The 111,000-nt window shown below is 38.1% G+C and overlaps 3 protein-coding genes across 3 annotated transcripts; all 3 read left to right on the forward strand.

The window, feature by feature from the left end:
* Positions 1-3,026: 3,026 nt before the first annotated feature.
* On the forward strand, positions 3,027-32,395 carry LOC130250439 (macrophage mannose receptor 1-like). The gene is made up of 30 exons (XM_056486163.1): positions 3,027-3,211; positions 4,967-5,365; positions 6,595-6,768; positions 7,578-7,742; positions 8,031-8,147; positions 8,385-8,528; positions 9,836-10,018; positions 10,218-10,372; positions 11,142-11,255; positions 11,866-11,981; positions 12,774-12,922; positions 13,330-13,532; positions 13,901-14,022; positions 14,285-14,372; positions 15,057-15,201; positions 15,675-15,710; positions 15,800-15,969; positions 16,833-16,900; positions 18,169-18,269; positions 19,461-19,603; positions 21,103-21,217; positions 22,403-22,551; positions 24,032-24,134; positions 24,944-25,176; positions 26,589-26,754; positions 27,749-27,901; positions 28,156-28,272; positions 29,637-29,804; positions 30,418-30,459; positions 30,868-32,395. Exons 1-30 carry the CDS (start codon positions 3,151-3,153, stop codon positions 31,104-31,106), a joined length of 4,338 nt encoding a protein of 1,445 aa, XP_056342138.1. The 5' UTR covers positions 3,027-3,150; the 3' UTR covers positions 31,107-32,395.
* Positions 32,396-46,120: 13,725 nt separating this feature from the next.
* Positions 46,121-75,734, forward strand: LOC130250441 (macrophage mannose receptor 1-like). Its single transcript, XM_056486164.1, is given in 31 exon segments — positions 46,121-46,275; positions 48,065-48,466; positions 49,786-49,959; positions 51,372-51,530; positions 52,407-52,520; positions 52,999-53,093; positions 53,096-53,135; positions 53,358-53,540; positions 54,114-54,271; positions 54,871-54,984; positions 55,305-55,420; positions 55,751-55,899; positions 56,041-56,240; positions 57,836-57,963; positions 58,585-58,672; positions 59,889-60,033; positions 61,083-61,118; positions 61,238-61,413; positions 61,936-62,003; positions 63,618-63,718; positions 64,697-64,833; positions 65,849-65,963; positions 66,184-66,380; positions 67,611-67,701; positions 68,936-69,168; positions 69,968-70,133; positions 71,217-71,369; positions 71,736-71,852; positions 72,056-72,217; positions 74,236-74,268; positions 74,884-75,734. Coding segments are annotated over 31 exon segments (4,278 nt in total). The 5' UTR covers positions 46,121-46,217; the 3' UTR covers positions 75,054-75,734.
* A 2,146-nt stretch (positions 75,735-77,880) lies between these two features.
* On the forward strand, positions 77,881-110,209 carry LOC130249628 (macrophage mannose receptor 1-like). The gene is made up of 29 exons (XM_056484580.1): positions 77,881-78,069; positions 79,264-79,437; positions 80,591-80,752; positions 81,665-81,778; positions 82,790-82,936; positions 84,112-84,294; positions 85,125-85,279; positions 86,417-86,530; positions 87,412-87,527; positions 88,436-88,584; positions 89,237-89,436; positions 90,668-90,795; positions 91,508-91,595; positions 92,107-92,251; positions 94,529-94,564; positions 94,662-94,825; positions 95,322-95,389; positions 96,141-96,241; positions 96,572-96,711; positions 97,827-97,941; positions 98,706-98,887; positions 99,544-99,646; positions 100,875-101,104; positions 103,027-103,192; positions 104,578-104,724; positions 105,769-105,885; positions 106,705-106,872; positions 108,894-108,923; positions 109,298-110,209. Exons 1-29 carry the CDS (start codon positions 78,009-78,011, stop codon positions 109,540-109,542), a joined length of 3,948 nt encoding a protein of 1,315 aa, XP_056340555.1. The 5' UTR covers positions 77,881-78,008; the 3' UTR covers positions 109,543-110,209.
* Positions 110,210-111,000: the final 791 nt, after the last annotated feature.

A 111,000-nucleotide genomic window follows, 5' to 3' on the forward strand; every position in this document is an offset into this window, starting at 1 on the left:
TGTCCAAACAGGTACAGAAAAAATAGACAAGGTTCCAAGTAAGAAGCCCTACTCTGAAGATGAAGCTACTTAGCCTGCTCATTTTAGAAAGAGTTAAAAAGATTTGAAAGATTTTCAGAAGATGAGGAAATTTTAGATGCATGGTTTACAGTACCTCCTATTTCAAGACAATGGAATTGAAACAAATTTCCCATTAAAAAGATTAATATAGAAACAGTAGCATTTACAGCACAGGAAATCATTACATTTCCATCTCCTAACCAGAAGATGAACATTGATACTTTATGCACAAACTCTTAAAAAAGGTTTTGAATAGAAGGTAGAGAAACAAACAAGCTTGAACACTTTAAACAATATCTAATTAATATAAGATCAAAAGGAAAGCTTTTACCTAGGAACAGAGATAGGTAAAATATGTTTCTCTATTTGACTGGAAAAAAATTATTTATTGGAAATGATTCGTGTTTGTATGGACACACTCTAATTTTATATTTTATGTATTCTGATCCTTCACCAAATCTTTCAACCATTTTCTACTACTGACTGCTATTCATACTGGGGTCAGGTGCCTTAGAATCAAACTGTTGCTCTTGTGATCTTTTTCTTTGTCTCTCAAGTAGATAATGCTACTTATGGGAGGTCTCAGGCTGTATTTTGCATATATAATTATATATATTCACAGAGGAATTGGGTTCTTGTTTTTATTAAATATATTTGCTGTAAACACAAGGAATATAATTCCTTGAAGAACAAGATGATGAATTGTATGAACAAGGGAATATGAACAGAAAAGCAAATAAATGTTTTAACTGATCCCTAATAGTTTATATCTATAATCCTCTGATGCTGCCAAGATTTCTTATATTTGATCAGGTGGTTTAGAAAAATGAAATAAAAAACAATCATTCATTATGTAGCATGAAAATAAAAAAATAGAAAGGTTTTTTTTTTTTTTACTAGAATGTTCCTACTGAGGTCTAGAGTATGCTAAAGTATGTTTTCTTGAAAGAAATAAATGTTTATAGCTTGGAAACTGTGATTGTCCTATATGTGGGGATTCTGGATTGAAATCTTATATCAAGTTATAGCAGGTTAAATGATCACAAAATCACTGTCATATTTTAATATAAGTGTTTTTTTGGTAATGAATGTAGGGAAGCATCCAGTTGAACCCAGATGGCCTCACCTATCCATTTCTGTGGGCACCTGAGGAAAGACTTGATGGCAGTGTTCAATACTGTGTGAGGTTTTGTGTCTTCACATTGCTGTGTTTCCTGACATCCTAGTGTTTAATTCTCGTTTCCCCTTTTCTCTGAAGAAGTTTGGACTTCAGAAGAAAGGTGGTGAATCTGCACACTGTGAGTGTAACTTCCTGCCTGGGAGCAGAGATTGCCAAAGGAACAATGCTGACTCAACACAAACCCCAGCAGCTTTTGTTCCTCGCCACTTTTAAAGTGTCAGGCTGTGCCCTGCCAAATGGCAGATCCTGGAGCACATCTTCACAGTCCTCTGGTTTTCTTTTCTGCTTTGTGGGCTGTGATGCAATCTGCTCAGGCAAACACACAAACACTGAGGTAAAGCTGGCTTTAGTATGTTTTACTCTTTTCCAGCCTTTTTCAAGAGATTATCAACACCAGTCCCTCACCAACCACTGTTCTTTGTTCAGAACAGAACCAATTCCTTTTTCTCTCTTGTAATTGTCCTTGTTGCCCCCTGGTAGACTTGGATATTTGGAGATGTTTTATACAGCACAACCACAAGACACATTTGTCTTGCTCCTGAACAAGGAAGTAAGGAAAGCTGGAAAATGGAGGTTGCATGTTTGAGCACTCTGGTGTTAGGAGTACCAGATTGCTTAACTCCAGACCCAGTGCAGCCATCCTTTCATATGGATCATAATTTACTGACTAAATGGATTCTTCTGCTTTGTCCTCATTTCTTCCACTCTCCTCAGATCTCAGCATCCTTTTCAGACTTCCTTCTTTGCATGGCTTTGCTCTAGCTGTGTCTGCTTGCCTTGATGTCCCACTGTTCTCCCTCACTGTTATGGCTTTGTTCTACTCTAATTCCCTGCATACATTTTCAGACCCAGTGGGTCATTCATCTAAATCTGAGTCAGAGTAATAGAAGCAAAATCCCACATCTTCATGTGGCTATCCAGGGCTTTCACTACCCACAGCAGCAGCAATTTTGCTGCAGATGCAATATTGGTGAAGGTATCCCACACCAGCCTGTCCTGGAGGTATGGGAATGGAATTTTTAAAAGTCCATGAGCAAAATCTGATGTAAAACTTCCTCCAGAATCCCTTTTCTCCTCCCTGTGCTCTAAGTTTTTTGAGATCTTTAAATTACCATGGAGAAAGTTTTATCAAAGTAAATGTCAGAATTTTGGCAGAATGCCCAAGGGTGTACACTTTATGGGGTGCAAACTTTCACAGACTAGTGGGATGAAAAATGAGGCAGTATTCCTCATCAGTTTAGTTTTCCTCATTAGCACTAATTGAAAATCCAGTATTTTCCAGTTACAGGTTATCTTCTTCCTAGAATTGTGTTCTCTTTCCCAAATTTTTCAGATGTTGCTGTCATTTGGTAATTATTCCTTCATATTGTCAAGAATGGAGCAAAAGAAAGAATAGGTGTTTCCTGAAGAACACATACCTGAATGTCTACACCTTTTTTCCTTTTCTGTGGAATATCAGGCATAGAAAATTCTAGTTCTGCACTCTGTCTTTTTTCATCATGTATTGATGCAGATAAATCTTTCTCTTCTTTTTTATCTCTTTAGTTTATTTCTGTAAATGAGACAGTAATCTCAACTTCTGGTAAAAATAATGATTCTTAGTTATAAAGAATGTCAGAAAAAATCCACACTAAAATGTTACCTGTTAGATCTTTTATTTCCATGGCAAAGTTTTATACAGTAGAAAAACTAGCTTAGAAAGCAAAGTTTACTCATTAATGTATTATTTCAAAATTACTCATGTGACATGACACAGTTCCTTATTTGAAGCTCAGAACTTCCTTGTATCTGTTGGGTCTTAAAAAGGGTTTGTTAATCCACTCCAGTGCAGTGGGGTTTTCTTGCAAGGCACTGATTTGTTCTTTAGGATCAAAACGAGGTGAAGGGAAGAAAGGAGAGAAATATTTGCCATGTCTCTCTACTTGCCCCTGATTTTTCTTCTCTCCATTAGTACATCTCTTCAAATGTCTGGTAAGTCTTTGTCCTCTTCTTAGTGTGGAGGTTTTCAAGTTTTTTAACATGTGTTCTAGTTATCTCCCTTAGTGGGCAGTGAATTTAGTCACAGCATATAATTTGAAAATGTTTTGTTCAGCTTTGAAGTTTGGTGCTGTCTGCATAGGCATTCTCTTTCCTTAACCCAGGCTTCAACATGGTATATGAGTGAAAGGAATATGCCAACAGATGTGGCCATAGCCTTGGCAGTGCTGGTTCTTGAGAAAGCTGAATGAAAAGCTGATTTCAGTTTACTCCATCAGAGGCCAGAAGAGCTCAGTACATAGCAGTGAACTCTCAGCCTGCACTGAACTACTGGCTGGTGTGTGCTTTGAGTTTCTTGGCAGCTCTTATAGACCATAGCATACTGATCAGTGCATATTGAAAACTCCTTTCCAAGCTGAGAGCTTTAGGAAGCTTAGCAGCCCACCTGTGCATTAGATTTCACACCCTCCTGTTGCTGAGAGGGGAAAAAAAAAAAGATGCTGTGTGTTTTCCACGGCAAGTTCCCAGCTGGAGAGCTCTGTGAGTCCAGTACTATTGCTGGAATGGCAGCAGGGACCAGCCAATGCACCAGTGATCTAATCCACCACAGGACAATTTCTTCTGTGCCTGCTTTTGGGTGAGACCAAGCCAGCTCTAACCCATCCTCTGCTAACCTTCCCAAGAACCACTGCAGATGGAGAGCTCTGACAGGGAAAATATAATCTGGCTTGTTCTGGTCTACAGCCTTTCAGAACAACAACACCAGGGCTGTTCAACCATCCCCTATCAGCTTTGGCATGGGAGGGTTATGAAGGCCCAGCAGAGTATTCTGGACTTGGCAAGAGACCTTGGGAAGAACTCAATGGCACTGCTTGGGTGATGTTGCCTGCCACCTAGAAGGGAGCAAAGGGATGCAGGCTGGGCTGCAAAAAGAGTGAAGATTTGAAGAAGGCTTTTTGTTGAAGCTGATCTTAAGCCCCTGAAGTGCAGTGCCTCACATTTCTATTTACAAATGTAGTTATTTATAGCACTTAGGATATTGGCTTAGTTTAACTGCTCAGAACTGATGATGCTGCAAGTTGTGGCTTCCCTCCTGAGAAACCTACAAATAAAACTCTTTGAAGAAATTACTTTTTGCACAGCTGCTAAAAATTTCCAAGATAATTAACCAAAAATGAAAAATACATCACATACTTCACTTCCTTGGTGAGCTGGAAACCACAATGCTGTTCTGGGCGAAATATAAAAATTATTTAAGTGTATAAACGATTTTTAATAGCCCTAAAGCAAAAAAGTCCTTTTACTTGCAAAATTAAAGCCCATTTAAATATGATTTGGTGGAATTTTGGAGAAATGGTGGAATGTAATGCAATGAAGGTCATTTTTGACATGTATTTGGAGACCACTGTGGTTTCAGGAGGGATAAGAAAAAGGGCACTTTCTCTTGAAAGATCTGTATTTTCAGCTTTTGTGTTTTTTTCCTTTTAAGAATATTTTCGTGAATATCCTTCATACCAATGATTAATCTCCCTTGATTTCTTTCTCTATGAACTATATGTAGTATTTTTTTTTTGTTTGGTTTGGTTTGGGTTTGGTTTAGTTGGTTGGTTGGTTGATTGGTTTTTGGTTTTTATTTTGGTGTTGGCTTTTTTTTTTTTTTTTGGTAGCAGAGTGTCATACAGCAACTAACTGATTTTATTTAATAAGAAACCTCTCCTAAAATGTTTTCCTTATAATTTTATTTTATAGGTAGGGGAATATTTTCAATCTATAATGAAGATAGCAAGCTCTGTGCCCAAGCTCAGAACTCCAGCTCAGTGATAACCACCACTTGTGATGAGCATGATGGGTTCCAGAAGTTCAGGTGGGTCTCTCCCACACAGCTGCTGAGCGTGGCACTCAAGCTGTGCCTGGGAGTCCTTGCCAAGGACGACGAGACTCCCGTCACCTTGGAACCCTGCAACAGGACAAGTGAGCTCCAGTGGTGGGAATGCAGAAATGAGACACTTGCAACCCATGGCAAGGATTTATTTCTCAACTATGGCAAGGGGAAGGGGAAGAAAATCAGGCTGTCCAAAGCATCCAGCAAAGGGAGCAGGTGGAAAATCCATGGAAGTGCAGACAATGTGTGCTCTCAGCGCTATGAGGGTGAGTGCTGAAATTCCTTCTCTGTTTCTTGGTGACTTGACTGCCCCTACTCAAAGCATTCCACTGCCTGCTTGACAGGCAGCAACCATTTTCTTAGAGTGACATCAGCAGAGAACTAATTATAAATAGGGTTTAGAAATAAAAGGTGAATATATCTGTATGCTTTTCAGCAAATATAGCTGTATGCATCTCTGCATAACTTGTAAAGTGCAATTCTTTCAAGGTATAGAATAAAATGACAAAGATCCATAATAAGCATAAGGAAGAATGGGAAATCTGTTTGTACAACAACAGCAAAATGAAATCTGTTTTAAAATATGTTTGATCAATTTGTAGAAGAGATGAATGTGTTATGTTTAGTTTTTATTATTACTTTTATTTGGTTTGACCACTAATGATCTCTAAGAAATGAATTTCTAGTTTAGATAGATGTAATCCACCATTAACATTATTTATGTAGTGTTTCCCAGGCCTAGTAAAAACAAAAGGTAGAAAAGAACAAGAGGAAAAATGATGCATAATGGTTTAGGATGTAATGTTTTATCATCCTGGAAAAGGACACCTAGAGAGTAAGATCTCCTTTTCCGTCAATTTTATGGTTCTTGGGCTTTGTAGAGGGGATATTCAGGATGAAGTAATCAATCTCCTTTCTGTTGTGACACTGGTATGTTGGGAATTTAAATAACAATAGAACAAAATTTTGTTGCATAGTACAGCTGTTGCACAGGAATGCAGTCTGTTATAATTTTGTACAATCAGCAGCAAATTAGACTGAAAAGTGATGAAAGGGTCACTTCCTAGCAGAGCCCCTGCAAATTTAAGATACAGCTTCCTCTCATGAAGACTAATAAAAATATTGTGTTACCTCCTTTCCAAGTTTACTCAACCATGCAGGGAAAAAAAAGATAATGTATCTAAGGAGAGAAGTATGTATGCCATGGGAGAAGCTGAGTCACAGGGACCTCTGACACAGTAGTCCAGGATAGCAAAGTTAAATAAAAATTAATTTGAGGCTCAATTAAATGTTTAAGAGTTCTCACTTCTGAATATTTTGCCACAGTCATACCTGATTGGCACAATAGCTTTTTAGAGGTTTTGGGAAGCAAAGTACTGGTGTGTTGAGCCCTGCATGACTCATCTGTGTCGTGGAAATCTGGTCATGAGTGCCACTGTAGTAAGCATCTGGTGCCAGCTGACTGTTGAGTATTGCTGTCTGCTTTTCTCCACAGAAATCTATACACTGGGAGGAAATGCCTTTGGTGCACCCTGCGTGTTCCCTTTTAGGCTCCAGGGGAAATGGTACGCTGAGTGCATCCCTCGGAGGGATGATGCAGACTCTCTCTGGTGTGCTACTTCTTCAGATTTTGATAAAGACCACTTGTTTGGATACTGCCCACGAAAAGGTAACTGATTTATAAAAATCTCAGGAAAGCTGTTAAACAAAAGTGTCATCCACTATCATGGTCTAATAGTTCTTGGGATGTGGAAGTAGCACTGGACAGTGAGGTGAATTCTGGCTCGCCTGGTTCACTGCTGAGCTGTGCAACAAGGAAATGAGGCATCAGCTCCTCACTCTCTCTGTCCTACAGTGTCCCCAAGACTGGTGCTTGCAGGGAGTATCCTGAGGGTGGTGACTGGGACTGGTGGTGCAGTGGGTGAGGAAGGTGAGATAGATCAGGAGACTGAGGTGTGTTACAGGATGGAGAACAGGAGGGCTTTAGTGAAGGGAAGGGTGCAGGACACAGGCAGTGACCTCCACCTGCCTTCAGTGCTCCAGGGCTTCCATACACAAATTCCCTGCCTCTTCTTGCCCACTTCACGTGAGATTGTGTGGAATAGTAATTTCTGTTGTATTGGGTGGTCTGGAAGAGCATGAGAGAGATCTGAGGTAATAAATAGGTGTGGAGATGGAAACTTCTATATGGTGAAGAGAGAAGGACTTGTAGAGGTAGATTATGTCAGTGAGTGGATTAATGTGGACTGTAATGTGAGAAAAGTAGATGAGTTGCATAAATAAAGGGAAGAGGGTCAATGTAGAAAAAGTAGATTTGTAAGGATTAATAATTCCTTATGTAATTGAATTATTTTTAATACTGAATGGACAAAATGCATTTATGTGAGGCAAAAGGTATCAAATCACACAGTTATATAGTTTTAGTCTGCAGCAGAGATTTTATTTTCTGGGTTATTAAACATGATTATCTTGTTATAGACACCACCCACAATAACTTTTGGAAAACAAATCCGGTGACAGAAACACGCTATCAGATAAACTCAGAGTCACTTTTGACATGGCACCAAGCAAGAAAAAGCTGCCAGCAGCAGGATGCAGAATTATTAAGTATCACAGATCTTCGTGAAGAAATGTATTTATTAGGTAAAGTAAAAATACCCTAAAATATATTTTAAAAAATGCACTGTATAAAATGTAAGTCATATCTAAAGTTTGAACATGGATACTTATATTTATCTCATAAAAATAGGTCTCAGTGACATTCTTGAAAGAGTTGTCCCTTCCTCACAAAAATCCATATTAAAATGATGGAAATCATCTAACTTATACTAAAAAATATATCACTCATGCTTTAAAATATTATTTCCAGTTTTATTGAATAACTTAAAAAAATCAGAGGCATTTAATAACCTGTTTGTTTCGGCCATTTAGGGCTCACCAGTGACCTGGGCATCAATGCAAAGCTCTGGATTGGTCTCTATGATGCACTTGACAGTGGCTGGAAGTGGACTGGGGGAAGACCTTTCAGATACCTCAACTGGGCTCCAGGTAAGTGGACTTTTCTTAAATGATGATCAACATCTGGGCTGAAATTTCCTCCCCTGCTCTCTCCTCCTCTCCCCTCCTCACCACAGTGATGCTCCCTTGTCACGCCCCTTGGGATTTATCACTCTAAAGAATCATACCCCAGTGACTTTGCTGCTGCAAAGGTCTTGCACATTCCATCCCATGAAGAGGTGAAACGTTTCACTGTTAGCAGAAGAATTCTGTTGCTCTTTTTTAAAGGAAATCCCTCTGTGGAACCTGGAAAAATATGTGGGACCTTCCAAGGTAGGAATGGCAAATGGGAAAACCAGCTGTGTGATCGGAAACTGGGATATATCTGCCAAAAGAGAAACTCCTCCCTGGATTCTTTCACCATCCCCTCAGGTATGCTGGTCAAAAACCAAGTTTTTACAGTCAGTGAGAAATATTGTGAGGATGTCACTTATGAAAAGGCAACATATTGTCAAGACAAAAGGCTTACACTTGTTGACCTGGGTCAAATACTGAGAAGACTTTAATTTTCTGGCTCATTTTAAAGATGATGTCTAAATGTTGTTCATCATTTGGAAAAGAGCCCAAGGTACCAAAGAGGGCAGGATTAGGTGTTTAGCCATCTTATCCAGATCATGAAATACAATAAATATCCTCCTCTCTGTTATATACTCTAAACCTATGTCCTGCTAAAAGATGAGCCAGAGTTCATGCTCCCCTGTTCTCTGTGACCCTTTTTGTTCTATTCTGAAAGGAAAAAAGCAGACTATTCATCTGGAACCTTTCCCCTGTTGAGCTCCCTTCGTACTTGAGGCAGATTAGGTCTTACAGGCATGCATTTCCTTAACTGGGAATTCCCATGCAACTAACTTCACAGTACCTCCCTCCCCTAATATATGTGAGTATACAAGATTCTATAGCTCAGGGGATGCATGACACATGAATATCCTGTACTTTCTGGCTGAATCAGGCAGTTCACTTAGAAAAGTTTCTGACCCTGCTAACCTTCAAACCATGTCTGGATATTGCTCAGGGGAATGCAATTTGTCCAGGTCCAAACCATGTCCAGGGAGCATCAGACAAAGCAGTTGACCACACACCAATTCTGGGTACACATCCTCCCCTCTTCAGTTTGCTCCATAGGTGCAGAGCATGGGAACTTTCCAAACAATGGAAGGTGGGCTGGCCATACTGAAGTCATACCAAGAAATAAGTGTTGAACAAGGTGTGAGGTGTTTCTTTGCAGCTGGAATTTCTGGTATAACATTTCTGGTATAACATGGCTGTATCTGGACTCTCTGATATATGTTTGGGCTGTGTAGGAGTTCCAGCTTGCTCCTGAGCACCTGTGTTTCCAAGGAAAAAAAATATAAAAAGGTACAAAATTCACCAAGATAGAGCTCCTCAGTAGGAAAAAAAGCACTTTTCTGTAGAACTTGGCTGTACCCAGAGCCTCACTGAGAGGGATTTAATGTGGAGTTGTGCCCTGTACATTTGCATGCCAAATTACTTAGTAATTACTTAGTCCTGTAAAATAGCTTTTTGGGAGCTCCAAGCACAAATAGGATGGAAAAAAATTTGGCTTCTCTCCTCTTCCAATATGTGCTTCAGTATTTCAAATTTATATCAGCACAGGTGATTTTCTTTTTGATGCAAATAAAACACTGAATAAAACATCTCATTTATGACATATTCTTTAGGTGATTCAAAACATATCAAATGCCCCAGAGAATGGGTGCCCTATGCAGGTCATTGCTACAGAATTTATAGAACACCAAAAATATGGAAAGAAGCCCAGTCTTCCTGTAGAAAAGAAGATGGAGAGCTGGCAAGCATTCATAATATTGAAGAGTACAGTTTTACAGTGTCACAGCTTGGGTACAGTGAGTATTCCTAAAGATCACTTTTTTTTTTCCACTTTTTAAAATCTGGGATGATACTGTTGCTATTATTCATTTAATCATTGTAACCATGGTCTTTTTTTTTTTTTTTTTTTTTTTTTAAGTTACTCACTCAAAAGTGGGTGTGAGATTATTCCTTTCTAAGATATATCCATACCTACAATTAATTTTGTGTTCTCAGAGCCAGATGATGAGCTCTGGATTGGTCTCAATGACTTCAGGGTTCAAATGTACTTTGAGTGGAGTGATGGCACACCTGTGACTTACACCAAATGGCACCATGGAGAGCCAACCCACACTTGGAATAAGGCAGACTGCATCCTTATGAAGGGAGAGGTAAAAATCCCTTCCCCAGTCTCATAATTTCTTGTTCTTTTATCTCCTAAAATGAAAAAAAATCATAATTTAAAAAAAAAAAAAAAGGATGCTGGTTTTAAAAATATTAAAAGCATTTATGGACTTGATTTAATTTAGGATATCTTAGTGTGGAAGGATACAGAGCTAGGAAGCTCTGTGATGGACCAGAAGCAGTGCACTTCATGACTGAAACAATTCTCATCTGAAATTGGTTGAAATCACTCATCATCCACGCAGAACATTACTGATCATAGAAGAATAGATTCTTGGGGCATGCACTTTCTCATTTTTTTCTCTAAAACTACTAAAATATATGGGTTTTAGAGTTACTCTGGAGGCACAAAGCCAGATTTTATTTTATTTTCTATTCATTACAAAAAAAATGTGTAATGTGGAAAAAGCCATACACAAGACATTATTTCATATTTTTTGTGTTTGGTTTATCCAGCATTTCCTTGCCATAGTCATAATAGATGCTATGCTGGTGAGAATAGAGTGGAGCCAAATTTTTCTTTCCTACACTCATCAGTCCCTGATCTTTAATAGATACAACCCACATTCTTACATCTCTGAGGAAATTACTGTATGTATTTGGGAGTTTTGGGGAAAAAACAAGGTAAAGAAGAGAGCTGAAACAGTCTCAGCCATAGCAAGACAGAAGAGTTCTTTCTGAGGGTGGATATTCTTGGTGGATCTGAATTGTCTCTAGCTTTCACTTCTCTTTGTGATTTCTTCTTAAAATACTTAGGATGGGTCCTGGGTTGACAGTGCTTGTGACATGAAATTTGGCTACATCTGTAAAAGGAAACCCTTGGCTGAAGAAGCAGGGGAAGCTGAAGTTACTTACCCAGGCTGCCAGAAAGTAAGTGTAAAACAAAAGCAGCAAAAGGTGATTGTGTATTGCTTTCACTCCCATGGTAATAACCATGACAGAAATAAATTATTTCTACTGTTCTTGGTGGAGCCTAGAAAACTGTTAATTTCATATGTATTGATATTTGTAGAGTGATAGGAAAGCTTTTGCTTTATTTAACTGAAATGTAGATTTACTTCTTATTTTTTATTCCAAGTGTACTTCACTCAGTTCTCTCCTGCTGCAGAACTGGTCACTGCACCCACAAAAGCCACTCTCTGCAGAGCAACCTTTTCAGAATGTAACACACATGTCAAGGGTTACCCACCTCCTCAGTTCTGTCAGTCTGCCAGGAACTGGGAATCAATATCCCAGGGATCAGGAATATTGGAGCTGACTGTTTTGCAGATTGCAGCAGCTACTTATGCAATGAGAGCCCCAAGAATAACCACGTATCAGAGGATGAGACACAGAGTTATGGTCACAAAAGCTATGTTTGATTATCCTCCTAGTTTCTTTCGTGGCCTTTGGGATCAGTTTTGATTGGGGTGTGGCTTTTGAAGTGCACAAAGCTGTGCAACCTGACAGCCTCTCTGCACATCTCTGCTTCTCCTGACAGGGCTGGATGAAGCATGGCTTTTACTGCTACTCCTTGGTGCAGCTGCCAGCAACATTTTCAGGAGCAAAGAAAGTTTGTGAAGAAAACAAAGGTTACCTGGCTACTGTAAGAGACAGGTATGGAAACATAATTCTTGTCTTCTAATGTGTGTAGCAGGATGGAAGTGTTAAACAGAAATTTCTTCTTACTTAGCAGTTATTCATAATGTCTATCTAGTGTGACACCACTCTTTCCTATGAAAATTTCAGGTACAGCTGATGAAGTACTGCATAATACATCAGGGTATTTTATGTCATCAATACAAACATTCAGGATATTGCTACTACACACACTGTTGTTGCCTCTGGGAATTAAAACCTGGTCACCTGCACAACAACCCCATGTTGACAGATGGTTTTAAAACTTTTTGAACTAAAAATAAACAGATAAACATGGAACTATTTATTTCTCTTGGATTCAAGCTTTTCAGCCTTTTTTTTCTTTCTTTGTAACGTCCATATCTGGAAAAATTTTGGAATAAAAGTAGGGGTTTTTCTTTGCCACAGTAACAATATTTAAAGATCCAGATGTTATCATAAAGCTCAGTAAAACACTGTAGCTCTTATTTATACAGAATGAGAAATATATACACTTAACTTAAGTATTGTTTGTCTTGTGTTCATTGCACAGTGTAAAAGGTGAATAGAATCATCCTAAATTCTAGATATAATTTACATTAGCAAAATGTAAGGGAAAAATTATTTTGCATGATAATTAGAACTATAGAAATTAGATAAATACTCTTGCTTCATTTCATACATATTGACAAATTGCCTTAACTTTACCAGATTTGTTACCATGAACTGTTTGAAGAAATGGATAAATTCTGATAAAATGTGATACAACAGTTTGGTGCTTACTCTTCACAGGTATGAACAAGCTTTTCTGACCTCCATAATTGGATTCAAACCGGAAAAATACTTCTGGATTGGTCTTTCGGATGTGGAAGAACATGGAACATTCAGGTGGGCCAGTGGAGATCCTGTCACCTTCACCCACTGGAATGTGGGAATGCCTGGTGAGTGCCATGGGGCCATGGAGTTCCTGCTCTGGGGAATGACCAAGTGAAGGTTTGAAAGCTAAAAGGTGATTTAGAAACTCTTCTGGCATAGAGTAGCAGAAAGGATAATGCTAATTTCTATTTGTGCTGAAGGGATAGATCAGGGATTGTGGCAACTCCTCCTAGAAGATCACTTGGGACTGGTATCAGTAGGTTTTTGTTGTTTTATGGGTATTTTTAAGTAACTCCTAGAATAATGTAAGAGGAACTTACATTAAAAAATCTTTTAATTATTTAATAGGAATGCATATGAGTTATTGTGAGCCATTGGTGTCCAAACACAGCAGGAACATGTTACTTAAATTAGCAGCAGATATTTTGAGAGTAGTCATCAATAAAGTTTAACAACTTTATGTTTTATGAAGGAGAGGAGTCAGGCTGCGTGGCCATGGCAACAGGAAGTTCAGCTGGATTATGGGATATTTTGAACTGTGAAGAAACAAACACTTTTCTCTGCAAGCACCTGGTGGAGGGAATCACCCCCCCTCCTCCTCCTCCAACAACACCCCCTGTCCTGTTTTGCCCAGAGGGATGGCAGTCTATTTCTCAGAGCAGCTTCTGCTTCAAAGTAGGTATTTAATTTCTGAATGCAAATGTTTACCATTTAAATAGGAATATATTTTGTTCATGGAAGGTGGATTTTACCTTGCCTGCTTGACAGATAGCAGCATGTCTGCAGCCATCCCCAAGTGGTATAGCTGGGAAATGCTGGAAAAAGCTGTGTGAATGGAACTGAAGTTTGGAGCCACAGGAAATCTGAGATGATAGGAAAAGCAATAATCAAATTTGATAGACAACCACAGGTCAAATGGTTGAGCACTTAATTAGTCAGTAATAGAACGAGACCAAAATATCAGAAGAAAGATAAAAGCCCATATTTGTGTTTCTAAATATCTGCAATACCCAACACAGTGTTTAATTGCCCACTTTCTATAGATTTTCCAGGGAGGAAGGGAAAAAATGAAAACATGGTTTGAAGCAAGAGATTTTTGCAGAGCCATTGGAGGAGATCTTGCATGTATCCACAATCAAGAAGAGCAAAACCTGATAACTAGACTGTAAGTATCTGCAAAGTCTATCATTTAAATATAAGAAGAACTTAAGGCATTTGTGATCCTTCCCATAAAGTTGTGTGTTTCACTGCTTCCTGGCATGTGCAGTTCCAGACTGTTTTTCCCCACATGACAACTGAATTATTTCTTTATATGATTGTCTCAAATTATACTCAAAGTATCAAGTGTGCTGACAATATTGTAGTGCTATACATTCCCCTTCTGTGTTTCATGCTGTGTCTGATTCTCTCTATTTGTAATTATTCAGAGAGAGAGGTTATATTCACTATTCTTACTGGATGGGTTTAAGTGCCTTGGACTCTGATGCTGGATTTACATGGAGTGATGGCTCACCAGTGAGTAAATAATTCTTTATTTCAGCTTTTTGAGTATTTTTTTGTGTTTCTCCTGGCAGACAGCTCTCCTGACTCCTATATAAAATGCAAGAGACATTAAGTCTTTAGGATATGATTCCTCTGTAAGAATTAGTCTTAAATCTTCTGATAGTTCATAGTTATAGATAAAAATACAACATTTACAGTAATGAAAGGTGATGGAATCTAGCTCCTGATTTAATCACGTCTGATTGTGCTGATCTCTATATTCCCATTTGTCATATGCTGCAAGAAATAATTCTGTACATCTACACCAGCTTGACTTTGCTGCCCTCATTGTCATAAGTAGATCAAGATCTGCCAGCCCAAGGCAGCACCAATGGATTGTATTGGGTTGGAAGATGGGAGCAGGATAAACAACCCAGAAATCAGAGAATATATTTCTTTTTAGAACTTGACAGGAGAACATCAACTCTCCTGGTAACAAATGGGCCAAGAACTTTCTGGTTTACTAACATGGTTATAAATACACAGATTAATTATTATTCTATTCAAGTGTCATGCACTTCTCCTTAAAAGGTTTGGCATTAAAGAACAAGCTGGACCCTGAAATCAAATGAAATACATTCTTCTTGAACAGAATTATACAAGACAATTGTTTCCTTTTAAAAGGAAAATAGTAACAAAGTTGTGTTTCCAATACAGGTAAATTTTGAGAAATGGTCGCATGGAGAACCAAACAATTATGATGGGAATGAGAAATGTGGTGTCTTTACTGGCTATCTCAATATGAACTGGAATGATTTATTTTGTGAACACATGCTGGATTTTGCTTGCCAAATTAAAAAAGGTAAGAAAACTTTCTGCCTTTAATGACTTTTAGAGGTAGATAAGAACATCCTTCCCAGGTCAGATCACACTCTGCATGTATTAGAGACAGCTGTGACATCAATCACAATAAAGCAGTTTATACGTACATTTTTTCAGTAAAGGCAGTTGAAAACTATTAATTAATCCATGAAATACACAGCCAGGTTTATAAAGTTGTATACAGTACATTGGGGAAGAGAAACACAGCAGCCTAAAGTTGGGCATTGTTGCTATAAGCTCAACTGATGTTCTGTGACCTTAATCTAATATACTGTTTGATGAATGTAGGAACCTTTTTTTCAGACACTCTGAGAAATTCTGTGACAAAAATAAGCAACTCTTATGAGTAACCCCTAAGATTGTCACTTGGAATTGAAATGTTAACTTCTGTGTAAATATAATTGAGAGAGACCTGAGAAACATAACATACTCAAATATTGATTTATGTTGCAGGAACCTCACTGAAACCAGAGCCTAATTCTACATTCAGTAAGTCTTGTGCTTCCAATGAAAAAAAATTAATTAGCATGTAATGAAGTTAATTTCTATTACGGGCTAATGAATGTTTTAATTTGCAGATTACGAACACCTTGCTGGTGAAGATGACTGGATAATTTACAATCACAAGCAATACTACTTCAGCAAGGATGCAATGTCTATGGAAAGAGCCAGAGGCTTTTGCAAGAAGAATGGTGGTGACCTTGTTGTCATTGAGAGTGAAACTGAAAAAAATTTTCTGTGGAAATATGTAAGAAACATGTTTGCTTGAAAAATGCACCATTTTGCTCTGAACTGAGGCACATTTTTTCAGCTGGTTTGTGAAATATTAAGAAGTGGTCCCCATCATAAAAAACCCCTCAGTTCCACCTTTCATCTTTTCCTTGGCTTATCTACTTAGAAACTTTATTATAATAATTATTTTAATAACTTACTATGCATAGACAAATTCTCAGCTTCCTTTCAGGAATGCTCTCAGGGTGCAACTTTCAAAGACTTTGCTTGTTAAGATGAAAGCTGCAATTACTAATTATGGTGTTTTTTTTCTTACTCATTCTTTTCATGGAATTAAAAAAAAGACTTTGTCAAAATTGTTCTCATATTTGCAGCAAAAGGTTTGATTTAGAATATTTTTTATAGGAAGAGAATGGCCTGGTGATAATGTACTGTTCTGGAAATAGTTTTCTATTATTAAAATCAAATTTTATTACATTCTTTCCTCCACATGACTAAGTACAAATCCCCACAATTTACTGGCAACCTTTCAGCAAATTCTGATTATGTTTTCCTAAAACTCTCAAAAATATTGTTATAAGCCTGCTTAAGAGGTCATTCTTTCCTTCTTAGCAAAGGTTTTTGTTTTTTTTTCTCCATTTCTTTTTGAAATAATTTGCTGCATTTCTCCCCTCCCCCCGCCCTTAGTTATACACTGAAAATTGGAGGAAAAATCTTGAATTTTGTAGTTTGGGCACATAATTCCATCAACTCCCTTTACATTATACACTATCCAATTGTGCAACAGAAACTACAGCATTTTTTGAACTTTTTTTAAAATTTTAATTGCTATCTATTTTATTACAGCTAAAGTAAATTTGTTTGGTTTTTTTGTTTTAGATTTTCTATAAAGACTGGGGAAACAACTTCTACATTGGCTTAAGTGTGAGCCTTGACAGAACATTCCGGTAGGTGAAAACAAATTAATTTTGTCAGACTCATAATGTATCCACATTTGACATGGTAGGCTCCAGGTGATGAAATTCAATGACTGACACTACCTGTAGACAGGTTTATGTCCTCACACAGAGTTTTAAAATGGGACTCTGCTCCTCAGTGAGGCACTTCTCCCACCATATTTTCACTATTTCTACCCCTGGAGCCTTGGATGTGTTGCAGCTGTGTCTCCTGTGACATTTTTCTCTCTTTTCCTAGAGCATTATTCTGGGGTTCAAAGCTTGGTCAGATGAGTCTCAGATTCTTCATTTTAGTATTTTTTCTGTTGTCTCAGGTTGCCTTTGTTGGGCACAAACCACAAACCACAGAGGCTCTGTAGTCTCAACTCCTGGAGATTCTGCTTTCTACATCACATTCATTGCTCAGATAATTTTCCCAGTCCTCCCTTGTTTCCTCACTAGTTTCATTCTCTTCCCTGCTGGATGAAGATGTCACTCTGCTTCATATTCTTTATCCTAGTTTATTACATGCTTTTTTCCAGTTTGATTCAGGAGGTTTGCAAGCATCTAAGCATCCTGATGAATTCCAAATCTGTAATTTACTTCCAAAAATATGCATGCACGCACTTAGTGTCTGAAATTGGAAGAACATTGAATTGTCCTGGAGGTGTTAGGGCCTAAAGATTGTCAGTCTTGTCTGATTAATTACTTGACTTGCAGCACACTGAAGCCTTTCCACTTTTTTCATGGCTAGTTTTTGAAAATAAATGTGTGAATCACCAAGCTAGGAAATGATTGATGCATAATTGGAAAAAATAGCAAATAGGTGTGTAACATTAAAGATTTTCTATGCTTAACAAAATGGTTCCAACTGGTTCCCAGTATATGGTCCAAGTTTCTTTTTTGCCCTACAAGATCTTATATTATTGCTTTTGACCCAGGAAATTGCTGAAATGAGCTCAGGTGTCTGTTTCTGTGCTCCAGAGAAATCCAGTGCTAGACTGGTGCATTTCCAGCACATTGTCAGTGTTCAGAGACCAGGTTAAGGTGGGACACCAGTAAAGATGATTTGTCCAGACCTGGTCTGAGTCAGGCAGCTGGTATGAAAGTATTTTTTACTAATCCCAAGTGAAAGGTCTTGGTTTCCTTTTAACAGAGATCAACGTGTTTGTAAGCTAAGATACATGAAACTTAAAATACAAAACTCAAATATATCCTTTGCAAAGAAATATTAACTAATTCAACTTAAAATTAAAATTCCCTCAAATTACTTCTTTCAGGTGGATGGATGGAACATCAGTGAACTATGTTGCCTGGGCTCCAAATGAACCCAATTTTGCAAATAATGATGAAAACTGTGTGGTCATGTATACCCATACAGGTGGGTGCTGTAACAACATTCAATCTGCAGGGTGTGCCTTGGGCCTGGGAGGGCTGGGTGGGTTATAACACTGAGCAGGCTGATACTTCAGTAGTCTCTTCTTTTATTTATGTATTTTTAAAAAATTTAACTCTGTTTAGCTAACACATTGAATTACACCTGCAATTTTTTAAGAAAATTTCTAAGTGAACAAATCAGCTAAGCATCAGACAACTGGCAGACAGAGTCAGTATTATTTATCCTCTAACTTCTGTCCATTTCATGCCTACCTCTCCAGGATATTAGCTGTCTGTTTTCATTTGTGCTGTTCCTAAAAACTGAGGGTTTGGCCATGACTTGGATTATTAAGCAACATTATACAATATTTTAATTAAAATAAAATATTCTTTAATATCCATTAATACAGAGAACTGGAAGCAATTGTGTTTATGCTATTCAAGAACTTTTTCTTTTTTTTGGATCAGTAAATCTTTTCTACTTTTAAACATTTCTAGTCTCAAAATCTATAGCTGAGGTGATCTTCCTAGGCTCTCTTAGAGGTGAATGGAAGGATATGGACACTTTTGGAGAGTAAATATTATGTCCTGGTTGGAAATCTTCTTTCGGATAAGATGAGTCATGTCCTTAACTTCTCTGAATTAAAATCAATGCCCATTAAACATTAGGTGTGAAAAATTCTGCTGTAGGTAATTCCCTGTAACTGTCTGCAGTCAATGAAATGTATGCCATTTTCTTATTCATTCCTGATCTGTGAAATGGGGATTATGTTAATGTTATCCTCTTAAATCAAACTCCAATAGGCAGAAAAGACATCAGAAAACTCTAAGACTGTGAGAAGCTCAGGTAGGAAGGTAATCAGGACTGAGTGCCTTATATAGACAGAGCAACTCCAGAGACTTTACAGACACCAGAGATTTAAACATTTGAACTAAAACTCCCTTTGTCAATGCTATGGTTTTGCAACATTGAAATATCACTGTTTCTAGATGAATTATTTATATTCTAAATTTTGCTGGAAACCTGAATATTTAGAAGAAACAGACATACAATTACTTATTGGGACAGAAATACAAATGCTGTGACAAGTTTTACTTCTTACAATAGATTTTCTTTAGGAAAGGACACTTTCTATCTCAGCCACAGCTGCATTTTGTTTTGTTTTGCTTTGTTTTAATTCTAATTTGCTTTCAGGTACATGGAATGACATCAACTGTGGCAGTGTTGAGTTATTCATCTGTGAAAGGCTTAACGATACTGTTCGTCCCACTGTTGCTCCCACCTCACCACCACCAAAGGGTGGGTGTATGGAAGACTGGCTCCTCTTTGACAACAAGGTACAGCATGAAATGTCAATATATTTCATTTTTAAAAGAGCAGAATGAAAAAAAAATATTTGAATCAGTTTTTGAGTTGCAGCAGGGTTTTTAGTTATGACAAATTTGTTCAGTTCATGTGTAAAGACCTTAAAATTACAAATCCTGAAACAGAAATTACACCCTCTGTTGGGACCACAGCAGTTATGAGGGAGATTTTGAGACATACAAGAAGAAAGCTTCATCTTACAACAACTCTGCTTGAGGGAAGCTGCTTATCTATCTTTGGCAACACAAAACACTAAAAAATTCTCATTTACTGTGCTGAGCTTTTCTGGCTCTCACATGCTGCCTGGACACTTAGTCATCCTTTGCCCTCTATGCAATGGCTCTTAAGTCTCCAAGGCATCTTCTCTTGAGCAAATTTATCAATTTTTTTTTTTCTATAACCAAACAATATAAGGATTTTAAATAATCCAGTTATAAGATTTGCTGCACTTTATTATATACAATCACTCTATAGCATTCTCAAAAGACAAAACTACGGGATAAGAGACTGTGTGTGATAAATATCTGTAGATTTTCATCAATGAAGCTATAAAAGGTACAAAGCAACAGTGTACACTACAATTCTAGCAATTGGAATACAATAATAATTCTCAATAACATTGTTTTGTCTAGTTCTGTCTGTCTTCCCTTTGGTTCAGCAAAAATATTTCCGTTTAATAGAGCTTCTTTCCTTGAGATCCACTGGTTGTATTCCTTTTCCTCCTTTCTCTCACTCCTGAGGAAAACTTAGTGCTTTCCATTTCATGGTGCTCTCTCCAGCTAAAATCTCTCTCTTGCTCACCTGCTGGAACAGGAGCTTCAAAGGCTCTTCCCTTGACTCTTCCCTAAGTTTTTATGCACCACTTCTGAACACCTTTCCTTTTCCTCCATTTTTCCACAAACTGACTGTTTAATCTTTCATTTATTTACATGCTTTAGGTAGCACATTTGGTTCGCTTGGCTCTGACAAAGCTGTCTAATGACTCAGACCTCATAAGAGCATAATTCAAGAAATGATAAATTAATAGTTTTCTTTACAGTGTCAGAATAATTTTCTTTCTGTGATTATCCTGTGAGACCCAAATCTGGTTTGACAAATAGTTCAGCAGCAGATGAGGTATTTTGCTCCAATAGCATACCTTATCCTATTTTGTTTTCTGAGGTCTTCAGCATTTCTCTGATGGTCACATCTCAGAATTGTGCTCAGAAGGTTTGAAGCAATATCTGCTGAGATCAATAGACTGACATGTTCCTTCTTTTAAGTATATGCCAGAATATTGGGCTTTATACTAATTTTCTAGTACAGGTCTTCTCTGTCATTTAAACCCAAAGACAAGCCAGAAATTACTGTTAAATTAGCTAACCTCCCCTTGTATGTGAAATATCCAGTTAATTTTTTGTTACAAACAGGCATTTTCTTCAGAAATTAAAACAGCATCTAGATTCAGATTTGGCCCACTTTTCTTTTTCAGTGCTTCAAAGCCTTTGGCTTCAATGAAAATGACACTTTGACATGGCATGCTGCACGAAACAACTGCATTGATCTTGGGGGAAATCTGGCTACTATATCAAAAAAGGAAGAGCAAGGTATAAAGTATCAATGTTTTGGCACTAATGATAAAAAGACTAAAAAAATATGTTAGAGCTTCTGCCATATATGCAGCTATTTATTCCATATGAATAAAATTTATCCTGAATGAAAAACTGCACCTTTGGAAAAATGCTTGCATAGGGTTTTAGTGTCGTGATTAACTATTAAAATCATAGTTTGGAGGTTAATATAGAATGTGCTGCTCAAATACTAATTTTTTTTTATTAGAGGCTTGTCATATAATTAAATGTCCAATTTGGTTTTTTTTTGTTGTTGTTGTTTTTTGTTTTTTTGTTTTTTTTTTTTAATTTTAGGAAACTAGCTAATCATTGAGGTCATTCCAGCTCTGGTCAATCTATGATTCTATGCCAAATGCTGTGGGTGTCAGTGCAGGGTGCATCCTCAGGCAGCAGAAGGCTCCAGCTCCCCCTGTTCCCCTTGTTCTGCTGGACCTCAGCCCCTGCTGGTCTTGCTGCTCAGCATGCTGCAAATGTTTCAAGAGCCTCTTGCCTCATGTTTGCTAGGGAGATGAGCTGCCTCAGGTCCTGGGGGATGCACATGGACCATTTCCTTCCTCACTGCCTCACTGCTAGTGGTTTAAACTTCTTTTCTGTAGCAGAGGAAAGAGATTATTTTAATGGAAAGTCAGTCCAGGCAGGAGCTAAGGAGATCAGCATCTGGCATTCTGCAAGTTCATATGCACTTGGTTCACACATACTTGGTTACTAAGTAAAGTTTTTTTTGTGTTATTCCTGTTTGGAAATGAAGTTATTAAGTCAGATTAACAAAGAATTAACCAAAGAAGAAAAGGGAGTGGACACTCTGTGGGCTCATTTTCTACATGCCAAGGCTTAGTGTCCTCATGTTGATTTCTGTAATACATTAGAACATTTTCTGTGCTTCCTCAGATGATGAACAACATAGAGGAGCTTACAAATAAATTCCTGTTTTATTAAAGATTTGCCCATCTTTGAATTTTTAAATACTCTTTTTCAATTCTAACTTCAGATGACTGATGTTAAACATCTATTCATATATATTAATTTTATTTTTTTCATAAGATTGGCACCTTATTATAAAGAGAAAACTCACCATCCTGGTTCCAGACACTCTGAAGTTGTGGTGCTGGGGAAGAGTGCATTCAGTTCCTTCCTTATACAATTTTTCTTTTTTCCCTTCAGCTTTCCTTATGTCCCTCTTAAAAAATGTTGCAACTGATGCTTGGATTGGACTGAATGACATAAATCAGGAGCACACATACTTATGGACAGATGGAAGCCCAGTAGACTATACAAATTGGGCAAAAGGTTCCCGAAGTTATTACAGTATGGTAAGCATCAATTTCTGTTTGTCACTTAAACATTGTAACTTTGGTAGATGAGCTAAATGTATGTAGCTTCTATTGTATTTCTGTCTTTCCCTTTATGAGGATTTTTAGTAGTTTCATTGCTTTTTAAAAGCAGAGTAGCCATGTGGGAAATGTATCTACACACATTTTTTCAGCTTCTGTATTTGTTATGGTTCTGTATGAATCCAGACAGAGGTTTGGAAGAATTATGCAAAATTCAGACAAGTGAGCGATTTCCCTCACTTTATCATGACTCATGAGGATATTGGAATTAACCATAGCATAAACTACATAATTTTGGGATGTGGTGAGTGTCATTTAGATTTAATGAAAATACCCAGATAATTGCCTGCATTGACAGTTCTTGGCACTGAGCCTGTCAAGATAAATGCATTGAATGAAATACTCAAAAGGGGGAGTCTGGGTCTTCCTTTCTAATTTTTACCTTCCCCTAATCTTCATTTTGAAAAAAATTTTCTCTATGCTTTGAAACTTCTGGCATCTCGATACCTTTTTGTGTGTAATTGTAAGACAAAACTCACTGTTACTCAGTAATTGTGAAATGGCCAATGTAGAATACTGCCCAAGAGTATTATTTCTACCCTCCTGTGCTAGCTCTACCAAGTTTCTCTCTTTTCATAAGAGAATTGCTTCACATTCAGTTAAAATGGAAAAATGTTCTTGGAGGTCCAGCTACCATCAGGCTAGAGCTGGATTTTGGGATCTCCAGGGCTTCCCCATCTCACACATACCTATGCTTTCTGCAGGAGGCTGTGACCATTCCCCTCCAGAAATCACTTCACATACAACTTCTTTGTTTTGCAGACAGACCTGGGCTGGTGCCAGAAGGGGGTTTAGAGGTAGCATAAGGTTATACTGAGGTTATACTGAGCTACTGCCTCCTCCTGCAGGAGGCCAGCCACATCTCATGCTGTGGGAGGAAAGGAGGAAGGAAAAGGGTCCAAAGTGCAGCAGAAAGGGTGTTGGAGGTGTCTCCCACAAAAGGATGTTTCTAACAAACTGCCTCTATGTTACTGCACTGTGGTGACCACTTTGCTTCTTAGTCCTGAAGTGGGGCAGAAAGAGGAATTCAGCTTCAGTGCTTCAGAGGAGGAATTCCCCATAACTTCTAGGAAAACAGCAACACACCTACGGGCCAGACCTGGCACACACATGCACTTACATGCAGGGCCATGCACATTTATGAACATCCAGATGGTCCCAGACACACCTTCCTCCCTCTGTGCTGCGCTTTGATGCTCCCTCTGTCATCCAAGGGCAGACTTCCCTAGGCTGCAAAGGCTTATTGCCATATAATGTGCCTATCCATTGGTTGTATGAGTTTTATGACCTTCATGTGATTCCTCTGTATGTGCCTGTAGGTGACACATGTGTATCCAGAAGTAGGAACGCTTCCTACCTATTCACATATTTTTTCTTGTTAATTTCCTTTCTTTTGTAGGACGATTGTGTCTTTTTGATGAAGAACCCTATTGAACAGGCAGGGAAATGGAAAGATGAAGGATGTAAAGCAAGCAAAAGTTACATCTGTCAAAAAAGTTCTGGTGAGTTTTCGTTCATCATGTTTTAGTTGACCTGATTTATTGTGGTAATTTCAAACTAGTGCTAAAAATTACTTTCCTGTAATTCTGCCCTAACCTAACTAAAATTAGCGGTACTACCCCATGTATTATGGACCATTTTAACAAGATGATCACACATTTTATTTTTTTAGAGAAAATCTCTTAACTTTTTCTATTTCAAAGACTAGACCAATAAATTTTTAAAAAGTAGATCTATGTATCATCATGTAGCTTACTACTTTTGGCAAAGGTGGCTGAGTACACTGTCTTTACATCTTCAAAACTGAGATTTTTAATGGTATACTAAAAACACTATAAGTTCTTTATTTTTTAAAACTTCCCTTCTTGATTTTCTTTGCATTCTTTGTTAGACAATTTCAGCAGCAGCAGTCACATCCCTCTGCTTGCTCATGGTGTGTTTATCATACCCTGTTCCTTGTCAGATACGCAACAAATGCCAATATATAATGGAAAAATAGAAGGAATTGTTCCCTTTAATGCCCTACATTGGTACAATATGGTTTAGGTAGGTCTGGTCCTTACAAGGTGTATTTCTGGGAGTGATACAGATACTTATTCTAAAAGGTCATTCTGACAAGTATTAGAAAATTTTGTCATAGTACATGAAAATGTGGCTTTCATCACTGCAGGGTTTTTTTGGACATATCTTAATTTGTTATTGCAGTTTCTCTTAATTACATGACAATTCCAGGATACTAGATCTTCTCTCAGTGTCACAAGTCTAAGCCAATATAAAGTAAGATTTTTGGTTGCTCTTTTTCTTGTTACAGACCCCAAACTGCCACACTCTGAACCCACACTTCCAGCGTTTGGCTTTAACAGTTACGGTGATGACCGCTATGAACTCATCAACTACAAAATGAGCTGGGAAAAAGCAGAGAAGAACTGCAGGGACCAGTCTGCAGAACTGGCCAGTATCCTGGACCCTTATGCTGAATCTTTCCTGTGGTTACAAATATTAAAGCAAGGGCAGCCTGTGTGGATTGGCCTTAACAGCAACATGGTGAGTCCACCAACTGCTTGTGGCAGTCATACTAATACCTTAAACGAGCTGCTGGTCAGACCCACAGACGTGTGGCAGGAATCAAAACCTTGCAGAGGTTCCTGACTTCCCTCCACTGAGGGGATTTACACATTTAATATTTGTCCATGGTATAAACAAGAGCTGCCACAACCCACACTTCAAGTGGGCTTCAGTGGTAAAAGCGTTGATGAAGTTCTCACTTCCTGCTCCATGGTCTACCACAAGCTCCTGTGGTGGAGCAGTGCTGTTTCTGAAGTCACACTGTGGAGCACAAAAAGGGAAAAAAAGGGTTAGAAATAGTTCTTTCTTTGTGAGTGTTTGTTTCAATTCACAGCCCAGCAGTACAAGAGCTCGTGCTGGGCAATAGTGGAAAGAGCAGAGCTCTGGCAGTGGAGACTCCTTAGGCTGGCTCTTGGAGCTAAAGCTGGTGCCTTGTGTAAAACTGCCAACAAACTCAGCTAAGAGTGGAAAGTCTGAAATGGGAAGCATTAGCAGAGGCATGTAAAAAAGAACACGTATAAATGAAATGTATCTGAATATTTTTGGAATTGAAGCTGGGAGGAAATCAAGTGGAAAGAGGTAGTGCAAGAGCTTGGTGGAACACAGATATGAGAGAGGGCATGGAACTGGAGCTGCACCTCAGTGAGAGCACTGGGAAACTGGGATTAGACAGGAATCTGGAATGAAACACAGCCAAGAGCCTCAAAGCAGAGAGGAAAGGAAATGGCACAAAGAACAGGATGGGAGGAATGATCTATGCTGCACAGGATGGGGTGACAGAAGCCATGGGTGTGACTAATGTCAGTCAGCCTCTGCAAACACTGGTGAATCCAGTGGCAAAATCATGCTTAGCTCATCTCTGGTAGCTGGTCCATGCAGGACCCACAAACTTATCACAAGTGCAGTTAGCATGGCTGGCAGGGGTCTGTGGTCCGGCCCCAAGGAAAGCCTCATCAGGGTTTCTCTCTCCAGTGAAACCTCAGATTCTTCTCTTTGCTTTCTAGATACCTAGAGAAGCCTGCTAGAGGAATGCTGACAATAGTTTCTCTGCAATCTTTATCTGATTTGTGTATATATGTGGACTCGTTTGATTAAATCTTCATTTGTATATTCACATTTATTACCTCAAGGCCCTTTGCCACTTAGGGTATGAGAAAAAAAGGTGTGAATTGAATAATGTATGCTGCATGCTAAGCTAACATCTGTAAGACCACTGCCCTACCTGCTGTGGAGAGTGGGACTGTGGACCAGTTTCTTACATATTCATGACATAATCTTGTGCAAGAAATAATGATTCTAAATTTTTCCTAATTTTTGCATAAATTCAAGTGCAATCTAATTCCAATCTAATTCTTGTATGTGACATAATTATAATTGTGATTTGCTTTTAGAGTGGTGGCCAGTACTTATGGTCAGATAGAAGGAGGAGCAGATATCTTAACTGGGCCAGTGGAGAACCAAATAAAAACAAAGCCTGTGTCTATTTAGATGTGGATGGTTTTTGGAAGACAGCATCTTGCAATGAAACATTTTTATCTCTCTGTAAGCAATCCAATGGTAAGTTCTGAACAGGACAAATGTGATTTGGGAGGCTGAAATTCGAGTTAATGTCTTTATTTGAATTTAGTTTTTCCACATATGCAAAGGTTTTGATAGAGAGTGTATGCCTTGTGATAAACTCTTGCTTTTTTAAAGGAATAACTCTCAGGTCCAATTTGTCTTGTGTGATTTCCAGACATTTCATTTCACAGCCCAGTCAACACATGCACATCATAAAGACAGCTGCAATATTTCATCCCACATGCCACAGCAGTTTTTTCCATCCTTGTTTGTCAAGAACTACAGAATCAATCAACTGTAGCCTAACTATAAATATATTAATGATATACTTTTACATTTAGAAGTGTCTTTTGAAGTATTGTGAGTTAAAAACTTCTGTCAGTATAGGAGCCAAATCAATTATTTGTCTCTTGCTTCTGCTCAAATACTTTAGCGCTCAAATATTGCATGCAATTTTCAAACATGTTTAAAATTATATAAGAAATGAATCATTTCTGCACTAAAATTCACAGCTAATTTTTTACTAATTTAAGCTCTCTTTTGGCTTTAATGAGGTGATGCAACAGGCTATAAATTTTGCTTTAACATTGATCAGGATGTATGATCTGCAAGGGCTGGTGCAGACAACTTCCCTGACTGACTTTTCTAGAAACAGGCTAGACACAAGCCAGAGACGTGGTGTTGAGATCCCTTATGTATTCTGACTCATTCCTCGTTCTGTTTCACACGTTTTAGGTAAAAATTGCCATGTTGAAGACAATTGCAGTTAGGCTGGTGTAAGCCTCCTTTGTCAGGCTGGAGAACCAGCTCCAACCAGAATAGTTTATTACTAGTTTGTCAGACTTAATTCAACACTTTATAATTAGTTAGGTCTACACCATATTCCTTTTCCTGGAATAAACATCATATTTGTAGGCTGAAGTGTGGTGCAGGAGTATATATTTCACTTGGATTTTGAAACTCCACTGAAACCTGTTTGTTTTCTTAACAGAGTTAATCCCCAGTGAACCCCCACAGCTTCCTGGGAGGTGTCCTGAGCCGAAGCGTGGCAGATCCTGGATTCCCTTCCGTGGGCACTGTTACTATGTTCACACCACTTCTGAGGAAAGCTGGCCTGATGCTTCCATGATGTGCATCCAAATGGGTAAGTGCCCTTTTCCATTAGGATATTTTAGAGGTTGTTTGTGTGTTTGGCTTTTTAATCCAGAACCAAATGATAATATGCAATGTGAGTATGTGTGTATCAATTATAAGTTACACCTAATTTAAACTTATCAAGCATTTTTACTATATGGCAATGCTGATCATGAAGCATGTAATGATTTTTTTATCGAGATAATTAATTTAAAATGAACAATCTTGCTGAAATTAAGTGTAATATTTAATTGATATTTTCAGGTGCCTCTCTGGTTTCCATAGAAGATTCGGCTGAAATGAATTTTCTCTTACTTTACTTGTCTCCACTTGCAAGTGACTTCAGAAAGTTTTGGATAGGATTGTTCAAAAACATTGATGGTATTTATTTCACAATGTATACTGAGATGATAATAGATACTAAATAAACAGAGTGAATACTAAGTACTACTAACATACTAAATAATAGTACCAATATACTAATAATTAATAACTAGTAGTGGAAAACTTACTAATTAATATTTAATAGATTTTCTGCTAAAATATGCAAAACATAAACCACCAAGTGGTCTACACTTTCTGTATCTTTGTTGCAATCAGAGTATATTTGTCTGTAAAAGGTTTTAGATTAACATTGCAGTAGTTGACTAAAACGGTTTCTTATTGCCTTTTTAAACTCAAATTACTTGACATTTAATACCTGTAGTTTTATAAGCAAAATGTTGTCTTGTCATTAAATTCTGAGTAAAATTAAATTAAAATTTATTTCTAGACAACACAGGGCATAACTCATATGATCTGCCTAGAAAAATTTATTCATCTAAATTTCAATGTTTTTTTCCATAAATTTTTGGTGGACCCTTTCATTTTAATCCAAATATATTTAATGTGGTTTTGTTTGGTTTTTTAAAACTGCTGTAATATCAAATTTGATACTGTATTCTATATCATTGAAATTCTGAATCCAGTTTTTCTTGTCAGATTGAATCCGTGTCTCTCACCACTGGCAGTGGTGGGCCAGGTTCATCTGTTCCAGCTGGAAATGAGCTCTACAATAGCAGTGACCTGTTCTGACCTGTCCCTGCCAGTGCTCAGCCCTCCCAGCTGTGCAAGCAGGGCCAGGAGGGAGCTGCAGCTGCAGGCAGGGACAGAGGAAGGGGCACTGAGGCAGCTGGATGTGCCAGGATGTGCCACAAAGCACGTGCTGAGGGAGAGAAGATTGCTGTAATTCCCACTTGATGGGAGACACCTCACTGTCAGCAGGAGATGAGATGACTAAAGAGAGAGCTAATTCAATTTGCAAAGATAATTAATTAATACAGCTCTAATAGAGTAGTTATTCACTGATCTTGAATACACACATAAAACAAATCTCCTGAGCATTCTCTATGCTTGCACTGCTGATACTGGCTTGTACAGGTGCTCTGCTTTTCTTAAGGATCCCAGTCACAGTCCTGGGTGCAGGCTTCAGCTAAAGGTCCTGGATAGCTGGACAGGGCTTTCTTACACCACTGACAGCTGTGAATGCTAATTAAGTTAACTTTGAGAGCATTTGCATCCGTTTGAAAAGCTCTGGCAGCTAAAAGAGTGAGAAATAAGTGCTCTAGAGTGAGAAATGGGTGCTCTGTGATACCAATTTAATCAACTAAAAAAATCCCTGATCTGATCTGATAAGCCATAGTGACCAGTAGACTAGATGTTATTCTCCATTTCAATCACTCACTAGGTATTACATTTGATTTTAGGAGAATGGATATGGATGGACAGAAGTGCAGTAGAATATGTCAACTGGGAGAAAGGAGAGCCTACAGTACTTTTTGATGAACACTGTGTTGACATGGACGTCTCAAGCGGAACCTGGAGGACCTATTACTGCTCTGTTGACCAGAATTTTATTTGCAAAGTCCCCAAAAGTAAGTTCTGAGTTTCTGTGCATTGGGTTCTTTTCAAAGTAGTGGTTAATATACATCAGGCCAATAGTGTTTAGGCACTGGGTACACTTCATGCATTGATGCTGATGAATGTGCATCTAAATCAAAGCCAAGAGTAATTTCTGCTAAAAATGATCAGAAATAACGCTGGAGAATAATCTGAGTCACTGTTTCCTCCTCTCAGTTTAAAAGCTTTGATCTCTGGGCATTTACTGTACCCTGGGGTAGGGAAGGACATATCTATTGAGGGTGCAGAGAACACTCATGGATATTATAGTTAGAGTGCAAGGAGCAGTAGATGATGAACAGATGATTAAACTAGAGAGTGCTGGGAAGAAAGGCAGATACTTTCTCAACAGGTAAGCTGAGGGGAAGCAGTACCCAGTCACTGGGCTCCTGCCAGGAGTGTCCCTATCCAGGGCAGGGAGGTTGAAACTAGATAATCTTTAAAACTCTTTCCAACCCAAACCATTCTAGTATTCAATGATTATTTAAAATTTGTTATGAACACAATGTAAAAATTATGTGTGCAATATTTATTTCATTGAACTGTTGCTTTCAAACTGCATAATATACATATTTTTTGATTTTGAAGTTGCTGAAGTTGAGCCAACCCATGATTCACCTGTCAATATCCGTAAGTTTTTTTTTTTAAGCCCAATAAACAGAAATTTCAGTACGTTTATAGGGGTTCACTATTTACAAGTGGAATTTCCTTCAGAAACTTTCATTTAAATATCCAGTTAACTGTCATGATTATTTTATTTTCATATATTATATATATTAAAAATGAGAACACATCTCTCAAACTGGATGTCTTCTTTTTTTTTCTTTACAAGTTGTATATGTAGTACTATATAATGCTCCTTAGAAAAGATTAAGCCACATCTTCCATTATTTATCTGGAATATGCATCAATTTTAACTGCTATTATGATTGTTCAGTACTTTTATTTTAACTCAGTTGCTTACTTAGGGAGATATTTGTTGTGTGCAACAGCAGTCTCTGGGCATTTTTAGCAATTGTTCTGTTTTGTCTTCCACAGCATCAATAAACAGACCTGCTGCTTCATCATCAAGTAGTTTAGGTGGGCTGATTTTCATGCTGATCTTTGTTCTGCTGGCTGGTACTGGCCTCACACTGTATTGTTTCTATAAAAGAAGACAAGATCGACAAATGTTTACAGCTGGCTTTGACAATGCCATATACCGTGGTGACCTTGGAACCCAGGAATCAAATTGTCTTGTGACCAACATTGAAGAAAATGAGCAGGCAACAATTTAATAGGCTGGGTAATCTTGGGCTTGATTTTGAAAATAATTTAAGTGTTGGCATACAACAATTCTTAAGGAAAGCAATTTTCTCCTATGGAAATTCTACTTAATTTTACATGGGGTGCTTCTTGCTTTCTGTACTAGCAGGAACAAGCAAACTTGCAAGGCAGATGCAGAGATCTGCTCACAAACTTTGGTACCTGGGAGGGTTGTTGAGCTTTCACATGGACCTGCAGCTATGTTATGTCAGACAACACTTAGGCAGCTCCAGTCTCTGCAGCATCACCTTAGGCACAAGAACTGTGTTCACCATATTCAGTTGTGAGAATATGGTCCTTAGCATGTTCCAGAAAGTATATCCAGACCTGTAGGTGTCCTGAAAGTGTCCTGCTGATCTCCAGCACAGACTGGCAGAATTGCACAGGTTGGACAGGATGTCCAAGCTCACCTGGTGCACATCCCTGTTTGAAGCAAGGCCAGGTCCCAGCCTCAGACACAACATGCTCCTGTGCTGTGGGTCCATCTTCTCTTTGCTACTGAGGTACCACAGAAACTCTTTGTGTTGCCCAGAATATCAGAATTAACATATTTTCCTCCTCTGTTTATGACTGATGAAAAGTGTAAATTGCATTTCTTCTGCTGTAGTTCTGTAACATACGCATTGAAAGATCAACTATTATGAGAGGTGGGAAAGTATTGTGAATATAAGGGTTTATCATTTAAACAGTCAAGCAGGGATCTCAAAGAATGCTGCAAAAGGGCAGGAAGTAAAGAAAAATTATACTTAATTCACACCTGAACATTTACATAAAAAGTATTTTTGGTATCTCCAATGCCAGTGTAGATTTCATAAATTTTTAGACCATTTTTTCAAAGCCTAATTTACCTTTAGTAAGTCTTTTCTACTTTCTGACCAAATTCTCACTGTCCAAGTCTGTTTTAAATCTTTGAGTCTTATTCTAGACTTCCATCATGATGGAGCTTATGTCATTGCATCTCTCTATGATCTACTGGTATATTCTCAGGCTTCATAAACCCTAAAAGAGGCTCACATACATGTGTTTTTCATTTTTACTTTCTGAGTGTCTTTTATGCCAAATGCAAACAACCAAAGGGCTCAAAGCTCTTAGTGCAGTGGATGTCCTTATTTAATTTGATATTTTTGATATTTTAATCTTTTCACAGGTTTTAATTGTGTTTAAGTTAAAACATTTTTTGTGTGTATGAAATACATGTAAATAAGTTTTTATTCTGCATTGGTTCACTAAAAGGGAATTAAAAGGCTGATTCTAAGTAAAAGTGTGTCTCTTCTTAAACAGAACAATTTATCATAACAGTGAAAAGAGGAAGGAGGTATGGGGCTCTTAAATTTTTATACACAAATGGGCATTCACTTTTCCTACTCAAGCATGTTCTTAAATGGTCTTTACCAATCTGTGAAACTGTCACATTGCTTCTTTATCTTCACATTTGAAGGTTTTACCCTAATAATTGTCCAAAGAAAGTGTTGTAATTTAAGATTACTTATGTGCTGTTCTACACCTGAAGTTTTTGAGACAGATTTTATATATAGCTCTTTCCTCTCAACATTTGCTGATAGCTACACTAGCTCCTCCTTTTGCATTTCACTGGCTACGTCTTTCAGGTCGCTCATCCCACCTGCTGTTCTCTCCTAGACCCTGTGCTGTGCTATGTAGGTCCTTTGACAGCTCACTGCACCAGTAGATACTTCAGCCAAGATCCTCACAGCACTGAGCAGATTAAAAAGATTTAATCCACTCTTGAAACACCTTCCATAAAGGGCCATTCTTTCTGGCCTGTGTTAATTGGTTCCACAGGATGCATAATTTTGGATAAAGGAGTGGCTACCAGAAAACAATAGGCCAAACCCAGGAAATATGCCTAATGAGAAGTTAATTAGTGAAAGTTTCCAAGGACTGATAAGCCTTAGCAGTGCTGTTGCATTTGTGAGAACTGAACCCAGAGCTCACCGGGTCAGTGCAGGGTTTCTAGTGCCCACAGGCATCACCAGAGGATTGTGTATCTTGGACCATGTTGGAGACAGCAGTGCCTGATGCCTGGTGGTGAAGAGTAAGATCCTCTGAGGAACTCTCCAGGCATTTCCTGAGAATTCTCTGGAGCCAGTATGGCTCTTTGAAACTGAGTGTACAGCTGGGATTAGTTTCAGAATATTGACCAGCCAATACTGATCATTGCCTGTGAGTGAACCCTGAGTGAAGAAGTGAATGAAGCAAGTGAATGAAGAGCTGAATTGTATTCACAATAACAGCTTGTTAGAGAAAAACTCAAACAAACAGAACAACTTGTTTTAAGAAATACAGTTTATGATCTGCATTTCTTCCCTATCAGGGAAACAGGAATTCACAAGAAACCTTCGTTTTCCATACATCCTAGTATGATGGATTTTCTTCTCAAACTTAATGGTTACTTGTAGATTTTTTCATTCCAAATTAATCTCCTGCAGTTAGATTTCTGAAGGAAAGCTGACATGGCCACTATTTCATACCAAATCCTAACTAATAAACCAGCTCCAAGAATGCTCATCAGATAAGACAGGCCCAGTACCTAGTTTAAAGACTACTTGTGTGGAGGTAGGAAGGAGATACTTATCAAGCACTTGGACACAGAATTTAGTGATAAAAGCAATTTTCTACCAGGCCTAGGAACCTTCAGCATTTCACTGCTGTAAACAGAAATGTGGGAAACACAATTTTTCAACTTATCCTGCTTCCACATAGATTCTGGATTTGGTCTTACATGCAATGAAATAACATTTTTAAAATGCCTCTCCACATAGAAAAGATGTTGACACCTTCTTTCTCAGTTGCTTGCCCTTGTTTTCTCTATATTAGGATGGTATTTTAGAGACAATGTCCTGCCTTTTCTCACTATTTTTATTATATCCCTAGCCTATAACATGGATGTAAAAGTAAGTTATTCTCTACTTGAACTTATTACAATGTAAGAAGTAGTAACTGCATTTAAGGAAGGAAAAACTGTGAAAAAATTCATCATTGTAACATTCTCTAAGGTCAGACAGTGACTGAGCCATGGCAGACAGATGTAATAAGAAGAATAGAACATCCTCCTCCTCCAAAAGAATACCAGTTTACACAGAAATCTTGCTAATATCATTGTCAGTACCTATTAGAGTCAGGCCCCTGGCTAGACACACGTCTAAAAAGAAATGAACTACACGCCATTTAATTTTCTGAAACTGGGGGACTGAAAAAGGAAGTGAAGAGCAATTTGGAGCAAAATGTAAGGAAGTTCTATAAATACAAAGAGAATAGTTAGATAGTTGTGAAATGAGCTAGTGCCTTCAGGCCAGATTCCAATGGGCAAGAGCCAGATTTTCCGGGGTCAGTAGGAAAGGTGCAAACTGCTCCATAAGCAAAACGTTGTCCTGATGTCACCGAGCTGTGTCCTTGTCTGACACATCCAGCTTTCTGGGCACAAGTTTCTGCTGTGCACAACTATTCACTACCTTTTATATAATCTTTTGAAGGATTTGGTTAGTGTTTTAAGGATGTGGTTAGTGGTTCTGGTTTCTCTGAGGAAATATTTGCTCTCATTTCTGGAGAATGCATACAGTGCAATCATTATACTGGCTTTTTACCCAGACTATTGATTTAGACATCTAGATTAAATCCATCTCACTTACTTTTAGAACTGACTGTCATAGTTTTGTTTATAGTTGATAATAGGCATATGTATGGAGGACTTGCAGTTGTTTTGTTGCCCACCAGAAGAGGCAAAAGATGACAAAGAAGTTCTGGGCATAGGAGGGAATAATATTCAGTAATTGGAGGAATAATGGTTTGTGCAGTTAGAAACATTGACTGAAGTTGGTAAGAGGATGGTAAACCAAAATACAATGTGTCCAAACAAAGGAGATTGAAGGGAAAGGTTGAAGTAGAAACGAGGGAGTTTGAACTGAGCCAGAAGTGCTTACCATTCCTAGGAGAGACAGGCAAGGCTGAGCATGGCAAAGCAGAGGTCTGGGAAATGCAGGTGCTGCAGGGAGAAGTGCAGGAGGATAGGACTCCTGGTTGTGGGGAAGGAATAGAGGGTTGAACACACCCTGCACGTGAGATGAGCCTGCTGATGTACCTGAAGTGAACTGTGCCTCAGGAACACTGTTCAGACCAGGGGAGAGAGAGTGTGAGTGGATGGGGAGGGGCTGGATGGAGCATGTAAGATATTTGTGTGTTTGTTTCTATTTGCCTGGGTATTGTGCTCTTTGGAAAGGCCACAGCTGGGGATCAGGGATGAGGGCAGGCTGCCTCTCCACCTTGCCCTGGCTCCTGATGCCTTTCACAGGACAGAGCCATCTAGAAAGATGAGGAGATGGTTTCTTTCTTGAGTGGCGAGTGTGCAAAGGGTGGGGCTGATGCTTCAGAGCATCCTGCTAGAGTGCAGAGGGTAGGAGGGGACCCGGGGTTTTCCTAAGAGGAACAGAAAGTGGACCTGTGGGGAAGCCTCTGGGGCAATGGAAAGGAAGAGGTTTTTGCTAGAGGGCTACAGAGGAACTGAGTAGGTTGTTTTGCAACCCAAGAAGCCTCTGAGAGAAAGCTTACAGCAAGCACTTTCTCTGCAAAGATACTGTGAGCAGTGGAGACATTTGTTTTTAAACAACTTGTTAGAGAACAAACACCCCCTGGTGTTCATTCCCTCTGGAACACTTTCAGCTTGGAGAAAAGGTGCAGATATTTCAAATTACTGGATCTGTCCTCCTTGGGGTTCACTCTCTGGGTGTTGGGAATTGAGAATAAAAGGTAAAAGAAGAGGTACATTGACTTTAATTAGTGAGGGAGGTGAATAATCTGTCAAACTGCAAATGGAATAGTAAAAATGAGTCTTGATTACACATCTCCCATCTGCCCACGGATTTCTCCTTCACCTCATGTTTCAAGAAGATATTTCCTTTTCAAATCTGGGCAGTGGGAACAGTAGCCTCTTCTCCTAGTAATAGTACTTTTCATTTCATAGCTACCACAAGAGGTGGTCATATTAGGCTGCTTTAGAAAGTTAACTTCTGCAAAGACACCATTTGCTGTGTGCATTGGCTTAACAATACACTTAAAAGCATGCAAAATTTAGGGTCTATTCAGAGTTATATCTGTTTGCAACAAATTTTTAACAGAAAGTGGGAAATTAGAAATATGCAATTTCCATATGTTGCAAAGATAACAAAAGTCTGGAAAAGAAGAGGTCATTTATCTCCTTGACTCTTTGTTTGCCAAAGTTGTTCATTTAGTGCATATAACAGTGAAACTGCTCATTCTTAGTTGGATTATAAATGAAGAGGAATTGATTATACCACAAAGAAATGGCTACATTATAATTACTTCACTGAATATGTGAAATTCAATGATACAGGATTTTAGTACAGTGACACAAATCGGAAACGGATTTTAAGCAAATGAGGAAGCAAGATAAAAAGGAAGGAAATCCTTATATTTTGCTTGAAAGCCACTTGCATTCACCTAAGGAATCACAAGAGAAAACCACAGTCTATGAATTTTCTTCCTTTAACAATTTTCCATTGCTTCTTGTGCACTTTTATAATTTGACTAAAACTGCATTGGCTACTATAAAATCTCAATTCCAAAAGTTTAGTATTTTCTTATAACTCCAGATATTCATAAGTTGTTTTCTTCCTCAATTATTCATATGGTGTTTGATAGTTCAGACAACTGAAGTGTCATTCAGAGTGAGTTTTGTAAATGGTTTTTGCCTGTTCTCACATTTAATGTGTTCAGCATAATATGACATTCTACTCTTGTTCTCATGCCAACACAGCTTGACTCATAGCTGAGGATGACTTCTATAAGGAACATCTCTGAAGAACAATACACTTACTTTTTTGTGAATAGCCTAATGGTAGACTATTATGATTTATTTCAGAGGACTAAGATGTAGATTCACTCCTTTCCATGAAGAGCAATGGTAGCCCTGTGTGCATATTTTTTACTATTACTTTCATTAAAAGAAATTTTCTCTAATCAGACTTTCCTTACTTCAGAATCTTCAATTTTATGTGTAATTTCTCAAGCCATTTACTCTATACTCTTTATGAAATTCATTCTGCATTTTAGTCTTTAGATGCTTCCTGCTGCCACTCTGTGCCCCACTATTTTGGACTTCATCAGGAGGTGTACATGCCCAAAAACTATAGGACTGCACATCTTTCAAACAGTGGTGAAAATATTCTACATATGTTTTTGTATATAAAAATGCCTGAAATGAAAAGCCACATTTATGCTGGTTGGGACTATTAAGTACAATTACTGATAAAAAGTAAGAATGAAACAAATTTGGAAGGGCAAGCCTATTTTGGGAATATCCTGCAGAGAGCATGACCTAAAGGTCCTATATCACTGGTAATGCTTTAGGAAACATCCTGCAATTGCTGAAACAGGGACAGAGATAGTAGTGAAAGAAAGGAATTCCTTACTCTATGCTTTGAAATATTCTCGTAATTTTTATTGTGTTCAGGGAAAGCTGTCTGTCTGCTCTTCATCAGTAAAGGAGTGATTTTGCTGTAGCTCTGAGATGTCCATGAGATCAGTCACAGACATCCCCAGCCTCTTCAGAGGCAGAGCAGGTGCCAGGACAGCACATGAGAATCTCTGGCACCTTTCTTGCTCTTTGAAGCAGGTCAGCCTAGGCACAAGGCTTTGGTTGCAGACAGGAGTAAGGTGATCCCAGGCCAGCTTGGACCAATGGCCCTGGCATGTGGACCCCAAGCAGCTTCCCTGAAATGCTGCTGCACTTAGGAGATGCAGCACCTTTTATCTACCACTGAGTGGAGTCCTTAACAAGACTACAGATGTGCAAGCCCGGATTGCCCAATTGCTGTGTGACATTTTGCTCAGAGCAGCTTGGCAATGTGCCTGGCATTGCAGCCAGATTGCTCAGGGCATGGGTGAGTGCTAGGCTTGTCATCAGGGTACCCAAATAGAAGGTTGTCTTTTAGCACCATTGTCAAATACAGTTTCTACCAAGTATTTAATACAGATTTTTGTTTTGTTTGTTTAACAGCTGAAAAGAGATGCTTATAAAACAATATTCATTTCAAAATGTGTGTATCTTTACTCACTTCAATGTCTTTTATCAGATACTCACACTGAGTCTCTTCCTGTACCTCGTTTACTACATTAACCCACTTGGAAAGTTGGGTTGATGCTCCCATAGATTCAAATCCCATAGTCAAGTAGATGAGTGCTACCAGTAGTTGTAAAAGTGGCATTCCAAATCAAGATCCAAACCAGGTGTGAGCTTTCAAGAAATTGGGGTCCCAAATCTACAGGAAATTAATTGTATTGCAAGTGTGAAATAAAATGAATCAAACAATCCAAAGAAATCAGTTGTGAAAATAGAGTAAGGGAATAGGAGCTAAAAGCATCTATTTTCCTCATCCTCATATTTCTGAGTGGCTGTGGGTACCTTTTTGTCTTTCTGCAGTTACTTTATTGTCTCCCAGTATCAGATTCTCTTCCAAGACTTCTATCTGCCTCTCAGCACTCTGTTTCCTGGTCCTTAACCCCTGCTATTGCCTGTATTCCTCAATCTCTTCATGAAGAGACTGATTTGCAGGGTCCTTCAATGAATGCCCACTATTGCTGGTCTCTGCAAAAACAAATTGCCACGGAGGAGCACACATGGATCCAGTCTCTTCCTTCATATCACTCCTGTCTGTGTGAATACCCAGAGGAAACAGAGGAGAGGAAAGCCCAGAAGATGCTTCACCTGGTGTGTGCAGAACAGTTGGTGATGATGGCTCAGCATCCTTTCTCAGAGATACTCAAAATGTGAAGTTCAGCAAGGCAATTGCAAAAATGACAATTATAATTCCTAACAAACAGCATTGTGCCAATCTGTTCTTGTGCTGTAACTATCAAATTCTTATCTTGCACTTTACTTCATATTCTTATTAAAAAACCATATAAATCTTCAGTACACAGACAGAGTGTGTTATCTTACTGGAATGTGTCACTTCTATGCCACACTAACTGTATTATTAAACAAGGTGTCACTTCATATTTTTAAGATTCAAAATACCTTATTTTCAATTCAGGAGGGATTTTGAAGATGTTTGAATAAGCATGCTCTCTGTGGCTCTGAATCCCATTTTTTTATTCAAATGCTAAAGCAAACAATAGAAGACATGATGCAATTTAAAGCTTAAAGGCCTTAGCATTCTATATACTCTGTGAATAGGAACCTATAATCAGATCCATAATAGAAATAGGGAACTGAAAAGGTCCTGCCCAAAAGCAGCTGCTGAAAGATCCAACACCTCTTTAAAAGTTTCACAGCAACTGTGATTTCACCTCTTTCCTGGGCAGCCTTGTCAAAAGCTTCTGTCCTAACAATGTTGGAGTGCTTTGGTGTGTGGCTGGCACCTCAGGACAGCTGGGCTGGGGTGGGTGGCCTAGCAATAATCTCTTGGTTGCTCCAGAACAGGCTGGCAATGGCTGTGTTCAACCTGCTTCATGGGAATGGTCCCTGGAATGCTGGACATGCCAAACTGGACCTAGAAATCCCTTTGGGGAAGTGTTCCCTGTCATGGGTGAAAGACACATGCCTGCACTCATGTACTGAATAGACAGCCCTGCAATATTGCCTTTTCTTGAGTACTAAATTCAAATTAATTAAGGGTGCCTTGTTGCCAGCTGGGATTAAACCACGAAACAAAGCTGAAATAATTTATTAAGTACACTTTCCCATTATTTGAGCTGTTAACATACAGAATGGCACCAAATCTTTCCATAAAACCCTTGTCAGTACACCTACAACTCAACATAAGCTACCAATTACTGTTCTTTTTTTAGGACTATGATTCCTTATTATCTAGTCATCACCTCATGACTGCTTCTTCTATTACCTTTTCAGGAATTCAAGTTAATCTGACTGTCTTATAATTCCTTGGTGTTTCGATGTGTTCAAACCTTGCCTTGCTTCCCCCAGTGTTGGCTGAAAATTGCAAATTTCTTAAAGGATTACAGCTTGTCTCTAAGAGTTCAAAATAATCAAATTCATCTGCTTAAAAAAAAAGAAAAAAGGGGCTGTCTTGCAGCCCAAGCATCATATTTCATCTATAATCTACCCTGTTGTTTTAAGCAGAATTGGGCACAATTTGTGTAAACTAAACAATGCTCCTGGTATATGAAATGGTCTTGCAAATATTTTCTTATCTTCCATTGTTTACATGCCTCCTGATGAAGTGTCTGACAAAATGCTATGGAAATGAAGAGCAGGCTTTAAACAGTGCATGCTATGTTCTGGTAGGAAGCATTAAGATCATGAATGCAGCAACTTTGCCTCAAGTAAAATAAGAAGAAAAATGTATTCTGCACTGAAGCTTTCCAGAGCAGACTTAAGTGTGATAGACGATGATCCTGCCAAGTAAAAGTGTGAGAGGATTGAAAATGTGGGCAGGAGCCCCAACTCATTTTAAATGCACATTGGCTTCATAATATGGAAAATCAGCTAAATTAAGAGTCCTCTGTACATGCAGTGATCTGAACAGCATCCAAAAAAAAAATGTACTTTGGTGGATGATGTGCCTACTTAGATGAATATTTATAGAAAAGTGTTGACTGAAAAGATCATGGCATTGGCTGCAGAGAATGTGGCCTTGAATAGTCTTTTAGTTGGAAGCTGGCTCTGACTTGAATTTGAAGCTTTCACCAAGGCTCACCAGCTTTCTAGAGGCTGTTCAGATCATCCTACCAGTTTTTAGTGCAGTGTACCATGACACAAGGTCTTGTATCTGAAGAACTGGAAACATTTTTCTAGATGCCAGATAGGCTTCACAACACCATAAGTTTGTGAAAATGCAAAAATTGGAGGAATTATGGTTTGACTTGAAGGGAGGAGCAACTGATAGGTGGCATAAGGGCAGAGCTGGGAACAGATAACACTAACCTTTAAATTTATTTTTTTTCCTGCATGTGTTCAAAATCAGGATGGGTTTGGGTGGTGCTCTGGTCTGAAGAAGTATTTTTTAAGGTGGTTACACATGGTGGTTTTAAGATGCTAGCAGTGACTGCAGTTTACAAGTCCTGTTCACAAGTCAAGGTGTTGTGGAGTACTAGCAACAGATAAAGGAATCTGAATCTAATTCTTTCCAAATTCTTACCTCAGGTAAGACCACTCCCCACCCCTGTTTTTGTGTCCATACAGCAAGGAGTGGGTGAGAGGAGAGAGAGAGGAGAGTTAGGGGGTGGCTGGTGGCTGGGCTAGCAGGTGCCTGGCCTTGGCTCCCTGCAGCACATGTAATTTGCACTGTCAGCACTCACAAGGCAAACAAAACTTGTCCTTAAAATGGGATCTCAACTATAAATACCATGACCATTACCATCACCTGTAGCTCTTAAGCATTCAGCTGTCTTCCTAAATATGGGTTAATTTAGGGAGAGGATAGGTACCTTTCTCTCCAAAATAGGCAATTCTGAACAAATGGTGTGACCAACACAGTGCCCAGGGCATGTTCAGGCTAAGTAAGGTGATAATTTCAGCATTAGACAGTCCTGAGAAGTATACAAATTTCTGTTTATGTTATGATGACCGAGCCATAGACAAATCACTTTCTTCTCCTATAAAGCAGAACGTGATTCAAACAACAAAAGGAAGTAAAAAAGAAGAAAGTGCACTGCTGTGATACTACAATGCTCAGACTGTGTCTGGAAGACCTTTGAGAGATTTACATGCCCTTTATAACATGAAAATCTGGAATCTTTTTCAGATTAAAGCCAGCCCTTACAACAATTTACACAACTCCTTTTGCTGTTTTATTTGAACTAGTGTGGGGAACTTACCAGGAAAAAAAAAAAAAAAAAAAAAAAAAAAGAAACTAAGCCCTACAGATTTTTTTATAGTTTTGCAGTTAGGAATCTCCTTTGGTAACAGCCCATGTCAATGTCTGCTCTCTCTATCTCCTTCTATGCTGTTAATTATGAAACTTCCTTCCTCCTTCAGAAAATAGGTTTGATACAATTGTATTTGGAAAGTTTGTGAGGAGGGGAAAAACTCCAGTGTCTCCTTTGCCAATGGATGCAAAGAAACTTCAGTCACTCCCCCCCACAGAGACTGACAGATAGGTCAGGCCATGGTTCTGTGTTGGGCATGAGGACATTTTCTTGATATGGAATTTTTCACACACCCTTGTTACCCATATTTCAAGTAATGTTCTGGACCTCACCAATCCACAGGCAGCGGGAAGAAAATGTTTTAAATACATTTTTCTGCCAGCTTTTCTGCTTCAGCATATTTCTCTAAGGTATTAAAGTCAAATTTGGCATTTAAATTTTGTAGGGAATTTTACAAAAAGTAAAGGATTTAAAATATTTTTTAAATAAATCACAGAATAATAGAATACCTCCAGTTGGAAAGGGCTCGTAAAGATCATCATTCCCTGTTCATCTCAGGACACCCTAACACTTAACCATATTACCAAAAGCATTGTCCAGATGCTTCTTGAAGTGTTTGCCCATGGGAAAGTGGTATATACTTTTTTTATAAGAAAGGAAGCAGTGATAAAACAAAGGAAGAAAACAAAGACTAATCACAGAGATAATATAAAGAACAGGCATTTCCCAGTTATTTTTAAAACTATATATTGGTATCCAGGAAGTATGACTGGACTAATTATTCTTTTTCTTCCACTATCCATTATCTAAACAATAGTCCAAAAATGCATGTTGATTATTTCCAATGATTGCTGAGGCTCAATTAACAACAAGCAGTTAAAGGGTAGTACAAAAGGTTGGTGAGTGTATCAGTAAACCAGCACTCATGGAGCACATGTTTGTCTGCTGTGACTCAGCCAAAATACTGAGGTTCAGATGCTTGTGTCACCAGGAAGGACTGTGCAACCTCTGCAGCTGTGATTTTCACCCTTGGGTGCAGTGTCCTGAATGGGGAACTCTTTAGCCCTTAACTGGGGCCCCTGTTGTCAATGGTATTTTTCCATGATCTTTTAATTTATTTATGTGATCCACAACCTTCCAAACATTAAGAAAATTATACCTATTGTTAAATATTATTTAAGCATGTATAACATTCTTAGATGATATGCAACTTGCATACTTTCCAGGAGATTACATTAATGATTTAGCATTGCTACACAAAATTTTTCAAAACTTCAGGCTGACTATAAGTCCATAAGGGCTGATTTAAATTTCAAAGCTGATTTAATTTCAGTACACATCCTTTCCTTGTTGTTCTTTCCCTAGTTAACATAATTGACACTTACACCACAAAAGGCTCCTGGGCTGAGATAAGAACACGGAGATATCACTCATCAATTATTGTCACAGGCAAAATAGATTCTGCTTGGGGAATTTTTTTAGTCTATTACCAACAAAATCAGAGCAAGATGGTGAAAAATACAAATATTTCTGCTTAATTACTACATGCTTTGTGGTTACTTTCACTAGGTGGGTACAGAAGACAAGCAGATTAATGCAATAGCCACAATACTTTCAGTTTCATGGTTTGTTTCCCTAAATTAGTTCTTATTTTGGTCTGTGTGGATTTAATTTGTCTGACCCTGTCAGAACAACTTTAAACTGTTACCTTTATCAGCCTGAACGAAAATGATTATAACAAAGAGTACCTATCCCCCTTGCTAGAACCTGACCAGAAAAATAGCAGGCTCATCAAAATATTCAATGAAATTTGGCAAAGTAAGACCATTTAATGGCATGACCCATGGGAACAATGAGCTTGCAATGAGCTCCCATGGCTGGGGCTGCTCTGCAGGTGCAGGAGTGCCTTGGCTGCTCTCATGAGTGTGCATGGGGCACATTCACCCTGCCCAAAGCTGCCTTTGCATCAGAGCAGATCTTTTGGAAGGGATCCCAAAGCACTCTAGGGTCTTTCTATGCCACTGCAGCAGTCTGTGACATCTAACATCAGTAACTGGCAAATCATCACCTGCAAAGCCACCAGGGCATGTTACCTCCCACCTCCTATCTGTTCAGACCCATCAGACAGGTGGGTTTAAGGTGCTGCTGAGATTGTGCTTTTCCCCTTAATCTTAGAGACAGTAGAAGTTTAATGAATTTGGTGGGCTTACAGGGAATTCTTAACAGGTCAAGTTTTATGCTATCAGTACTTTCTGTAAGAGATTAATGTTTGGGATGTTGGCTTAAGAACTGAATTTGAAGTAACAGAGAATTGTTTAAATTCATGCTGGGGAGAACAACTTTGTTGTTAGCCCAATTTCTGATCTTCCACATTGGGACTGTCCAACCTGCACTTCATGGCTGGATGCAGCTTGTGCTGAGAGTCACTGTGAGCAGTGGCTAGGGGCAGGTGCCAGCCATTGCCAGATTTCACAAGTGCAAAGGAACAAGAAGGTAGTGCCACCTCCTGCTGGTGCTCCCTGAGGTCTGTGTCAGGTGCAAGGGACATTGTGAGGTTGGCTGTTCTAACTTCCTTGGAGTCTGTCCTCAAGGATTTCAGCAGCCTTGAGCAAGTACTTTGTGGGAATCAGCACAGCACCCCATCATTCACAGTACTGGCTGTAGGGGGAGAGGTGCAAGCACACCACGTGTGTTTGGGGTATCAAGGATGAGGTGCAATTGTTCAGATTTTTAGCCCTAAGCTAAAAGCTCATCTGAAACCAGGCTGAAGGGAAACCAATGTTTGCCTTAGTCCCAGGCTGCAGCCGGCTCTGTTATTGCTTGAGGTTCAGGGGAGGCTGAAGAAAATGGATTCTTTCCTTTTTATTTCTTTGTTGCTATAAAATGTCCAACTGGGAAGAAAATGCAATTCCTCCTGGCCTCGTATTGTACAGGCTCCAGGATAAAACAAGGCTGTTTAAAATCCTGACAATATAAACAACAGAGTATCTCTTATATAAATAGGTATCATGCTGTAAGGAAATATTGTCAGCCTAAGTTAACTTTGCCCTAAGTTCTGTACCTAGCCATTTCCTTGTAATTTCTTATTTCACTGTTAAATTTCTTTCTTTTATTTTAATTCCATATATTTTCTCAGAGAATTAACCCCCTTCCTTACCTTGTCTTTCTGTTAAGCAGACAAGCAGGATCAAACCCTGTATTTGGGAAATGCAGTTATCTTGGCTAAAAACAGGAGATGATGACAAATTTTCCTGATATCATACTTTTGCTACAGGTGCTGATTAATTTGTTACTACAATTTAAATGATATTTTGATATCACAGATTTTTTTTTCCAATTTAGAAGTTTTTCTAAACAAAATAAAATATTTCCATTTTAAAAAATATGCTGTGATGAAATTAGGCCTTTACACAGTTATAGGGACAATCTACAGTGGTGGGGAATGGAATATTTAGAGTGCTGCTTTTCTCAAGTTTCCATCTTTAAGTTTGGAATACAAAGTGCTGAGTGGTGGCTCTGGGTAGGATCTTGATCTGAGTAAAAAGCAATATGTGGCATTTCCTGAAATTGTGACTAACTTTTGGAATGGCTCTCAAAAAAGTATTACCTACTTCATAAGAAAAAAAAAGCATTTATTTTCCAACAATCCATTTTTCATATTGTCCTCTAGTTGTATTTATGTAGAAATGTAGGATAATGTCAAACTCCTGTAGAAGGGCAGAAATTTTTCTAATGTCGTGCAGAATGAATTTCACTTAAATCCTCTAAAATTCACTTCTGTCTCACAGATGAAAATATGAGACTTCTGTGTTTTTCTGCTATTATTCTGCATAGCTAAGATGTAAGTTTTAAAACCTAAGGTTGAATTTCTGTCTTTAGTATTTCATTGTTGATTTGATCCCATGAGCTCCACACTGTCCTCAGCAGAGACAGTGGGAATGGAGCGAGATATAAACTTGTCACCACCTGCTTTCCCAAGGAAGCATGGTTTGCCCTCAGTGAGAAGTCATTCTTTTTCGAGGGTAAAATTTGTGCCATGTGGTCTTGTTTTTCAGAACTGTGGCATGTGACAGAATGTTTCCTTTTTTAGCACTCAGAGCTTTTACCCAGCCTGCAGAACCGAGGAGGACCAGCCACTGTCCTCTCTGCAGCACGACCTTTTCTCCAGCAGCTCTCACCACCCAGGTTTTGATGAAGAAAAGGAAACAGCATTTACAATTATGTTCTCTGGGTTCTTGCTTGTTCTCTCTCTAGCTCACAGTTCTGTGCAGCTGGTGGGTAAGTGCCTCCTGCTTGCTTCCTGTGAAGGGTCTCATGCAAGTGCTTCCACTCTTCTAGCTTTTCTGGGTGACTGTGGTTCTGTGGTACTGCCAGTATGTGAATTATTAGTTTGGGGATGGGGATGATCACATAGAAAAAAAGCAATGTAAAAGGAACCACAGACTCAATTCTTAATGGCTTTATTAATACATAGTGGTGCTATCATTTCAATAACCCCATAAGATCAGACCTAAGAAAATAATTAAATATGCTTAAATGCCTTTTTAAAAATGTATTTAATTCTTTACTTCTTTGTTCTAATTTTTGAGCTATTGGTGTCTCTGGGTAATAGTTTGCAAAATAAGGCAGGAAAAATCTCCAGGAGGGGTGAAATGTGGAAATATTGGTAGGATATGAAGATATTCATAGATGATGGCTGTAAAGGGGCTTTTATTCACTGTTTTCAACAGACTTACAGAATTCACTGGCATTGATAAAGTAGATGGAAGAATATTTTTTTAAAATAAAATTTGATAAAGTTTTGGAAATCTCTGGTGGAATTGCAGTGTACAACACTACTGCTATCCCTTTAGCTGCAATTCTCTTGTAGATATTAAACAGGAGGTTTCTGCAGACCTGAATGTTTAAAGTTAAATCCCTTCACCTTTCTAAGTCCTGAGGATTGTCACAGATTGTCTCAGAGTATATGGTATTTTTAAAACAACCATGGTCTCCCTGCAGGCCAGAATAATTTTCACTGTACTGTATATTATCAATTACATTGATTTTAATTTTTGCAAACTTTTTAAGGAAATATCTTTAACCCCTTAAATACATTTTTATTAATTATGGCACCCACTGCTCCAAATATGTATCATATAACTGGTGATCAATCCCACAAGCTTTAGCAAGAAATATGACCAGATGGGTGTCACAAAGTACAAGACAAGGCAGCAAAGCAAATTCATAACACAGCTCACAAGTGCTGCTGATAAACTCATTGCAGGACTGAAATTAGCTCCCTACTTCTACCTCACCTTAAGCCAATGCTTCAGGCATGATCAGATAAACTGCCTGGAGAGCTAGGGACACAATTTCTGTGCCTTTCTGTACCTTCCAACTTCCACCACACACTGGTGAGTGTCAGATGCTATAACTCCCAGGTCCTTTCTCAGACTGCAGCTGGCTTCCCAAAGTCATTCCTTGTTTTACAGTCAATGGCTCATAGTAGGGGATGGCAGATCTTGTAGTCAGCAAGGCTGAGGAGCCCAGAGTGACCCCCGAGAAACCCAGACTGGTTTACTCACATTTACATGAAAAAAAGGAAAGGAAAGGTGGATTTGGGGGAGGGGAGGCAAATGGCTCAGCAAAGATGGCTTTGTACCCATTAGGAGTCCTGTGAGATCTGGAAGGGTGAGAAAAGTTCATAGAGTCAGACATCAACAAGGCCATGCGTCTGAAGAGAAGCTGGACAGAACAAGGTAATGGTAACAGCAGAGTGGTTGAGGGAATGCACTAACCATGTAAAACCATCCAACAAGCTGTGCTCAGCTCAGCTGCTGCTGCTGCCCACCACTGATCCACAGCATGGTGATTTGTTATCATGACATTCATTTTCTATTGTCTACTTTATTTTTCGTCAGTAGAATTGATGTTGCTCTGGACCCTGGTAAAAAAGATACTGTTTTTATCTGACATGAATACAATGATTTCTTGTTCATGTGAATGGGAAGCAGAATCATATCAAGTATCCACTATACATATATTCTATATTAACTATCTTATATGCATTTTTTTTGTTTTACAGACATTAAAACATTTTTACTATATAATAAAGTCAACAGGCTCTGTCTTGAGGCATCTATTGCACTGTCAGTTAGAACTGCCACTTGCAATCAAGACAATGATTCACAAAAATTCAGGTGGATCACAGATCATCAGCTTATGAGTGTGGAACTAAAACTATGCCTGGGAGTGCCATTGAAGAAGGATCAGACCATGGTCACCCTGTATCCCTGTAATCAAAAGAGTGAGATCCAGTGGTGGGAATGCAGAAATGAAAGCCTCCTTGCAATCCAAGGAGAAGATTTATTTCTCAGTCCTGGCAACGAAGAACATGATAATGTTTTGTTAAAGAAGGAACTGAGAGCAGAGAATAAATGGAATATCTATGGGGCCATGGATGTTTTATGTTCCCAGGGATATGAAGGTACAGAAAATTGATTCTTTCATCCTTTGCATTAATTCCTTTGTGAGTGTTAGAGTGTTTAGGATCTTTGACTATTCTGACTCCTTCAGTCACCACCAGAGTTTTAGAAAATCCATACACTGAAGTACTTAACCTTGAATTTAATATTATATTTATGTCCAAGCATGTATTATACCCACACACTTTTTTAGTCTATGTATTATAGCACATTAGTATTTCAAGTACTATTACATGTACAAATATTACATGTACTCTCTATATATTCTATAAATACATATTACTAGTGATTATGTATATACATACTTACTATCATACTATGCAAAACTATTCTCTAAAGCCACTACTGCTCACCATACTGTGTCACTACATTATTAACACATTGACACTGATAAGTTTCTTATAAAGTCACAGGGATATGAACTTAACATCCCCATGAATGAAGCACAATATAGGTGAGCTGATAAAGGTCTGAAAGAACTGATTTAAGCAGAGGAAGCATGGCTTTTTTGGCTGAGCAGATGAGGATGCTCATGGAATAATCACAACTCTACAGCTCCCTGAAAGGTGGCTGTGGTCAGTGGGGCTGGTCTCTCTCCAAGCAGCAGCTGACAGAATGAGAGGACACAGTCTCAAGCTGCATCAAGGGAGATACAGGATGGACATTAGGAAAAAAATTTTATGGAAAGAGTGATAAAGTACTGGAATGGTCTGCTTGGGGAGGTAGTGGAGTCACCATCCCTGGATGTGTTTAAAAAAAGACTGGATGTGGCACTTGGTGCCATGGTCTAGTTGAGGTGTTAGGGCATGGGTTCGACTCGATGAGCTTGAAGTTCTCTTCCAACCCAGCGATTCTGTGATTCTGTGAATTGATTATAGTCACCAGTGCAATTTTTTGATTAGCTGAAGTCAGATTTGAATGTCTTTCCCCCATCCAGAATGAATGCTCTAAAAGCCACCTCACAGGGTATTTGAGCACTGAACTCTTAGCTTTGCATGTGGGAAGCTGCTTCTCTGTATGAGATGAATGGTCACTGGAATAAAACCAGAGAGAGATAGTCTAATGTATGCTTACTTTTTTTTCCAGGAATCAAGACTTATAAATATTAGTTCCTGCTTTTGCCCATGTTATATAAATCTTAACATTGTTTGAAGTAGAAGTATATGCCACCAACTGAAGTCTGAAAAAGTGCTGAAACAATTTTATGGGACAGGAACCATAGAAAGCACTTTGAGATGCAACTCTGCCGCAGAATTAATTTTCCCTAGTTTACCATTCATTTTTCAATTTCCATTCTCACGCTGCCGTTTTTTCCTCCCAGAGACGTTCACGCTGCAGGGGAACGCGTTCGGGGCGCCGTGCGTGTTCCCGTTCCGGTTCCGGGGCCGCTGGTGGGCGGCCTGCACGGCCGCGGGCCGCGCCGACGGCCGCCCGTGGTGCGCCACCACCGCCGACTACGAGCGCGACGGGCGCTACGGCCTGTGCCCGGCCGCAGGTGAGGGCTGCCCGCGGCCCCTGAGGCGGGCAGGGCATCGCTGGCTTTGCGATAACAGCTCCTAACCGCAGGGTGTACCTCAGTGCGCGCCGCGTCGCCCATGCGGCAGCGCGCCGTGCGAGGAAATAACAGGTCGCACGAAGAGAGTGATTGAGGAGTAGAACAGCTCTCGGCTCCCACCGACTGCGGGGGTGTTGCTGAGCAGAACAATAATTCTGAGCTCCTCGCTGCTTCCCAGCCGGGATGTGTGCTGGCACTGCTGTACAGGCCTTCTCTGGGGACTCCCGTGGTGATGGATGTGGGCACAAAAATGAACACTGCAGGAAGATTGATGTCGAAGTTAATGCTTCGATCTGCATGTGAATATTTTTTTGCCAAATACATCCTTTTATCCATGCTTTTAAGCCCTGTTAATATTGTCCAGGAGGCAGCCTTTCCACCCCTTTGACTTATGCCAATAATTTCTCTGCAATTTCAATCACTTTCTTCTATTTCTGTGGTCACTTTCCCCTCTATCTCCCTTTATGGCCTGGAGAGCTTTGCATTCATGATGTTGAAATCTCCACCTGGCACATAATAATCTTTCCTCTATGTTTCTTCTGTTCAGCACTGTCTTTTTTTATTAGAATGCCCTTTACTCCACTTGATTTAAAGTGGGTTTTCAGTGTGGCACACATCCCTAGTCAACTATGCTTTCCAGGCTCCTGCCAAGACACCTCACACACTGAGCCCTGAAGGTGTGTGACATAGGGTCATTGAATAATTTTCAGGGGTATTGAGAGCTAGTCCCAGCTTTCAGTTCTTTTTTATAAATTAATCTTCATGCTGACTTTTGGGAATGATCAAATACCTGATACAATTTTGTGTTGTGCTTGATTGAGCATGGTTAGATCTTCAACAAATCAAAGATGCAAAGATAATCAGGAGGAGCATGGTGCTGCTCAACACCATTGCTGTGTGGCAGGCACATCCAAAAGCTGTTTGAAAGGGGATGGAATTTATCTAAGAACTTTTTTGATGCTAAATTCAGCTCTAGTGCTAGTTCTTACAGCTCTCAGGGGGAGCTGCTGTGCAGAGAGAGAAGGAGATGTTGCACATCTTTTCAAAATTTTCACCTGGACTTCTGGCACTCACTCCATGCAATGTATTTTTCTAGGCAGTCACTTTCCTTGTGGTGATTCCTGACTTGTCTCTTCATGGAACAGGAGGCAGTATAGGCCAGCTTTACCTGTCAGCTTACCAGCCCTAATTTTGTCCTTCCCCATCTGCTCATAACATTTTCAGTCTAGAAAGAGCAGCCCAGGTGAAATTTAAGGAGACTTAGGAGAACCTGCCACACAGGACGAGAACCTGCAACTCAGTTTTCTGTTGGAAAGTTAGTGTGACCTCTGTTGCTGTTATTCTTTCCACAGATAAAGACAGCACGTGGACTACAGATCTGTCAAGAAATGTTCACTACCAAATAAATTCTGACTCAGCTCTCACATGGCACCAAGCCAGGAAGAGCTGTCAGCAGCAAAATGCAGAATTACTGAGTATCACAGATATTCATGAACAAACGTACCTTAAAGGTAGGGCAGTAAAGGAAACTCTGGGCTACATTCAGGATCTGTTCAGGACATCATAATAGCTAAGGATTATTTAGTATGATTTTGGCCATTGCCTTTGGACCTAAATATCTTTTATATTTAGATATTTATCTCTTGGACCTAAAATCTTTTAGAATTTGCAAGTTCGTATCAAAATTGCTGCCAATTTTACATAGACTTCAAAGTCTTTCAGCATCCTGGAAGTGTAAGAGTTTGAGTTCATATTTAAAAATCCTATTGTATATTAAAACTTTTTTTTTTTTATTTTGAGGAAGGAAAAAATCCTGAAAAGTAAATTAAAAACTTATTTTGGCCAAAAGGAAACTTAAAAAAAAAATTTGAAAATAAAGAAAAAAGCTATATCTTTATGCCACAAGAAGGGCATTTTTTTTTTTATTCAAATGCAGCTTTGACAGCTTGGCAAACTGGAAAATATCAGTATTTGTAGATATCAAATTTCTTACCCACATATAGATGAAGGAATGATATGGAAGAAATATTTGTTGTTAATTTTAGGGATTAATTTAACTTCTAACAGATTTATTAATGTTGTTTATATTTATACTCTACGAGTAATTATTCTTAAATAGCCCATTCTGCAGAAACAATTTTGTTTTGGGTATACTCTGTGGGTATAATCTGTGTTCATTTTGCATTAGTTGATAGAATAAAACAGGGAGTTTCTGCCTTTTTACAGTATTCAAACTTTGGCATATTTCAATTTATTAGGTACCATAGTATCTATTGGTATTTGCAGTTAGATATTGAGGAATTGTAAGTCTTCCTAGAGATACTGATAGTGATTTTGCTAATACAAAAGAGATGTATAAAATAATTCATCTTATATTTGTAACTCAGAGTTAACAGAAGGTACAGATTCTGCACTGTGGATTGGACTCAACAGACTGGACTTGAGTAGTGGATGGGAGTGGATTGGAGGCAGCCCTTTCCAGTACTTAAACTGGGCTCCAGGTAGATGTGACTTTGTTTGATTTTATATTTCCAAACAGAAAATATACATACCTCAAACACTGCTGTTAATTTTCTTATCAGCTAGATACTCCATAAGTATTTTAGCTTCTCTTGCTTTAGCAAGAAAAAAAAATCTTTTTCTATAGTAATATAATACAGAAACCTTCAATGTATTGCAAAAATATTTTATCTGTGAAAGCAACACTGCCTGTCCTGAAAATATTCAGTCTTCAATTTCTTGACTAGCAGCTAAAATATAAGTTTGCAGGTTTGTATCCACTTACCTAGCTTACATACTACACTTCCTACAGACATTTCCACTGCTGGATACATAGCATAGCTCTTGCCAAAGCTGTGAAAGACATGACCACCATCACTCCATCCAGGAGTGGTCTCTCGTGCATTTTAGACCTCAGAGTGCTGTTTTTCTTCCAGAAAAGTTTACTTTTTTTTTTCTCTCTCTGTACTTTTCCCAAAGGAAGCCCTTCTCCAGAATCTGGGAAGCTCTGTGCAGTTTTGAATCCTGAAACAAAAGCTAAATGGCAAAACTGGGAATGTGATGAGAAACTTGGTTTTATATTTGTAAGAAAAAGAACTTTACTTTGGCTCCTTCAGGTATGTTGACATATTAATTAAAGTAGAATCTGTTATCTGAATTGCTCAACATATTGACGAAGATGAATAGAAGAATCTTAGAAATATAACCATTTCTTGTTTCTCTGGTTTGCTTTTTACAATGATTGAAATCTTTCTAGTCTGATCTCCATTTTCACAACATACAGACTGAAACAGATGAAAGCAGTTGAACTTCTCTAAAGCCTTGGTGTGTGCTCCTAGGTGACCCTGGACCTGTCACTTGCCCAGATGGATGGGTGCCCTATGTAGATCACTGCTACAGGATCTTCAGGGACAGCAAAGGATGGGAAGGAGCTTTGACCTCCTGTCAGAAGGAAGGGAGTCACTTGGCCAGCATCCAAAGCCTCGAGGAGCACAGCTTTATGGTGTCTCAGCTTGGGTACAGTGAGTATTTCCAGGGGGTTTCCTGCCTTTGCCTGTATGGAAACAAGCTGAATTGATAGTTCCTGCTGAATTCTGCATGTTGTCAAAACTTTGATTTTATTTATTGCCAGAGTAATTGGTGTAGGTCTGAGGGGCTGGGCTTAGGGGGTTTGTCTGTTTTTTTTCATTTTGTTGAAAGAAAGCTCAAAACATTTACACTCCAAGTTGCATAAAACCAGTATTTTAAAATTTGGCCAGTGCAATAAAACTGAAAAGTAACTATTCAGAGTTCTATCATACCATTGTGGAGTATCAGCATTAGGCTGGTAATTCAATACCTACTGTTTGGAGGAAGAAGAGCAATATTTTTTTCATCCAGTGCAAGGATTTCCTTACATCTTAATTTTCCAAAGCATACAATCTTTATTTTAATGTCTATATGAAAATATAAATCTATGAAATTATCATAAAACATACTACTTAATTTTATCCTTCATGAATTTGTGAAAGGAATTCTATGTCCAAAGCTGAATGGTTGGTGCTGTGAAGAGGGTGGAGTGCCAAAAGAGGTCTTATCTCTGTTTCCATCTTCAGAGCCAACAGACAAGCTGTGGATTGGGCTGAATGACCGTAAGGTTCAAATGTATTTTGAGTGGAGTGATGGTACCCCAGTGACATACACAAAGTGGCACCTGGGAGAGCCATCCACTACAAACAACAGGCCAGAAGACTGTGTCCTGATCAAGGGCCAGGTGACATTCCTCAATACATATTGTACTTACTTATTAAAACTAACTACTTAATCAAGGAATAACATGCTTTGTCATTTTAGCAAATGGCTAATGCCAGAAAAAGTGATGTAAGGATAGAATTGAGTGAGATTGAGATTGAATGAGATCTTTAAAAAATAAATAAATAAAGTATTACTGCATCACAGGTGAAATTTCCTCTTTAAGTACATCTGAAAGTCACTCCTTTTCCCCTGGTGGTAATGATGGTATATGGGATCTCTGATTCCTGCTGGCTCCTCTTTGCCTGCTCATTTGCCATCCCATAGCACAACTGCCTGTGCAGAACCCAGCACAACAGGTCAGGGAGCAGCTCTATTCACCCTCCTTCCTTTTTATCACTACCAGCTGTGGCTATACTGCTATAGCCCAGTCTGTTTCACTAAATGTGAGCAGATTTGGTTTTGATATCATGTAGGAAAATTGCATAAGGAAAAAAAATCCATTTAAAAATAAAAGGAGAAAGAAAACAAATAATTTTCATTATAAAGACCCACATTATTTATCTTTTTTGGATGATTCATCTTTATCTTCTTTTTATTTCAAACTTTTTCCTGACACAGAATGGCTATTGGGCAGACTATATCTGTGAGAAGAAGGCTGGCTACATTTGTAAAAGAAAAGGTACACCACAAATAGCTGGAGAAAAAGAAATTACTGCTGCAGGTTGCAAAAAAGTAAGTATGTGAGAATGGAACATCAGTTTCTCAGATTAAATAGGTACATTGTCTGAGAATCAATTAGAATTATTAGAATTATTTGTATTATTTTGGGTTTTTTGGGTTTATTTATTATGAAGTTTCTTTCTCTCTCAAGTTTCTCTAAACTTCAGGAAACCATTTACAGAAACTCCTGAGGAGGAAACTGTAATTTCATTGGCAAAAAGTTTCTAGTTCATAATATTAATGATCATTGTGCTTCATTAATTTTTAAATGGCAGATTTCACTTATCACAATTGTTTAAAATTTGTATGAAAATCCTAAAACCATGTTACAGGGCTGGAGAAGATATGGGACCTACTGCTATTTTATTGGACATATTCCAGCAACATTTTCAGAAGCAAACACCACTTGTGAAGGAGAAGAAGGTTACTTAGCCACAGTTGAAAGTAGGTATGATCATGACTTTTTCTTTGCTTTTAAATAGCTGGAGATTGTATCTTATGAAATATTCCTAGAAGAGATAACACAACACCAAGCAGCAAAATGGTTAGCTAACAGATCAGGTCTCTAGTAGAATAACAAAAAAGTCTTGCTTTTTTTTTTAGTCTTGTTGTTTCTATGAATAGAAACATATAGAAATATAGAATTTGAATTCTATATAGAGTCTTCTCCCCCAATCTGAAGCAAGGAATAGGAGAAAAAATTCCATCATCACATTAGACTAGTAGGATTTGGGTAAATGACTTTGTTTTCACTTGTGTCTTTATGATGTTTTTACAGGTATGAGCAAGCCTATCTGACTAGCCTTGTTGGGCTGAGGCCTGAGAAATATTTCTGGCTTGGCCTCTCAGATGTGCAGGATCAAGGCACTTTCAGCTGGGCCAATGGTGAAGCTGTGTCCTTCACACACTGGGATGCAGGAATGCCTGGTAGGTGCTGTGAGGAGGGATGGTGGGTGCTCTCTGAGATTGTTGTCCCTTTTTAGATTGCTTGGGCATTAATTAATTAATTACTTTCTAAACACTTTAGAAAGTACCCAACGTTTGTTTTGGTTTTTTTTTCTCATAAAGGAAATAATCCGGGATGTGTAGCCATGAAAACTGGGACTGCAGCTGGATTATGGGATGTTCTTGACTGTGAGACAAAGCAAAAATATATTTGTAAGCAGTGGGCAAAGGGTGCAACAGTTCCACCTGTTCCAGCTACTGCTCTGGTCCCTACATGCCCTGAAGGTTGGGTATCAAGCAACCATAGAAGTTCCTGTTTTAAAGTAAGTGCCTAAATAGTTAAAAAGAAGCGGCCTGGTTGGGAGGGAGGGGAGGGTTGGGGAAAGGAAAAAAAAAAAAGAAAAAGGAACTAACATCTTCATTTTGCAATATCTGAGATTGTAATAGAGAAGAAAAAAAAAACACCCTAGTTCTTCTTAGGAAATTATCCATGAGAAGGGAGAAACTGAGGAAGAAAGATAAGGTTGAAGGGAGGGAAGGGAAGGGAGGGGAGAAGGGCACAGGAAAGAAAATGAGGAAGTTTGTGCTTCAGGGGTTGAAGGATCTGAAGAAAGGAAAGGAAAGGAAAGGAAAGGAAAGGAAAGGAAAGGAAAGGAAAGGAAAGGAAAGGAAAGGAAAGGAAAGGAAAGGAAAGGAAAGGAAAGGAAAGGAAAGGAAAGGAAAGGAAAGGAAAGGAAAGGAAAGGAAAGGAAAGGAAAGGAAAGGAAAGGAAAGGAAAGGAAAGGCGAAAGGAAAGGCGAAAGGCGAAAGGAAAGGAAAGGAAAGGACTCTGTATTAAAATTATTACAAGGAAAATGTCAAAATTCTGTATCAAACAACAGAAGCAGCAATGCTGGTTTGTTGGTACTGCTCTTTATGTCTGTTGTGCAAGGAAGTGGTATCTGTCTGAGATGTGACAGTTCAGGGAACAGAGGAACAGTGAAATGCAGCCTGCAGCAGCACAATGCCTAAGGCTGGACCTGCCTAAAATCAGCAGATTATCCCACAAAAAAAAAGGAAAAAAGTCACATGAAAGGTTAATTAAACCAATGTTTATGAAGGACATTTACTGGAGAGTTTCTCATACAGAGCTACAGATAACTTGTGTATAAAGTACAGTCAGCTATATCTGAGCAGGCATAAAAAAGGAGTTTGAACAAGAAACAAGTAATGTGTGAACAGTGATTTAGGATCATGCAAAGTTGAAATGTACTAGGTGTAAGATAATATTTTTATCACTTTATTGAGTTAATGAGTCCTTTTTGCCTTTTTTTTTTTTTAAATTTCTTTCAAATTCATCTTAAATTCTATTTATTTGGGCTCCTTTATCCCCAGATCATATTTTTAACTTTGGTCAAATCTGTGCTTATTTTCTCTTCAACTAGTTAGACATCATACTGCAAATGTATAGTGAGAGTTGTAAATTACCATTAGGTCGTTCCTTTGCCTGAATTTCAGACTCCTCCCAGACCATTTTGCCTCTCCACCACAGCTACTCTTTTTTCCCTTCACATTGAGGTTGGCTTGGGCCCTCCTGCAGTTAAAAAAAAATTAAAGGGAGTTGGGAAGTTGTATTGCCTCTTCCCTTCTAGCAATTCCGTTTTTTTGGGTTTTTTTGTTTTTTTGTTTTTTTGTTGTTTTTTTTTTGTTGTTTTTTTGTTTGTTTTGTTTTGTTTTGTTTTGTTTTGTTTTTTTTTACCACTATGCTAAGTAGGTAGGCAAGTCTAGTGTAAAAATTCTAGGAACAGAGTGGGAAGTACTGTTTCCCCTATGAACTTTTACTTGGCTCATATGAAACCTCACTTATGTTTAAGCAAGACTATGGTTCTTTTATTATTGTAACATATATAAAATCTGTTTTAAGTTAATTTCTCCATAGTGTTTTTGCAGATCGAGAATTAGAAAGAAGTCATGGTTTGAAGCTCGAGATTTTTGCAGACAAATAGGAGGGGATCTGGTCACCATTGACACTAAGGAGGAGATGCCATTCCTAATGGAAGCAATAAGGTTGCTATTTGATGTGTAGTTTAACTTAACAGATTTAAAGACTTTTCATATGAACTATTATGAATTATCCTCAATGATTTCTGAAATGTATGGGTTTCTCAAAAGCCAAAAGACCTGTGATACTTTGAAATTTGTCTATTTAGTCCTTCTTTAACTTTTTCATGGAAAAAAAGAGTAATTCATGTCGAGAAAAATTTAAAAAACCCTCCACCAGTATTATGATTACTAGATATAGATTAAAAACACATGAAATTAGCAGTATTTCTACAAGGGTAGAAAATGTGATCAATATATCTACTGGTGAAGTAGATATGTATTTACCTTGCAGGGGTCAGTGCTGAAACCACTTTTTGAATCTGTGAAGGTTTCACTAAGTAAATAGTGCATTAGGGAAATACATGATCAATACTACTAATAAGTCTGATGACTAAGGTATTGACATTGAACCACAGAAATATCACAGATTTCTGTGAAAAACATGTGTATGTACTTCACCAGAGGTCATAGGGAGATTTGCACCTTCACTGCTTTTACAATGTTCTCTAGAAAGTTCAACAATATATTTCTGGATTTTTTTTGTGCTGATGTTTACACACTGCTCTGTCCTGTAATTTCTTTTAGAGCCACTCGCTGTATGTTTGAAACAATTTGGCTCGGTATATTTTCCTTGAATCCAGATGAAGGATTTGCCTGGAGTGATGGGTCTCCAGTGAGTATTTTAATTTTTCATCATATTTGTTTGCTTAAGATATTTTGGTATTTGTACATATACTTCCTGCCTTTTTGCTGTTATCCTCATTAAAGAAAACACCAATCCTACTAACATTCATGTAGCTGCTAATCTGTATTGTCCTGGCTAATATCACAGCTAAACATTTGAATACATGGAAATTATCTGTATCTCATCAGAATCTGCAGGTTTCTGTGTAACACTCCAATTTATTTTCTTTTCCAATAAGATAATATTTATACCTAACATCAAAACATAAAAATTAATTATACTGTTCCATGTATCCTGTCTCTGGTATAAACATTTAAAGAGCTAATAAAACAGCAAGCATGTTTCCCAGTATACTCCTGAATCCCCCACTAAGTGATAGCTCAGGGTCTTTTAGAACTGGAGCTCGTATCTGTAATTTTAATTTGTTTATTTCTGGGACTTTATCCAGTCATCTCTTGAGCCTATGCAAATATCTACAGCTGTGCAAAACATTCCTCATTATTTCCCTCCATTTACTGCTACTCCTTTTTTTTTTTTTATTATTAACACAGGCAAGGACCTTTTATCTTATCCTGTTCACACTACTTTCCATAAAAGTTTCAGAAAGGGATGTTCTCAAGAATTCTTGACAATAATAAGTAGGTTGTATCACATAGGTCTCCCCATTTGGATGTCAGTTTCTTCAGAGGTAACTCCTCTAGATTTGTAGGACGTGACTTCCCTCCCAAAAATCACACTCCCATCCTCATTAACCTCAGGGAAGAGAAAGAGTAATGCTGAATTGATGCCCAACATGGTCACTGCTGCCAGACAGATGCTAGACAATGTAATTATGAACCAGGCCAGATGTGGAGTGGAAAGTACCCTGTCTGAGCATAACTGGCATGAGTGATATGTGGGTGAAGTTCACAGCTAGGCAAAGTTCATTAGAAACAGTTCCTTTGCCTGTTTCTCTTCTGCCTGTGTCTGTAGCTCAGGGCACAAACAAGAGGAAAAGATCTCCATGGCAAGACAGCCATGTCTGAGCACTGACATCATTGGCTCACTCTAAAATTCTTGCACCTACAGCTTTCCCTTCACTGCCAGCTTTTTTGAGCTAAAAACAGATTCTTCGAGGCAAAACCAATTAGTTTCTATTTTCCAGTGGAGAGTACAGCTGCCAAAACAGATGGAAAGAGTAACTAAGTCTCTATTTCTTCCACAGGTGAGGTACACAGACTGGGATGATAGCACAAGGAATTCAGGACAGAGCAAGTTTTGTGGCTCACTCTATTATGCGAGATCTTCTGGCCTGTGGTCTCTTTCAGTGTGCCAAGAGCAGCAAAACTGGGTTTGCCAGGTGAAACAAGGTAGATTTCTTCGCTTTTGGCAAGAAGATTAAAAAGTTTAATAAGTAATTACATTCTAAGTTAAGTTACTGGAGAAAGAGACAAAATTTTGAAGAACTACCTTTTCCAAATGGAGATCAAGGGCATTAAGTAACATATTATGGGCAGAGATTTTTCAATTATGAATGATAACAATGAATTGATGGGAGTTTTTTACATAAATTAGGGTGTATAAATAATCTATATATTTGCAAGATTACAATTTTTTTTAATATTAAGAAACTTGTGTGTTTATTTTTGTAATGCTGGAGGTAAGGAGTTTTTTGTATTGTATTCCTTACAATACTGGTTTTTATACTAACACAGGTGAAGCTAAAAATCAAGTATTATCTATTTGTCAGATTTGTTGGTACTTCAGGATCTCCTGTAGAATTATTCAGGATTCTACAGCTTTTGGAAAAGCATTGGTTCACAGCAGTGCAATTTCTTTTCCTATCCCAACCAGAAATAATTCACAATAATTATATGTGTTTGTACATATCTGTATATCTGTATACAAATATAAATATATATATATGTACATGTGCACGAAGTCGTATTTCCTTTTGCTTATAAATATTACTCAGAGAGTTTTTTTGATAGAGCTAAAATAAATCTAGTAGAAATTTTCTCCCTCTTGATGAAAATACTCCCAGGTGAATTATGGAATATCTGCAGATGGATCAGTGAAGGAGCTGTATGCCACAGTTTAAAGTACTTCAGATAAATCTACTGTGACTTACAGGCTGGAAGGGCAATTTTCCTTTACCTTGCTCTGTGCAGGAATCTGATTCAGCCAAAGCTATGGCTTTGCTGATGTGAAGCATAGTTTGTGATACAAAGTTAAAGCAGACAATATTGCATATTGAGTGATGTGAAGCTGAACTGTGTGGCTAAGCCTGATTGCTGGTCAGTCACAATGGAGTGGAGAACTCTGCTCTGTTCCTCACTCTTCTTGCCATCAGTCTACAAGCTACATCATAACACAGTCTACAGAGATGCAACATGCCTTCTATTTTCTTCTTTTGCAGGAGTGTCATTAAAACCTGAACCCATTGACACATATGGTAGGTATTTGTATATATTTATTTTTATTATTCATATTTTTTCCTTAAAATTGTTATTCTAAAAAAAGCTTTTGTGTTCTACACATATCGAATTTAAAGGTACCTTATTTATCTTCCAGAATATAAAACCACTGCAGATGGATGGGTCATATATGAAGATAAGCTCTACTATATCAGCAAAGAGCAGGTTTCCATGGAAAGAGCCCAAGAGTTTTGCAGGAAGAATTCTGCAGACTTGGTTGTTGTTAACAGTAACAGTGAGAGAAGGTTCCTAACGAGAGCACTAAAAGAAAATGTAAGAATCATTATATACAGGCAGCCTAAAGTAGAAACACTTTTGACAATCTGTTTGTAAAACTTGAGTTGTTTCAGAAGCAAGCCATCAGCACTTTCCCTAATTAAATATCCCCAAGTGCATCTTTGGTCCTGTGGGATTTGACCTCTCCTGCTCCGCTCCAGCTGCACTGATGCAGTTGACAGGAAGAGTGATGCAGGAAGGTCCCAACGCTCTTGGGAAGTAGCTGGTCTTTGAGGGAGAATAGAGAAGGAGTTCCAATTTCTGACTCAAAATCTGCTTCTTTTCTGTTCCATCCTAAGGGCCTTCAGTGCTGCAGGTCTTGGCTCTGATGCCCCAAATAAAATCCTGACTTCTGTGTCTGGGTGTATAAACACAGTGCTGTGGTTAACTGCAAGCAGGTGCTTTACTGCTGTGCACTTCTGTGGCTGCTCTCTGGACCTAACCAATGATGTACCAATTTCTGCTTGTTTTGCTTCAAAGACTTCTTTTTTTAATTGAAATAGTGTCTTTCTGATTTAGGAGAGCTACGGGAGAGAGCAAATAGGTTACTACATTGGTCTAAGAGTGAGCCTTGATAAAAAGTTCAGGTAAGTTAAGATGATCAGTGCAGCTTCTAAAATGTAGAGAAAAATAGAATATTTTATGTAGCTGGAGGTACTGCATATGTTCTCTTGAAGGTCTGAATGCTGTTCCACATACCGTGTACAAAGCAAACTGGAATAGTCCTAGATAGTCCCTATAGTTTTCTCCAAAAATAAATAGTAAAGGAAGCTTTTTTCCTTGAGTAAGCACTTGGCCAAAGAAGGTAAGCCAAGCTTAGCAGCTCTACTCTCCATACACACATTCCTCAAATTTCTTCCAGAGATTTGCCCCATAAATTGTAGTGATACTTCTCTATGCTGAATTTTATACCTATGACCATACACACACATACACTTAAAACTTGCCCTATATTACAGGGTTTGGCTTTCTTATGCTTTTTATCTATCTGTCTATCTATCTATCTATCTATCTATCTATCTATCTATCTATCTATCTATCTCAGGGGTTTTCCAGAGTTAGGAAAACACAGGCAATGAGTATAAAAGTCAATCTGTGCAAACTCCTGTTCCAGGAGAAAAGTCAGCAGAAATTTACAGTACAGAAACAGTAACAAGTATTGTGAAAAGACCAACACACAAATCAACTCTAAAGTAAATAAGAAATACCAAAGAGCATGGTACCTTTTGGCAAAGGTGCTTACCTTCCTACTTTCTAGTTAGGACGTGTCTGGGAGGTAAAAAAATGTGCTTCTGAGGTTGACCTGGAAAAGGTTAGAGTTTTGAGTTTAACCTTTCTATTTTAATGCCACTCTTGAATGTTTGTACATCACATACCTTGAGAGGAGCAGAAGAAGAGTGGGGTGAGAAGTTGATAGTGACTGAGTTGGTAGATGACTTTACCCTCCTGATTTAGGAGTCAATTAGGGGCATAGAGCATTCCATGGATCCAGTGAGAATCTCATTTATTTAGATCAATTGTATCAGTAGCAGCAAGACTAGATGAGACAGCTGAATTTCTTTCCTACTTCAGGCTTACTGATCTAATACTGATTAAAATGTGGTGACAACCTCTTCTTCCTTCAATAACAATATATTAAAGTAAAAAGCAGATAAACATGGAAAAATTTCAACTTTAAAACCATCCTTTCTAAAGTAACAAAGTTGACAGAACGTCCTTTACTTTAGAGAAAAATATAACATCACTCCCCTACATGCCCCACCCCCCACAGAGCAAGGTAAAATCTACAGAAAAGTATTTTCATTCTTCTTTTCACCTATGAAAACACAGAAATGCTCAGACTGAGAAAATTATATGAACTAGGAATACAATAGGTATTGTAAAACCATAAAATTTAATATCCTTCTCTGCATTATGTATTATGACTAATTGATTTTGATTTCTCGTATTAAATGTTGTCTAAACAATCCTGGCCATTAACAGAAAATATGCTCTGTGTATTCTTTTTCTATTTTTCAACCAGAAAGATTTTACAGAAATTTCTTCAAATTAGAATAATCAAGCAAAAAAAGGGAAATCTCTAACAGTCTCTCCCATTGTAGCCAGTTTCCATGAATTCTGATAGACATTCTGTTCATTAACACTATCATGTCAGAACTGAAGGTATTAATTAATAGCTACTTGTATATCTTTTCTTTAAGCTGGATGGATGGAACTCCAGTAACCTATGTGGCCTGGGCTCCTAATGAACCCAACTTTAAAAATAATGAAGAAAATTGTGTGGTGATGGTGTCAGAGCATGGTAAGTGACAATACAAAACTATTAGATTTTATTTGTCTCTGCTTGGATTGTAACTGATGCTGTCAAACACCTGCTGTCAACTGCCACACAATCTTTAGTAGCTGTTCTCTGCAATTTCTTCCCAGTGACAAGCCAACAAAGTGCACTAACTCTTCTCAGTCATGGACCACCAGCCATGGAAGAGTTCATGTCCTTAGAATGGGGAGATTGCAGTATCATGAGTAATTTAAAGCAGATGTTTCTTTCTGGGTTTGTAAGATTGATATTGCACCTTTTTACAGGGCTTTTTACAGGGCTTTTTACTACTTCTTTTAGTAAAAGTTTGAATTGTCTATGTTCTCTACCATAACTTCAGAAAACATTTATAGCTACAAGAAATGGAAGTTGAATGTACAAATCAATGAGGAAAGAAAAAAAAATACATCTAATGTTCTAAGATATGTTTACAAGTACACTGAAATGCAAATTTCTTGAAAATCCTAGAGTTCTGTTTCCTCTTCAGTCTACTTCTGTACCTTAACTGAGGCTAATGGGAATTTAGTATATACATTTTGATCTCTCAATTTATGTTTTATGAAGAATTCATGTTTCAAAACTATAGTGCCACTAGATTGATCTGATATTTCCCTTCTTACCCATTTCTGATCCATTTTCTTTTCAAATTTGCTTACTGGTGTATTTCCTCTGCTGCCTGCAATGTGATGATGCCAGAGCTCAAAAAAACCCCAAAAACAAGTATAGACACTGTGGAGAGAGCCCTGAATGAGGAGCAGATGGGCCAGGGATCCCAAATTAACTACAAGGGACTGCAGTGCTGTTACTATTAGAGTTTATTTGAAGGTGCCATGGTTAACTTTGCCTTCAGATCAAGCTGTAGCCTGAAATACAAAATTGAAAAAATTGTATTTATTTTTAAAAAAACGTGATAAATTATTATTGCTAAATATTAAATACTATAACATATTGATTTTTTTTCAGGCTTGTGGAGTGACTACAACTGTGGTTCTGCCCATAAATTTATATGTGAAAAACATAACAGTTCTATTAATTCAACATTACCTTCTCCATTGCCTCCTGGAGGATGTCCAGAAAGTTGGATATTTTTTAACAACAAGGTATGCCAACAAGTATCTTCAGTAAATTGTGTAAAGCAGTAGAACTGAAGAGAAAATCCTGAAAACCTCACATTTTTAACGGATATAAAACGAATCTGGAGAGTAATTACTTAGTCAGAATGTGCAGAGTGGATGGCTGGGCTTTTTTTGAGGTGACAATAGACATTTAACTCTGCAGAGAAATACAGTAAAAGTAGATGTATGCTGGATACATTTCAGGGAGCATAGTTTGTGCAGGCTTAAAATACACTGGTACAGTTTAAGAAAACCTCTCCTGCTCTCTTCATGCACATTATTTTGTTTAGAAATGCAAGTTTGTAATGGTCAATCTTGTGAAAATGTGGAAAGATTTAGAAATAATGCATTTGAGTAATCCCTTCAGCCTTTAGAGGTTCACAGAGCTTTCCATTCAGAAAGATGATGCCAAACTACAATTGCTTTGAGTACAGCTTTGCATTCAGACACAGTTGAGAAGTCCTCATTGCTGTAAGAGAAGAGTTTTAAGTTGAAGCTCCATCTACCAAAGGCTATTTTGTCTACTTTATGTACACTGTGCTGCTATTGCATCCTCAGCATGTTAGGTCAATGTACCAAGCATATTTCATACCCTTTGTCAGGATGAACAGCTGTAACCATGGTCATCTGAAGGAGAATAAAGCACAGTAGAGATTATTCCCTGCAGCTGTGTCACCCAAGGCCACATTTTCTTGGTTTCAAATGATGCCTTTATTATTGCAGGAAGAAGGCAGATGAAAATGTGAAAAGTGTTTATGTACTTGACCTCATTAAAATAAGTTTATTTGATACCAGACTCCCAGATTACACCTTGTGCAATGAGAGGAGATGAGTGCATGCCTGGGTAGACATCCTGACTTTCTACTCTTGAGCTCTGTCACTCATTCTAGCCCTGATTTATTTTTCTGCAGAAAACTACATCTTAGAGCTAATTGATAATATTCACATACAATAGTTCCAATCTTTGCTAGTTTGAAAAAAGTGCTTGGTTTGTTTCCAGTGTTTCAAAGTATTTGCTTCCAATACAACAAGAAATCTCATATGGCATTCTGCACGAGATGTTTGCATCAGTTTGGGAGGAAACCTGGCTACTATTCCAAATGAACAAGTGCAAGGTATGTATATGGGCTCTGTTGAAAGAAAAAAAATCTCAATCTCTCACTAAAGAAACTGCTATACTCTCCAATATAGAATATGGGATTACCTGATGAAAAGTGCTTATTAGCCAGGTCAGTCCATGGTTTATTTTAGTTTCTCTGGGCTTTTCCATATTTTCCCTCTTTTGGGCAAGTCATGATGAGCTTTCCTTAATGAGAAATCTTTGCTTCTCCACAGCTTTCCTTTTCTATCATTTGAAGTATGCCACAGCTGATGTTTGGATTGGGATGAATGATATCAACAGAGAGTCCACATTTCTTTGGACAGATGGAAGCTCAGTTTCCTACACCAACTGGGTTAATGGTGCACCAGAAAAACAGCAAAGCTACTTTGACTATTATGAGTTTGAAAGATTGACAGATGATGCTCTGGAGGTAGAGGAAATTTAAGTAACCTGTATACCTTGGGCAGCTAGTTGATTTTCCTATAACAAAAGTTACAGCAGCAATAATAGGATGCCGAAACAAGTCCTTTTGTAAGCACAATGGAGTTTAGCAAATAATCTGATAATGATTCCAAATACACCCAAATGTTAGGCAAAGGTTCTGTTGAAGAGGGATTTTAAGCCTTCCATCTGAACTATCACAAAAAAAAACCCAAAAACAAAAACAAAAACAAAAAAACAGGTCTGTGAAAGAAGCTTGAAGAAACTTATATCAGTTCCTCTCCAAACTGCTGGATGCAAATAATAAAGCTGCAACACCAAACAGAGAAGGTACAATAAACCAAAATTAAGATTTTTTTTATGCAACAAAAATTTGGCTGTGTACATGTCGCACTCCTGGCTAATGTGTTCCCACACTGCTTTACTCATTTCTGATGGTACAAATTGATAACTTCAGTGAAATTACTTTCTCTGCTGAAACTCAGCCTCTTTTCCAAAGGTGGTAATTTCTGAGGAAATGTTTGGCAGTTAGTCACCCAAGATTTTTAACATCTACCATCAGTCAACTTGTTGATGACTAAAACTTATTTGAATCAGGATAAAGGAGAAACTTGGATGACATGCCAAAAGACTGTTATGGCCAATCTTAAAATCAGGGGAGTAATGAAGGAAATGCTGGAGCAATTAAACACAAAGAAGTAAAGAGAAAATGTTTCGTTGCATCTGATAATGGTAACTTGATAACTACTATAAAAAACAGTAAAGAGCATCTGTTTTCTGCAAGAGAGTCTGCTTCAGTTAGACTAGTGTAGATTAGAGTTCTTAATTGTATTTCTTGTATTGTTTTCCTCATTGATAAAAATGTTTTGAAGCAGATCTACATAACTGAAAATCAGAACTGAGAAGATTTATTATAGGTACCTTAGTTATCCATGCAGTCATTATAGGATTCTTATTAAAACTGGTAAAATGAGTTTTAATTGACTTCTTTCAGACCTTAACTGGCACCAGTGAAAGCCTGGTTCAAATTTAAGGGGTTACTAATAAATACCAGGGGAAGCTGCTTGGCAGAAACCGAGGGAATTTGAACGAATTACACAGGTGTTCAATGAGCTCCTCTCCTCTCTGCCTTCAGGCCTGCACTAGCAGTACAGGAGCTTCAGCTCACCCCCTCCTCATTGCCTTTTGTAATGGTTGTGCCTCTTCCTCTTCCCTTCAGACAGATTGTGTCTTCATCATGAAGTCAGACGGGAAGTGGAGAGATGATAGCTGTGACAACGAAAGAGGCTTCGTGTGCCAGATGAATCCACGTGAGTTCTGCTCAACCCAGTCTCCTAAAGAGAAAGAATACCTGGATTAGATAAGATGAACATACAACCTGATGTGACTTCTTCCAGCTTTGAGTCTCATTCTGAATCTCAGGCTTTCAGAGCTCCATCAGTGTTAAGTCAGTGCTATGTTTAAAGTACAGTTTGTTTCACAGAAATTGGTGAAGAGGAACCACTATCTTCCTTGGGATTTTGTACCTAATCATGAATAATACTAGGGAATAATAAATGATTTTTTTTTCTCAGAGAAGTATAAGAGGTTTAGGCATCCTCTCTAAGTGCTGTATCATGTCCTTGCAGTGATCTTCCCATTCTCTTGGATGAATCTGGGCAGAGCATTTAACCTTTTCTATTTCTACTGAATGCCATATGATGTCAATCAAAATGTACAGCTTCTTGGATGTGTCTTTATTGTAGAAGAATATTGTTATTTTTTTACACCAAAATGAGTAATGAATGTTGACTCTTCTTCTGCAGAATTTTAATTATACAAATCGCAGCTGCCCAAGCATGTAATGAAGTAGGGAAGGCACAGAACAGATAACAAAACAATTTTGCTTCAGCTTTATTAGAGTAAAAATTATTCCCTAATCCCTCACTTCAGTCAGTTCCTGCAGTCTATTCACTCTCAGCACAGCTAACGTGCTTGCAGGAAGACCCCCTTCCTGCACAGCAAATATATAGTTTTATGGAGGCATTTTAAATTTTCTTGATCCCAATTCCAGCTCTTCTGAATACATTTACAATGTATTACACAAAAGTGTAAATATACACTGCTTGACTCAAACATGACAGCCCTTACAGACAGGCCAACAACTTGGAGTTAACAGTGAGTGGTGATCAATTAACATCAGATCTCAGTCTTAAGCTGAGACTACAGATTGCAACAGTTAATGCCTTAAATAACTTGTCCTAAATCCTATCCACCAGTGATCACAAACAAATGTATACTCAGATATTCAGATTTCGTCAGGTAACTTAAAGCACAGAATGTGAAATGTGCAATTTAGGAGTCTTAGTCTGGACCAGTCAAGTCTATAGCAAGTCTACTTCAGGGCATCCAGGATTTCACTCATCTTGTTACATTAACAGATTTGGTCCATGGCTTGAAACTTATTTTCAGCACTTTTTTGGGGTTTTGGGGGGGTTTTTATAGCTTGCATGCTACAGAAGAGCAGTATGGTCTAAAGTCATCCATTCAGTTTTTCCTCCATAGTTCCCTCACAGCCTGAAGTGACAACAACAAACCCAGCCTCTGGCTTTACTCCTTATGGTGACAGTAGCTATTCAATAATTTCATCTGAAATGCAATGGGAAGAGGCCAGAAAAAATTGTCAAGATAAATCTGCAGAACTTGCCAGCATTTCAGATGCCTACATCCATTCATTCTTGTGGATCCAGATGCTGAAATATGGAAAACCCATATGGATTGGTCTTAACAGCAATATGGTAAGTGCTGAATAGATGGGAGGGGCTCAAGGAACTTTCCTGCTCCACTAGTCCTCTGGATGACCAGTTAGAACAGTGGAATAATTGTATTCTGCATGGCTTCACTGTGAAAATGCACAAAAATCTAGGGGTACTGCTAGAATGAGTCAAGGATTTCCATCCACCAGATGGAGTGAAGAATCACAGAAAAAGAAGCAAAAGATGAAAGCAGAAAGTTCTAGAAACAGTAAAAGAAGTCAAGCTGCAGACTGAGAGTCAGAAAGTGCAGCTGTCATGAAGTGACTGTTGGCTTTCCTGAAAGTCAAACACTGTGATATACAGGGGGATACTTGGAGCTATTATTATATTAATGGAAGTTACTGTGAGTATTAGGGAGATATTTTAAGATTTAAGCTAACTGTTTAATGTCAAGTAATCTTTATGCACAAATAGTTCCCAATTTTAATCTAAATAAAGCAGATCAGAGAGGACAAATTCTCTGTAATTGCTTCTCTTGATGTAGGATTTACTAAATGACCTAAGACAGCCTCATCTGACTTTCTTGCCATATTGTAGAAGTTTGTTACTTCAGAAAAATCCTTTCAAAAGCAATGCAGTGTTGAACAGTCTTCTTATGTAGTTCTTGTGTAACTTAAATTGGTCAGTGACATTGCTTAGAATAGTGAAGGGGATTTTAAAAAAATTGCACTTTTTTCTGAAAAAATCAAATAGACATATGATTATATTTACACTGTATTTGTGTGACAGAACTTTTTATGTTGAAAATATATATATATAACCAGAATTACTTTGTTTTCAGAGTGGTAGCTATTACAAATGGACCAATAACTGGAAAACCAGGTACACAAAATGGGCAGCAGGGGAACCAAAGGAGAGCAATGCTTGTGTTTACCTTGATCTTGATGGTACTTGGAAAACAGCATCTTGCAATGAGAGCTACTTTTCAGTTTGCATGATATCAGATGGTAAGTAAAGGCATGTAACAATTTTAAGGACACATTCTTAATTCCATGAGGAATCCATGCCTAATCCTGGAGACATTGCTCTAGCTTGGGCTACCCCTGCAGAGGACTAAGTTTCAAGGTAGCACCTACCTCCCAGAAGAATGTGGATGTTTGCTATTGGATGATGTATGAATTTAGGCACAGGAAAAGCTCTTGTGCAAAATCTGTATGGCTGCACTGCTATTATGGCAAAACTGTTTCCATAAGATGAAGCTCTGTCTTCAAGGTATATCTTGCTCTTTACAAGACATGACCATAAATCACATGATCTGTATGTAATATTAGTAGGTGCTGGGTTTGTGCACTGACTGTATGAACTTCAGCTGGGGAAGCTCACACATGAATGTCACTGAGCTGAAATACAGACAAGAGTTTCACTTCCATTCACTGTTGCTAGAGCGAAAACTGGGAGAGCCTTGGCAATATGAATGTTACTTTAACTCTTTGCAGAGGCACATTTGCATCTAGATTTTGTAGAATCATGCTGTTTTCCCTCCTTTATGTTTTAAGGCTGCATGCATTTGGTCTGCTTATGCAGTGCAAGAGCTACAGATCTATCAAAGTGATTTGGAGTTGCACCCATCATCAGAAACAGAGTCTGACTTGGCAGAGGCATGCTCCACTGATGGCTTTTTTGCTGTAAAGTGGCAGCATGAAGAGACCAAGCAGCCAGACAACATGGGACTGTGGCATTAATGATTAATTAACCTACAACAGCTTTCTGTGTTGTGATAATGCAAATACCAGATTTTTACCCTCCCTCAGGGTTTGCTTTGCTCACAGCACTGCCAGGGCAGTTTCATGTTGCAGGATGCAATTTGATTCCTTGTCCTGAGAAATGTGATTTGAGAAATAGGATGTTTCACACTTTTGACTGCTTGGCCATCCCTGTTGTCTGGGATGGGGGAATGTGGGAATAGTCAGGAGTAGATGTCCAGACAGATAAAGCTGGCTGAGAGAAATCCCACACTATTTACACACAAATCACAGAATCACAGATGACTCACAATGCAATACCAATTCCATACCATATGCCTTCTCTAGAGACAGCTCCTACTGACCCTGCTGAGCTGCCTGGAGACTGTCCTGAAGCAGATGAGCTCCAGGCTTGGATCCCTTACCATGATCACTGCTACTACCTGGAAGCATCAGCTGAGAGAACCTGGGCACTGGCCTCCCTTGAGTGTGCTCGCTTAGGTGAGAGCCTTCATTATCAACTGAAAGGATTTGTACCAATCTTTATGCAAAACTGACATAAAAATGTAAAGATATTGATTAAGAAAAATAATTTTTTTTTACCTACTAAGCAGTTCTAAGGCTGGCACAATGGGGATAAGCTTTGTGCAGCCTTCTTTCTTCTCAGCCTCCTGTGTGTGAGTTCCCCATCAGCTCCTGGCTTGTGGGATACCATCCTGGGGTCATTGTCTTCTGCAAGGAGCAGTGGACAGACCAACAGAGCAGCATTAATACTGCCAGAAGCTATTGTTTGTACAGATTAAAAAGAGGAGGTCATTCAGTGTTTGCTCACATAGATTATAGATATTTGCTGATTAATCCTTTCAGGAGCTACCTTGGTTTCAGTAGAAAACATGGATGAATCTCACTTTCTGACTAATAAAATTCAACCACTTGGAAGTAAAGTAGGAGGCTTCTGGATAGGACTTTACCAGAATGTGGAAGGTATGTCCTAATTTCAGTTTTTAATGGAAAAATGCATTGCTGAGATAAGAAAATTGAGGATTACTGTACTTTTACAAATAAACATGGGTTTCTGCTGAAGAGTGGCTTACTGTAGTTATTTAAAGTAAACTGCTGAGCTAAGGAGTTAAAATATTAATGAAATAGATGCGTTTTAATTTTTTTTACTCTGAGTTGCTCTGTAGGCCAGTGGCTGTGGCTAGATAATGCTGTCCTGGATTTTGTTAACTGGGAGGACAAAGAGTTTGGTGAGGAGCATCAGTGTGTGGAAATAACTGCACCATCTGGCTATTGGGACAAAAGGGATTGCTCTGATGAAAAAGGATTTATCTGCAAAAAACCCAAAGGTAAGTCTTCAGTGTGTCAACCCATTGACAGGACAGATCTGTTCACTAGTAACTGTTAAAGCCCCTCACCACAGGTTTGGAAGTAATGCCTGCAAGTTTTGTTTGGCATATCCCACTTCTCTAGCCATTTATAATTGCCTATTTTAGCAGACTGCAAGCTCTCCACATCACTGTCCACAGTCACATGGGAATATAATAATATCCTACAGCCTAGGTTGAGAATGAAACTTTCAGAAACTTTTGAGTACCTAACACAGGCATTGAAATGACACCTGCCAAACACCTGTGCCAAGGGTATGACTATTCCAAGAACTGATAATTTTAACTGCTATTATAGCCTTGCAAGGAGGAATCATTATGAAGAATCAATCTTCCTCTTCTAGCTTGTTATTCTCAAAAAATATATTACTCCCCAACATACCAAACCAGCTTCATATTGGCCCTGATTCAATAATGCCTCAGGAATTCTAGAAGGTCACCTGTTCCTATTGCAATAATGATATGAGGAACACTTCCTTTATAAATTAAGACTTCAAGTCATTAGAGAAGATGTCTTATCAACATTTTTGGAAAATTTCACACAGTATTCTATATACCAGACTAAAGCTTCAGAGATAAAACACTACCTGAATCATTCCCAAGTGGAGATACAAAGCAAATTGTCTGCAAGAAACCAGGATCATTTTATTCTTGTGACCTAGATGTTAAAAGTCAATCTATCTAACCGAAAAAAATGGTAGCTAGCCATTGTTAAACCTTTGCACTTTCTTTTGCAGTAGCTGTGAGATCAGATTTAATTTTTTAGTTTTTTCATTGTGCATTGTTCCCAGTAAATCATGGGTTGCATCTCTGTCCTATGTTGAAAACCTCAAAAAAAAAAAAAGGCTGGCTGTAAAGCCAGTTTTAAGATTCTGTTATTTGGATAAAAAGCTTAAAAATTTTGATATCAATGTTAAAGATATCTCAAGACATGGTAGGTGGTGAAAAAAATAACTGAAAATTCCAAGTTAGCATTTACTCATTTTCCAAGTAGTCTTTAACTAGAAAAAGATGCTAAACTGTAACCAAGAAAGAGTCATCTCCCCTGCAACTGTTAATTTCTCTGCTTAAATCTGCACATGCCCACAGCAGTAAATCAACCAATTCCTATTAAAGACTTAGTAATAAGTTACATTCCATCCTACACAGTACTAAAGTAATAAGGAATATCTAAAGTTCATCCATTGAATCATACCATGCTCCCATATGTACTATTTCCTGCCTTAGCAGGGATTATTGGTTTTTTGTATCTATTCATTTTGCATTCTGCTTTGCTTTCACTTTACATTTTGCCTTCATAAATTCTTCTCTGGATACCAAGGGTGTTTGCAAACTGTAATGTTGAAGAGCCAAGATGAGAAATATTTTCATGTTAATTTAGAAATCTTTAATTCTGTGTGTATAATTCTCCATTTCTAAGTGCCAACTGTTTTTTTTTTTTTTTTTTGCACTTCTTTAACAGCAACAAAACAATGTTATAAAGGTCTTTTATTTTTCTCTTTCTCTGTCTTACACAGAGGCAAATAGGAAGATTACTCATGTGATTTAGTAGGCGTTTTCTTGGGAAGAAGTTTTGGAATAAAAGATTTTTTCACAGCTAAACATGCAGATCTACCCAAAATATGCCATGTAAAACTAATCTCCAGTGGTACATCATGTTCTTAGCACATTAAAATTAATGTTTCAGGAAAAATGTGAATGCCCCTTATTTTGAATGAAAATAGAAAAGAGTCACTATTTTAATGTTGGCAATATAAAAACAATATGAAGTTTCAAAAGTGGAGAAAGTCATGTTAACTAGGATGGTGAAAGAGTGAAAGCTTAGTGAATGCCTCAATTTGTTGCCTTTGGTAGCAGACATATATGTTAATAATATGGTAGAACTTCAAAGGTTTTTGTTCTTGTACAATTTTTGCAAACAGTCAAATGTATATATTCTAATAAAGTGTCATATGATTTCTCTCTGATATTCATTGAAGTTGACCCAAATGGGAGTCCTATAAAGCAAAAAGGTAAGAGCTTTCATAAGAAAATTAAGAAAAATCTAAATAGGGGAAGAATTTAAAATGGGTTTTCATAAACCACTCTCTTTTAGAGAACAAGTCCTACTGAGTTGCAGGGTTACGAATCACTCATAGTAACCCCAGGTGCCTTCACATGCCCAAGAGCACTCACCTGTTCTTGGCTAACAGGGCTGCTGCAGGGCTAACCCTGCAGCATTGACCAGACCAGAGCAGCTACAGAGTGCTTTAACCTTTAACTAGGCTCTTGCAAACCATGCAGATGTATATGAAATTTTCCTCCAAAGATATTATAGTAAATCGTGTAACATAAAAATATTGTAAAACTGATTTTCAGTACTTAGCACCCCACATCCATCTAAAGCATACATTTTCATTAAATTCTTGCCATCATCCACTGCATGTATTGTACATCACTGTACTCCAGATCCACTAAAACCATATTAGCTTTAGGAGCAGAGACCTTACTACTGATGAGCAACAATCCAGGGCTCAGATTTACAGCCCTCAAGTTCAGGTAGAAGAGGGCATCTCCTTCATGCTTTCATGTTGTATGTGGAAATAAAAACTACTATGGTTTCTCACAATTATATGGATTCATTTCAGGCAAGGAAAAGAATGAAGAGACTCACCCACTTGTTCATTCCTCTGTTTGGCCACTTATTTTCTTGGCTGTTGTAGCTGTTTTTGGAGCTGGCATGGCAGCCTATTTCTACAAAAGAAAAAGACGAAACGAGCTTTCAACAGATTCTGGCAATGAAACACTATTAAAATGATGTATTGGTGACTGAAGCATTGGTGAGAATGGGTCCTGTGGCATTTTACTTGGAGCAGCAAGTTACTCACTGAAATTAAAGGATGTATCTGTTAAAAATCTCTAGTGAGATCTAGTATAATCTTAAATTAAATCACTTCCCTGTTTTTGCACTAGCTGATTTTTTTATCATTCATATTTTACAAAATCAGAATTAGAGTTTGGTGTTATAATGGTCAAGATGTTCTCAAGTGCCTTATCAAGAATGGTCATGCAAAAAAACTTGTCAGAAACAAACACATATTGAAAAAGGACTATGAAAGCCAACTAGTGAGAATGAATGTCCAGTAAAGTGTGAATGCCATTTAGAACTGCATTGCTGTGACATTGTGAGCACTAAAATAAATCTTAAAAATTGGAACGTAACTCTCTTGCAAACTTGAACTCATTTAACCGCACAAACTCCACTGCACCAGACCAGTACTTTTATTGTTCTTTATGGCTAAATCCTATAACACTTATCAAACTGCTTCATATTATTTTCTCAGAAAATTTTGGGACAGAAAGTCTTGTCATGTTCATTTCTGCTATGGAAAATGGTTGATAAAAGTATTAAGACCAGGTATAAGTTGTAATCGCAATTCAATTGTGATTTTTAACTCTTTTATGTTTATTTACATGAATTAAAATATTCTTACCCTGACATTCTTGCTCCTTTTTGTTAATGCTTTGAAATAAATAAATAAGTTTTCTATTAGTGTAATTTTCATCTTCAGCATTTCCTGTGAATCAAGTGAGGGAAAAGGGGAAGGGAGGTGCTCCTGTCAGCACAATAACTCTTCTGTCAATTACAAGGAGGGCTTTTCTCCTCACCACTTTGAATTCAGCTTGAATAAGCACCAACTTCACATTTTTAAATGCAAGAAAAAGGAACAGAAACTAAGCAATGCAGCAGATGGTTCTGTACTAGAAATCTGCAAGAGAGTAAATTTTAGATGTCAGAAAAACAGTAGAAAACACTAGAAGATGGCTTTTAAGTGAGTTGTAAATACAATTAAGTAACTAAACACTTTATGAAAAAGAATGCTAAGCAGATATCCCCAGGAATATATAATATAATATAAGCCACCTGTGTCCCCAGGCTGCACAGAGCCTATTGAGCAAGCTGGGGAAAAAAAAAAAAAAAGGAGAAAGGAAAAAGAAAAAACAAAATAACTAATGAAGCTGCTTTCCTTTCCTGAACTTCAGTTTTCTTGGTGTAAATACAAACAGGAGTGCAGGACACTGCTGAGAACAGGTTATTGCACAAAGTGTTATGCAGCATACAAGATACTGGCCCCAAAATGTTTGCAGCTAATGTGAAGCAGGTTGGTTATGCCAAAGGGGGAGCTGTGAAGCACTCAATTCCTCTTTCAGCCTACCCCAGTGTCTGCATTAATCTTTCCCCACCACTGTAGGAATCCTCACAAGCATCCATGTACACAAGAGAAAGCCCAGCTTGAACTAGATCCAGGCTGGCACTTAGTGAGGCAAATGAGGAAACTGGGCAGGAATTGTGTCCTCCCGGTATTTTCCCTTGGGATTTCCTTTGTCAGAGCAATTTCATTTTGTTATTTCAGATGTATATAAAATACAGTTTTACTCAGGAAACTCAGCTTCTATTCATGCCCCACCACACTGGTGCCTGTTGCACCATTCAGCTCCATGACCTAGAGCCAGCCACTCTTGCAAGCCTTGCTCATGCTAAGCCTTTCCTTATGTGACCTGCAAACAAAATAGTTATTATTTAACAATTCATTCAATTCCTAATTTTGCTGTAATCCAGACTTTTTTCAGAAAATGTTTTTCTCTCTTACTACTTTCTACAGTCAAGTCAACAAGCTTGTCTAGATCTTGCAATAATTTTCCCCAACACTTTAAAAAATGAAAGCAATGATATTTGCTCCTCCTGTGACATCTACTGTTCAGCTTCTATATATATCTCACTGCTGGCTATTTCACTTCTTGATTTTTTCAATTTTGTTATCACAACTTATTTTAATTTCACTGATGTAAATAAACAGAAGGAATAGCAGGAGTTGTGAACATTTGCAGCAGGGCTTTGCATCATATTTGTACAAAAACTGCCATGCCAATACAGTCTACAGATGAGCACTTTGCTCACAGGTTAAAAGGAGCTTTTCCAAATCAGCTGATCTTTGGCTTTGTCCTGAAACAGCCTCAGTAGGAATTTCTCAGATAGATAAATGCATCCTTTTACTTGATAAAGTATTAAAGTATTCCAGGCAAGAATTTCCTTTCTGTTACAGAGAAGCTTACCACTAGACTGCAGTGTTGAAGATCTTCACTTTTTTTTGGGTCTTTGACAAGCAATTATGAACAGCCTAGCTCCAAACTGGGATCAAATAAACCAGTGTAATGATGCTAAATTTGCCTCAAAGTGAGCAAGAACTCACAATGCACCGAAAACTGCAGTTTCTGTAAAGTTTCTTCTTTTTCTTCTACATATATAGTGTGTGACATTATTGCAATGTATTGAACCACTGGGATTTGTTTGTTTCTGAGATGTAAGGGTAAAAACTGAGAGTTTTAACTGATGATATTTCACTGTGGGTTGCTTGTCCCCAGTTCTCAGGTTGCTTTTCCAGGTCTGTCCTGTGTAGCACCCCAACAACGTACCTGTATTATTATTAGCAATGTCACAGAAGATGACAAATGTCTCCACCGCTATTTGCAAGGATGGAGACTTCATTTTTGGAAGGGACTTGCTCTTCAGAGAGCAGTGTTTACAGTGTGCACTCCAGTTATTTCAAAATACCATGTGACAAGACATTTCCTTATTTAGAGTACAGAGCTTTATCCATCAACCCGTTGACACAGAGAAGGACCCATTACTGTCTACAGAGAGAAGGATTTTTCTATATTGCCAATCCTCTAATCCAGCTTCTGGTAGAATGAGAAGCAAGTTACATTGGCAATGAGTTTCTCCAGGTTTCTAGTTTTCCTTTCCCTCATGCAATGTTCACTGCAGTCATCAGGTAAGCTTCCTGTTAGTTTTGTATTAAACTAGATATGAAAATGCTTTACCTTGGGCAGCTTTGCAGTTTCAATGTGTAGATTGATTATTTTGTATGTTTTATCAGATTTGATACATTATCTAAAGAGTATGTTAGGTACCCTGGCAGTTCTTGATTCACAGAATAAAAGGGGGGTGTGTAGGGATGATGGAAAAATTGAGGTAATAATAGAAGGATCTTTAAACTGGAATTTCTTTCAGTGGAAATATTAAATCAGATGGCATTGTGTGGGAGGGAAATAAAATACGAGGGAGCATGGACCTCTTTCCATTTACCTTCATCATACCCAGTGATCAGTCAAGGGATTTATATATTTACATGATAACTAATGGGAGTTTCTGCCCCATGACATGAGGTATGAGAAGGAAGAACAGGCTCCTCCCCTCCAGCCTCACCAAATTAGAACAGTTCTATTCTAAAGATGTTTAGCAGTCATTGGGCACAGTTAAAGAGAAAAAATTAAAAAGTAATATGGGGAGAACTGAGTGGAGGAACAAGTTTGCATGAATGTGAGACTGATAGTCTATATCAAAAATTTCACAATAAAAGAGCATTCCCATTATACTGTAATAGTTTAAAAATACAAAGCATTGCTAACCTTAAAAAATCTGAGTTCAGAATGAGTCTGCAAGACTTCTCCAAGTGGAGAAATGTGCAAGTGAAACCTAAAATCTTCACTGTGTAAATATGCTCATGACAATCTGGTCTGTATTTTCTCTGGTCAGCCACCCTGTTTGTTTCAACAGTTAAGGAACAGATGGGGTAAAAGAGTGGTTATGGATAGAGTAATCCAGCAAATAAAACTTATTGAGAAAACAAAAATGCATTGGACTCACTGTTGTTTTAGTTTGTAGTTTTTTTCACCTCAGAAACCACAATGCGTCACCAACTTTTCATTACAGAATTTGACTTGTCTGTGGTGTATATGTATAAAATTCTAACTACAATATTTAAACTTCTCATTTTACTAAAAAAAAATGTATTTAAAATCTGTTGCTACACTGGCCAAGAAATTATGATAAAAAATAATTTTAAAAGATTGCATAATTTTCAATTTCGATAGACAAATATATAGATAGATCCATTACTAGAAATTTAGATGTAGGATTTTATTACTATTATTTTCATGTCCTCTTACCACTTTTTTCCCCCTAGTTACTTTTACATTACAAGGAAATGCCAATGGACAGCCTTGTGTATTCCCTTTCAAATACAAGGACAAGCAGTACAATGAGTGCACAGATGCTGGCAGGTCAGATGGGCTGCTCTGGTGTGCAACAACTGCAGATTTTGATGCTGATAAACTGTATGGATTTTGCCCACTAATAGGTAAGTCTTGCATTTTACTTATTAACTTGTCATGAAATGTTGTTGAGCAAACCATCTCTTGACCAGCCAGGTTTTTTATGAGCTATCTGCTGCACCCCTGCCTGATTTTGTTTAAGTAGCCCAAATGAAAATCTCCTGACTGGACACTAGTGCCAATGGCTGAGAGCTCTCTGTAGTGAATGGAGAGCAAGAGGTGCCACCAAAGAGTGCTTCAGTCCAGAAAGGTTCTGACTTTGCTGGAGGTGACTGTTTCTCTTTGTGAACCAGAGGGGTGAAGAGTTTCTTTTATGGGACTTAAGTGCATGGCATGAACAGCATTAATTCAGACATTATTATTTAGACATTCATGTTCCTTTCCAAAAATTTCTATTTCTCTTCATTCCTCAGGCATTCCCTATAGGTCAATTCTCACTTAAACTGATATTTTCTAATTTTTCCCCCTTTAATTTTCTATCTTGCTCTAGTTTCCTATTGCCAGAATACACAAAAATGCTGCTGTGAGAATTATCCTCCGCTCCCATCTTTTTTCTGTCTTCTGTGCTGAATTTATGTTTGGATCTTTCCAGTTCAGGACACAAACATTGGTCTCTCCAATGCCCTTCCCAATAATAGCAGTTTCACCAGGTGTAGTGAGTTGCTCTGCAAAGACAGCAGCTGAGCTGAACACTGGTGATACCAGACTTCTTTTATTGTTTCTCAAGCTTGTTTGTCAAAGGCCACTTTCTATCGTTTTTGGAAAAACTGCTTCTCTTGATGGTGACCTAAGAGGAAGTTCCATCAGTCATGAAGAGCCTCCAGGGTCACAGTTCACCTACACACTTGATTTTCTCCTCTAACTTCACTCTGGAATCTCTTTATTTCAATCAATAGACATGTCTGGTTTACCTACAACAACAGTTGCACTATGAGAAAATTCAAAAGCAAACACTGGGAAACAATTCACTCCTTTCTGAAAATAAAGAAATTTTAAATAGTATTTTCAATTTTTTAAAAAGTAGTATTTTTTTCTAATTTGCTGCCTAGACATATTTCATTATTTATTTTCTGATGCATTGTGTGCGTTTTTAGAGATTTTGCATTATTACACACTTTATTTTCTTTAAGTTGGTATGTGTGAGTCCACTAGGAGAGTGTTCTATGTCACTTCTTCCAGAGACCACAGAAAGATTTTGGACAGAAGATGTTTCAACCGGCATTCACTATCAGATAAACTCAGAATCAGCTCTAACATGGCACCAAGCAAGGAAAAGCTGTCAGCAGCAAAATGCAGAACTGCTAAGCATTACAGAGACACAGGAGCAAGCATATATAGGAGGTAAAAGGATAGACCATAAAATATGTTGTGATGAGCTTGGCTGCCTTGTCTGTCTCAGTGAAGAAAGAGGGCAGAGGGTCAGGGGTGGTTCAGCAGCCACCAAAAGGGGGATGGTCTGAACTCTTTATGTTGTTTTTATGTTTTTTTTTTTTTATGAAGCATTGGTCACAAACCCCTTTGGGAGTGAAATGTCCCCATGGCAGAGTTGTGCTCCAGATGGGAGCTCCTGCAGTCTGTCCCAGGGAAGGGTTTCCTCTGCTCACCTTTGTGCAAGGGCACTCATTCCTGACCAGGGCTGCAGCCTGGCCTTCTAATTTACCTTTTACCACTGTGTTTCAAGGATTATTAATATTTTCAGGAGAACATATGATGATGGTTGGATTGGTCCTAATAGGGGTAATTTGCATAACATAAAATCAAAATAACTCCAGTGGATTTCAGATACAGGTATCACAGCATCTGTTTGGTTACAAATAGCGTAAAGGAGGCTTTGAATGAACTCCCACAGAAAAAAAAACCTGAAAAAAACCCATATTGATACATTGAATTTTTCCATGAAATCTGTTACAGAAGACTTTTAGCAAAATTCTCTATGAAAATCAGGGCTTTTTTACATGTCTTATGTTCCAATGAAAGCAAGTGAGATAAACAAAGTCTTATTTAAATAGTGAAATGAGGTGTTAATTTGCTCTACTAAGATCTCTGGTAAATCAATATACGTTTATTTACAAATTTTACTTTTTGTGATCAGTGCATCTCAGAAAAGCAGAAAATACTGGCTTGGGGCTGGTTTAAAATAAGAAATATGAATTTCTTACTTTACACTTAATTTGTTTTAGATGATATTACTACGAATAAGAATAGAGAGATAAAACTGAGGTTTTTTTTTTTGGTTTTTTTTTTCTAATTTAGAGCAAACTAAAGAATTTGGTTTTGCCTTCTGGATTGGATTGAATGCTTTGGATTTCAACAGTGGATGGCAATGGGCTGGGGGCAGCCCTTTCAGATATTTAAACTGGGCTCCAGGTAAGAGATGTATCTATTTTGTAATCTTTGCATTAATTCTGATAAGATACCAACTTATGAAAATTGCACTAGCTAAGGTTATTTCAGGAAAGTCCATTCTGATTTACAATAATTCAAGATCTAAATCTATGTTTTAAGACTAACACTTTCAAATCACAAAGTTCACAGTGGATATCAGTTATGGCATAGTATTTTATTCTCTTATCTAAACAGAGAGCTTGTTTATGAAAGCAGAGTGTAATTTGGAGTGATACATAACCCTACACATCAAACATCAGAATTTTCTATAAAGTGCTGTCCACAAGTGTGAATATAAGTCAAATCTTCCACAAGCAGCAAAATATTTAGCAAATAATTCCACTGTGTTGTTTGGAGAAATTCTTAACACTATTGAGAAGCTTAGGGAGCCATGGGGTGAGTTTGTGGAGTTCCTCATACAGGGCGAGTTTTCTCTTTGCTTCTTGTGCCAGGAGTATTCCAGTCTGTCTCCTGATTAGGGAAAGTTACAAGGTGTCAAAGGAAAAATTAAACTCTCCTCTGAGTTTTCAAAAGCTATATCAGGAAATTTTCCTTTGCTGCCTACAGAGGTTTGTGCACACTGAAACAGAAAAGAAAAAAGCTATTGCATAGGAAAACAGCACTGTGAAACTCTTGAAATATACTGGATGGATAATATAACTTAATACTCTAGTTTGGAAGTTTTTGACACAAGGTAAAGGTCCAGTTTCAGCAGTTCTTCTTGTAAGAACTAGAGTGTCAGGAAAATAATTAGACATTTTCCAATGCTATCCTGATAGTAAAGTCAGTGGAGGGTCATTATTTCATTCATGTATTGACTAAAGGAAGCATCCTATAAACTTCAAGGCAGATATGCTGTATGGAAGGGCTTTCTTCCTATTAGTGATTCAAGGAATCATATAAAGCAGATATTTCTACTGGTGATTTGATATTTCTGTTAATATTTTTTATTCATTTATTGTTGTGAGATTTTATTTTTTCTGTTACTTAAAGGAAGTCCTTTCCTGCTCCCTGGGAAAATCTGTGGAGTGTTGAATCCCAAAAAGAATGCTAAGTGGGAAAACCAAGCATGCAACCAGAGACTAGGCTACATTTGTAAAAAGGGATCCTTCAGTTCAAAGCCTGACATTATGCCCAAAGGTAAGTTAGTCAAATAAAAAGAAAGGTTTTTATGACTTCTAGAAAGAGGAACTTGTATGCAACATTATTTATCACTTAAGATGTTAGAAACCTTTGAAAAACACAGATTCAAAGCTATACATGACACACAGACTTTTATATGCTGCCTTTTTTCTCCTTTTGTATAGTAAATATTCATAGGAGAATATTATTATTTTATTTCATCACTCTATCATTCATTCTTACAAGATTCTTGTAGATGTTCCATCATGGTAACCAGTGCCAAAAGGCATATTTGCATAAATATGGTAGAAATATTATTCTCATTTGCTCCAAATGAATAACTGCAGGTTATTCATATATTCATGAGAAAAGTCCTCCTCTATCTGATGTCTGCAGTTTGCAATGCTTTGGTTTCACATGAGCAGAGCAGGGGCAGCAACAACACTGACACAGAGCTTGCTGCACTTGTGTGCTGCTCCAATGCACCAGCATGGCTGGGAACATGCCCCATGCAAGAGGAGTCCACTGGGGACTGTCACCTGGAATGCTGTGAAATCTACTTTTAAAGACTGAATTACACTAAAGAAAGCTGAGAAATCATTTCAGAGAATCTTTATTCCAGTATTAACCTTAAAAAGAAACACAAGACTCCATTTTTAAAGCAAGATTGAGGCACGTTTTTAAGGATTCAAGTTATAAAAAAGCCACTTAGAGGATACACAAAGTCTCCAGCAATTTACAAGGTTTACTGACCTGCAGTTATCAAAGAGCTGCTTCGTGCTTTTCCATACTTGGAAAATATGTTTGTTAGTGAAAAACCATAGACCAGCAGGCAGAGCCCAATATGAGCCACCAAAGGCAGCACGAGACTGAGTGGCTCTGGGGGACAAAGAGGACAAAGCTGATGTCTGCTTTGGTCTCTCTTTCCTCACAGATCATTATTTCAAATTGCATTTCTGACACAATGTAGGCATTTTTCAGTGGTTCTCTGTTTAAGGAGGCTTCATTCTATTTACATACTTAGCATACTGTGTCTTAATGATATTTGCTTTTAATTTGAATGTATTTTGCATTGCCAGCTACAGCTCTATGTTTATTCATATCGTCCCATTTTTATAAAGAGCACTCAAGAGACCTCATTCTAGTGTCCTTTATTTTCCTCTTGTTCTGAAAAAAATGTGTTTTGATTTTAGAGGAATTGAGGCCTGTCCAGTGCACAGATGGCTGGTGGCCATATGCAGGTCACTGCTACAGCATTCACCGGGACCCCAAAACATGGGAAGATGCCCTGTCTTCATGTAAAAAGCAAGATGGAGATTTGGCAAGCATCCACAACATTGCTGAATACAGCTTTCTAGTGTCACAGCTTGGTTACAGTGAGTATATATGTAGGCCTGTGTTGCATTTGCTCCATCTGTGACATAAAAGCTGAACTTCATATTAAATATTAATGTTTTCTCTGAAATATCACAATTGAAAGACTGAATACAACTTACCATGCTCTTTTATGTTGTTGCTGTTGCATAAATACAGAACTATATCTATGTCTATCAAGAAATAATCCACATTGTAAAACATTATAAAGGAGGAGGAGAAAACTAAAAAAAAGATATTCTTTCCAGAGACACATAATGATCTCTAATGATTGCACTTTTGGCACTTATCTTCTATGTGCAAGATTTTAGAACTGAGCTACAAACCTTGCTGAGATTCAAACCTCTTGCTGATGCTAATCTCTTGCTATATATCCTTCTAAGAAAACATCCTTTCACTTCTGATACTTGGGTCTGTAGCAACCAGTCCTGACACAGCAGATGCCAGCCTAGGTGAACATATCTCATGGGCCAGCACAAGTCCTCTAATGTACTGGCAGGTGTCTTCATGGCTTGGACTCGGTATGGTCCCTGAGAGGTGGGACACCCACAGTCATTCACCTCTTCATGCTCAGGACCATTTTGTTGTTCTGAATCACAGAAAGTTTACAAAGATCTTCTGCAAGCTGTAAAGACCTTTATGCTCGTTAAAACCAGGTTTTCTGAATGGAATCTGGTGGTTTTTGCACAACACATCTCTTATAGAGATCTGAGAGGAAGCAGCATTTTTATAAAAGCACAGAGAGCATCTCTTGTGTGCCACGTGCCAAACAGATCAGGCTCTGCTGGTTCTGTGCAATGGGCAGTAACCAAACCTCTTCCTTGTGCTCCAGAGCCAACAGAAGAGCTGTGGCTGGGTCTGAATGACCTGAAGGCTCACTGGTACTTCGAGTGGAGTGACGGGAGCCCTGTGAGGTTCACGGCGTGGCGGCGCAGCCAGCCCAGCTACACGAGCGGACTGGAGGACTGTGTCTCTGTGAAGGGGCAGGTACAGCAGGCACTCCTCCCACAGCAGTGCACACTAACAGCTGCTCAACCCAAATCACCCCCTTCAGTGCTCATTCAGGCACCATTCCTTATATTGTCTTGAAATAGTTTTGCTCCAAAAAGTTGGTACCAACCAGAAGACAAGTTCAGCGGTCAGGAGACGTCAGAAGGAGAGGAAGCATTTTCCTGGTACACCCTTGTGAAATTCCTTATCTGGTGAAAATTCTGATCCAGAAATCTTAGATTAAATTCTTCCCCTTGGTTTCTGCAAAGAAATAGTTTAAGCTCTGGGAGAGGAGTAGGGATGAACTATTTAATACCCTATGTGGGTACCATAGGTGCTGTTTTCATACCTCATATTCCAGTCAGATAGAACATTTTGTCCTTCAGTGTCATGTCACTGAGACATGGCTTTGAGGCATGGAGACCTGGCACTAGGATATGTTTCTTAACTGTCATCTACCTGCCAAGAAACTAATGAAAAATTCTAGTTTGCTTGACTCACAAACTTTATTTTCTTGCAAGACGTGATTGTTTGATACGTTTACATGCATGTGCATGCATATGTATGCACACATAAAAAGTATTATGAATTTTGAAATGCGTGCTGTTATTGAGGCAACTTCTATGTCATAGAATATTGCTAATGTTTGCCAGCATTAGGCACCAAAAGAATTGATCCTAAACAAGATTTTATGGGAGGGATGAGGGGAAAGCTTCTCTTAAATAGGCCTTATTTTTTAAAGTAGTCAGTCACATTCAGATTCTTAGATGGATAAAATAGTTCAATTTACTGCAATCCTATCAGATGTTGATTAGCTCAGTTTAATTCATCTTTTTTTCCAGTAGTGTAGGGAGATAATCCTTCTCCAAAAGCAGATCCCATCAGCCCCAGAAGAGATGGATCTTTACGAACCCTTTTATTTAAAAGTTTAATAAGAAGTAATGTTGAGACTTCAAAATATTAATTTCCTCCTTTTATCTCAAAACAGTATTAAATGGATCTTAAACTAGTACTTACAGATTTATCTAATTTTCTAATAAATCTCCAGTTGGCCTTGTGAAAAAAGAGAAAAAACAGTAGTTGTGCATATGCATGCCCTTTCTTGACTTTTGTTCCTTCTCCCTGCTATTCTAGGATGGATACTGGGCAACTGATGTTTGTAATAAGCAACTTGGTTACATCTGTAAAAAGAAGCCTTCATCACAATCCTCTGAAAAAGAGCCAATCGAGGACCCAGGCTGCCAGAAAGTAAATGCTCTCTCATAAAAAATAATCCTTGATGAAGTGTACAGGAATTAATTTACTTTACTTTATCTTGCTTCTTTTGGATACTGTCTTTGTAAATTATATAAAATCTACTGTTGGGCAACCTGGTCCCTTCCTGATAGCAGTTTACTAATATATTTGCATTTCCCATTTTTATCAGAAAATTTTCAAGAAAGTTGAGGTTTATTTACATGTACATGAATACTACCTTGCCCTCCACCCCTAGATGAGCCACCCTGTGGTTCAGAAAATCATTGTGTCTGTATTGGTCAGCAGAGATCTCTGTAGGAGCAGGAAGAAGCAGGGTTGTTCTACTGATATTCCTCTTTTCCATTCCCCCTGAAAACAGGCACTGTCTGGATTCCTCTTGGCCCAGAAAATCTCATCACTCCTTGTACTTGGACAGGGAGAGTTTGGGGGGGCTGTGCTTGTATGTGAATTCATTTCTGTATTGAAATATTTTGGTATTTCATTATGTCTGATTATGCAGCTCTGGAAAGTTGGAGCTGCAGGTCCCCTGAATGAATCACAGGCTCCTTATAGACTCAGTTTGAATAATCTCAACCTTACAGAGCACTGGAAAGCCACAGCAAATAGCACAAACACAATTTTCTTGAACAAGTCATGTATGTGTAAAAGAGATGAAAACTAAGATCTTAATGTCATCCCTTAAGCAAAAAGGCCTCTTGTAGTGAACAGAATAAAAAAATAGATTTTATTTATGAACAGATCAGCCCAGACTCATCTTAGTTTTAAACAGCTACAACAAATTGAGCATTGAATATTTATACACACAAGAGCAGAAAAAATTCTACCTTGAAGTCTCTTTCCATTGCATATTAAAAATCTTATGTTTGTCACAGGGTTGGAAAAGATATGGTTTTCACTGTTACTTGGTGGGTTCTGCACAACTGACATTCTCAGAAGCAAATAAAACATGTGAACACAACAAAGCTTATCTAGCTACGGTGGAAAGCAGGTGGGAAAATAACTTTTTAAAAAATCAATGCCTTTAATGGAAAAACTTGCAAGACTTTTCTATTTTTTGAACCCAAAAATTTTTATTGTAGCAAGGCATGCAAAGATTGTGCATGAAAGAAAAATGAACCCAAAATAAACACCTCAATGTTGTAGGGCTATCTACTTAATCCATGATAGCAATTTTCAAATTTGGGGACTTCTTGAGTTAAACAGTTTCCTCTTATCTTTCAATTAATAATTAAAGCAACTCTGGCTTTGGTAGGCTTTTTGGTTCTCTTTTTGGTTGGTGGGTTGGTTGGGCTTTGGGGTTTTTTTTTGCTTGTTGGGGTTTTTTCCTGTTGGAAAGTAGGTACTACAATTTTCAACAGGTGGTCTCTCATTATGATAGGAAAGGTTTAATAAAAAATATTTTCCTAAACTACTTTCTAAGCCAAATTCTGTAGAAATGTAGGAAATCTTCTCCAGAACCTGCCCTTTCCCACAGCCAGAATGGATCATCTCTACTCTACCTTCATCCCTGCCAGGTTTCAGAGGCTCCTGAGGAGCATGACTGCCTTCAGAGGTGACAGATAGCAAACCTGACAGCTTGGTGCTGAATTGGTGGTCTGTTTGAGACACCTCAAAGATTTGGAAAGATTAAAATAGAGTAATAATAGAGTAAATAAAAGAGTAAAATGGAACTAAAAGCCCATGTGAGCAGCAACTTGTGACGTTCCAGATGCCTTCATCTGTAAGGAGAAAGTTGTCCCTCCTGAAATTCTTTTGACTTCAGTTTAAAGACTGCCAGGGGTTTGTCTGGACTTCACTGAGGAGCTGTTGTTTTGGGGTCATATTAACACTCCTCTGTTTGTATCACTTAGATTAATACTGCACACTAACAGGAATGAACACTGTTTCCCACTGCAGAAATGAGCAAACCTTCCTGATTAGTCTGACGGGGCTCAGGTCTGAAAAATATTTCTGGATTGGTCTCTCTGACACGGAAGAACGAGGGAGTTTCAAGTGGAGCAATGGAGAAACTCCTCATTTCACACACTGGAACAGTGCAATGCCAGGTAAGCTCTGCATGGGCCCAACCCCTGCAGCTGCATTTACACAGGTTTGTGCTTTCCTTCCCCTGGATAGAAATTAGAGTGGGCACTAGGTTTTGTGCCTGTAGCTGTAGGTAAAACAAAACCATCAGACTGTGCCTGACACCAGTGCAACCAGCACTGCCACAGCTGAGCTGCAGGTGCTGGTGTAAGTCAACCTCCTGCCAAGGTGTGCAGAGACAGATTTTGGTGGGCAATACTGTGCAGCTGCCTGTGAGCTCTTACCTTCACACAGCTGGTTATGCCTTAAAACAAACCTGTTGTACTTGACATCACCCTTCTTGAAATTGAGTTACCAGAATATTGAGAACTCAAAAGAACTTGTCAGGTCATCTATTACCTATGTAAATATAATTGAGCCATTTTCCTTGTGATTTCCCTGGGGTAGCAAGATAAGGAATATTTGTTTTCTGAAGTTGCAAATATGTGGCTTTGGTAAAGCTGTAACAGTGGGACTCATTGGCTTATATCTGGCCAGTTTAATATCCAGGATATTTTTTAATCTGCATAATCTGCATCTTTCTTTTCATAATGTCCAATGAATAAAAAAAAAGTCTCATTCTTTACAGAGTAATTAAAGCTTTGCTTTTACTCATTTCTTTTCCACATCACAAAGGGAAAGAGCAAGGCTGTGTTGTCATGGGGACTGGAACTGCAGCTGGATTATGGGATGTTGTTAGCTGTGAGAAGACATCAGGTTACCTTTGCAAGCAGTGGGCAGCAGGAGTGGCACCCCCTGCTCCCCCAGGACAGGTCCCTGCGGCCGCGTGCGCCCAAGGCTGGCACAGAGCCTCCCGGGCAGACTCGTGCCTCAAAGTAAGTGTGCACCTCCACTGGCAGCCCCAGCATGGCCAGGGGACAGTGCCCTGGCCACCGTGGTGCTGGCATTATTGGGGAGTGATCTTTGGTATTCATGGCGAGAAAACATGGGGAAAAAATCATCAAATGTAACCAACGTCAGCAACGGAGAATGATGAACGCAGAGTGCTAGAAATGCTTTCTTTTATCTAAATGCCAGGTGAGAACCTCACCTAATTTGTTTGCTTCCAGGAGTTTGGAACTTCAGACAAAACATAGTATTACATCTCAAGAGCTGGCAGTGTTATTTACATAAGGCAATATTTCTGAGAGAAAATGTGCCCCTCTGACGTTTTCTCACACAGCATGTGAAACTCATAGCAGCACTTCTGGATCTGGGTTTGGCTGGTGACTCTTCAGCAAGTAAAACTTCTGAGCATTCTCTTGATTTAACTAAAAATGCCTTCAAAAGCTCTCATTTTTGCAAAGGAAAAAAAGGAAAGAAAAGGCAATATAGATCAAATAAATAAATCTGCAGCATTTTTCTTCCATGTCTGCTCTCACTTTCTTTCCTGGGACTCTCTTTCTGTTGGGATTTTATTCATGTATTTACAGGGGTCTGAGCTTCTATGTCACATATATATTGATTCTGCCATTTACCAAATTGTTAATTATCATTTCTATAAAATGTCAAGCATTTAGTCCTGTTAAACATATCCTTAGCCCAAGAATGTATGTTCTTCATGGCAGAAAGTGTATTTTGTATTTGTGTGCTTGCACCTCAATACAAATACCTCTTCCTCAGCTGGGGTCCACACTTGGCCAAACAGTTTTCTACATCCATTCTGTCTTTTCTAGTCCAACTCACTGACTTACCCTTCCCTTCCATTTCTCAAGAATTTTCTGCTTTCTACTGTGAAATGCCATGGTTGAGTTTTCCATCTTTTTTGAACCTTTCAGTGGAGAAAGTTTCAGTTAAGCTACAGATTAGTTTTTTCTTCTCTGCACATTCTGATACCTTTTGTTCTCCTCAGATGCCTCTACTACTTTTGCCTGATTTTAAAATAGATGATGCTAAGAAAAAATATTTACTCTTCACGTTTTTAAAGCTTAATATTAGAGGCTTGGACAGGTTTCATGTTGTCTCACTCAAGAATAAAGGGATGTTAAAATGTCACTAATTTTAATTACATAGATTTTACAAGATTTCCAAATTTACTAATTTGTTTTTACTTTTTGTTCTCAACAGTTTTTTGTGAGAGAGGGAAACCAAAAGAAGTCTTGGTTTGAAGCTGAAGAATTCTGTAGAGAAATAGGTGGAAATCTGGTCACAATCAATACAAGAGAAGACCAAATTTTATTATGGCAATTAGCTTCGTGAGTACTTGCATATGGATTCTTTTTCATGTTCCTGCTATGTTAAATAAAATTTACTTAAAACATATCTGGAGCTGAACAAATGAGTGAGTAAAAACAATCAAATTTAAATTACATTGATACAAGATTTTCTTCCGGAAATAATATCCTGTAACATTTCAGTATTGTGATCACCTGAAGTGATTTTATTTGTCTGTTGAGTCTCTTTGCTTTAGAGTATAAAATATTTGTGGAAGGAAATATTTGTCTTATGCAGTGACTGAAATAGTAATTTTATTTGGTCCATGGGCACAACAAGATAAATAGCATGAAATATTAACTAAACTACTTAGGAAGTGCTAAGAAACAAATGAAAATAGTTGAAAATCAATTATCACTATTTTTATTAGTTAAATAAACATCTTTTTATGCTTTACTTTTGCTAAAGCCTCTGTCTTTGACCTCATACTACAACCAAGAGCTGCATGCACAGGGATGGGAGCCTGAGATGGCTCTGGGCCACATCACTTTAACTTATTTTTAAATATGAAAAGTGTTAGCTCAGCTCAGAGCTCTATCAACTCCCTGACAGAGTGCAGGGAGTGAGCTTGGCTTTGGGCCACAGCTCCCAATTCAGGTGTGACAGAAAGCAGGATATTTTTGTGCTTTTCAGGATTTATATCCTGGTCTCTCTTTCTATGCTTATATATCTATATTGTATGAATTATTTTAGGGAACAAGGACTGAACACTCAGGCTTTCTGGATCGGTTTGTTTCTCTTAAATCCTGATGAAGGATTTGCCTGGATTGATGGCTCCCCTGTGAGTTTTTGTTTGCTGGGTATAATTGACTTTCTGTCTTTTAGAAAATATATACTTTAGAATATATACTGAATAGCTGCAGTGCACTGTGTTAACACAGCATTGCCTGTGTTTCATCCCTGGTATCAATTATATCCCACCTTTGACAGTCTGTGCCCTTAGACCTTCACAGCCTCCCAAAATGGGCACAACTGTATGGCAGTACAGGGAAGCCCAGTTACCAACTTTCATAAAACAAGATAAATGTGACTCCCTCTGCCCATCAGTTTTTCTTTCATCAAACACATGGTTTTCTATACCATGTAGTCTCTGCACCTTCTTCAGGGAATGGTGGGGAAAATAACCTGGCCAGCATGACCTTCACAGCCCTCTGAGGTCTGTTTGAACTCCCACTGATCCTATAAAAAAGGCGCTTGAGATGATGAGATAATGAAATTGTGTCACGATGGTAACCTCAATTACTTCTATTCAGCTCAAATCACACAGTAATTGATATGTATTTCTAACACAGGTAATTTATGAGAACTGGGAGGAAAATGAACCCAACAACTATGAAGAACTCGAACATTGTGTTATGTTTAATAAATCACCCCAAATGCGCTGGAACGACTTGCGCTGTGATCATTTACTTAATTGGATTTGTGAAACAAAAAAAGGTATTATTACTTCCCCATTTAATTGGAGCAATAAACCCAAGCTTAAAAAGCAAATTGTATGGATTTAAACAAATTGAAAGGAAGAAAGACACTGGGAATTGTTCATTTTAAAACCAATTGCAGTGAAGGCAAGGCATAAAGCTGCAGAATGAATTGAAATATTTCTCTTGTCCTTAGATGCAGGAAGTTAGACTGTTCCTATTACTTCATCTCTAGTTTTATCTCTTTCTGCCGTGGGTTGAATAAATTTGTGAAGCAAAAGTACCTATCCCCTCTCCTTTTATCTATTCCCTCTTTCTATCTGCTTCAGGCTCACCCAGGATAGCTGTAGATGCAGGATACTATAGTTCTCTCTAGAAAAGTGAAAAAAGCTTTGCTTCCCACTGTGGAAAATCTAATGGGAACCAAGAGAGGGATCAGTTGTTATAGGAACCAGTGACTCTGAAAACCCAGTCTGATCAAAAGTGGAGTCTGGTGTAACCTTGATGGACTCCTGCATCCTCCAGCTCTGCCTGGAAAGCAGGGCCCCAGTGCCAAAACTCCCACACCTGGTGTCAGGCTCACAAAATAGACCTGACACTGTTGGGGTGCCCACCAGCAGGATGTGGAAATGGGGTCTGCTTGGCCTGAAGAGCTCAAGTGACAGCTGATAATGAAAGAGCTTGTTCTGATTACTCAATCCTACTTCTACATCCCTGCTTCCTGGTTGTAAACTGAGTATTTGTATGCATCTCCATGGAGAAGGAGATTTTTAAAACCTTCTTGAAATGAAAAGAAAGTTGGATGTACACAGGGAACTCCTAGAAGGCACAGGAGGAAGGGGAAGAGATAAGCAGTTATATAAAAACACGGAGTGCATCTAATATTTGATGACTCTGCCAACAAAACCCTTGAAGGGTGAATAAGGCACCATGGTAACGTTGAAAAATTGCTTAACCAAAAAGGAAGAATCACTGTTCCCTTTTGGTAAATTAGTCACACAAATGCACCATCCAAACCCTGATTTCTGCACACCAGCTCAAAGCAGCACATCCTGTGCAGCCCTTTCTGGCACACTGAGCATGCAGCTTTGTATGGATGTGTCTCTGCTCTTGGTGAAGTTACTCAGGAGGAGCTCAGAAACCATGACACAAAGTTTATCAGTTTATCTTGATCCTAGGTGACCTTTCAAAAACAAGAAAAAAATCAAGAAATTGATCTTGTAATTGTGAATCTGGATTATGTGCTGATCAGCATGAGAGAAGAGGTGCTCAGATGTGAATTCCCTCATCTTCCCTTAAGACACATTTACAAAAGATATTCCAGCTTTCTGAAAACAATGAATGTACAGTCATGTTAGGATTAAACAATAAAATCAAAATGATGAGAAGTATATAAATTAATAATGAAGACATTGAAATAATCTTAGTTCTATTGTTCACTAAAAGCTTAAGAAGTGCTTAAATGATACCAAAATAATTTTACTTGATTTTTCTTCTCCTTTTTGTTTTTTTTTTTTTTTTTACTTCTTATCAAACTTTTTCTGTCATTTCTATAATACTGTGTTTCTCTCCATCAAACCACAGTACAAATGGAGCAAGCTAAGAGGATTAATAGTACAAAATAACAGGCATTTATATGAAAGCAGAGCTTCCTTTGAGAGGCTGTAGCTGGATCTGGGAATAGCAACAGCTAATTTGCTTCCTCCTGGTTCAACCTGTAATCAGAAACTTGAGTTTGACATCTATTGGCTCCCCAGGATTCTTAAAAACCGACTGTCCTAGTGAAAGCCAAGCCATCAGGAAAGGAAAAATTCATTGACACACAGAAAGTTACACCTGACATTAAATTTTCATTACCTGTGGATAGTCTACTGCCATGTAGGTAAGGTTTAGAATTTACTATATAGGGTTATGTTGTTTGGCTCTAGGCCCAAGAATATAAAAAAAATACTCACAGACTGTCAAGTGAAAATGCTAAAATAATTTTTCAAAGTAATGTTTATTTAATCTACCACACATTTACTGTGAATCCTGGGGTTTTTGACACAGTGCTTTTGGATATACATTGCATTAAAGTATATTTTTCACAGCTAAATGTTTCTAAATTATATTCACAATTTAATATGGCAGTATGTACTCTAAATTCTTGAAAATGCATTAACCAATTCTTAGTTTGCTTGGTGAGTTTGGTTTTTTTCCTCTCTATTTTACAGAGCATGTGAAATTACATAAAAATATCTCTGATTTTTTTATTTTTTAATTGGGATGTTGCTTATGACAATCTTCTATATTACAGGTACATTGGTAAAGCCTGAAGCAAACTACAAACTTGGTAGGTTTCTTTCCTCTTTCACAAAGATTAATGTACAGTTTTCAGAGTTTGTAAAGACCAGATAAGAAAGTATTACATATGATTCTTCATATTTCAGACTATCAACTCACCAATGATGGATGGATTATATATGAAAATAAGCAGTACTATTTCAGCAAGGAACATGTCCATATGGAAGAAGCACGGAGGATTTGTCAGAGGAACTTTGCAGATCTCGTTGTCATTGAGAAAGAAAGCAAAAGACGATTTCTGTGGCAATATGTAAGCAGAAAGCCTATTAATTATAGCTGTATTTTCAAACAGAGCAGGTGATAAAATACAGGGAATATACTAAATATTTAGCAAGGCTGGAGTCCTGAGCTTGTCCTACATTATTTATTTATAGAGCAGCAGACTTGTTCAGGACGTATAAAAAATTACTTTTGTTTTCAATAGGCAGAGGAAAATGGCATGCAAACTTTAAAGGTGCTGCAAAGGATAGTTCAGGCCCAGATTATCTTTTCTAATATATGTAGTGTTCAGCACAGTGATAATTGCTTTCCTGTCCAGTGGGTTCCTCACTCCAGGATTTTCCATAAATTCTTTGTTACCTGCTTGAAACCTGAGTCTGAGCCTACAATATTCTTACATGAGGCTCAAATTCTGAAAAATAAAAGGAAAAAGAAAAAAAATCACAGGCATGTTTAACTGGCTTTCAGATTGTTGCTTGATGTGGAGGAACAGTTTAGTGCTTAACTATTAATTACTTTTATTTTAGATGTACACAAAACACAGAGGAGAATCATATTTCATTGGCTTAGTTGTCAGCTTTGATCAGAGATTCAGGTGAGTAAAGGAAAACTGGTAATGGACAACAAATGATGGTAATTTCAACTCAGGGAACATTTCTGTGTGCTTCCATTTTACAAGTTAAAAACTGTTGTGCAACTGACTTCTGGACAGTTTTCAGATGTCTCAGATCCAGAGTTACATTCTTCTATATTTTAGCAGAGAAATGCATTTTCCTTCCAAATTTGGGAGAGCAAACCCGATAAAAATTGGCTAAGACGCAGCTCACTTAATGTCTTACACTGTGAGAATTGCAACCTTGCATAAACACTGAGGAGAAGCAGCTAATTTTAAGATGTTATTTACCTGATCCACTTTTGACACCCAAGGGTGAGATTTACCCTGACCAGATGTCCAGGAGGTTTTGATAATATATATATATGTAGGGATTAAACCAAATTAATCCCAAGTGGTTCAAGTTATGGGAGCTGGAAGCAAGAAGCATAAACAGCATCTACTCCAACAACTTTCTGAAATTTCTGGCAGGAAATTTGTTTTAACAATCCATTTGTAGAAGACTTTCAGGATCCTTTCTGGGATGGGAGGGATGTCCACACACTGCCTTGAAGGTGGCAGCAGCACCCAGATGAGAAGCAGCAGCAGTGCTGTGGCTGTGTCCTCTCCAGGAGAGCTGAGCCTTTGCCCTCTGCTCTCTGCTAACACCTTGCTCAGCTCTCTGCCCAAGCACACCTTGGAACTGACTGCTGAGATGTCTGACTGGCAGCCACTCTCCCCTTGTTTCTTCCAGATGGCTGGATGACACCCCAGTGAATTATGTTGCCTGGGCTCCAAATGAACCCAATTTTGCAAATAATGATGAAAACTGTGTGATAATGTCAAAAGATTTTGGTGAGTAAAATAGCACCAAGAAATATTTGGGTAAAATTTAGGATCAAAATCCAAAATACTTGGTGTATACTTAAATTTGAGGCTACCCCACAAAGAGGGGTACTGACAATACTGACATTTTTTTACATTTTAACACACTCAAGTTTGAAACTGTGTCATCACTTTTAGGAAAGAAACATATTGCAGAGGAAGGAGAAGTGTATTTGGGTAACTGTGTTTCATTTGTGCTTTATGAATGCCATCTGAGCCTGACTGCTGTAGTGGTTGCACAAGAGTTTTTCTGTATTCTGCAATCTTTACAATGATTATCTATATTCCATTTATTTACAGGCTTCTGGAAAGACATAAGCTGTGCTCTTAAAAATGCCTTTATCTGTGAAAGACACAATTCAACTTACTCAGGATTTGCTCCCACTGTACTTCCACCTCTGGGAGGATGTCCTGAAACTTGGCTTTTGTTTAAAAATAAGGTACAGTAATAAATCTCAGCCATATTTAGCAGATCTGCTCTAGGTGAAGAAAACAACTATTCCTTTTCTCTCTTTAAATAAATTCTCTCTCTTTAAACATCAATTTACTAAGAAGAATGCTACTTAGCAGTGCAGTGAATTTTCAGGCAAATTTGTAGCTAGATATTAAAAAAAAAGGTTATTTGAAGGTTTGGAATTATAATTTTTGTAAATATCTATCTGCCTTTAGCCATAGTTACTTTTCTAAGTTCTAGACACTTCTTATTTTAGGCATACTTACTACATGGAAATCCTGATCCATTATCCTTATCTGTAAATATAACCCTGTTTTTCTGAGTAACAAAGATGAAAAAATGAAAGGTTACACTTTTCATAAGTAATTAGCCATCACAGGAACTCAGCTTAAGCTGAGTAACACAAAATGCAATAAATGTCAAATCAAATTTAAAAGACAAGCAAGCATTGCTTTCTGCTAAGTTAAGCAAAAAACCCTGGACATATGAACTTTTAATAAACCCCAACAAACAACAGAGAAAAATCACAAATCAATTCCACAAAGCAATCAACAGGAAAAGTTTTTATGCATTCAAAGGGCATGAAGAGAAAGAAGTCATGTTTTCTGCCCCTCAGAAGATACATAAAAATATTTTACACTGGTATTCAGGGAAAACACCCATTTAGATGGGCTCTTTTTGCTGACCCTGATCCACTCATGTGAGTTCTCACATGAGCTGAGGTTTTAGCACTCCATCTGTGGTATGTAATTGAAAAAACTTAACTTGAGAGATTATTACCTGCTCCAAATTATGTCCACAATCAGGAAACAGTTCCAGTCCCTCAAAAAAAATTCTACTTTCAGTAATTTAATTCCTCAAAATCTTTTGATGGCTGTCTGCTCTTTCCCAGCAGTGACCCCACTGTAAGACTGTAAGTGCTGTGCTGATATCACTGGGATTGGCTGGGTCTCCTTCTTGTTGGCTGTCAGTATTTGTGTTTCAGCAGATCCCCCTCTGCAGCTCTTTGCATGCAGGGACTAGCATGAAATTAATCCAAATCAATGGTTTTAATATTCTATGACACCTGAAAGTCTGTCTAATCCTTTACTCTCTTCACAGTGTTATAAAATATTTGGATCCAGAGAAGAAGACAAACTAACTTGGCACTCAGCAAGAAGTGTTTGTAGAGAATTAGGGGGAAATTTGGCCTCTATACACAATAACCAAGTGCAAGGTATGACATCTGAGCCTTACAGCACTATGTATGAAGCCACATATTTCACCATCTAGTGATGAGGCTGAAGCTACCTCCATCCCATCCCATCCCATCCCATCCCATCCCATCCCATCCCATCCCATCCCATCCCATCCCATCCCATCCCATCCCATCCCATCCCATCCCATCCCATCCCATCCCATCCCCTGAATATCATCACCTCTGAAGGAAGATCTGGAGGTGTTTGATCCAGAGGGAAGACTGGAGAGAGACATTATAACACTTCCCAAGTTTTGGAAAACATCTTATGTGGGAGGAATAGAATAATCTGTTCTCCATGGTCTTGGAAAATGGGATAAATTGTAATAGTTTATATTCATGAAATGCTCACAGATATTCAAGTTAGATATTAAACAAACATCCATCAGAAATTACATATATGCAGTTGATGCTCCCTTGTGAAAGACAATCCTTCTAATGTCACTTCTTGCCCTGATTTCTATAATATTTCCAAGAAGCCTAAATAATTTTTATCAAAAATGTTTTCCTTTTTTTCCCCTCTTCTTTTTTTCTGAAATCAAACTGTTTCAGTTTGATTACCCATTATAATTATTTTCTTTTGTCATTAGCTCATAGCCTAACAATACTGAGGTTGGTATTTCCAATATATTTAGAAGATTATTGGTTGTTGTTTTATTTGTAATTTGATTTACATGGAATTTGAAGAAAGGAAACTCCTCAATTACTTTATATATTATTTTTTTTAATCCATTTTCTGTCAGCTTTCCTCACCTTCCACCTAAAGGATGTTGCCAGTGAAACATGGATTGGGCTGAATGACATTAACAGTGAGGACACATATCTTTGGACAGATGGAAGTGTTTTTGACTATTCAAACTGGGCCCCAGGATTCCCATTCAGAGATAAATTCACAGTGGTTGACTGGAAGTACATTACAATAGAGGTAAAGAGAATTAAATCAGAAAATGCAAAACATAAATGACATGCTTAATGTTTGAGTAACCAGCATGACTTCTGTCTGAGCTAAGATCTGATCTTTAATAGTTTAAAGCAGAAGAGAACTGAAATTTCAAAGATCAGATTTTTAAAGCTGTACTCAGAAATTAATAGCCCTGTTTAAAATCTAGGCTTATTTTCATTCCTTTGTCAAAGTCTAGAAAAGGGAATCTTTACTGCTGGAATTGATTACACTCCCTATAATTTTTATATTTTATTTTAATATTATATATTGAAAATATTCAGTGTTACTAGTTGTAATTTTTATTCTGGTTTATAGTTTTTCCTTTTATGATGTGAATCCAAATGAAACTTCAACAAATTCAGTACAGATTACCATTAACTCCATAGTAAAAATAACTTTAGTACATTCCAAGGAATTTTTATAAATTGACAAAAGTTCTTGCAGCAATCTGCTAATGAAAGAATATTTGCTTAAGATATATAATAGAATATATTTGATTTCCAACAAGCAATACATTAAAAGATCCAGAAAATTAGAAAAGAAAGCTATTAACTTTTTCTCCTTGCACATATTTCTATTATTTTGCTGGAAATTTTACACTTTATCAGCAACAATTCAATTTTTTATTTGTTCCCTAGACTGATTGTATTACAATGACAAGAGGATCTTTATATCATGGAGGATTATGGGAAAATACTGACTGCCAGCATAAAAAAGGCTATATTTGCCAGATGGACAGCAGTAAGTTTTATGTTTCACTTTTTTTTTTCTTTTTTGGTTTTTGTTATTGTTGTTGTTGTTGTTGTTGTTGTTGTGGTTGCAAAACATTTACTGAACAATCTGGACTCAGAGAAGCTGACCTGCAGATATCCACACTTAAATCAGGTGACTGGCACATAGACACTTTGAAGACAGGATTCACCTTCTTAATCACAAGAAAATGCCCAAACCAGGTTCCTAGAAGGTCTATGTCTTCAAAATGCCTGTTTTCTCTATTAACAGAAAAGTGTAGTCATCTGTGCTTCACCCAGCTATCACAGATATAGGTGCCCAAATGCAGTTACTTTGCAGAGACAATACAAAAAGACAAATCCCTCAGTGACCTCCAGCTGGGGGTTAACTGAGGCCAATTAAACTGATTAGCTTGTTCATCACAAGCATCTTATCATAAGAACAGCAATACTGAGAAGGGCAGAAGTTCCAGTTTCCTTCATGAAGCCTTAGGGTGGGAGACACATCCGGAGCACAGCTGCACTGCAGAATCCGCAGGAACAAAAACAGGGAACTGCTGAGCAGCGAAATTGAGGAAGAAGCCACAGCTGGGTGAGATGATTCACAGCTCTGTCCCATGCAAGTGCAGAAAGCTGCATGAAGATGGCAAATTCAATTGCCAGGGCATCCTCAGCAGTGACTGAACACAGTTTGTCTTTTCTTCTGTCCCCATCACTAGCTCTAGGCCCTCGCCTTCCACTTCTGCAGGTATATTTCTAGGTACAAATGCAGTTTCCTTTTTCACTTTGTTCCATGAGGGAAAGATGGAGCAGCATAGTCACAAAATTTGCTTAGAAAGAAATTATTTTGAGACTGAAGTGGTGTGAAGATCCCATCCTGTGCTCATACCTGGGAAAAACTTTGCCTGCACTGAATGGGGGGACACAGAGCTCTGGGGCATGGATCATGGTGGAACCAGTATTCACATAATTTCATCTGGTCAGTCTGTGTCTACAGATACACACAGCTCATGCTCTGCCTCTCTAATCCCTGAAAGTGTTTTTACACCATAGTTTAAAATAATTCCAAATTGCCATTCAAATTAATCTTTCTGGTTTTATGTAAGAAATGCTGTTACTTGATGCTTGTGCTGCCATGCTGTATTCATCTGTTGCACAAAAGCAATACTGCTACCCAGCAGCTAGTAATTTTTCACAGTTTTCTTCTCTTCCTTTCAAATTTGTACTCTTTTCTACAGAGCCTGAACTGTTTCACCCCACAAGTGCTCCAGATTCTGATTTTGTTCATTATGGTAATAGCAGCTATCTAATCATTCCTTCTAAAATGAATTGGGAAGAAGCAAGAAGAGCATGCAAGGAGAAATCTTCAGAGCTTGCCAGCATTTTTGATTATTACAGTAATATATTCTTGCTGCTGCAAGCAGTGCAGTATGGAGAGCCCTTGTGGATTGGGCTCAACAGCAATGTGGTAAGATTAATAAATTCATAATTGGCAAAGTTAAATGCTGTTACTATTAGAAGAGAATTGTAGCATGAACAGATTTAGAAACCTAGGACTGGTGGACAGTCTCACATTTTTTGACTTCATTAATCTTAAATCATTAAACTCCATTTTAGGCAATGGAGAAGGATGAGAACCTTTTGCTGTGCTGGAATCTCTTTACTAGTTCTGTGTGAATATTGTAAGCTTAGGTAAAAATACCTGGTAGACTTTCAGATGGCCATTTTTTAGGATGGGTGACCACTACTCAAGGGGTCCAAGAGGGTCAGTAGGGCTAGTGCCTCAGGATCATTGGCAGCTGCAGCTTTTCCATTATGTTTTGGTTCCAAAAGCACAAAGCACACCCCTTTGAACATACACTCTTTGAGACCTGCTAGGTCTCTAAGGCTGAAATCAGTAAAATCTATACTGTACCAGAAGTAGGGAATACTGAGATCCAGGTCCACTACTTTGTAAGGGAACACTTGAGTGATATTCAGTCTTATTAGCTCTGTGACTGAGTGACAAATTGTGCTTCAGCTTCCCTACTGAATATGCAGTTGCTGAATGCACTTAATTATCATGTTTCTATTGCATTGTTCTTTGATCTGACTAAACCACCTTGATAATAAAAATGAGCTTTTCATCAGAACTAATCACCTTAATTATTCATTGTTTTTCACTAATTGTGATTCCACACTGATATGTAACATAGCAAAACATGTCTGAAGTTTGGTATCCCTAGGGATACTTGTAATACACATTGTGTAAAAATAGCATTTCCAGTTATATGATGCAGCAACATGATAAAGCCCCTCTGAAGACTACATTGTCTGAAAAAAGGAACTTATTGCTGAAAAAACCCCATATTTCCACTATTCTAACAGTATCATTCCTGCCCTCACCACCAGAAAAAATGCTCACATAAGTTATGGGCAGTCACCAGCCTTAAAATCAATCCTTGCACTTGCACAAGTCCATAGGGTATCTGTACCCAAACCAAAATAATACTGTTTAAGTCCACTTGATACCAAAGTTGGTTGGTTTTAGTCATAGCAATATGATTTAGAAAGCAGCTAAAATTTCATCTTGATCAAGCTTGAATCACCAGACATTCCCCTGGTACTTATAAACAAGCCATCCTTGATCTTGCAGAGTCAAGCTTTGTGGTCCCTCCTGTTCCCCAGGCAGTGAGTGACCTTGCCCTGATGATACCAAGCTCACTTTGACCTTGTGTGCCTGACACCTCTCTTGACACATCTAGGCACTGAAGTGAGATCACATCTTATCCCCCTCTTAATGGCTGCAATATATTGTCTGTGTCTGTTTGCTTTTCCTCGTAATTCTTCTGATTCTTCCTGGAAAAGAAAAAAAGGGGAGGCAGAAAGACTAAACAAAGACTGAAGAATTCCTGCTCAACATATTTCTCTTTTGCTTCTTACAAAATATTCATTTTCTCAGGTTCCTCATAGTGGTAGCTGCAGTTTACTCCTGAATGTTTCTCCTCAATACTGCTGGAGCTTAGAGTCCTTGTTTGACAGCCAACTCTGAGACCAATTTCCACCTGAGCTTTCCATAGATTTCATGTTCTTATGGTCCTGCTGCTTTTCATGGAGATCTGACAATTCTGGGATGGTGATTCCCCCTTACAGCATTGTCTGACAAGGGACTGAGTCCCTGGGGAGCATTATTTAGCCTTCAAAACAATTCCATGGGCTGTTCCAGCGTGGGAGCCATACTGCTGTGTCTGGTTTTTATGTTGCTGAGTCCTGATTCAACCAGTATTTTAACAGAGACACAAACTGAGCTGCCTGTATCACTCTGAAAATGTGCTCCTGTATAACTGCATTTAGCTGAAACAGCAGGAGAGAGTTTAGAACAGTTATGTCAAATGTCTGTTTCAATTTCAGAATTACAGATACTATAGATGGAGCAATAAAAGGAAAGTAAGTTTTTCTAAGTGGGACTATGGAGAACCAAAGCAGAAAATAGCCTGTGTCTACCTAGCACTCTCTGGGAGATGGAAAACAGCCCATTGTGATGAGAAACATCTTTCTGTCTGCAAAAAATCTGAGGGTAAGCAATGGCAACAACTTTTGGTTTTATGGCAGAAACCTTGCTTTATCTGCTTGGACTGAATTACAAATTTCTAAGTATATATAGAAGAATAATAAGGCTGAGTATGTAATTTCAGTACCTTTATTTTGCATGACAAGGTTTTATTTTGATGGAGTTGGCATCCACCAGCCAAGATGTTGCCATTTTACTGGACTGGAGTGATAGCTGCCATGGGAGCAGGCAGACAGATCATAAAGATTGTGGGAAATCAGGCATTTCACATTGAGTCTAGAATGCAAAATGCTTTGCTGACAGAGGTTTTATGGGAAGGTTTGTAATCAATGAAGTCCACTGAGTATAAAATAAATTTAATTTCTTCAGCATATACAAATCATTCCTACACTGGTTGTTACTTCATTGCTATTAGATTCCAAACACAGGATACAGGAGAAAGAGTTATATCTGATAAAAAAGGGTCTGTTATTGGCCCCAAAACAAGTTCATACTTCATAGGGTTTCTATGGGCAGCACTGAGGTGCTACACAGTAAAACTACAGGCAAACTCAGGATGGGACTGGGCTTTTTTGCTTTATCATTTATGTTAGAGCAACACCTGTTAGCTCTACTGACACACACTTAATGGAAAATCAGAGTTAATCTGGGGACTTTTGGGTTTGTTTTTGTTTTGCTTTTGTTTTGGGTTGGGTTAAGGATTTTGTGGTTTTTTTGATTGGTTGGTTGTTTTCCAGTTTCTTTCTAAGGCCATGCTCTGAACTTCATAGCTGTTAATTTGCAACATTTGTTTTAAAAACACAGGAACAAAGTGACAACGTTGCCATTTCTTTCCATAATGTCATTGCTTACAGGAAAATGAGGGGTTACTATATAAATAGTCAATGAGCCTAAGGTTATTCTATGATTTGTCAGACATAGAGATGTTCAGAAATTTTATGTAAGGATTGTTATCTTGAGGAAAATATTAGATGGGAAATTTCTATTATATGATATTTTAAATAAAACTTATTTGAACTTCCTGAGAGTTTGGGAGTTTTCTGGGGGTGATTTTTCTGCTTTTTAATGCTTCTTTTATTTATATTAATTTGTTGGTTGTAACAAAATAAACTAGAACCAAAATCCCTCAACACTCAAATATCCTTGAGACAGACCAGGTTTGATTTAGTTAGTAACTCTGAAGAGCACAGGTTTACACTGAGTCATCCTCTCACAGCTGACCAGTCCTGATCCTCATTGTCACTCTTGACCTAGACACTGATAATTCCAGCACTGTGCCAAAGAACACTTTAAATACTTTTAAGAAAAGGTGGTTTTAATATTTGATTTCATACATGAAGAACTTCAATCCTTACTGAATGAAAGCATTTATAATATCTCATTTCCTCTAGATGTACTTCCTTCTGACCCCCCCCAGGACATTGGACAATGTCCTGAATCTGATCACATATCTTGGATTCCTTTCCGAAGCCACTGCTATAACTTCAATGCCAATGAAAGGAGCTGGGCTCAGTCTGTGACTCAGTGCATTCAATCAGGTAATTATTACTTTTACCCAAATATAGAACTTCAATCTTGACATTAAAAAGAAATCTTGGAAAAAATCTTGAAAAGTAATAATGCAAAATCTACAAATATTAAAAATAAGGAATAAATGTCTCATTTATTTTTTTATTGTTATGTGTTTTTCAGTTATGGTGAGTTTAAGGTGATTTCCTTGTTTTATTTTTCCAGCTGTGCTTGTTTCTTACTATATTTCTTCATTCATGAAATTTCTCCTTTTTGTAAGATCCTAAATTTTACGTGATTTGAAATAACCCATTTGTTTCTGGCCTTATCCCTGCTTTTCCATATCCTTCCCTACACAGTAGGCAAAGTAAATATCATGATAACAATCACTCATTTTTAACACAGGCTGTGTGATGCAAAAGGAGTTGATCCAAAATGGGTTGCATGTGCTGCCTGGTAGCCCTTGCTCAATCAGCAAAGCTCCCTGGCAGACTGCAGAGCCTGGGGAGGGAAAATCTTCCCTCCTCCTCCTTGGGGACATCTGTTCCTGGCCAAGACCAGGAGCAGTACCTTGGCACTCTTTCACCTTTGCTGCTGTGTCATCAGCTATCTCATCCATGTCTCAGGAGGCCAGGAAAGAGAAAAATGGATCTTTTGTTTTACAGCTTTGTAGATCCTCTGAGCCCTCTTAGATTGCCACAAAAATTAATACATCAGTTTGAATTGCAGATTTGTTTGTTGCACAGTCTACATATTAATCTGTCAAACCATGAAGAACAAATATATAATCACTCATAATTCCTATGAACAATATCATCCAATTACTTGAAAAAAGAGTGCACTTTGCCTGCTGTCATCACCTTCACTGTGCTTTTGTGTCTTTCACTTCAGATGACATCTCTCTGTCTGTGCTGCTCTCCTACAGCTGGACACCTTGTGGTCTCTATTTAAATTCTTCTTTATTCCCTGCCAGCAGGAGAGGTTTTTTATTAACCCTAACCTGTCTCAAAAGCTGTAACTATGTTGGGGATATCTCCAATCATCTTCCATTGTTTTGTTGTTTTTTTTTATAGGTGGTATGTTGACTTCTGTAGAAGATCTGGATGAATCAAACTTTTTAATAGAACATGCAGATTTATATGCAAGCAAGACTAGTGGCTTTTGGATAGGAATGTACAGGAATGTAAATGGTAACTATTTTAAGTTCTATAAATAATCATAAACAGACCTTATGAAATTGACACAAATTAATAAAATAGATAGGTTTTAAGCAATCAATTGAAGTACAGTAGGAGTTCAGACCTGAGTCCTCTCTGAGGTTGTTTCCTATTCCTGGTCTCTGAGAAAGCTTTTCCTGTTGGGGAAAAAGTCCTGACTGGCTCTCATCTTCTCCTGGCTGGGGAAGACTCAGTGGGACCTGTGGGAGGCCACAGCTTCAAGCTCCTCTGTGACTCTATATAGAAAAAATTAGGCTGCTTGCTAAAGCATACAGTAGAAAACATGCATCTGGAAGAGAACACTGTGATCCGTCTACAAGTAGTCAGAAACATTTTATTTTAGACTATTTTCAGCCCATTGAAATATCAAAATTTTTTTTTTGAGTTTATGAAAAAATAGTTTTCATTTTAACTAAACATATGTTTAAGCATTACAGTGAAAACTTGATTTTCAGTGCTGCTTAAATAATAATTTAGAAATTTTTCATAAAAAGCCTGAATTCAGCTTTTTTCAGTTACAAATTTTAATATCCTATGAAAACATATGGAAAAACAGAAATTAAAACTAAGTTATAACTGAGAAATCTGCAAATCATAATTTGGGAAAGCAATTACATTGTTTGTGAGACAAGAATTGAATGAGATAAAATGCATCAAAAAGCAACCCCAGATGGAATTTCTGAAGAAAGCAGTATTGTTTTATTAGGTTGAATGAAGTACTATTATGTCAATATTCACTAAGAAGACTTAGTGTGGATCTATTAGTGTTGATACTAACATTTGCCACACCAGGGCAGCTGCTTTGGCAGGACAACAGTGCCTTGGACTTTGTCAACTGGGGTGATGGGCAGCCCTGGGGGGACGAGCTGGCTTTCTGTGTGGAGCTGTCTGCAGCCACTGGCAACTGGAGTGCCCTGCCTTGCTCTTCCCAAAAGGGCTTTATTTGTAAGAAACCAAAGAGTAAGTGACTTCTTTAATATTCCCTCTTCCCATTTATGGCTTTATTTCAGTTGTAATAGCACAGTATGAGCGTTGCAAAGGACTGACACAAATGTTTCAATGTTCACACAAAAATAATACAAGTGCATTTTTTTTTGTTTGCCCAGTTTATGATTTCTTGCTTCATAATCTCAGGTTTTCTTACATCTTGTGATGAATATCCAATTAATAACTAGAAATCATATTTTCTGAAAAAAAAAATCAAACTTCTTTATTGTTTTGTTCCCCTCTAACATAAACACATTTCTTTTCTACTGACATGCCTATTTTCATTCTATGGAACAAGAGTGGCATCCATAATTTGCTATTCTTCCTCTTGCTGTACTGTGATACACGCTGTTCCAGCAAAAGATGGATGAAGCAATTCTATTTAAACAGGAGCAGAAGTGCAATCCAGAGAGCATATAGTGACCTTTGAGAAGAGTAGAAGTGTTTTGGTTAGCTGCTTTTTTTTTTTTTTTTTTTTTTTTTTTTTTTAATATTGTGTTTCTGTGTAACTGAGCACCATCTGCTTTAGTCAGGAAGTAGAAATATCAGAATATTGTGAGCCAAGCAACCATGCGGTATTTTGGAGTTTAACTGTTAATTCTGCAGAAAAGTCCCATTTCCTGCCCTGTTTCACAACCCCAAGGTTCAGGATGTTTCTGAGGTTCAGTCCTTTCCCCCACTAAAGCAAACCTGCAGCTGGTGGGGGAAGCAGCAGTCACAGCATTGTTCAGGGCATGTTCTCCAAAGGAAAATTCTGCATTTAGGGCAATGCCTGGCTTTCTTTGCAGGCCACAGACACTGCTGAACGATAGTTCTCTGTTACCAGACATCAGAAATCAGAAACCATCACCACACACTCTGTTTATGGGTTTGATGTGAGTGGCCCTGATGCACAATTCCAAAGCACAGAGGATATTCCCTGACCCTGCATTCCCCAGCAGAGTGGTGTTTCAGCACAACCAGATATTTATTCCAGCACAGCTCTGCCCCCTTCCAAGAGACAAATTGAACAGCTGCTTTTCCTTAGTGCTCACAAATGCACCAGAGCCCATTGCATTGCTCTGGTTCTGCTGCAGCAGCCCAGCTCCTGGAGCATCCCACACTCCCTGGGATCCAGCTGCACACAGGGAGATCCATCCTTGTCCTGGCCATCACCCAGCAGCTCCCAGCCAGCAGCTCCCAGCAATTCCCATCAGTTTCCAGCAGCTCCCAGCCCGCAGATCCCAGCAGTTCCCATGCAGCAGCTCCCAGCAGCTCCCACTCAGCAATTCCCAGCAATTCCCAGCAGCTCCCAGCATCTCCCATCAGTTCCCAGCATCTCCCAGCAGTTCCCAGCATCTCCCAGCATTTCCCAGCATCTCCCATCGGTTCCCAGCATCTCCCATCGGTTCCCAGCATTTCCCAGCAGCTCCCAGCAGTTCCCAGCATCTCCCATCAGTTCCAAGCAGTTCCCCCCAGCCGCCGGGAAAAGCCTTGCAGACGGCGCCCTCTGTGCCCAGCCGCCGGGAAAAGCTGCCCAAGAAAGCCTGAGTTTAAACGTGCGATTGTAGATGCAAATAAATTACGGTAAATTAAGAGCTGCTGGGTCTCAAAAGAATTACGTGTGATACAGGAAAGCTCAGCTGTCCTCAGCAGTCGATCAAGTGTTCCCAGTCTCCACAAGAAACAGACCAGGTGGAAAGGGCAAGGTTAATTAACCGGGGAGAAGAGATACCCTCTTAAAACAGTCAGAAACTGCTATACTTAGCCTGGAGATATTCTGGTTATTACAAAAGACTCAAGAAGGAGGATTTAACGTGCAAAACACTGCAGTTGTATTGAGGGGGATATGGGGTTAAAAATCTTCCACACCTTTCCATTTCTCCTAATTTAGCAGATGTGTTTCCAGAAGTGATGATGTACAGGTTACCAGACCTTTTGCTAACATGAAACTGTCAGAAAGAAAATATGACCTTTTTAGATTTTGACTAAACATTTGTCTTTATCTTTGACAGCTATTCTTAAAGCAGCTGGAAACATGGAAGGTAGGATTTATTTCCCTTCCAAATAATTTCAAAGATATTAGCTTAAATTTAATATTATTTTTTTAGTTTACATAGGTTTTTTTTTTTTATATGAGCTTAATTTACTTGGTTGCCATTGAATTCTTTCCCAGCCTAATCTATCAGTATCTGCAAGACCCTTAGGGAATCCCAAGACAAGCAAATGCTTTAGTAAATTGATCACTCCCTCTCTGATCCTCCTTTTGCATGGTAAGATCTATAAAAAAAACTGACACAGACACATTATAATAGATTTTCTGCTTAGTAATTAAGGGTGAAATTATACTTTTCAATAGTCTTATATTTATTTGTGGCTATAGTTAATTCATTTCTATTTACTTTTTATTTATTTACAGATGCCAAAAAGGACAAAGCCAGTGGTCACCTGAATATGTGGATACTACTTACTCTGGTCTTCATAATTTTGTTGGGAGTGGCTTTCATGATTTATTTCTTGTTCAAGATCAAAGCTGGAAGTGGAACTGGAAGAGATGTGAGATGGGGCAGCAGGCAGCTGGAATACAGCCGTGCCCCAGCTGCAGGGGACAATGGAAGTGATGCTACCAATGACAAAGAAAAAAATGAACACAGTGCTGTCTGATGAGATAACACAGCCAAACTAAATGGTTAAGATGAAAAAATATAGCTGAACTAAAGGAAACCTTAGTCTCTCTTAGGTGCATGTAACTTCTACTATGAAGTAAAATTGGCAGTTATTCCTTTGGTAAACATTAGGAACTATTGCTGTATGCTTCTCAAGAAATACTCTCAGTATTTATTGATTTAGTACTGTACAAAATGGCTAATTAAGTTAGCATGGAAAATAATAGAACCAGTGGGAATTTAGATTTAAATGAGACAGGTTACTTATTTAGGAATTTGTGCCAGCGCCACATACAGGGTCAAGACTAACACTGAGCACTCTGCAGAGCTCTCAGCCCTAATGCCTACACTGGAGAAGATCTCACCATACTGTTCTGAAGCTTGCACACTGTTACTTCAGTGATATTTGGAATAAACAGATTTATTGTTTATTATGTATTGTTTGTCCCCATTGCTGCCCTTCTCTTATACCCTTCACACAAATACCTTCCTTGCCATAGTATTATAAGTGAAATGCAAATACTTGTCCTTCATTCATGACTTCAACTTAGATTTTGCAAAACAAATACATCTTTGCATGCAGTCTTATTCTATGACTTTGAATGTTTTTTATTAATTATGAACATGAGTCTATATCAATAAAAAATCTATGCATTCCACAGTAACATTTCAGTGTTTAATTAGCATGTGGAGATGATATATGGTTTGTTGAATTAATGAGTCTTCTTCCTTAAAAAAGAGGCTGACAGGAGGAGACATAGAAACATGAACAAGGCATATAATTAAAAAAAGCCATAAATAAACTATAAAATGAAGTAGTTGCCAAATAAATTTTGGAAGAATGCATTCCTGGTTTTATTCCACTTGATCACTCATTTTAGGACAGCTTTGCTTACTATCCTCCACCTCTCTGATACATGGACTGAAAAATAAACTGATAACTGGGCACTGTGTCCATGATTCAGGCCAGTAAAAGAGTGGGGCACAAAACAGTGCCTTGCTAGTGAAACATTTTAGAGGTTTACTGAGATGATTAAGTTATCTAGGAATTCTCTGTTGTCTATGACATTCTGAAGAAAAAAAGATCTCCAGGATCTCTGAAAATAACAAACCTTTAGAAAGTGCATAAGAACTGCAGAGGAGAGGTTACATGACATTAGATTGACAATTTGTAGATATGGCAGTTAAATAAAACATATTGCAGAGGAAAAGGAATAAAGGCCATTTTTTACTCAAACTGCTTTTAATGACAGTCCTCTGGATCTTCTAACTTTTGTAAGTTACAAAAAATACATTTGTTTGTTTTTTTGGGTTTTTTTTGGTAAATACTGAACTGGATTCTGTGCTGTTTGGATGGCTAATGAGAAAGGCAAAGTAAATTAAAATAATAAACAGTTTAAAAAATCCAGCATAATATCAAAATTTAAATATTTTATATTTTGTATTGCTAACACAA

This window comes from Oenanthe melanoleuca, chromosome 2 (assembly GCF_029582105.1).
Source record: "Oenanthe melanoleuca isolate GR-GAL-2019-014 chromosome 2, OMel1.0, whole genome shotgun sequence".
Taxonomy (NCBI): domain Eukaryota; kingdom Metazoa; phylum Chordata; class Aves; order Passeriformes; family Muscicapidae; genus Oenanthe; species Oenanthe melanoleuca.

What these genes read in the sequence shown, in the direction of transcription:
- LOC130250439 (XM_056486163.1), top strand. Translation starts at nt 3,151, where the DNA reads ATGTCTCTCTACTTGCCCCTGATTTTTCTTCTCTCCATTAGTACATCT. An exon ending in TGGATACTGCCCACGAAAAG is followed by an intron (nt 6,769 to 7,577) that starts GTAACTGATTTA and finishes ATCTTGTTATAG; the next exon opens with ACACCACCCACAATAACTTT. An exon ending in TGATTCACCTGTCAATATCC is followed by an intron (nt 30,460 to 30,867) that starts GTAAGTTTTTTT and finishes TGTCTTCCACAG; the next exon opens with CATCAATAAACAGACCTGCT.
- LOC130249628 (XM_056484580.1), top strand. Translation starts at nt 78,009, where the DNA reads ATGAGTTTCTCCAGGTTTCTAGTTTTCCTTTCCCTCATGCAATGTTCA. An exon ending in GGGCAGACTCGTGCCTCAAA is followed by an intron (nt 89,437 to 90,667) that starts GTAAGTGTGCAC and finishes TGTTCTCAACAG; the next exon opens with TTTTTTGTGAGAGAGGGAAA. An exon ending in CCTGGATTGATGGCTCCCCT is followed by an intron (nt 91,596 to 92,106) that starts GTGAGTTTTTGT and finishes TTTCTAACACAG; the next exon opens with GTAATTTATGAGAACTGGGA.